Genomic DNA, 143,480 nt, shown 5'->3' with positions numbered 1-143,480 from the left:
TGCACAGTCGTCTTTGGGAGGACTAGTTATCCTCCACGAAAGAACACTTGGCTTTCAATTCCTGCCACGTCCTCATCCCTCCAAAATTGTTCGTGAGTACGCCCACAACCCTGGACGACTCGCCTCAGGCCAACGTTCTACTTCTCTCGTCACAGACATAGGCGGGCCGCAGGCTGACGGCAGCGTTTGTCAGAGCGGTGCTTTAAATCTAGGAAGCGTTTCTGGCGTCTTAGGACACGGGGGTCTGCACTAGGATCCAAGATGTGAACGACGGACTGCCCGTCCTTTCTGGGCCTTGTGAGCGAAGCTCAGTTGAGGGCAACTATAGGCCGAAAGAAGGGCTGTGAAGGGCGTCTTTGGTTCAAATGCTAGGATGCGGCAAGTTGAAACGACTGTAGTATCTCCGTGCTATGCGCACCTTGGACGTGCCATGGAGAGACGGAAACCACAGGGTGAATGGTCTGCGGTCCATTTTGAAACTAAGGCTTGAAGGGAAACTTTGTTTTCCTCATTGGGATTTAGAGAGCTGCGGGCTCAGTTCTCCCTGGGAAACAGTGTTGTTGCACAGTTGCCTTTGTGATGACAAGTGAATTTCCTGGAAGGAAATTGGATGTTGCCGTTCCTCGGTAAGTGCTCCTACTTCGGTTGTCCTCAGGGAAGGGGAGAAGCACACGGGGCCTCTGGCCTTAAGCTACTGTTCAGGTTTTCTCATGAACGAGGTAGGCATGCAACAGACCCCATGCAGCCTAAGTCCCTGGGTTTCTTGAACCCTAGGAAGCATATCAGGTCTCTCTTGAGTCGCCGGTCTGCAATAGGATCCGAAACGGATAAAAGGGCCTCCTGTGTCTTCAGGGAGTTGTGAGCAATGCACCGCTGGCAGCAGCTACATGCCGAGTCATGGGCAGTGAAGGGCTGCGTCAGAGAAACACCTAGGTTGGGATAGCTTAGAAAGAGCCAGCTATCAGCGTTCTGTTCATTCCTTCATGCAAAACGTGTCTGCATTTCCGCCGAACCCAGAGCACACAAAACGTACAGTGATTCGACCCCGCCTTCAGGGAACTCGCACGTGATGCAATTTACCCCAGGCGGCCACTGGACTTTCAGCGTAGCCTGAAAAATTTCGGGCTCTCCCTTGAAAGCCAGGTATTCTGGAGATACATTGTACAAACCGGCCTCACTAACCCATGACTTGCTCATCCTTTCACCACAATCACGACCCCATATCACAAAGTGTATCACAAAGTTTACTCACTAAAGGGTGTAGTTGGTCAGCTGAACGTCCAGTAGGGAGTCAGACACTGCAGCATAAGGCGCTGTGCCCTCGACTTGGAAACTGAAGCGTGATGGGAAGTTTATTTACCACACTGGAATGACGACATGCGGCCTCAAGGTTAACTGATGAACAGTGTAGTGGCCTATCTTTTCTTCATTGCAGAATTGCCTTTGTGAGGACAAGTGATTTCCCCCCCCCCCAACCCCGTGAGGCATACGTGGCCTTGCACTCCCTGCTAGGTGCTCATCCCTCAGCAATCGTCGGTGAGTAAGCCAAACATATAGGGGGACTGGCCCCAAGCTAAGGTACTGTTTTGTTCGTCACACAGAGAGGCAGGCAACAGGTTCCAGGCAGCGTTTGTCAAAGCGGTGCTTTAAGTGTAGGAAGCATTTCTGGTGTCTTAGGACAAACAGGTCTGCACTGGGATCCAAGATGTACACGATGGACCGCCCGTCGCTTCTAGGAGCTGAGAGAAGTGTTCGGCTGAGGACAACCATATGCCGAAACAAGGGCAGTAAAGATCTTCTTTTGCTAAACATCTAGCATGTGGTAAGTGAAACAACTCAAGTATCTCCCTTCTAACGCACCTTGGGAGTACAAACTAGAGAAAGACACAGCAGGGTGAATGCTCTGTGTGGTCCCTTTTGAAAGTAAGGCTGCGAGTGAAACTTTATTTTCCTCACCGGCATTTACAGAGCCGCAGGCTCAATTCTCCCCAAGAAACGCTGTTGCTGCACAGCTTCTCTTCGTAATACAATTGCCATCGTGATGATGTGAGTTTCTAGGCAAGAAGCTTGGAGGTTGCCATCCCTTGGTAGGTGGTCATCCTTCAGTAGTCTTCAGGGAATGGGCCCACCACATGGGGCCTCTAGCCTCAAGCTAACGTCCAGGTGTTCTCATGACAGACTTAGCGAAGCAACAGATTGCATAGAGCCTTAGTCCCTGTGGTTCGTGAACTCTAGGAAGCATATCAGCTCTCTTTTGGACTCACTTGTCAGCGTTAGGTTCCAAAACGTACTGAGAAAGGACTGCCTGTGTCTTCGTGGAGCCTTGAGCCATCTACCGTCGGGAACAGCTAGATGCCGACTGATGGGCAGTGAAGGGCTTCGTTGGTTAGACACCTGGATTGCGATAGCTTGAAAGCAACCCAGTTATCAACGTTCCATGCCTTCCTTCATGCAAAGGGTGTCTGCGCTCTGGAGGAACCGTGAGCTGCAGGAGAAAATACAATTAGCCTACCACTGCTCCTGGGAGCTGCTCCACGACGTCCGTCTACCTCAAGCGGCAACTACACTTTAAGTCCGGCTTCAAAACCTACAGGGTTTTCCCGAACTGGTAGATAGTCTAGAGAAGTACTGTCACCTAGGCCTAACTAAGCCCTCACCTTGATATCCTTACACCACAGTCAGGACTCCCAGCATGGCAATGGTTTCTAGTGTCACGAGCCACTGTGTCCACGGGATGTACAAGAGAGAGTGCGATGCGACTTGTTAATACGCTGCTTTGTGCTGCTGGAAATTGAGGCTTCCTGGGAACGTTGATTTTCCTCATTGCAAAGTAGAGAGTTTGCGGCCCCAGGATTACCTGCTAAACACTGTTGTTGCCCATCTTCTCTTTGCTGCACAGTCGTCTTTGGGAGGACTAGTTATCCTCCACGAAAGAACACTTGGCTTTCAATTCCTGCCACGTCCTCATCCCTCCAAAATTGTTCGTGAGTACGCCCACAACCCTGGACGACTCGCCTCAGGCCAACGTTCTACTTCTCTCGTCACAGACATAGGCGGGCCGCAGGCTGACGGCAGCGTTTGTCAGAGCGGTGCTTTAAATCTAGGAAGCGTTTCTGGCGTCTTAGGACACGGGGGTCTGCACTAGGATCCAAGATGTAAACGACGGACTGCCCATCCTTTCTGGGCCTTGTGAGCGAAGCTCAGTTGAGGGCAACTATAGGCCGAAAGAAGGGCTGTGAAGGGCGTCTTTGGTTCAAATGCTAGGATGCGGCAAGTTGAAACGACTGTAGTATCTCCGTGCTATGCGCACCTTGGACGTGCCATGGAGAGACGGAAACCACAGGGTGAATGGTCTGCGGTCCATTTTGAAACTAAGGCTTGAAGGGAAACTTTATTTTCCTCATTGGGATTTAGAGAGCTGCGGGCTCAGTTCTCCCTGGGAAACAGTGTTGTTGCACAGTTGCCTTTGTGATGACAAGTGAATTTCCTGGAAGGAAATTGGATGTTGCCGTTCCTCGGTAAGTGCTCCTACTTCGGTTGTCCTCAGGGAAGGGGAGAAGCACACGGGGCCTCTGGCCTTAAGCTACTGTTCAGGTTTTCTCATGAACGAGGTAGGCATGCAACAGACCCCATGCAGCCTAAGTCCCTGGGTTTCTTGAACCCTAGGAAGCATATCAGGTCTCTCTTGAGTCGCCGGTCTGCAATAGGATCCGAAACGGATAAAAGGGCCTCCTGTGTCTTCAGGGAGTTGTGAGCAATGCACCGCTGGCAGCAGCTACATGCCGAGTCATGGGCAGTGAAGGGCTGCGTCAGAGAAACACCTAGGTTGGGATAGCTTAGAAAGAGCCAGCTATCAGCGTTCTGTTCATTCCTTCATGCAAAACGTGTCTGCATTTCCGCCGAACCCAGAGCACACAAAACGTACAGTGATTCGACCCCGCCTTCAGGGAACTCGCACGTGATGCAATTTACCCCAGGCGGCCACTGGACTTTCAGCGTAGCCTGAAAAATTTCGGGCTCTCCCTTGAAAGCCAGGTATTCTGGAGATACATTGTACAAACCGGCCTCACTAACCCATGACTTGCTCATCCTTTCACCACAATCACGACCCCATATCACAAAGTGTATCACAAAGTTTACTCACTAAAGGGTGTAGTTGGTCAGCTGAACGTCCAGTAGGGAGTCAGACACTGCAGCATAAGGCGCTGTGCCCTCGACTTGGAAACTGAAGCATGATGGGAAGTTTATTTACCACACTGGAATGACGACACGCGGCCTCAAGGTTAACTGATGAACAGTGTAGTGGCCTATCTTTTCTTCATTGCAGAATTGCCTTTGTGAGGACAAGTGATTTCCCCCCCCCCAACCCCGTGAGGCATACGTGGCCTTGCACTCCCTGCTAGGTGCTCATCCCTCAGCAATCGTCGGTGAGTAAGCCAAACATATAGGGGGACTGGCCCCAAGCTAAGGTACTGTTTTGTTCGTCACACAGAGAGGCAGGCAACAGGTTCCAGGCAGCGTTTGTCAAAGCGGTGCTTTAAGTGTAGGAAGCATTTCTGGTGTCTTAGGACAAACAGGTCTGCACTGGGATCCAAGATGTACACGATGGACCGCCCGTCGCTTCTAGGAGCTGAGAGAAGTGTTCGGCTGAGGACAACCATATGCCGAAACAAGGGCAGTAAAGATCTTCTTTTGCTAAACATCTAGCATGTGGTAAGTGAAACAACTCAAGTATCTCCCTTCTAACGCACCTTGGGAGTACAAACTAGAGAAAGACACAGCAGGGTGAATGCTCTGTGTGGTCCCTTTTGAAAGTAAGGCTGCGAGTGAAACTTTCTTTTCCTCACCGGCATTTACAGAGCCGCAGGCTCAATTCTCCCCAAGAAACGCTGTTGCTGCACAGCTTCTCTTCGTAACACAATTGCCATCGTGATGATGTGAGTTTCTAGGCAAGAAGCTTGGAGGTTGCCATCCCTTGGTAGGTGGTCATCCTTCAGTAGTCTTCAGGGAATGGGCCCACCACATGGGGCCTCTAGCCTCAAGCTAACGTCCAGGTGTTCTCATGACAGACTTAGCGAAGCAACAGATTGCATAGAGCCTTAGTCCCTGTGGTTCGTGAACTCTAGGAAGCATATCAGCTCTCTTTTGGACTCACTTGTCAGCGTTAGGTTCCAAAACGTACTGAGAAAGGACTGCCTGTGTCTTCGTGGAGCCTTGAGCCATCTACCGTCGGGAACAGCTAGATGCCGACTGACGGGCAGTGAAGGGCTTCGTTGGTTAGACACCTGGATTGTGATAGCTTGAAAGCAACCCAGTTATCAACGTTCCATGCCTTCCTTCATGCAAAGGGTGTCTGCGCTCTGGAGGAACCGTGAGCTGCAGGAGAAAATACAATTAGCCTACCACTGCTCCTGGGAGCTGCTCCACGACGTCCGTCTACCTCAAGCGGCAACTACACTTTAAGTCCGGCTTCGAAACCTACAGGGTTTTCCCGAACTGGTAGATAGTCTAGAGAAGTACTGTCACCTAGGCCTAACTAAGCCCTCACCTTGATATCCTTACACCACAGTCAGGACTCCCAGCATGGCAATGGTTTCTAGTGTCACGAGCCACTGTGTCCACGGGATGTACAAGAGAGAGTGCGATGCGACTTGTTAATACGCTGCTTTGTGCTGCTGGAAATTGAGGCTTCCTGGGAACGTTGATTTTCCTCATTGCAAAGTAGAGAGTTTGCGGCCCCAGGATTACCTGCTAAACACTGTTGTTGCCCATCTTCTCTTTGCTGCACAGTCGTCTTTGGGAGGACTAGTTATCCTCCACGAAAGAACACTTGGCTTTCAATTCCTGCCACGTCCTCATCCCTCCAAAATTGTTCGTGAGTACGCCCACAACCCTGGATGACTCGCCTCAGGCCAACATTCTACTTCTCTCGTCACAGACATAGGCGGGCCGCAGGCTGACGGCAGCGTTTGTCAGAGCGGTGCTTTAAATCTAGGAAGCGTTTCTGGCGTCTTAGGACACGGGGGTCTGCACTAGGATCCAAGATGTAAACGACGGACTGCCCGTCCTTTCTGGGCCTTGTGAGCGAAGCTCAGTTGACGGCAACTATAGGCCGAAAGAAGGGCTGTGAAGGGCGTCTTTGGTTCAAATGCTAGGATGCGGCAAGTTGAAACGACTGTAGTATCTCCGTGCTATGCGCACCTTGGACGTGCCATGGAGAGACGGAAACCACAGGGTGAATGGTCTGCGGTCCATTTTGAAACTAAGGCTTGAAGGGAAACTTTGTTTTCCTCATTGGGATTTAGAGAGCTGCGGGCTCAGTTCTCCCTGGGAAACAGTGTTGTTGCACAGTTGCCTTTGTGATGACAAGTGAATTTCCTGGAAGGAAATTGGATGTTGCCGTTCCTCGGTAAGTGCTCCTACTTCGGTTGTCCTCAGGGAAGGGGAGAAGCACACGGGGCCTCTGGCCTTAAGCTACTGTTCAGGTTTTCTCATGAACGAGGTAGGCATGCAACAGACCCCATGCAGCCTAAGTCCCTGGGTTTCTTGAACCCTAGGAAGCATATCAGGTCTCTCTTGAGTCGCCGGTCTGCAATAGGATCCGAAACGGATAAAAGGGCCTCCTGTGTCTTCAGGGAGTTGTGAGCAATGCACCGCTGGCAGCAGCTACATGCCGAGTCATGGGCAGTGAAGGGCTGCGTCAGAGAAACACCTAGGTTGGGATAGCTTAGAAAGAGCCAGCTATCAGCGTTCTGTTCATTCCTTCATGCAAAACGTGTCTGCATTTCCGCCGAACCCAGAGCACACAAAACGTACAGTGATTCGACCCCGCCTTCAGGGAACTCGCACGTGATGCAATTTACCCCAGGCGGCCACTGGACTTTCAGCGTAGCCTGAAAAATTTCGGGCTCTCCCTTGAAAGCCAGGTATTCTGGAGATACATTGTACAAACCGGCCTCACTAACCCATGACTTGCTCATCCTTTCACCACAATCACGACCCCATATCACAAAGTGTATCACAAAGTTTACTCACTAAAGGGTGTAGTTGGTCAGCTGAACGTCCAGTAGGGAGTCAGACACTGCAGCATAAGGCGCTGTGCCCTCGACTTGGAAACTGAAGTGTGATGGGAAGTTTATTTACCACACTGGAATGACGACACGCGGCCTCAAGGTTAACTGATGAACAGTGTAGTGGCCTATCTTTTCTTCATTGCAGAATTGCCTTTGTGAGGACAAGTGATTTCCCCCCCCCCAACCCCGTGAGGCATACGTGGCCTTGCACTCCCTGCTAGGTGCTCATCCCTCAGCAATCGTCGGTGAGTAAGCCAAACATATAGGGGGACTGGCCCCAAGCTAAGGTACTGTTTTGTTCGTCACACAGAGAGGCAGGCAACAGGTTCCAGGCAGCGTTTGTCAAAGCGGTGCTTTAAGTGTAGGAAGCATTTCTGGTGTCTTAGGACAAACAGGTCTGCACTGGGATCCAAGATGTACACGATGGACCGCCCGTCGCTTCTAGGAGCTGAGAGAAGTGTTCGGCTGAGGACAACCATATGCCGAAACAAGGGCAGTAAAGATCTTCTTTTGCTAAACATCTAGCATGTGGTAAGTGAAACAACTCAAGTATCTCCCTTCTAACGCACCTTGGGAGTACAAACTAGAGAAAGACACAGCAGGGTGAATGCTCTGTGTGGTCCCTTTTGAAAGTAAGGCTGCGAGTGAAACTTTATTTTCCTCACCGGCATTTACAGAGCCGCAGGCTCAATTCTCCCCAAGAAACGCTGTTGCTGCACAGCTTCTCTTCGTAACACAATTGCCATCGTGATGATGTGAGTTTCTAGGCAAGAAGCTTGGAGGTTGCCATCCCTTGGTAGGTGGTCATCCTTCAGTAGTCTTCAGGGAATGGGCCCACCACATGGGGCCTCTAGCCTCAAGCTAACGTCCAGGTGTTCTCATGACAGACTTAGCGAAGCAACAGATTGCATAGAGCCTTAGTCCCTGTGGTTCGTGAACTCTAGGAAGCATATCAGCTGTCTTTGGACTCACTTGTCAGCGTTAGGTTCCAAAACGTACTGAGAAAGGACTGCCTGTGTCTTCGTGGAGCCTTGAGCCATCTACCGTCGGGAACAGCTAGATGCCGACTGACGGGCAGTGAAGGGCTTCGTTGTTTAGACACCTGGATTGCGATAGCTTGAAAGCAACCCAGTTATCAACGTTCCATGCCTTCCTTCATGCAAAGGGTGTCTGCGCTCTGGAGGAACCGTGAGCTGCAGGAGAAAATACAATTAGCCTACCACTGCTCCTGGGAGCTGCTCCACGACGTCCGTCTACCTCAAGCGGCAACTACACTTTAAGTCCGGCTTCGAAACCTACAGGGTTTTCCCGAACTGGTAGATAGTCTAGAGAAGTACTGTCACCTAGGCCTAACTAAGCCCTCACCTTGATATCCTTACACCACAGTCAGGACTCCCAGCATGGCAATGGTTTCTAGTGTCACGAGCCACTGTGTCCACGGGATGTACAAGAGAGAGTGCGATGCGACTTGTTAATACGCTGCTTTGTGCTGCTGGAAATTGAGGCTTCCTGGGAACGTTGATTTTCCTCATTGCAAAGTAGAGAGTTTGCGGCCCCAGGATTACCTGCTAAACACTGTTGTTGCCCATCTTCTCTTTGCTGCACAGTCGTCTTTGGGAGGACTAGTTATCCTCCACGAAAGAACACTTGGCTTTCAATTCCTGCCACGTCCTCATCCCTCCAAAATTGTTCGTGAGTACGCCCACAACCCTGGACGACTCGCCTCAGGCCAACGTTCTACTTCTCTCGTCACAGACATAGGCGGGCCGCAGGCTCACGGCAGCGTTTGTCAGAGCGGTGCTTTAAATCTAGGAAGCGTTTCTGGCGTCTTAGGACACGGGGGTCTGCACTAGGATCCAAGATGTAAACGACGGACTGCCCGTCCTTTCTGGGCCTTGTGAGCGAAGCTCAGTTGACGGCAACTATAGGCCGAAAGAAGGGCTGTGAAGGGCGTCTTTGGTTCAAATGCTAGGATGCGGCAAGTTGAAACGACTGTAGTATCTCCGTGCTATGCGCACCTTGGACGTGCCATGGAGAGATGGAAACCACAGGGTGAATGGTCTGCGGTCCATTTTGAAACTAAGGCTTGAAGGGAAACTTTATTTTCCTCATTGGGATTTAGAGAGCTGCGGGCTCAGTTCTCCCTGGGAAACAGTGTTGTTGCACAGTTGCCTCTGTGATGACAAGTGAATTTCCTGGAAGGAAATTGGATGTTGCCGTTCCTCGGTAAGTGCTCCTACTTCGGTTGTCCTCAGGGAAGGGGAGAAGCACACGGGGCCTCTGGCCTTAAGCTACTGTTCAGGTTTTCTCATGAACGAGGTAGGCATGCAACAGACCCCATGCAGCCTAAGTCCCTGGGTTTCTTGAACCCTAGGAAGCATATCAGGTCTCTCTTGAGTCACCGGTCTGCAATAGGATCCGAAATGGATAAAAGGACCTCCTGTGTCTTCAGGGAGTTGTGAGCAATGCACCGCTGGCAGCAGCTAGATGCCGAGTCATGGGCAGTGAAGGGCTGCGTCAGAGAAACACCTAGGTTGGGATAGCTTAGAAAGAGCCAGCTATCAGCGTTCTGTTCATTCCTTCATGCAAAACGTGTCTGCATTTCCGCCGAACCCAGAGCACACAAAACGTACAGTGATTCGACCCCGCCTTCAGGGAACTCGCACGTGATGCAATTTACCCCAGGCGGCCACTGGACTTTCAGCGTAGCCTGAAAAATTTCGGGCTCTCCCTTGAAAGCCAGGTATTCTGGAGATACATTGTACAAACCGGCCTCACTAACCCATGACTTGCTCATCCTTTCACCACAATCACGACCCCATATCACAAAGTGTATCACAAAGTTTACTCACTAAAGGGTGTAGTTGGTCAGCTGAACGTCCAGTAGGGAGTCAGACACTGCAGCATAAGGCGCTGTGCCCTCGACTTGGAAACTGAAGCGTGATGGGAAGTTTATTTACCACACTGGAATGACGACACGCGGCCTCAAGGTTAACTGATGAACAGTGTAGTGGCCTATCTTTTCTTCATTGCAGAATTGCCTTTGTGAGGACAAGTGATTTCCCCCCCCCGCAACCCCGTGAGGCATACGTGGCCTTGCACTCCCTGCTAGGTGCTCATCCCTCAGCAATCGTCGGTGAGTAAGCCAAACATATAGGGGGACTGGCCCCAAGCTAAGGTACTGTTTTGTTCGTCACACAGAGAGGCAGGCAACAGGTTCCAGGCAGCGTTTGTCAAAGCGGTGCTTTAAGTGTAGGAAGCATTTCTGGTGTCTTAGGACAAACAGGTCTGCACTGGGATCCAAGATGTACACGATGGACCGCCCGTCGCTTCTAGGAGCTGAGAGAAGTGTTCGGCTGAGGACAACCATATGCCGAAACAAGGGCAGTAAAGATCTTCTTTTGCTAAACATCTAGCATGTGGTAAGTGAAACAACTCAAGTATCTCCCTTCTAACGCACCTTGGGAGTACAAACTAGAGAAAGACACAGCAGGGTGAATGCTCTGTGTGGTCCCTTTTGAAAGTAAGGCTGCGAGTGAAACTTTATTTTCCTCACCGGCATTTACAGAGCCGCAGGCTCAATTCTCCCCAAGAAACGCTGTTGCTGCACAGCTTCTCTTCGTAACACAATTGCCATCGTGATGATGTGAGTTTCTAGGCAAGAAGCTTGGAGGTTGCCATCCCTTGGTAGGTGGTCATCCTTCAGTAGTCTTCAGGGAATGGGCCCACCACATGGGGCCTCTAGCCTCAAGCTAACGTCCAGGTGTTCTCATGACAGACTTAGCGAAGCAACAGATTGCATAGAGCCTTAGTCCCTGTGGTTCGTGAACTCTAGGAAGCATATCAGCTCTCTTTTGGACTCACTTGTCAGCGTTAGGTTCCAAAACGTACTGAGAAAGGACTGCCTGTGTCTTCGTGGAGCCTTGAGCCATCTACCGTCGAGAACAGCTAGATGCCGACTGACGGGCAGTGAAGGGCTTCGTTGGTTAGACACCTGGATTGCGATAGCTTGAAAGCAACCCAGTTATCAACGTTCCATGCCTTCCTTCATGCAAAGGGTGTCTGCGCTCTGGAGGAACCGTGAGCTGCAGGAGAAAATACAATTAGCCTACCACTGCTCCTGGGAGCTGCTCCACGACGTCCGTCTACCTCAAGCGGCAACTACACTTTAAGTCCGGCTTCGAAACCTACAGGGTTTTCCCGAACTGGTAGATAGTCTAGAGAAGTACTGTCACCTAGGCCTAACTAAGCCCTCACCTTGATATCCTTACACCACAGTCAGGACTCCCAGCATGGCAATGGTTTCTAGTGTCACGAGCCACTGTGTCCACGGGATGTACAAGAGAGAGTGCGATGCGACTTGTTAATACGCTGCTTTGTGCTGCTGGAAATTGAGGCTTCCTGGGAACGTTGATTTTCCTCATTGCAAAGTAGAGAGTTTGCGGCCCCAGGATTACCTGCTAAACACTGTTGTTGCCCATCTTCTCTTTGCTGCACAGTCGTCTTTGGGAGGACTAGTTATCCTCCACGAAAGAACACTTGGCTTTCAATTCCTGCCACGTCCTCATCCCTCCAAAATTGTTCGTGAGTACGCCCACAACCCTGGACGACTCGCCTCAGGCCAACGTTCTACTTCTCTCGTCACAGACATAGGCGGGCCGCAGGCTGACGGCAGCGTTTGTCAGAGCGGTGCTTTAAATCTAGGAAGCGTTTCTGGCGTCTTAGGACACGGGGGTCTGCACTAGGATCCAAGATGTAAACGACGGACTGCCCGTCCTTTCTGGGCCTTGTGAGCGAAGCTCAGTTGACGGCAACTATAGGCCGAAAGAAGGGCTGTGAAGGGCGTCTTTGGTTCAAATGCTAGGATGCGGCAAGTTGAAACGACTGTAGTATCTCCGTGCTATGCGCACCTTGGACGTGCCATGGAGAGATGGAAACCACAGGGTGAATGGTCTGCGGTCCATTTTGAAACTAAGGCTTGAAGGGAAACTTTATTTTCCTCATTGGGATTTAGAGAGCTGCGGGCTCAGTTCTCCCTGGGAAACAGTGTTGTTGCACAGTTGCCTCTGTGATGACAAGTGAATTTCCTGGAAGGAAATTGGATGTTGCCGTTCCTCGGTAAGTGCTCCTACTTCGGTTGTCCTCAGGGAAGGGGAGAAGCACACGGGGCCTCTGGCCTTAAGCTACTGTTCAGGTTTTCTCATGAACGAGGTAGGCATGCAACAGACCCCATGCAGCCTAAGTCCCTGGGTTTCTTGAACCCTAGGAAGCATATCAGGTCTCTCTTGAGTCACCGGTCTGCAATAGGATCCGAAATGGATAAAAGGGCCTCCTGTGTCTTCAGGGAGTTGTGAGCAATGCACCGCTGGCAGCAGCTAGATGCCGAGTCATGGGCAGTGAAGGGCTGCGTCAGAGAAACACCTAGGTTGGGATAGCTTAGAAAGAGCCAGCTATCAGCGTTCTGTTCATTCCTTCATGCAAAACGTGTCTGCATTTCCGCCGAACCCAGAGCACACAAAACGTACAGTGATTCGACCCCGCCTTCAGGGAACTCGCACGTGATGCAATTTACCCCAGGCGGCCACTGGACTTTCAGCGTAGCCTGAAAAATTTCGGGCTCTCCCTTGAAAGCCAGGTATTCTGGAGATACATTGTACAAACCGGCCTCACTAACCCATGACTTGCTCATCCTTTCACCACAATCACGACCCCATATCACAAAGTGTATCACAAAGTTTACTCACTAAAGGGTGTAGTTGGTCAGCTGAACGTCCAGTAGGGAGTCAGACACTGCAGCATAAGGCGCTGTGCCCTCGACTTGGAAACTGAAGCGTGATGGGAAGTTTATTTACCACACTGGAATGACGACACGCGGCCTCAAGGTTAACTGATGAACAGTGTAGTGGCCTATCTTTTCTTCATTGCAGAATTGCCTTTGTGAGGACAAGTGATTTCCCCCCCCCCAACCCCGTGAGGCATACGTGGCCTTGCACTCCCTGCTAGGTGCTCATCCCTCAGCAATCGTCGGTGAGTAAGCCAAACATATAGGAGGACTGGCCCCAAGCTAAGGTACTGTTTTTTTCGTCACACAGAGAGGCAGGCAACAGGTTCCAGGCAGCGTTTGTCAAAGCGGTGCTTTAAGTGTAGGAAGCATTTCTGGTGTGTTAGGACAAACAGGTCTGCACTGGGATCCAAGATGTACACGATGGACCGCCCGTCGCTTCTAGGAGCTGAGAGAAGTGTTCGGCTGAGGACAACCATATGCCGAAACAAGGGCAGTAAAGATCTTCTTTTGCTAAACATCTAGCATGTGGTAAGTGAAACAACTCAAGTATCTCCCTTCTAACGCACCTTGGGAGTACAAACTAGAGAAAGACACAGCAGGGTGAATGCTCTGTGTTGTCCCTTTTGAAAGTAAGGCTGCGAGTGAAACTTTATTTTCCTCACCGGCATTTACAGAGCCACAGGCTCAATTCTCCCCAAGAAACGCTGTTGCTGCACAGCTTCTCTTCGTAACACAATTGCCATCGTGATGATGTGAGTTTCTAGGCAAGAAGCTTGGAGGTTGCCATCCCTTGGTAGGTGGTCATCCTTCAGTAGTCTTCAGGGAATGGGCCCACCACATGGGGCCTCTAGCCTCAAGCTAACGTCCAGGTGTTCTCATGACAGACTTAGCGAAGCAACAGATTGCATAGAGCCTTAGTCCCTGTGGTTCGTGAACTCTAGGAAGCATATCAGCTCTCTTTTGGACTCACTTGTCAGCGTTAGGTTCCAAAACGTACTGAGAAAGGACTGCCTGTGTCTTCGTGGAGCCTTGAGCCATCTACCGTCGGGAACAGCTAGATGCCGACTGACGGGCAGTGAAGGGCTTCGTTGGTTAGACACCTGGATTGCGATAGCTTGAAAGCAACCCAGTTATCAACGTTCCATGCCTTCCTTCATGCAAAGGGTGTCTGCACTCTGGAGGAACCGTGAGCTGCAGGAGAAAATACAATTAGCCTACCACTGCTCCTGGGAGCGGCTCCACGACGTCCGTCTACCTCAAGCGGCAACTACACTTTAAGTCCGGCTTCGAAACCTACAGGGTTTTCCCGAACTGGTAGATAGTCTAGAGAAGTACTGTCACCTAGGCCTAACTAAGCCCTCACCTTGATATCCTTACACCACAGTCAGGACTCCCAGCATGGCAATGGTTTCTAGTGTCACGAGCCACTGTGTCCACGGGATGTACAAGAGAGAGTGCGATGCGACTTGTTAATACGCTGCTTTGTGCTGCTGGAAATTGAGGCTTCCTGGGAACGTTGATTTTCCTCATTGCAAAGTAGAGAGTTTGCGGCCCCAGGATTACCTGCTAAACACTGTTGTTGCCCATCTTCTCTTTGCTGCACAGTCGTCTTTGGGAGGACTAGTTATCCTCCACGAAAGAACACTTGGCTTTCAATTCCTGCCACGTCCTCATCCCTCCAAAATTGTTCGTGAGTACGCCCACAACCCTGGACGACTCGCCTCAGGCCAACGTTCTACTTCTCTCGTCACAGACATAGGCGGGCCGCAGGCTGACGGCAGCGTTTGTCAGAGCGGTGCTTTAAATCTAGGAAGCGTTTCTGGCGTCTTAGGACACGGGGGTCTGCACTAGGATCCAAGATGTAAACGATGGACTGCCCGTCCTTTCTGGGCCTTGTGAGCGAAGCTCAGTTGACGGCAACTATAGGCCGAAAGAAGGGCTGTGAAGGGCGTCTTTGGTTCAAATGCTAGGATGCGGCAAGTTGAAACGACTGTAGTATCTCCGTGCTATGCGCACCTTGGACGTGCCATGGAGAGATGGAAACCACAGGGTGAATGGTCTGCGGTCCATTTTGAAACTAAGGCTTGAAGGGAAACTTTATTTTCCTCATTGGGATTTAGAGAGCTGCGGGCTCAGTTCTCCCTGGGAAACAGTGTTGTTGCACAGTTGCCTCTGTGATGACAAGTGAATTTCCTGGAAGGAAATTGGATGTTGCCGTTCCTCGGTAAGTGCTCCTACTTCGGTTGTCCTCAGGGAAGGGGAGAAGCACACGGGGCCTCTGGCCTTAAGCTACTGTTCAGGTTTTCTCATGAACGAGGTAGGCATGCAACAGACCCCATGCAGCCTAAGTCCCTGGGTTTCTTGAACCCTAGGAAGCATATCAGGTCTCTCTTGAGTCACCGGTCTGCAATAGGATCCGAAATGGATAAAAGGGCCTCCTGTGTCTTCAGGGAGTTGTGAGCAATGCACCGCTGGCAGCAGCTAGATGCCGAGTCATGGGCAGTGAAGGGCTGCGTCAGAGAAACACCTAGGTTGGGATAGCTTAGAAAGAGCCAGCTATCAGCGTTCTGTTCATTCCTTCATGCAAAACGTGTCTGCATTTCCGCCGAACCCAGAGCACACAAAACGTACAGTGATTCGACCCCGCCTTCAGGGAACTCGCACGTGATGCAATTTACCCCAGGCGGCCACTGGACTTTCAGCGTAGCCTGAAAAATTTCGGGCTCTCCCTTGAAAGCCAGGTATTCTGGAGATACATTGTACAAACCGGCCTCACTAACCCATGACTTGCTCATCCTTTCACCACAATCACGACCCCATATCACAAAGTGTATCACAAAGTTTACTCACTAAAGGGTGTAGTTGGTCAGCTGAACGTCCAGTAGGGAGTCAGACACTGCAGCATAAGGCGCTGTGCCCTCGACTTGGACACTGAAGCGTGATGGGAAGTTTATTTACCACACTGGAATGACGACACGCGGCCTCAAGGTTAACTGATGAACAGTGTAGTGGCCTATCTTTTCTTCATTGCAGAATTGCCTTTGTGAGGACAAGTGATTTCCCCCCCCCAACCCCGTGAGGCATACGTGGCCTTGCACTCCCTGCTAGGTGCTCATCCCTCAGCAATCGTCGGTGAGTAAGCCAAACATATAGGAGGACTGGCCCCAAGCTAAGGTACTGTTTTGTTCGTCACACAGAGAGGCAGGCAACAGGTTCCAGGCAGCGTTTGTCAAAGCGGTGCTTTAAGTGTAGGAAGCATTTCTGGTGTCTTAGGACAAACAGGTCTGCACTGGGATCCAAGATGTACACGATGGACCGCCCGTCGCTTCTAGGAGCTGAGAGAAGTGTTCGGCTGAGGACAACCATATGCCGAAACAAGGGCAGTAAAGATCTTCTTTTGCTAAACATCTAGCATGTGGTAAGTGAAACAACTCAAGTATCTCCCTTCTAACGCACCTTGGGAGTACAAACTAGAGAAAGACACAGCAGGGTGAATGCTCTGTGTGGTCCCTTTTGAAAGTAAGGCTGCGAGTGAAACTTTATTTTCCTCACCGGCATTTACAGAGCCGCAGGCTCAATTCTCCCCAAGAAACGCTGTTGCTGCACAGCTTCTCTTCGTAACACAATTGCCATCGTGATGATGTGAGTTTCTAGGCAAGAAGCTTGGAGGTTGCCATCCCTTGGTAGGTGGTCATCCTTCAGTAGTCTTCAGGGAATGGGCCCACCACATGGGGCCTCTAGCCTCAAGCTAACGTCCAGGTGTTCTCATGACAGACTTAGCGAAGCAACAGATTGCATAGAGCCTTAGTCCCTGTGGTTCGTGAACTCTAGGAAGCATATCAGCTCTCTTTTGGACTCACTTGTCAGCGTTAGGTTCCAAAACGTACTGAGAAAGGACTGCCTGTGTCTTCGTGGAGCCTTGAGCCATCTACCGTCGGGAACAGCTAGATGCCGACTGACGGGCAGTGAAGGGCTTCGTTGGTTAGACACCTGGATTGCGATAGCTTGAAAGCAACCCAGTTATCAACGTTCCATGCCTTCCTTCATGCAAAGGGTGTCTGCGCTCTGGAGGAACCGTGAGCTGCAGGAGAAAATACAATTAGCCTACCACTGCTCCTGGGAGCTGCTCCACGACGTCCGTCTACCTCAAGCGGCAACTACACTTTAAGTCCGGCTTCGAAACCTACAGGGTTTTCCCGAACTGGTAGATAGTCTAGAGAAGTACTGTCACCTAGGCCTAACTAAGCCCTCACCTTGATATCCTTACACCACAGTCAGGACTCCCAGCATGGCAATGGTTTCTAGTGTCACGAGCCACTGTGTCCACGGGATGTACAAGAGAGAGTGCGATGCGACTTGTTAATACGCTGCTTTGTGCTTCTGGAAATTGAGGCTTCCTGGGAACGTTGATTTTCCTCATTGCAAAGTAGAGAGTTTGCGGCCCCAGGATTACCTGCTAAACACTGTTGTTGCCCATCTTCTCTTTGCTGCACAGTCGTCTTTGGGAGGACTAGTTATCCTCCACGAAAGAACACTTGGCTTTCAATTCCTGCCACGTCCTCATCCCTCCAAAATTGTTCGTGAGTACGCCCACAACCCTGGACGACTCGCCTCAGGCCAACGTTCTACTTCTCTCGTCACAGACATAGGCGGGCCGCAGGCTCACGGCAGCGTTTGTCAGAGCGGTGCTTTAAATCTAGGAAGCGTTTCTGGCGTCTTAGGACACGGGGGTCTGCACTAGGATCCAAGATGTAAACGATGGACTGCCCGTCCTTTCTGGGCCTTGTGAGCGAAGCTCAGTTGACGGCAACTATAGGCCGAAAGAAGGGCTGTGAAGGGCGTCTTTGGTTCAAATGCTAGGATGCGGCAAGTTGAAACGACTGTAGTATCTCCGTGCTATGCGCACCTTGGACGTGCCATGGAGAGATGGAAACCACAGGGTGAATGGTCTGCGGTCCATTTTGAAACTAAGGCTTGAAGGGAAACTTTATTTTCCTCATTGGGATTTAGAGAGCTGCGGGCTCAGTTCTCCCTGGGAAACAGTGTTGTTGCACAGTTGCCTCTGTGATGACAAGTGAATTTCCTGGAAGGAAATTGGATGTTGCCGTTCCTCGGTAAGTGCTCCTACTTCGGTTGTCCTCAGGGAAGGGGAGAAGCACACGGGGCCTCTGGCCTTAAGCTACTGTTCAGGTTTTCTCATGAACGAGGTAGGCATGCAACAGACCCCATGCAGCCTAAGTCCCTGGGTTTCTTGAACCCTAGGAAGCATATCAGGTCTCTCTTGAGTCACCGGTCTGCAATAGGATCCGAAATGGATAAAAGGGCCTCCTGTGTCTTCAGGGAGTTGTGAGCAATGCACCGCTGGCAGCAGCTAGATGCCGAGTCATGGGCAGTGAAGGGCTGCGTCAGAGAAACACCTAGGTTGGGATAGCTTAGAAAGAGCCAGCTATCAGCGTTCTGTTCATTCCTTCATGCAAAACGTGTCTGCATTTCCGCCGAACCCAGAGCACACAAAACGTACAGTGATTCGACCCCGCCTTCAGGGAACTCGCACGTGATGCAATTTACCCCAGGCGGCCACTGGACTTTCAGCGTAGCCTGAAAAATTTCGGGCTCTCCCTTGAAAGCCAGGTATTCTGGAGATACATTGTACAAACCGGCCTCACTAACCCATGACTTGCTCATCCTTTCACCACAATCACGACCCCATATCACAAAGTGTATCACAAAGTTTACTCACTAAAGGGTGTAGTTGGTCAGCTGAACGTCCAGTAGGGAGTCAGACACTGCAGCATAAGGCGCTGTGCCCTCGACTTGGAAACTGAAGCATGATGGGAAGTTTATTTACCACACTGGAATGACGACACGCGGCCTCAAGGTTAACTGATGAACAGTGTAGTGGCCTATCTTTTCTTCATTGCAGAATTGCCTTTGTGAGGACAAGTGATTTCCCCCCCCCCAACCCCGTGAGGCATACGTGGCCTTGCACTCCCTGCTAGGTGCTCATCCCTCAGCAATCGTCGGTGAGTAAGCCAAACATATAGGAGGACTGGCCCCAAGCTAAGGTACTGTTTTGTTCGTCACACAGAGAGGCAGGCAACAGGTTCCAGGCAGCGTTTGTCAAAGCGGTGCTTTAAGTGTAGGAAGCATTTCTGGTGTCTTAGGACAAACAGGTCTGCACTGGGATCCAAGATGTACACGATGGACCGCCCGTCGCTTCTAGGAGCTGAGAGAAGTGTTCGGCTGAGGACAACCATATGCCGAAACAAGGGCAGTAAAGATCTTCTTTTGCTAAACATCTAGCATGTGGTAAGTGAAACAACTCAAGTATCTCCCTTCTAACGCACCTTGGGAGTACAAACTAGAGAAAGACACAGCAGGGTGAATGCTCTGTGTGGTCCCTTTTGAAAGTAAGGCTGCGAGTGAAACTTTCTTTTCCTCACCGGCATTTACAGAGCCGCAGGCTCAATTCTCCCCAAGAAACGCTGTTGCTGCACAGCTTCTCTTCGTAACACAATTGCCATCGTGATGATGTGAGTTTCTAGGCAAGAAGCTTGGAGGTTGCCATCCCTTGGTAGGTGGTCATCCTTCAGTAGTCTTCAGGGAATGGGCCCACCACATGGGGCCTCTAGCCTCAAGCTAACGTCCAGGTGTTCTCATGACAGACTTAGCGAAGCAACAGATTGCATAGAGCCTTAGTCCCTGTGGTTCGTGAACTCTAGGAAGCATATCAGCTCTCTTTTGGACTCACTTGTCAGCGTTAGGTTCCAAAACGTACTGAGAAAGGACTGCCTGTGTCTTCGTGGAGCCTTGAGCCATCTACCGTCGGGAACAGCTAGATGCCGACTGACGGGCAGTGAAGGGCTTCGTTGGTTAGACACCTGGATTGCGATAGCTTGAAAGCAACCCAGTTATCAACGTTCCATGCCTTCCTTCATGCAAAGGGTGTCTGCGCTCTGGAGGAACCGTGAGCTGCAGGAGAAAATACAATTAGCCTACCACTGCTCCTGGGAGCTGCTCCACGACGTCCGTCTACCTCAAGCGGCAACTACACTTTAAGTCCGGCTTCGAAACCTACAGGGTTTTCCCGAACTGGTAGATAGTCTAGAGAAGTACTGTCACCTAGGCCTAACTAAGCCCTCACCTTGATATCCTTACACCACAGTCAGGACTCCCAGCATGGCAATGGTTTCTAGTGTCACGAGCCACTGTGTCCACGGGATGTACAAGAGAGAGTGCGATGCGACTTGTTAATACGCTGCTTTGTGCTGCTGGAAATTGAGGCTTCCTGGGAACGTTGATTTTCCTCATTGCAAAGTAGAGAGTTTGCGGCCCCAGGATTACCTGCTAAACACTGTTGTTGCCCATCTTCTCTTTGCTGCACAGTCGTCTTTGGGAGGACTAGTTATCCTCCACGAAAGAACACTTGGCTTTCAATTCCTGCCACGTCCTCATCCCTCCAAAATTGTTCGTGAGTACGCCCACAACCCTGGACGACTCGCCTCAGGCCAACGTTCTACTTCTCTCGTCACAGACATAGGCGGGCCGCAGGCTCACGGCAGCGTTTGTCAGAGCGGTGCTTTAAATCTAGGAAGCGTTTCTGGCGTCTTAGGACACGGGGGTCTGCACTAGGATCCAAGATGTAAACGACGGACTGCCCGTCCTTTCTGGGCCTTGTGAGCGAAGCTCAGTTGAGGGCAACTATAGGCCGAAAGAAGGGCTGTGAAGGGCGTCTTTGGTTCAAATGCTAGGATGCGGCAAGTTGAAACGACTGTAGTATCTCCGTGCTATGCGCACCTTGGACGTGCCATGGAGAGATGGAAACCACAGGGTGAATGGTCTGCGGTCCATTTTGAAACTAAGGCTTGAAGGGAAACTTTATTTTCCTCATTGGGATTTAGAGAGCTGCGGGCTCAGTTCTCCCTGGGAAACAGTGTTGTTGCACAGTTGCCTCTGTGATGACAAGTGAATTTCCTGGAAGGAAATTGGATGTTGCCGTTCCTCGGTAAGTGCTCCTACTTCGGTTGTCCTCAGGGAAGGGGAGAAGCACACGGGGCCTCTGGCCTTAAGCTACTGTTCAGGTTTTCTCATGAACGAGGTAGGCATGCAACAGACCCCATGCAGCCTAAGTCCCTGGGTTTCTTGAACCCTAGGAAGCATATCAGGTCTCTCTTGAGTCACCGGTCTGCAATAGGATCCGAAATGGATAAAAGGGCCTCCTGTGTCTTCAGGGAGTTGTGAGCAATGCACCGCTGGCAGCAGCTAGATGCCGAGTCATGGGCAGTGAAGGGCTGCGTCAGAGAAACACCTAGGTTGGGATAGCTTAGAAAGAGCCAGCTATCAGCGTTCTGTTCATTCCTTCATGCAAAACGTGTCTGCATTTCCGCCGAACCCAGAGCACACAAAACGTACAGTGATTCGACCCCGCCTTCAGGGAACTCGCACGTGATGCAATTTACCCCAGGCGGCCACTGGACTTTCAGCGTAGCCTGAAAAATTTCGGGCTCTCCCTTGAAAGCCAGGTATTCTGGAGATACATTGTACAAACCGGCCTCACTAACCCATGACTTGCTCATCCTTTCACCACAATCACGACCCCATATCACAAAGTGTATCACAAAGTTTACTCACTAAAGGGTGTAGTTGGTCAGCTGAACGTCCAGTAGGGAGTCAGACACTGCAGCATAAGGCGCTGTGCCCTCGACTTGGAAACTGAAGCGTGATGGGAAGTTTATTTACCACACTGGAATGACGACACGCGGCCTCAAGGTTAACTGATGAACAGTGTAGTGGCCTATCTTTTCTTCATTGCAGAATTGCCTTTGTGAGGACAAGTGATTTCCCCCCCCCGCAACCCCGTGAGGCATACGTGGCCTTGCACTCCCTGCTAGGTGCTCATCCCTCAGCAATCGTCGGTGAGTAAGCCAAACATATAGGGGGACTGGCCCCAAGCTAAGGTACTGTTTTGTTCGTCACACAGAGAGGCAGGCAACAGGTTCCAGGCAGCGTTTGTCAAAGCGGTGCTTTAAGTGTAGGAAGCATTTCTGGTGTCTTAGGACAAACAGGTCTGCACTGGGATCCAAGATGTACACGATGGACCGCCCGTCGCTTCTAGGAGCTGAGAGAAGTGTTCGGCTGAGGACAACCATATGCCGAAACAAGGGCAGTAAAGATCTTCTTTTGCTAAACATCTAGCATGTGGTAAGTGAAACAACTCAAGTATCTCCCTTCTAACGCACCTTGGGAGTACAAACTAGAGAAAGACACAGCAGGGTGAATGCTCTGTGTGGTCCCTTTTGAAAGTAAGGCTGCGAGTGAAACTTTCTTTTCCTCACCGGCATTTACAGAGCCGCAGGCTCAATTCTCCCCAAGAAACGCTGTTGCTGCACAGCTTCTCTTCGTAACACAATTGCCATCGTGATGATGTGAGTTTCTAGGCAAGAAGCTTGGAGGTTGCCATCCCTTGGTAGGTGGTCATCCTTCAGTAGTCTTCAGGGAATGGGCCCACCACATGGGGCCTCTAGCCTCAAGCTAACGTCCAGGTGTTCTCATGACAGACTTAGCGAAGCAACAGATTGCATAGAGCCTTAGTCCCTGTGGTTCGTGAACTCTAGGAAGCATATCAGCTCTCTTTTGGACTCACTTGTCAGCGTTAGGTTCCAAAACGTACTGAGAAAGGACTGCCTGTGTCTTCGTGGAGCCTTGAGCCATCTACCGTCGAGAACAGCTAGATGCCGACTGACGGGCAGTGAAGGGCTTCGTTGGTTAGACACCTGGATTGCGATAGCTTGAAAGCAACCCAGTTATCAACGTTCCATGCCTTCCTTCATGCAAAGGGTGTCTGCGCTCTGGAGGAACCGTGAGCTGCAGGAGAAAATACAATTAGCCTACCACTGCTCCTGGGAGCTGCTCCACGACGTCCGTCTACCTCAAGCGGCAACTACACTTTAAGTCCGGCTTCGAAACCTACAGGGTTTTCCCGAACTGGTAGATAGTCTAGAGAAGTACTGTCACCTAGGCCTAACTAAGCCCTCACCTTGATATCCTTACACCACAGTCAGGACTCCCAGCATGGCAATGGTTTCTAGTGTCACGAGCCACTGTGTCCACGGGATGTACAAGAGAGAGTGCGATGCGACTTGTTAATACGCTGCTTTGTGCTGCTGGAAATTGAGGCTTCCTGGGAACGTTGATTTTCCTCATTGCAAAGTAGAGAGTTTGCGGCCCCAGGATTACCTGCTAAACACTGTTGTTGCCCATCTTCTCTTTGCTGCACAGTCGTCTTTGGGAGGACTAGTTATCCTCCACGAAAGAACACTTGGCTTTCAATTCCTGCCACGTCCTCATCCCTCCAAAATTGTTCGTGAGTACGCCCACAACCCTGGACGACTCGCCTCAGGCCAACGTTCTACTTCTCTCGTCACAGACATAGGCGGGCCGCAGGCTGACGGCAGCGTTTGTCAGAGCGGTGCTTTAAATCTAGGAAGCGTTTCTGGCGTCTTAGGACACGGGGGTCTGCACTAGGATCCAAGATGTAAACGACGGACTGCCCGTCCTTTCTGGGCCTTGTGAGCGAAGCTCAGTTGAGGGCAACTATAGGCCGAAAGAAGGGCTGTGAAGGGCGTCTTTGGTTCAAATGCTAGGATGCGGCAAGTTGAAACGACTGTAGTATCTCCGTGCTATGCGCACCTTGGACGTGCCATGGAGAGATGGAAACCACAGGGTGAATGGTCTGCGGTCCATTTTGAAACTAAGGCTTGAAGGGAAACTTTATTTTCCTCATTGGGATTTAGAGAGCTGCGGGCTCAGTTCTCCCTGGGAAACAGTGTTGTTGCACAGTTGCCTCTGTGATGACAAGTGAATTTCCTGGAAGGAAATTGGATGTTGCCGTTCCTCGGTAAGTGCTCCTACTTCGGTTGTCCTCAGGGAAGGGGAGAAGCACACGGGGCCTCTGGCCTTAAGCTACTGTTCAGGTTTTCTCATGAACGAGGTAGGCATGCAACAGACCCCATGCAGCCTAAGTCCCTGGGTTTCTTGAACCCTAGGAAGCATATCAGGTCTCTCTTGAGTCACCGGTCTGCAATAGGATCCGAAATGGATAAAAGGGCCTCCTGTGTCTTCAGGGAGTTGTGAGCAATGCACCGCTGGCAGCAGCTAGATGCCGAGTCATGGGCAGTGAAGGGCTGCGTCAGAGAAACACCTAGGTTGGGATAGCTTAGAAAGAGCCAGCTATCAGCGTTCTGTTCATTCCTTCATGCAAAACGTGTCTGCATTTCCGCCGAACCCAGAGCACACAAAACGTACAGTGATTCGACCCCGCCTTCAGGGAACTCGCACGTGATGCAATTTACCCCAGGCGGCCACTGGACTTTCAGCGTAGCCTGAAAAATTTCGGGCTCTCCCTTGAAAGCCAGGTATTCTGGAGATACATTGTACAAACCGGCCTCACTAACCCATGACTTGCTCATCCTTTCACCACAATCACGACCCCATATCACAAAGTGTATCACAAAGTTTACTCACTAAAGGGTGTAGTTGGTCAGCTGAACGTCCAGTAGGGAGTCAGACACTGCAGCATAAGGCGCTGTGCCCTCGACTTGGAAACTGAAGCGTGATGGGAAGTTTATTTACCACACTGGAATGACGACACGCGGCCTCAAGGTTAACTGATGAACAGTGTAGTGGCCTATCTTTTCTTCATTGCAGAATTGCCTTTGTGAGGACAAGTGATTTCCCCCCCCCCAACCCCGTGAGGCATACGTGGCCTTGCACTCCCTGCTAGGTGCTCATCCCTCAGCAATCGTCGGTGAGTAAGCCAAACATATAGGAGGACTGGCCCCAAGCTAAGGTACTGTTTTGTTCGTCACACAGAGAGGCAGGCAACAGGTTCCAGGCAGCGTTTGTCAAAGCGGTGCTTTAAGTGTAGGAAGCATTTCTGGTGTCTTAGGACAAACAGGTCTGCACTGGGATCCAAGATGTACACGATGGACCGCCCGTCGCTTCTAGGAGCTGAGAGAAGTGTTCGGCTGAGGACAACCATATGCCGAAACAAGGGCAGTAAAGATCTTCTTTTGCTAAACATCTAGCATGTGGTAAGTGAAACAACTCAAGTATCTCCCTTCTAACGCACCTTGGGAGTACAAACTAGAGAAAGACACAGCAGGGTGAATGCTCTGTGTGGTCCCTTTTGAAAGTAAGGCTGCGAGTGAAACTTTATTTTCCTCACCGGCATTTACAGAGCCACAGGCTCAATTCTCCCCAAGAAACGCTGTTGCTGCACAGCTTCTCTTCGTAACACAATTGCCATCGTGATGATGTGAGTTTCTAGGCAAGAAGCTTGGAGGTTGCCATCCCTTGGTAGGTGGTCATCCTTCAGTAGTCTTCAGGGAATGGGCCCACCACATGGGGCCTCTAGCCTCAAGCTAACGTCCAGGTGTTCTCATGACAGACTTAGCGAAGCAACAGATTGCATAGAGCCTTAGTCCCTGTGGTTCGTGAACTCTAGGAAGCATATCAGCTCTCTTTTGGACTCACTTGTCAGCGTTAGGTTCCAAAACGTACTGAGAAAGGACTGCCTGTGTCTTCGTGGAGCCTTGAGCCATCTACCGTCGGGAACAGCTAGATGCCGACTGACGGGCAGTGAAGGGCTTCGTTGGTTAGACACCTGGATTGCGATAGCTTGAAAGCAACCCAGTTATCAACGTTCCATGCCTTCCTTCATGCAAAGGGTGTCTGCGCTCTGGAGGAACCGTGAGCTGCAGGAGAAAATACAATTAGCCTACCACTGCTCCTGGGAGCGGCTCCACGACGTCCGTCTACCTCAAGCGGCAACTACACTTTAAGTCCGGCTTCGAAACCTACAGGGTTTTCCCGAACTGGTAGATAGTCTAGAGAAGTACTGTCACCTAGGCCTAACTAAGCCCTCACCTTGATATCCTTACACCACAGTCAGGACTCCCAGCATGGCAATGGTTTCTAGTGTCACGAGCCACTGTGTCCACGGGATGTACAAGAGAGAGTGCGATGCGACTTGTTAATACGCTGCTTTGTGCTTCTGGAAATTGAGGCTTCCTGGGAACGTTGATTTTCCTCATTGCAAAGTAGAGAGTTTGCGGCCCCAGGATTACCTGCTAAACACTGTTGTTGCCCATCTTCTCTTTGCTGCACAGTCGTCTTTGGGAGGACTAGTTATCCTCCACGAAAGAACACTTGGCTTTCAATTCCTGCCACGTCCTCATCCCTCCAAAATTGTTCGTGAGTACGCCCACAACCCTGGACGACTCGCCTCAGGCCAACGTTCTACTTCTCTCGTCACAGACATAGGCGGGCCGCAGGCTGACGGCAGCGTTTGTCAGAGCGGTGCTTTAAATCTAGGAAGCGTTTCTGGCGTCTTAGGACACGGGGGTCTGCACTAGGATCCAAGATGTAAACGATGGACTGCCCGTCCTTTCTGGGCCTTGTGAGCGAAGCTCAGTTGACGGCAACTATAGGCCGAAAGAAGGGCTGTGAAGGGCGTCTTTGGTTCAAATGCTAGGATGCGGCAAGTTGAAACGACTGTAGTATCTCCGTGCTATGCGCACCTTGGACGTGCCATGGAGAGATGGAAACCACAGGGTGAATGGTCTGCGGTCCATTTTGAAACTAAGGCTTGAAGGGAAACTTTATTTTCCTCATTGGGATTTAGAGAGCTGCGGGCTCAGTTCTCCCTGGGAAACAGTGTTGTTGCACAGTTGCCTCTGTGATGACAAGTGAATTTCCTGGAAGGAAATTGGATGTTGCCGTTCCTCGGTAAGTGCTCCTACTTCGGTTGTCCTCAGGGAAGGGGAGAAGCACACGGGGCCTCTGGCCTTAAGCTACTGTTCAGGTTTTCTCATGAACGAGGTAGGCATGCAACAGACCCCATGCAGCCTAAGTCCCTGGGTTTCTTGAACCCTAGGAAGCATATCAGGTCTCTCTTGAGTCACCGGTCTGCAATAGGATCCAAAATGGATAAAAGGGCCTCCTGTGTCTTCAGGGAGTTGTGAGCAATGCACCGCTGGCAGCAGCTAGATGCCGAGTCATGGGCAGTGAAGGGCTGCGTCAGAGAAACACCTAGGTTGGGATAGCTTAGAAAGAGCCAGCTATCAGCGTTCTGTTCATTCCTTCATGCAAAACGTGTCTGCATTTCCGCCGAACCCAGAGCACACAAAACGTACAGTGATTCGACCCCGCCTTCAGGGAACTCGCACGTGATGCAATTTACCCCAGGCGGCCACTGGACTTTCAGCGTAGCCTGAAAAATTTCGGGCTCTCCCTTGAAAGCCAGGTATTCTGGAGATACATTGTACAAACCGGCCTCACTAACCCATGACTTGCTCATCCTTTCACCACAATCACGACCCCATATCACAAAGTGTATCACAAAGTTTACTCACTAAAGGGTGTAGTTGGTCAGCTGAACGTCCAGTAGGGAGTCAGACACTGCAGCATAAGGCGCTGTGCCCTCGACTTGGAAACTGAAGCGTGATGGGAAGTTTATTTACCACACTGGAATGACGACACGCGGCCTCAAGGTTAACTGATGAACAGTGTAGTGGCCTATCTTTTCTTCATTGCAGAATTGCCTTTGTGAGGACAAGTGATTTCCCCCCCCCAACCCCGTGAGGCATACGTGGCCTTGCACTCCCTGCTAGGTGCTCATCCCTCAGCAATCGTCGGTGAGTAAGCCAAACATATAGGAGGACTGGCCCCAAGCTAAGGTACTGTTTTGTTCGTCACACAGAGAGGCAGGCAACAGGTTCCAGGCAGCGTTTGTCAAAGCGGTGCTTTAAGTGTAGGAAGCATTTCTGGTGTCTTAGGACAAACAGGTCTGCACTGGGATCCAAGATGTACACGATGGACCGCCCGTCGCTTCTAGGAGCTGAGAGAAGTGTTCGGCTGAGGACAACCATATGCCGAAACAAGGGCAGTAAAGATCTTCTTTTGCTAAACATCTAGCATGTGGTAAGTGAAACAACTCAAGTATCTCCCTTCTAACGCACCTTGGGAGTACAAACTAGAGAAAGACACAGCAGGGTGAATGCTCTGTGTGGTCCCTTTTGAAAGTAAGGCTGCGAGTGAAACTTTATTTTCCTCACCGGCATTTACAGAGCCGCAGGCTCAATTCTCCCCAAGAAACGCTGTTGCTGCACAGCTTCTCTTCGTAACACAATTGCCATCGTGATGATGTGAGTTTCTAGGCAAGAAGCTTGGAGGTTGCCATCCCTTGGTAGGTGGTCATCCTTCAGTAGTCTTCAGGGAATGGGCCCACCACATGGGGCCTCTAGCCTCAAGCTAACGTCCAGGTGTTCTCATGACAGACTTAGCGAAGCAACAGATTGCATAGAGCCTTAGTCCCTGTGGTTCGTGAACTCTAGGAAGCATATCAGCTCTCTTTTGGACTCACTTGTCAGCGTTAGGTTCCAAAACGTACTGAGAAAGGACTGCCTGTGTCTTCGTGGAGCCTTGAGCCATCTACCGTCGGGAACAGCTAGATGCCGACTGACGGGCAGTGAAGGGCTTCGTTGGTTAGACACCTGGATTGCGATAGCTTGAAAGCAACCCAGTTATCAACGTTCCATGCCTTCCTTCATGCAAAGGGTGTCTGCGCTCTGGAGGAACCGTGAGCTGCAGGAGAAAATACAATTAGCCTACCACTGCTCCTGGGAGCTGCTCCACGACGTCCGTCTACCTCAAGCGGCAACTACACTTTAAGTCCGGCTTCGAAACCTACAGGGTTTTCCCGAACTGGTAGATAGTCTAGAGAAGTACTGTCACCTAGGCCTAACTAAGCCCTCACCTTGATATCCTTACACCACAGTCAGGACTCCCAGCATGGCAATGGTTTCTAGTGTCACGAGCCACTGTGTCCACGGGATGTACAAGAGAGAGTGCGATGCGACTTGTTAATACGCTGCTTTGTGCTTCTGGAAATTGAGGCTTCCTGGGAACGTTGATTTTCCTCATTGCAAAGTAGAGAGTTTGCGGCCCCAGGATTACCTGCTAAACACTGTTGTTGCCCATCTTCTCTTTGCTGCACAGTCGTCTTTGGGAGGACTAGTTATCCTCCACGAAAGAACACTTGGCTTTCAATTCCTGCCACGTCCTCATCCCTCCAAAATTGTTCGTGAGTACGCCCACAACCCTGGACGACTCGCCTCAGGCCAACGTTCTACTTCTCTCGTCACAGACATAGGCGGGCCGCAGGCTGACGGCAGCGTTTGTCAGAGCGGTGCTTTAAATCTAGGAAGCGTTTCTGGCGTCTTAGGACACGGGGGTCTGCACTAGGATCCAAGATGTAAACGATGGACTGCCCGTCCTTTCTGGGCCTTGTGAGCGAAGCTCAGTTGACGGCAACTATAGGCCGAAAGAAGGGCTGTGAAGGGCGTCTTTGGTTCAAATGCTAGGATGCGGCAAGTTGAAACGACTGTAGTATCTCCGTGCTATGCGCACCTTGGACGTGCCATGGAGAGATGGAAACCACAGGGTGAATGGTCTGCGGTCCATTTTGAAACTAAGGCTTGAAGGGAAACTTTATTTTCCTCATTGGGATTTAGAGAGCTGCGGGCTCAGTTCTCCCTGGGAAACAGTGTTGTTGCACAGTTGCCTCTGTGATGACAAGTGAATTTCCTGGAAGGAAATTGGATGTTGCCGTTCCTCGGTAAGTGCTCCTACTTCGGTTGTCCTCAGGGAAGGGGAGAAGCACACGGGGCCTCTGGCCTTAAGCTACTGTTCAGGTTTTCTCATGAACGAGGTAGGCATGCAACAGACCCCATGCAGCCTAAGTCCCTGGGTTTCTTGAACCCTAGGAAGCATATCAGGTCTCTCTTGAGTCGCCGGTCTGCAATAGGATCCGAAACGGATAAAAGGGCCTCCTGTGTCTTCAGGGAGTTGTGAGCAATGCACCGCTGGCAGCAGCTAGATGCCGAGTCATGGGCAGTGAAGGGCTGCGTCAGAGAAACACCTAGGTTGGGATAGCTTAGAAAGAGCCAGCTATCAGCGTTCTGTTCATTCCTTCATGCAAAACGTGTCTGCATTTCCGCCGAACCCAGAGCACACAAAACGTACAGTGATTCGACCCCGCCTTCAGGGAACTCGCACGTGATGCAATTTACCCCAGGCGGCCACTGGACTTTCAGCGTAGCCTGAAAAATTTCGGGCTCTCCCTTGAAAGCCAGGTATTCTGGAGATACATTGTACAAACCGGCCTCACTAACCCATGACTTGCTCATCCTTTCACCACAATCACGACCCCATATCACAAAGTGTATCACAAAGTTTACTCACTAAAGGGTGTAGTTGGTCAGCTGAACGTCCAGTAGGGAGTCAGACACTGCAGCATAAGGCGCTGTGCCCTCGACTTGGAAACTGAAGCGTGATGGGAAGTTTATTTACCACACTGGAATGACGACACGCGGCCTCAAGGTTAACTGATGAACAGTGTAGTGGCCTATCTTTTCTTCATTGCAGAATTGCCTTTGTGAGGACAAGTGATTTCCCCCCCCCCAACCCCGTGAGGCATACGTGGCCTTGCACTCCCTGCTAGGTGCTCATCCCTCAGCAATCGTCGGTGAGTAAGCCAAACATATAGGAGGACTGGCCCCAAGCTAAGGTACTGTTTTGTTCGTCACACAGAGAGGCAGGCAACAGGTTCCAGGCAGCGTTTGTCAAAGCGGTGCTTTAAGTGTAGGAAGCATTTCTGGTGTCTTAGGACAAACAGGTCTGCACTGGGATCCAAGATGTACACGATGGACCGCCCGTCGCTTCTAGGAGCTGAGAGAAGTGTTCGGCTGAGGACAACCATATGCCGAAACAAGGGCAGTAAAGATCTTCTTTTGCTAAACATCTAGCATGTGGTAAGTGAAACAACTCAACTATCTCCCTTCTAATGCACCTTGGGAGTACAAACTAGAGAAAGACACAGCAGGGTGAATGCTCTGTGTGGTCCCTTTTGAAAGTAAGGCTGCGAGTGAAACTTTCTTTTCCTCACCGGCATTTACAGAGCCGCAGGCTCAATTCTCCCCAAGAAACGCTGTTGCTGCACAGCTTCTCTTCGTAACACAATTGCCATCGTGATGATGTGAGTTTCTAGGCAAGAAGCTTGGAGGTTGCCATCCCTTGGTAGGTGGTCATCCTTCAGTAGTCTTCAGGGAATGGGCCCACCACATGGGGCCTCTAGCCTCAAGCTAACGTCCAGGTGTTCTCATGACAGACTTAGCGAAGCAACAGATTGCATAGAGCCTTAGTCCCTGTGGTTCGTGAACTCTAGGAAGCATATCAGCTCTCTTTTGGACTCACTTGTCAGCGTTAGGTTCCAAAACGTACTGAGAAAGGACTGCCTGTGTCTTCGTGGAGCCTTGAGCCATCTACCGTCGGGAACAGCTAGATGCCGACTGACGGGCAGTGAAGGGCTTCGTTGGTTAGACACCTGGATTGCGATAGCTTGAAAGCAACCCAGTTATCAACGTTCCATGCCTTCCTTCATGCAAAGGGTGTCTGCGCTCTGGAGGAACCGTGAGCTGCAGGAGAAAATACAATTAGCCTACCACTGCTCCTGGGAGCTGCTCCACGACGTCCGTCTACCTCAAGCGGCAACTACACTTTAAGTCCGGCTTCGAAACCTACAGGGTTTTCCCGAACTGGTAGATAGTCTAGAGAAGTACTGTCACCTAGGCCTAACTAAGCCCTCACCTTGATATCCTTACACCACAGTCAGGACTCCCAGCATGGCAATGGTTTCTAGTGTCACGAGCCACTGTGTCCACGGGATGTACAAGAGAGAGTGCGATGCGACTTGTTAATACGCTGCTTTGTGCTTCTGGAAATTGAGGCTTCCTGGGAACGTTGATTTTCCTCATTGCAAAGTAGAGAGTTTGCGGCCCCAGGATTACCTGCTAAACACTGTTGTTGCCCATCTTCTCTTTGCTGCACAGTCGTCTTTGGGAGGACTAGTTATCCTCCACGAAAGAACACTTGGCTTTCAATTCCTGCCACGTCCTCATCCCTCCAAAATTGTTCGTGAGTACGCCCACAACCCTGGACGACTCGCCTCAGGCCAACGTTCTACTTCTCTCGTCACAGACATAGGCGGGCCGCAGGCTGACGGCAGCGTTTGTCAGAGCGGTGCTTTAAATCTAGGAAGCGTTTCTGGCGTCTTAGGACACGGGGGTCTGCACTAGGATCCAAGATGTAAACGATGGACTGCCCGTCCTTTCTGGGCCTTGTGAGCGAAGCTCAGTTGACGGCAACTATAGGCCGAAAGAAGGGCTGTGAAGGGCGTCTTTGGTTCAAATGCTAGGATGCGGCAAGTTGAAACGACTGTAGTATCTCCGTGCTATGCGCACCTTGGACGTGCCATGGAGAGATGGAAACCACAGGGTGAATGGTCTGCGGTCCATTTTGAAACTAAGGCTTGAAGGGAAACTTTATTTTCCTCATTGGGATTTAGAGAGCTGCGGGCTCAGTTCTCCCTGGGAAACAGTGTTGTTGCACAGTTGCCTCTGTGATGACAAGTGAATTTCCTGGAAGGAAATTGGATGTTGCCGTTCCTCGGTAAGTGCTCCTACTTCGGTTGTCCTCAGGGAAGGGGAGAAGCACACGGGGCCTCTGGCCTTAAGCTACTGTTCAGGTTTTCTCATGAACGAGGTAGGCATGCAACAGACCCCATGCAGCCTAAGTCCCTGGGTTTCTTGAACCCTAGGAAGCATATCAGGTCTCTCTTGAGTCGCCGGTCTGCAATAGGATCCGAAACGGATAAAAGGGCCTCCTGTGTCTTCAGGGAGTTGTGAGCAATGCACCGCTGGCAGCAGCTAGATGCCGAGTCATGGGCAGTGAAGGGCTGCGTCAGAGAAACACCTAGGTTGGGATAGCTTAGAAAGAGCCAGCTATCAGCGTTCTGTTCATTCCTTCATGCAAAACGTGTCTGCATTTCCGCCGAACCCAGAGCACACAAAACGTACAGTGATTCGACCCCGCCTTCAGGGAACTCGCACGTGATGCAATTTACCCCAGGCGGCCACTGGACTTTCAGCGTAGCCTGAAAAATTTCGGGCTCTCCCTTGAAAGCCAGGTATTCTGGAGATACATTTTACAAACCGGCCTCACTAACCCATGACTTGCTCATCCTTTCACCACAATCACGACCCCATATCACAAAGTGTATCACAAAGTTTACTCACTAAAGGGTGTAGTTGGTCAGCTGAACGTCCAGTAGGGAGTCAGACACTGCAGCATAAGGCGCTGTGCCCTCGACTTGGAAACTGAAGCGTGATGGGAAGTTTATTTACCACACTGGAATGACGACACGCGGCCTCAAGGTTAACTGATGAACAGTGTAGTGGCCTATCTTTTCTTCATTGCAGAATTGCCTTTGTGAGGACAAGTGATTTCCCCCCCCCAACCCCGTGAGGCATACGTGGCCTTGCACTCCCTGCTAGGTGCTCATCCCTCAGCAATCGTCGGTGAGTAAGCCAAACATATAGGAGGACTGGCCCCAAGCTAAGGTACTGTTTTGTTCGTCACACAGAGAGGCAGGCAACAGGTTCCAGGCAGCGTTTGTCAAAGCGGTGCTTTAAGTGTAGGAAGCATTTCTGGTGTCTTAGGACAAACAGGTCTGCACTGGGGTCCAAGATGTACACGATGGACCGCCCGTCGCTTCTAGGAGCTGAGAGAAGTGTTCGGCTGAGGACAACCATATGCCGAAACAAGGGCAGTAAAGATCTTCTTTTGCTAAACATCTAGCATGTGGTAAGTGAAACAACTCAAGTATCTCCCTTCTAACGCACCTTGGGAGTACAAACTAGAGAAAGACACAGCAGGGTGAATGCTCTGTGTGGTCCCTTTTGAAAGTAAGGCTGCGAGTGAAACTTTCTTTTCCTCACCGGCATTTACAGAGCCGCAGGCTCAATTCTCCCCAAGAAACGCTGTTGCTGCACAGCTTCTCTTCGTAACACAATTGCCATCGTGATGATGTGAGTTTCTAGGCAAGAAGCTTGGAGGTTGCCATCCCTTGGTAGGTGGTCATCCTTCAGTAGTCTTCAGGGAATGGGCCCACCACATGGGGCCTCTAGCCTCAAGCTAACGTCCAGGTGTTCTCATGACAGACTTAGCGAAGCAACAGATTGCATAGAGCCTTAGTCCCTGTGGTTCGTGAACTCTAGGAAGCATATCAGCTCTCTTTTGGACTCACTTGTCAGCGTTAGGTTCCAAAACGTACTGAGAAAGGACTGCCTGTGTCTTCGTGGAGCCTTGAGCCATCTACCGTCGGGAACAGCTAGATGCCGACTGACGGGCAGTGAAGGGCTTCGTTGGTTAGACACCTGGATTGCGATAGCTTGAAAGCAACCCAGTTATCAACGTTCCATGCCTTCCTTCATGCAAAGGGTGTCTGCGCTCTGGAGGAACCGTGAGCTGCAGGAGAAAATACAATTAGCCTACCACTGCTCCTGGGAGCTGCTCCACGACGTCCGTCTACCTCAAGCGGCAACTACACTTTAAGTCCGGCTTCGAAACCTACAGGGTTTTCCCGAACTGGTAGATAGTCTAGAGAAGTACTGTCACCTAGGCCTAACTAAGCCCTCACCTTGATATCCTTACACCACAGTCAGGACTCCCAGCATGGCAATGGTTTCTAGTGTCACGAGCCACTGTGTCCACGGGATGTACAAGAGAGAGTGCGATGCGACTTGTTAATACGCTGCTTTGTGCTGCTGGAAATTGAGGCTTCCTGGGAACGTTGATTTTCCTCATTGCAAAGTAGAGAGTTTGCGGCCCCAGGATTACCTGCTAAACACTGTTGTTGCCCATCTTCTCTTTGCTGCACAGTCGTCTTTGGGAGGACTAGTTATCCTCCACGAAAGAACACTTGGCTTTCAATTCCTGCCACGTCCTCATCCCTCCAAAATTGTTCGTGAGTACGCCCACAACCCTGGACGACTCGCCTCAGGCCAACGTTCTACTTCTCTTGTCACAGACATAGGCGGGCCGCAGGCTCACGGCAGCGTTTGTCAGAGCGGTGCTTTAAATCTAGGAAGCGTTTCTGGCGTCTTAGGACACGGGGGTCTGCACTAGGATCCAAGATGTAAACGACGGACTGCCCGTCCTTTCTGGGCCTTGTGAGCGAAGCTCAGTTGAGGGCAACTATAGGCCGAAAGAAGGGCTGTGAAGGGCGTCTTTGGTTCAAATGCTAGGATGCGGCAAGTTGAAACGACTGTAGTATCTCCGTTTTATGCGCACCTTGGACGTGCCATGGAGAGACGGAAACCACAGGGTGAATGGTCTGCGGTCCATTTTGAAACTAAGGCTTGAAGGGAAACTTTATTTTCCTCATTGGGATTTAGAGAGCTGCGGGCTCAGTTCTCCCTGGGAAACAGTGTTGTTGCACAGTTGCCTCTGTGATGACAAGTGAATTTCCTGGAAGGAAATTGGATGTTGCCGTTCCTCGGTAAGTGCTCCTACTTCGGTTGTCCTCAGGGAAGGAGAGAAGCACACGGGGCCTCTGGCCTTAAGCTACTGTTCAGGTTTTCTCATGAACGAGGTAGGCATGCAACAGACCCCATGCAGCCTAAGTCCCTGGGTTTCTTGAACCCTAGGAAGCATATCAGGTCTCTCTTGAGTCGCCGGTCTGCAATAGGATCCGAAACAGATAAAAGGGCCTCCTGTGTCTTCAGGGAGTTGTGAGCAATGCACCGCTGGCAGCAGCTAGATGCCGAGTCATGGGCAGTGAAGGGCTGCGTCAGAGAAACACCTAGGTTGGGATAGCTTAGAAAGAGCCAGCTATCAGCGTTCTGTTCATTCCTTCATGCAAAACGTGTCTGCATTTCCGCCGAACCCAGAGCACACAAAACGTACAGTGATTCGACCCCGCCTTCAGGGAACTCGCACGTGATGCAATTTACCCCAGGCAGCCACTGGACTTTCAGCGTAGCCTGAAAAATTTCGGGCTCTCCCTTGAAAGCCAGGTATTCTGGAGATACATTGTACAAACCGGCCTCACTAACCCATGACTTGCTCATCCTTTCACCACAATCACGACCCCATATCACAAAGTGTATCACAAAGTTTACTCACTAAAGGGTGTAGTTGGTCAGCTGAACGTCCAGTAGGGAGTCAGACACTGCAGCATAAGGCGCTGTGCCCTCGACTTGGAAACTGAAGCGTGATGGGAAGTTTATTTACCACACTGGAATGACGACACGCGGCCTCAAGGTTAACTGATGAACAGTGTAGTGGCCTATCTTTTCTTCATTGCAGAATTGCCTTTGTGAGGACAAGTGATTTCCCCCCCCCAACCCCGTGAGGCATACGTGGCCTTGCACTCCCTGCTAGGTGCTCATCCCTCAGCAATCGTCGGTGAGTAAGCCAAACATATAGGAGGACTGGCCCCAAGCTAAGGTACTGTTTTGTTCGTCACACAGAGAGGCAGGCAACAGGTTCCAGGCAGCGTTTGTCAAAGCGGTGCTTTAAGTGTAGGAAGCATTTCTGGTGTCTTAGGACAAACAGGTCTGCACTGGGATCCAAGATGTACACGATGGACCGCCCGTCGCTTCTAGGAGCTGAGAGAAGTGTTCGGCTGAGGACAACCATATGCCGAAACAAGGGCAGTAAAGATCTTCTTTTGCTAAACATCTAGCATGTGGTAAGTGAAACAACTCAAGTATCTCCCTTCTAATGCACCTTGGGAGTACAAACTAGAGAAAGACACAGCAGGGTGAATGCTCTGTGTGGTCCCTTTTGAAAGTAAGGCTGCGAGTGAAACTTTCTTTTCCTCACCGGCATTTACAGAGCCGCAGGCTCAATTCTCCCCAAGAAACGCTGTTGCTGCACAGCTTCTCTTCGTAACACAATTGCCATCGTGATGATGTGAGTTTCTAGGCAAGAAGCTTGGAGGTTGCCATCCCTTGGTAGGTGGTCATCCTTCAGTAGTCTTCAGGGAATGGGCCCACCACATGGGGCCTCTAGCCTCAAGCTAACGTCCAGGTGTTCTCATGACAGACTTAGCGAAGCAACAGATTGCATAGAGCCTTAGTCCCTGTGGTTCGTGAACTCTAGGAAGCATATCAGCTCTCTTTTGGACTCACTTGTCAGCGTTAGGTTCCAAAACGTACTGAGAAAGGACTGCCTGTGTCTTCGTGGAGCCTTGAGCCATCTACCGTCGGGAACAGCTAGATGCCGACTGACGGGCAGTGAAGGGCTTCGTTGGTTAGACACCTGGATTGCGATAGCTTGAAAGCAACCCAGTTATCAACGTTCCATGCCTTCCTTCATGCAAAGGGTGTCTGCGCTCTGGAGGAACCGTGAGCTGCAGGAGAAAATACAATTAGCCTACCACTGCTCCTGGGAGCTGCTCCACGACGTCCGTCTACCTCAAGCGGCAACTACACTTTAAGTCCGGCTTCGAAACCTACAGGGTTTTCCCGAACTGGTAGATAGTCTAGAGAAGTACTGTCACCTAGGCCTAACTAAGCCCTCACCTTGATATCCTTACACCACAGTCAGGACTCCCAGCATGGCAATGGTTTCTAGTGTCACGAGCCACTGTGTCCACGGGATGTACAAGAGAGAGTGCGATGCGACTTGTTAATACGCTGCTTTGTGCTGCTGGAAATTGAGGCTTCCTGGGAACGTTGATTTTCCTCATTGCAAAGTAGAGAGTTTGCGGCCCCAGGATTAACTGCTAAACACTGTTGTTGCCCATCTTCTCTTTGCTGCACAGTCGTCTTTGGGAGGACTAGTTATCCTCCACGAAAGAACACTTGGCTTTCAATTCCTGCCACGTCCTCATCCCTCCAAAATTGTTCGTGAGTACGCCCACAACCCTGGACGACTCGCCTCAGGCCAACGTTCTACTTCTCTCGTCACAGACATAGGCGGGCCGCAGGCTGACGGCAGCGTTTGTCAGAGCGGTGCTTTAAATCTAGGAAGCGTTTCTGGCGTCTTAGGACACGGGGGTCTGCACTAGGATCCAAGATGTAAACGACGGACTGCCCGTCCTTTCTGGGCCTTGTGAGCGAAGCTCAGTTGAGGGCAACTATAGGCCGAAAGAAGGGCTGTGAAGGGCGTCTTTGGTTCAAATGCTAGGATGCGGCAAGTTGAAACGACTGTAGTATCTCCGTTTTATGCGCACCTTGGACATGCCATGGAGAGACGGAAACCACAGGGTGAATGGTCTGCGGTCCATTTTGAAACTAAGGCTTGAAGGGAAACTTTATTTTCCTCATTGGGATTTAGAGAGCTGCGGGCTCAGTTCTCCCTGGGAAACAGTGTTGTTGCACAGTTGCCTCTGTGATGACAAGTGAATTTCCTGGAAGGAAATTGGATGTTGCCGTTCCTCGGTAAGTGCTCCTACTTCGGTTGTCCTCAGGGAAGGGGAGAAGCACACGGGGCCTCTGGCCTTAAGCTACTGTTCAGGTTTTCTCATGAACGAGGTAGGCATGCAACAGACCCCATGCAGCCTAAGTCCCTGGGTTTCTTGAACCCTAGGAAGCATATCAGGTCTCTCTTGAGTCGCCGGTCTGCAATAGGATCCGAAACGGATAAAAGGGCCTCCTGTGTCTTCAGGGAGTTGTGAGCAATGCACCGCTGGCAGCAGCTAGATGCCGAGTCATGGGCAGTGAAGGGCTGCGTCAGAGAAACACCTAGGTTGGGATAGCTTAGAAAGAGCCAGCTATCAGCGTTCTGTTCATTCCTTTATGCAAAACGTGTCTGCATTTCCGCCGAACCCAGAGCACACAAAACGTACAGTGATTCGACCCCGCCTTCAGGGAACTCGCACGTGATGCAATTTACCCCAGGCGGCCACTGGACTTTCAGCGTAGCCTGAAAAATTTCGGGCTCTCCCTTGAAAGCCAGGTATTCTGGAGATACATTGTACAAACCGGCCTCACTAACCCATGACTTGCTCATCCTTTCACCACAATCACGACCCCATATCACAAAGTGTATCACAAAGTTTACTCACTAAAGGGTGTAGTTGGTCAGCTGAACGTCCAGTAGGGAGTCAGACACTGCAGCATAAGGCGCTGTGCCCTCGACTTGGAAACTGAAGCGTGATGGGAAGTTTATTTACCACACTGGAATGACGACACGCGGCCTCAAGGTTAACTGATGAACAGTGTAGTGGCCTATCTTTTCTTCATTGCAGAATTGCCTTTGTGAGGACAAGTGATTCCCCCCACCCAACCCCGTGAGGCATACGTGGCCTTGCACTCCCTGCTAGGTGCTCATCCCTCAGCAATCGTCGGTGAGTAAGCCAAACATATAGGAGGACTGGCCCCAAGCTAAGGTACTGTTTTGTTCGTCACACAGAGAGGCAGGCAACAGGTTCCAGGCAGTGTTTGTCAAAGCGGTGCTTTAAGTGTAGGAAGCATTTCTGGTGTCTTAGGACAAACAGGTCTGCACTGGGATCCAAGATGTACACGATGGACCGCCCGTCGCTTCTAGGAGCTGAGAGAAGTGTTCGGCTGAGGACAACCATATGCCGAAACAAGGGCAGTAAAGATCTTCTTTTGCTAAACATCTAGCATGTGGTAAGTGAAACAACTCAAGTATCTCCCTTCTAACGCACCTTGGGAGTACAAACTAGAGAAAGACACAGCAGGGTGAATGCTCTGTGTGGTCCCTTTTGAAAGTAAGGCTGCGAGTGAAACTTTCTTTTCCTCACCGGCATTTACAGAGCCGCAGGCTCAATTCTCCCCAAGAAACGCTGTTGCTGCACAGCTTCTCTTCGTAACACAATTGCCATCGTGATGATGTGAGTTTCTAGGCAAGAAGCTTGGAGGTTGCCATCCCTTGGTAGGTGGTCATCCTTCAGTAGTCTTCAGGGAATGGGCCCACCACATGGGGCCTCTAGCCTCAAGCTAACGTCCAGGTGTTCTCATGACAGACTTAGCGAAGCAACAGATTGCATAGAGCCTTAGTCCCTGTGGTTCGTGAACTCTAGGAAGCATATCAGCTCTCTTTTGGACTCACTTGTCAGCGTTAGGTTCCAAAACGTACTGAGAAAGGACTGCCTGTGTCTTCGTGGAGCCTTGAGCCATCTACCGTCGGGAACAGCTAGATGCCGACTGACGGGCAGTGAAGGGCTTCGTTGGTTAGACACCTGGATTGCGATAGCTTGAAAGCAACCCAGTTATCAACGTTCCATGCCTTCCTTCATGCAAAGGGTGTCTGCGCTCTGGAGGAACCGTGAGCTGCAGGAGAAAATACAGTTAGCCTACCACTGCTCCTGGGAGCGGCTCCACGACGTCCGTCTACCTCAAGCGGCAACTACACTTTAAGTCCGGCTTCGAAACCTACAGGGTTTTCCCGAACTGGTAGATAGTCTAGAGAAGTACTGTCACCTAGGCCTAACTAAGCCCTCACCTTGATATCCTTACACCACAGTCAGGACTCCCAGCATGGCAATGGTTTCTAGTGTCACGAGCCACTGTGTCCACGGGATGTACAAGAGAGAGTGCGATGCGACTTGTTAATACGCTGCTTTGTGCTGCTGGAAATTGAGGCTTCCTGGGAACGTTGATTTTCCTCATTGCAAAGTAGAGAGTTTGCGGCCCCAGGATTACCTGGTAAACACTGTTGTTGCCCATCTTCTCTTTGCTGCACAGTCGTCTTTGGGAGGACTAGTTATCCTCCATGAAAGAACACTTGGCTTTCAATTCCTGCCACGTCCTCATCCCTCCAAAATTGTTCGTGAGTATGCCCACAACCCTGGACGACTCGCCTCAGGCCAACGTTCTACTTCTCTCGTCACAGACATAGGCGGGCCGCAGGCTCACGGCAGCGTTTGTCAGAGCGGTGCTTTAAATCTAGGAAGCGTTTCTGGCGTCTTAGGACACGGGGGTCTGCACTAGGATCCAAGATGTGAACGACGGACTGCCCGTCCTTTCTGGGCCTTGTGAGCGAAGCTCAGTTGAGGGCAGCTATAGGCCGAAAGAAGGGCTGTGAAGGGCGTCTTTGGTTCAAATGCTAGGATGCGGCAAGTTGAAACGACTGTAGTATCTCCGTGCTATGCGCACCTTGGACGTGCCATGGAGAGACGGAAACCACAGGGTGAATGGTCTGCGGTCCATTTTGAAACTAAGGCTTGAAGGGAAACTTTGTTTTCCTCATTGGGATTTAGAGAGCTGCGGGCTCAGTTCTCCCTGGGAAACAGTGTTGTTGCACAGTTGCCTTTGTGATGACAAGTGAATTTCCTGGAAGGAAATTGGATGTTGCCGTTCCTCGGTAAGTGCTCCTACTTCGGTTGTCCTCAGGGAAGGGGAGAAGCACACGGGGCCTCTGGCCTTAAGCTACTGTTCAGGTTTTCTCATGAACGAGGTAGGCATGCAACAGACCCCATGCAGCCTAAGTCCCTGGGTTTCTTGAACCCTAGGAAGCATATCAGGTCTCTCTTGAGTCGCCGGTCTGCAATAGGATCCGAAACGGATAAAAGGGCCTCCTGTGTCTTCAGGGAGTTGTGAGCAATGCACCGCTGGCAGCAGCTAGATGCCGAGTCATGGGCAGTGAAGGGCTGCGTCAGAGAAACACCTAGGTTGGGATAGCTTAGAAAGAGCCAGCTATCAGCGTTCTGTTCATTCCTTCATGCAAAACGTGTCTGCATTTCCGCCGAACCCAGAGCACACAAAACGTACAGTGAATCGACCCCGCCTTCAGGGAACTCGCACGTGATGCAATTTACCCCAGGCGGCCACTGGACTTTCAGCGTAGCCTGAAAAATTTCGGGCTCTCCCTTGAAAGCCAGGTATTCTGGAGATACATTGTACAAACCGGCCTCACTAACCCATGACTTGCTCATCCTTTCACCACAATCACGACCCCATATCACAAAGTGTATCACAAAGTTTACTCACTAAAGGGTGTAGTTGGTCAGCTGAACGTCCAGTAGGGAGTCAGACACTGCAGCATAAGGCGCTGTGCCCTCGACTTGGAAACTGAAGCGTGATGGGAAGTTTATTTACCACACTGGAATGACGACACGCGGTCTCAAGGTTAACTGATGAACAGTGTAGTGGCCTATCTTTTCTTCATTGCAGAACTGCCTTTGTGAGGACAAGTGATTTCCCCCCCCCCCAACCCCGTGAGGCATACGTGGCCTTGCACTCCCTGCTAGGTGCTCATCCCTCAGCAATCGTCGGTGAGTAAGCCAAACATATAGGGGGACTGGCCCCAAGCTAAGGTACTGTTTTGTTCGTCACACAGAGAGGCAGGCAACAGGTTCCAGGCAGTGTTTGTCAAAGCGGTGCTTTAAGTGTAGGAAGCATTTCTGGTGTCTTAGGACAAACAGGTCTGCACTGGGATCCAAGATGTACACGATGGACCGCCCGTCGCTTCTAGGAGCTGAGAGAAGTGTTCGGCTGAGGACAACCATATGCCGAAACAAGGGCAGTAAAGATCTTCTTTTGCTAAACATCTAGCATGTGGTAAGTGAAACAACTCAAGTATCTCCCTTCTAACGCACCTTGGGAGTACAAACTAGAGAAAGACACAGCAGGGTGAATGCTCTGTGTGGTCCCTTTTGAAAGTAAGGCTGCGAGTGAAACTTTCTTTTCCTCACCGGCATTTACAGAGCCGCAGGCTCAATTCTCCCCAAGAAACGCTGTTGCTGCACAGCTTCTCTTCGTAACACAATTGCCATCGTGATGATGTGAGTTTCTAGGCAAGAAGCTTGGAGGTTGCCATCCCTTGGTAGGTGGTCATCCTTCAGTAGTCTTCAGGGAATGGGCCCACCACATGGGGCCTCTAGCCTCAAGCTAACGTCCAGGTGTTCTCATGACAGACTTAGCGAAGCAACAGATTGCATAGAGCCTTAGTCCCTGTGGTTCGTGAACTCTAGGAAGCATATCAGCTCTCTTTTGGACTCACTTGTCAGCGTTAGGTTCCAAAACGTACTGAGAAAGGACTGCCTGTGTCTTCGTGGAGCCTTGAGCCATCTACCGTCGGGAACAGCTAGATGCCGACTGACGGGCAGTGAAGGGCTTCGTTGGTTAGACACCTGGATTGCGATAGCTTGAAAGCAACCCAGTTATCAACGTTCCATGCCTTCCTTCATGCAAAGGGTGTCTGCGCTCTGGAGGAACCGTGAGCTGCAGGAGAAAATACAGTTAGCCTACCACTGCTCCTGGGAGCGGCTCCACGACGTCCGTCTACCTCAAGCGGCAACTACACTTTAAGTCCGGCTTCGAAACCTACAGGGTTTTCCCGAACTGGTAGATAGTCTAGAGAAGTACTGTCACCTAGGCCTAACTAAGCCCTCACCTTGATATCCTTACACCACAGTCAGGACTCCCAGCATGGCAATGGTTTCTAGTGTCACGAGCCACTGTGTCCACGGGATGTACAAGAGAGAGTGCGATGCGACTTGTTAATACGCTGCTTTGTGCTGCTGGAAATTGAGGCTTCCTGGGAACGTTGATTTTCCTCATTGCAAAGTAGAGAGTTTGCGCCCCCAGGATTACCTGCTAAACACTGTTGTTGCCCATCTTCTCTTTGCTGCACAGTCGTCTTTGGGAGGACTAGTTATCCTCCACGAAAGAACACTTGGCTTTCAATTCCTGCCACGTCCTCATCCCTCCAAAATTGTTCGTGAGTACGCCCACAACCCTGGACGACTCGCCTCAGGCCAACGTTCTACTTCTCTCGTCACAGACATAGGTGGGCCGCAGGCTCACGGCAGCGTTTGTCAGAGCGGTGCTTTAAATCTAGGAAGCGTTTCTGGCGTCTTAGGACACGGGGGTCTGCACTAGGATCCAAGATGTGAACGACGGACTGCCCGTCCTTTCTGGGCCTTGTGAGCGAAGCTCAGTTGAGGGCAGCTATAGGCCGAAAGAAGGGCTGTGAAGGGCGTCTTTGGTTCAAATGCTAGGATGCGGCAAGTTGAAACGACTGTAGTATCTCCGTGCTATGCGCACCTTGGACGTGCCATGCAGAGACGGAAACCACAGGGTGAATGGTCTGCGGTCCATTTTGAAACTAAGGCTTGAAGGGAAACTTTGTTTTCCTCATTGGGATTTAGAGAGCTGCGGGCTCAGTTCTCCCTGGGAAACAGTGTTGTTGCACAGTTGCCTTTGTGATGACAAGTGAATTTCCTGGAAGGAAATTGGATGTTGCCGTTCCTCGGTAAGTGCTCCTACTTCGGTTGTCCTCAGGGAAGGGGAGAAGCACACGGGGCCTCTGGCCTTAAGCTACTGTTCAGGTTTTCTCATGAACGAGGTAGGCATGCAACAGACCCCATGCAGCCTAAGTCCCTGGGTTTCTTGAACCCTAGGAAGCATATCAGGTCTCTCTTGAGTCGCCGGTCTGCAATAGGATCCGAAACGGATAAAAGGGCCTCCTGTGTCTTCAGGGAGTTGTGAGCAATGCACCGCTGGCAGCAGCTAGATGCCGAGTCATGGGCAGTGAAGGGCTGCGTCAGAGAAACACCTAGGTTGGGATAGCTTAGAAAGAGCCAGCTATCAGCGTTCTGTTCATTCCTTCATGCAAAACGTGTCTGCATTTCCGCCGAACCCAGAGCACACAAAACGTACAGTGATTCGACCCCGCCTTCAGGGAACTCGCACGTGATGCAATTTACCCCAGGCGGCCACTGGACTTTCAGCGTAGCCTGAAAAATTTCGGGCTCTCCCTTGAAAGCCAGGTATTCTGGAGATACATTGTACAAACCGGCCTCACTAACCCATGACTTGCTCATCCTTTCACCACAATCACGACCCCATATCACAAAGTGTATCACAAAGTTTACTCACTAAAGGGTGTAGTTGGTCAGCTGAACGTCCAGTAGGGAGTCAGACACTGCAGCATAAGGCGCTGTGCCCTCGACTTGGAAACTGAAGCGTGATGGGAAGTTTATTTACCACACTGGAATGACGACACGCGGCCTCAAGGTTAACTGATGAACAGTGTAGTGGCCTATCTTTTCTTCATTGCAGAATTGCCTTTGTGAGGACAAGTGATTTCCCCCCCCCAACCCCGTGAGGCATACGTGGCCTTGCACTCCCTGCTAGGTGCTCATCCCTCAGCAATCGTCGGTGAGTAAGCCAAACATATAGGGGGACTGGCCCCAAGCTAAGGTACTGTTTTGTTCGTCACACAGAGAGGCAGGCAACAGGTTCCAGGCAGTGTTTGTCAAAGCGGTGCTTTAAGTGTAGGAAGCATTTCTGGTGTCTTAGGACAAACAGGTCTGCACTGGGATCCAAGATGTACACGATGGACCGCCCGTCGCTTCTAGGAGCTGAGAGAAGTGTTCGGCTGAGGACAACCATATGCCGAAACAAGGGCAGTAAAGATCTTCTTTTGCTAAACATCTAGCATGTGGTAAGTGAAACAACTCAAGTATCTCCCTTCTAACGCACCTTGGGAGTACAAACTAGAGAAAGACACAGCAGGGTGAATGCTCTGTGTGGTCCCTTTTGAAAGTAAGGCTGCGAGTGAAACTTTCTTTTCCTCACCGGCATTTACAGAGCCGCAGGCTCAATTCTCCCCAAGAAACGCTGTTGCTGCACAGCTTCTCTTCGTAACACAATTGCCATCGTGATGATGTGAGTTTCTAGGCAAGAAGCTTGGAGGTTGTCATCCCTTGGTAGGTGGTCATCCTTCAGTAGTCTTCAGGGAATGGGCCCACCACATGGGGCCTCTAGCCTCAATCTAACGTCCAGGTGTTCTCATGACAGACTTAGCGAAGCAACAGATTGCATAGAGCCTTAGTCCCTGTGGTTCGTGAACTCTAGGAAGCATATCAGCTCTCTTTTGGACTCACTTGTCAGCGTTAGGTTCCAAAACGTACTGAGAAAGGACTGCCTGTGTCTTCGTGGAGCCTTGAGCCATCTACCGTCGGGAACAGCTAGATGCCGACTGACGGGCAGTGAAGGGCTTCGTTGGTTAGACACCTGGATTGCGATAGCTTGAAAGCAACCCAGTTATCAACGTTCCATGCCTTCCTTCATGCAAAGGGTGTCTGCGCTCTGGAGGAACCGTGAGCTGCAGGAGAAAATACAGTTAGCCTACCACTGCTCCTGGGAGCGGCTCCACGACGTCCGTCTACCTCAAGCGGCAACTACACTTTAAGTCCGGCTTCGAAACCTACAGGGTTTTCCCGAACTGGTAGATAGTCTAGAGAAGTACTGTCACCTAGGCCTAACTAAGCCCTCACCTTGATATCCTTACACCACAGTCAGGACTCCCAGCATGGCAATGGTTTCTAGTGTCACGAGCCACTGTGTCCACGGGATGTACAAGAGAGAGTGCGATGCGACTTGTTAATACGCTGCTTTGTGCTGCTGGAAATTGAGGCTTCCTGGGAACGTTGATTTTCCTCATTGCAAAGTAGAGAGTTTGCGGCCCCAGGATTACCTGCTAAACACTGTTGTTGCCCATCTTCTCTTTGCTGCACAGTCGTCTTTGGGAGGACTAGTTATCCTCCATGAAAGAACACTTGGCTTTCAATTCCTGCCACGTCCTCATCCCTCCAAAATTGTTCGTGAGTATGCCCACAACCCTGGACGACTCGCCTCAGGCCAACGTTCTACTTCTCTCGTCACAGACATAGGCGGGCCGCAGGCTGACGGCAGCGTTTGTCAGAGCGGTGCTTTAAATCTAGGAAGCGTTTCTGGCGTCTTAGGACACGGGGGTCTGCACTAGGATCCAAGATGTGAACGACGGACTGCCCGTCCTTTCTGGGCCTTGTGAGCGAAGCTCAGTTGAGGGCAGCTATAGGCCGAAAGAAGGGCTGTGAAGGGCGTCTTTGGTTCAAATGCTAGGATGCGGCAAGTTGAAACGACTGTAGTATCTCCGTGCTATGCGCACCTTGGACGTGCCATGGAGAGACGGAAACCACAGGGTGAATGGTCTGCGGTCCATTTTGAAACTAAGGCTTGAAGGGAAACTTTGTTTTCCTCATTGGGATTTAGAGAGCTGCGGGCTCAGTTCTCCCTGGGAAACAGTGTTGTTGCACAGTTGCCTTTGTGATGACAAGTGAATTTCCTGGAAGGAAATTGGATGTTGCCGTTCCTCGGTAAGTGCTCCTACTTCGGTTGTCCTCAGGGAAGGGGAGAAGCACACGGGGCCTCTGGCCTTAAGCTACTGTTCAGGTTTTCTCATGAACGAGGTAGGCATGCAACAGACCCCATGCAGCCTAAGTCCCTGGGTTTCTTGAACCCTAGGAAGCATATCAGGTCTCTCTTGAGTCGCCGGTCTGCAATAGGATCCGAAACGGATAAAAGGGCCTCCTGTGTCTTCAGGGAGTTGTGAGCAATGCACCGCTGGCAGCAGCTAGATGCCGAGTCATGGGCAGTGAAGGGCTGCGTCAGAGAAACACCTAGGTTGGGATAGCTTAGAAAGAGCCAGCTATCAGCGTTCTGTTCATTCCTTCATGCAAAACGTGTCTGCATTTCCGCCGAACCCAGAGCACACAAAACGTACAGTGATTCGACCCCACCTTCAGGGAACTCGCACGTGATGCAATTTACCCCAGGCGGCCACTGGACTTTCAGCGTAGCCTGAAAAATTTCGGGCTCTCCCTTGAAAGCCAGGTATTCTGGAGATACATTGTACAAACCGGCCTCACTAACCCATGACTTGCTCATCCTTTCACCACAATCACGACCCCATATCACAAAGTGTATCACAAAGTTTACTCACTAAAGGGTGTAGTTGGTCAGCTGAACGTCCAGTAGGGAGTCAGACACTGCAGCATAAGGCGCTGTGCCCTCGACTTGGAAACTGAAGCGTGATGGGAAGTTTATTTACCACACTGGAATGACGACACGCGGCCTCAAGGTTAACTGATGAACAGTGTAGTGGCCTATCTTTTCTTCATTGCAGAATTGCCTTTGTGATGACAAGTGATTTCCCCCCCCCCCAGCCCCGTGAGGCATACGTGGCCTTGCACTCCCTGCTAGGTGCTCATCCCTCAGCAATCGTCGGTGAGTAAGCCAAACATATAGGGGGACTGGCCCCAAGCTAAGGTACTGTTTTGTTCGTCACACAGAGAGGCAGGCAACAGGTTCCAGGCAGCGTTTGTCAAAGCGGTGCTTTAAGTGTAGGAAGCATTTTTGGTGTCTTAGGACAAACAGGTCTGCACTGGGATCCAAGATGTACACGAGGGACCGCCCGTCGCTTCTAGGAGCTGAGAGAAGTGTTCGGCTGAGGACAACCATATGCCGAAACAAGGGCAGTAAAGATCTTCTTTTGCTAAACATCTAGCATGTGGTAAGTGAAACAACTCAAGTATCTCCCTTCTAACGCACCTTGGGAGTACAAACTAGAGAAAGACACAGCAGGGTGAATGCTCTGTGTGGTCCCTTTTGAAAGTAAGGCTGCGAGTGAAACTTTCTTTTCCTCACCGGCATTTACAGAGCCGCAGGCTCAATTCTCCCCAAGAAACGCTGTTGCTGCACAGCTTCTCTTCGTAACACAATTGCCATCGTGATGATGTGAGTTTCTAGGCCAGAAGCTTGGAGGTTGTCATCCCTTGGTAGGTGGTCATCCTTCAGTAGTCTTCAGGGAATGGGCCCACCACATGGGGCCTCTAGCCTCAAGCTAACGTCCAGGTGTTCTCATGACAGACTTAGCGAAGCAACAGATTGCATAGAGCCTTAGTCCCTGTGGTTCGTGAACTCTAGGAAGCATATCAGCTCTCTTTTGGACTCACTTGTCAGCGTTAGGTTCCAAAACGTACTGAGAAAGGACTGCCTGTGTCTTCGTGGAGCCTTGAGCCATCTACCGTCGGGAACAGCTAGATGCCGACTGACGGGCAGTGAAGGGCTTCGTTGGTTAGACACCTGGATTGCGATAGCTTGAAAGCAACCCAGTTATCAACGTTCCATGCCTTCCTTCATGCAAAGGGTGTCTGCGCTCTGGAGGAACCGTGAGCTGCAGGAGAAAATACAGTTAGCCTACCACTGCTCCTGGGAGCGGCTCCACGACGTCCGTCTACCTCAAGCGGCAACTACACTTTAAGTCCGGCTTCGAAACCTACAGGGTTTTCCCGAACTGGTAGATAGTCTAGAGAAGTACTGTCACCTAGGCCTAACTAAGCCCTCACCTTGATATCCTTACACCACAGTCAGGACTCCCAGCATGGCAATGGTTTCTAGTGTCACGAGCCACTGTGTCCACGGGATGTACAAGAGAGAGTGCGATGCGACTTGTTAATACGCTGCTTTGTGCTGCTGGAAATTGAGGCTTCCTGGGAACGTTGATTTTCCTCATTGCAAAGTAGAGAGTTTGCGGCCCCAGGATTACCTGCTAAACACTGTTGTTGCCCATCTTCTCTTTGCTGCACAGTCGTCTTTGGGAGGACTAGTTATCCTCCATGAAAGAACACTTGGCTTTCAATTCCTGCCACGTCCTCATCCCTCCAAAATTGTTCGTGAGTATGCCCACAACCCTGGACGACTCGCCTCAGGCCAACGTTCTACTTCTCTCGTCACAGACATAGGCGGGCCGCAGGCTCACGGCAGCGTTTGTCAGAGCGGTGCTTTAAATCTAGGAAGCGTTTCTGGCGTCTTAGGACACGGGGGTCTGCACTAGGATCCAAGATGTGAACGACGGACTGCCCGTCCTTTCTGGGCCTTGTGAGCGAAGCTCAGTTGAGGGCAGCTATAGGCCGAAAGAAGGGCTGTGAAGGGCGTCTTTGGTTCAAATGCTAGGATGCGGCAAGTTGAAACGACTGTAGTATCTCCGTGCTATGCGCACCTTGGACGTGCCATGGAGAGACGGAAACCACAGGGTGAATGGTCTGCGGTCCATTTTGAAACTAAGGCTTGAAGGGAAACTTTGTTTTCCTCATTGGGATTTAGAGAGCTGCGGGCTCAGTTCTCCCTGGGAAACAGTGTTGTTGCACAGTTGCCTTTGTGATGACAAGTGAATTTCCTGGAAGGAAATTGGATGTTGCCGTTCCTCGGTAAGTGCTCCTACTTCGGTTGTCCTCAGGGAAGGGGAGAAGCACACGGGGCCTCTGGCCTTAAGCTACTGTTCAGGTTTTCTCATGAACGAGGTAGGCATGCAACAGACCCCATGCAGCCTAAGTCCCTGGGTTTCTTGAACCCTAGGAAGCATATCAGGTCTCTCTTGAGTCGCCGGTCTGCAATAGGATCCGAAACGGATAAAAGGGCCTCCTGTGTCTTCAGGGAGTTGTGAGCAATGCACCGCTGGCAGCAGCTAGATGCCGAGTCATGGGCAGTGAAGGGCTGCGTCAGAGAAACACCTAGGTTGGGATAGCTTAGAAAGAGCCAGCTATCAGCGTTCTGTTCATTCCTTCATGCAAAACGTGTCTGCATTTCCGCCGAACCCAGAGCACACAAAACGTACAGTGAATCGACCCCGCCTTCAGGGAACTCGCACGTGATGCAATTTACCCCAGGCGGCCACTGGACTTTCAGCGTAGCCTGAAAAATTTCGGGCTCTCTCTTGAAAGCCAGGTATTCTGGAGATACATTGTACAAACCGGCCTCACTAACCCATGACTTGCTCATCCTTTCACCACAATCACGACCCCATATCACAAAGTGTATCACAAAGTTTACTCACTAAAGGGTGTAGTTGGTCAGCTGAACGTCCAGTAGGGAGTCAGACACTGCAGCATAAGGCGCTGTGCCCTCGACTTGGAAACTGAAGCGTGATGGGAAGTTTATTTACCACACTGGAATGACGACACGCGGCCTCAAGGTTAAATGATGAACAGTGTAGTGGCCTATCTTTTCTTCATTGCAGAATTGCCTTTGTGAGGACAAGTGATTCCCCCCACCCAACCCCTTGAGGCATACGTGGCCTTGCACTCCCTGCTAGGTGCTCATCCCTCAGCAATCGTCGGTGAGTAAGCCAAACATATAGGAGGACTGGCCCCAAGCTAAGGTACTGTTTTCTTCGTCACACAGAGAGGCAGGCAACAGGTTCCAGGCAGTGTTTGTCAAAGCGGTGCTTTAAGTGTAGGAAGCATTTCTGGTGTCTTAGGACAAACAGGTCTGCACTGGGATCCAAGATGTACACGATGGACCGCCCGTCGCTTCTAGGAGCTGAGAGAAGTGTTCGGCTGAGGACAACCATATGCCGAAACAAGGGCAGTAAAGATCTTCTTTTGCTAAACATCTAGCATGTGGTAAGTGAAACAACTCAAGTATCTCCCTTCTAACGCACCTTGGGAGTACAAACTAGAGAAAGACACAGCAGGGTGAATGCTCTGTGTGGTCCCTTTTGAAAGTAAGGCTGCGAGTGAAACTTTCTTTTCCTCACCGGCATTTACAGAGCCGCAGGCTCAATTCTCCCCAAGAAACGCTGTTGCTGCACAGCTTCTCTTCGTAACACAATTGCCATCGTGATGATGTGAGTTTCTAGGCCAGAAGCTTGGAGGTTGCCATCCCTTGGTAGGTGGTCATCCTTCAGTAGTCTTCAGGGAATGGGCCCACCACATGGGGCCTCTAGCCTCAAGCTAACGTCCAGGTGTTCTCATGACAGACTTAGCGAAGCAACAGATTGCATAGAGCCTTAGTCCCTGTGGTTCGTGAACTCTAGGAAGCATATCAGCTCTCTTTTGGACTCACTTGTCAGCGTTAGGTTCCAAAACGTACTGAGAAAGGACTGCCTGTGTCTTCGTGGAGCCTTGAGCCATCTACCGTCGGGAACAGCTAGATGCCGACTGACGGGCAGTGAAGGGCTTCGTTGGTTAGACACCTGGATTGCGATAGCTTGAAAGCAACCCAGTTATCAACGTTCCATGCCTTCCTTCATGCAAAGGGTGTCTGCGCTCTGGAGGAACCGTGAGCTGCAGGAGAAAATACAGTTAGCCTACCACTGCTCCTGGGAGCGGCTCCACGACGTCCGTCTACCTCAAGCGGCAACTACACTTTAAGTCCGGCTTCGAAACCTACAGGGTTTTCCCGAACTGGTAGATAGTCTAGAGAAGTACTGTCACCTAGGCCTAACTAAGCCCTCACCTTGATATCCTTACACCACAGTCAGGACTCCCAGCATGGCAATGGTTTCTAGTGTCACGAGCCACTGTGTCCACGGGATGTACAAGAGAGAGTGCGATGCGACTTGTTAATACGCTGCTTTGTGCTGCTGGAAATTGAGGCTTCCTGGGAACGTTGATTTTCCTCATTGCAAAGTAGAGAGTTTGCGGCCCCAGGATTACCTGCTAAACACTGTTGTTGCCCATCTTCTCTTTGCTGCACAGTCGTCTTTGGGAGGACTAGTTATTCTCCACGAAAGAACACTTGGCTTTCAATTCCTGCCACGTCCTCATCCCTCCAAAATTGTTCGTGAGTACGCCCACAACCCTGGACGACTCGCCTCAGGCCAACGTTCTACTTCTCTCGTCACAGACATAGGCGGGCCGCAGGCTCACGGCAGCGTTTGTCAGAGCGGTGCTTTAAATCTAGGAAGCGTTTCTGGCGTCTTAGGACACGGGGGTCTGCACTAGGATCCAAGATGTGAACGACGGACTGCCCGTCCTTTCTGGGCCTTGTGAGCGAAGCTCAGTTGAGGGCAGCTATAGGCCGAAAGAAGGGCTGTGAAGGGCGTCTTTGGTTCAAATGCTAGGATGCGGCAAGTTGAAACGACTGTAGTATCTCCGTGCTATGCGCACCTTGGACGTGCCATGGAGAGACGGAAACCACAGGGTGAATGGTCTGCGGTCCATTTTGAAACTAAGGCTTGAAGGGAAACTTTGTTTTCCTCATTGGGATTTAGAGAGCTGCGGGCTCAGTTCTCCCTGGGAAACAGTGTTGTTGCACAGTTGCCTTTGTGATGACAAGTGAATTTCCTGGAAGGAAATTGGATGTTGCCGTTCCTCGGTAAGTGCTCCTACTTCGGTTGTCCTCAGGGAAGGGGAGAAGCACACGGGGCCTCTGGCCTTAAGCTACTGTTCAGATTTTCTCATGAACGAGGTAGGCATGCAACAGACCCCATGCAGCCTAAGTCCCTGGGTTTCTTGAACCCTAGGAAGCATATCAGGTCTCTCTTGAGTCGCCGGTCTGCAATAGGATCCGAAACGGATAAAAGGGCCTCCTGTGTCTTCAGGGAGTTGTGAGCAATGCACCGCTGGCAGCAGCTAGATGCCGAGTCATGGGCAGTGAAGGGCTGCGTCAGAGAAACACCTAGGTTGGGATAGCTTAGAAAGAGCCAGCTATCAGCGTTCTGTTCATTCCTTCATGCAAAACGTGTCTGCATTTCCGCCGAACCCAGAGCACACAAAACGTACAGTGAATCGACCCCGCCTTCAGGGAACTCGCACGTGATGCAATTTACCCCAGGCGGCCACTGGACTTTCAGCGTAGCCTGAAAAATTTCGGGCTCTCCCTTGAAAGCCAGGTATTCTGGAGATACATTGTACAAACCGGCCTCACTAACCCATGACTTGCTCATCCTTTCACCACAATCACGACCCCATATCACAAAGTGTATCACAAAGTTTACTCACTAAAGGGTGTAGTTGGTCAGCTGAACGTCCAGTAGGGAGTCAGACACTGCAGCATAAGGCGCTGTGCCCTCGACTTGGAAACTGAAGCGTGATGGGAAGTTTATTTACCACACTGGAATGACGACACGCGGCCTCAAGGTTAACTGATGAACAGTGTAGTGGCCTATCTTTTCTTCATTGCAGAATTGCCTTTGTGAGGACAAGTGATTCCCCCCACCCAACCCCGTGAGGCATACGTGGCCTTGCACTCCCTGCTAGGTGCTCATCCCTCAGCAATCGTCGGTGAGTAAGCCAAACATATAGGAGGACTGGCCCCAAGCTAAGGTACTGTTTTGTTCGTCACACAGAGAGGCAGGCAACAGGTTCCAGGCAGTGTTTTTCATAGCGGTGCTTTAAGTGTAGGAAGCATTTCTGGTGTCTTAGGACAAACAGGTCTGCACTGGGATCCAAGATGTACACGATGGACCGCCCGTCGCTTCTAGGAGCTGAGAGAAGTGTTCGGCTGAGGACAACCATATGCCGAAACAAGGGCAGTAAAGATCTTCTTTTGCTAAACATCTAGCATGTGGTAAGTGAAACAACTCAAGTATCTCCCTTCTAACGCACCTTGGGAGTACAAACTAGAGAAAGACACAGCAGGGTGAATGCTCTGTGTGGTCCCTTTTGAAAGTAAGGCTGCGAGTGAAACTTTCTTTTCCTCACCGGCATTTACAGAGCCGCAGGCTCAATTCTCCCCAAGAAACGCTGTTGCTGCACAGCTTCTCTTCGTAACACAATTGCCATCGTGATGATGTGAGTTTCTAGGCAAGAAGCTTGGAGGTTGCCATCCCTTGGTAGGTGGTCATCCTTCAGTAGTCTTCAGGGAATGGGCCCACCACATGGGGCCTCTAGCCTCAAGCTAACGTCCAGGTGTTCTCATGACAGACTTAGCGAAGCAACAGATTGCATAGAGCCTTAGTCCCTGTGGTTCGTGAACTCTAGGAAGCATATCAGCTCTCTTTTGGACTCACTTGTCAGCGTTAGGTTCCAAAACGTACTGAGAAAGGACTGCCTGTGTCTTCGTGGAGCCTTGAGCCATCTACCGTCGGGAACAGCTAGATGCCGACTGACGGGCAGTGAAGGGCTTCGTTGGTTAGACACCTGGATTGCGATAGCTTGAAAGCAACCCAGTTATCAACGTTCCATGCCTTCCTTCATGCAAAGGGTGTCTGCGCTCTGGAGGAACCGTGAGCTGCAGGAGAAAATACAGTTAGCCTACCACTGCTCCTGGGAGCGGCTCCACGACGTCCGTCTACCTCAAGCGGCAACTACACTTTAAGTCCGGCTTCGAAACCTACAGGGTTTTCCCGAACTGGTAGATAGTCTAGAGAAGTACTGTCACCTAGGCCTAACTAAGCCCTCACCTTGATATCCTTACACCACAGTCAGGACTCCCAGCATGGCAATGGTTTCTAGTGTCACGAGCCACTGTGTCCACGGGATGTACAAGAGAGAGTGCGATGCGACTTGTTAATACGCTGCTTTGTGCTGCTGGAAATTGAGGCTTCCTGGGAACGTTGATTTTCCTCATTGCAAAGTAGAGAGTTTGCGGCCCCAGGATTACCTGCTAAACACTGTTGTTGCCCATCTTCTCTTTGCTGCACAGTCGTCTTTGGGAGGACTAGTTATCCTCCACGAAAGAACACTTGGCTTTCAATTCCTGCCACGTCCTCATCCCTCCAAAATTGTTCGTGAGTACGCCCACAACCCTGGACGACTCGCCTCAGGCCAACGTTCTACTTCTCTCGTCACAGACATAGGCGGGCCGCAGGCTCACGGCAGCGTTTGTCAGAGCGGTGCTTTAAATCTAGGAAGCGTTTCTGGCGTCTTAGGACACGGGGGTCTGCACTAGGATCCAAGATGTGAACAACGGACTGCCCGTCCTTTCTGGGCCTTGTGAGCGAAGCTCAGTTGAGGGCAACTATAGGCCGAAAGAAGGGCTGTGAAGGGCGTCTTTGGTTCAAATGCTAGGATGCGGCAAGTTGAAACGACTGTAGTATCTCCGTGCTATGCGCACCTTGGACGTGCCATGCAGAGACGGAAACCACAGGGTGAATGGTCTGCGGTCCATTTTGAAACTAAGGCTTGAAGGGAAACTTTGTTTTCCTCATTGGGATTTAGAGAGCTGCGGGCTCAGTTCTCCCTGGGAAACAGTGTTGTTGCACAGTTGCCTCTGTGATGACAAGTGAATTTCCTGGAAGGAAATTGGATGTTGCCGTTCCTCGGTAAGTGCTCCTACTTCGGTTGTCCTCAGGGAAGGGGAGAAGCACACGGGGCCTCTGGCCTTAAGCTACTGTTCAGGTTTTCTCATGAACGAGGTAGGCATGCAACAGACCCCATGCAGCCTAAGTCCCTGGGTTTCTTGAACCCTAGGAAGCATATCAGGTCTCTCTTGAGTCGCCGGTCTGCAATAGGATCCGAAACGGATAAAAGGGCCTCCTGTGTCTTCAGGGAGTTGTGAGCAATGCACCGCTGGCAGCAGCTAGATGCCGAGTCATGGGCAGTGAAGGGCTGCGTCAGAGAAACACCTAGGTTGGGATAGCTTAGAAAGAGCCAGCTATCAGCGTTCTGTTCATTCCTTCATGCAAAACGTGTCTGCATTTGCGCCGAACCCAGAGCACACAAAACGTACAGTGATTCGACCCCGCCTTCAGGGAACTCGCACGTGATGCAATTTACCCCAGGCGGCCACTGGACTTTCAGCGTAGCCTGAAAAATTTCGGGCTCTCCCTTGAAAGCCAGGTATTCTGGAGATACATTGTACAAACCGGCCTCACTAACCCATGACTTGCTCATCCTTTCACCACAATCACGACCCCATATCACAAAGTGTATCACAAAGTTTACTCACTAAAGGGTGTAGTTGGTCAGCTGAACGTCCAGTAGGGAGTCAGACACTGCAGCATAAGGCGCTGTGCCCTCGACTTGGAAACTGAAGCGTGATGGGAAGTTTATTTACCACACTGGAATGACGACACGCGGCCTCAAGTTTAACTGATGAACAGTGTAGTGGCCTATCTTTTCTTCATTGCAGAATTGCCTTTGTGAGGACAAGTGATTTCCCCCCCCCCCAACCCCGTGAGGCATACGTGGCCTTGCACTCCCTGCTAGGTGCTCATCCCTCAGCAATCGTCGGTGAGTAAGCCAAACATATAGGAGGACTGGCCCCAAGCTAAGGTACTGTTTTGTTCGTCACACAGAGAGGCAGGCAACAGGTTCCAGGCAGCGTTTGTCAAAGCGGTGCTTTAAGTGTAGGAAGCATTTCTGGTGTCTTAGGACAAACAGGTCTGCACTGGGATCCAAGATGTACACGATGGACCGCCCATCGCTTCTAGGAGCTGAGAGAAGTGTTCGGCTGAGGACAACCATATGCCGAAACAAGGGCAGTAAAGATCTTCTTTTGCTAAACATCTAGCATGTGGTAAGTGAAACAACTCAAGTATCTCCCTTCTAACGCACCTTGGGAGTACAAACTAGAGAAAGACACAGCAGGGTGAATGCTCTGTGTGGTCCCTTTTGAAAGTAAGCCTGCGAGTGAAACTTTCTTTTCCTCACCGGCATTTACAGAGCCGCAGGCTCAATTCTCCCCAAGAAACGCTGTTGCTGCACAGCTTCTCTTCGTAACACAATTGCCATCGTGATGATGTGAGTTTCTAGGCAAGAAGCTTGGAGGTTGCCATCCCTTGGTAGGTGGTCATCCTTCAGTAGTCTTCAGGGAATGGGCCCACCACATGGGGCCTCTAGCCTCAAGCTAACGTCCAGGTGTTCTCATGACAGACTTAGGGAAGCAAAAGATTGCATAGTGCCTTAGTCCCTGTGGTTCGTGAACTCTAGGAAGCATATCAGCTCTCTTTTGGACTCACTTGTCAGCGTTAGGTTCCAAAACGTACTGAGAAAGGACTGCCTGTGTCTTCGTGGAGCCTTGAGCCATCTACCGTCGGGAACAGCTAGATGCCGACTGACGGGCAGTGAAGGGCTTCGTTGGTTAGACACCTGGATTGCGATAGCTTGAAAGCAACCCAGTTATCAACGTTCCATGCCTTCCTTCATGCAAAGGGTGTCTGCGCTCTGGAGGAGCCGTGAGCTGCAGGAGAAAATACAATTAGCCTACCACTGCTCCTGGGAGCTGCTCCACGACGTCCGTCTACCTCAAGCGGCAACTACACTTTAAGTCCGGCTTCGAAACCTACAGGGTTTTCCCGAACTGGTAGATAGTCTAGAGAAGTACTGTCACCTAGGCCTAACTAAGCCCTCACCTTGATATCCTTACACCACAGTCAGGACTCCCAGCATGGCAATGGTTTCTAGTGTCACGAGCCACTGTGTCCACGGGATGTACAAGAGAGAGTGCGATGCGACTTGTTAATACGCTGCTTTGTGCTGCTGGAAATTGAGGCTTCCTGGGAACGTTGATTTTCCTCATTGCAAAGTAGAGAGTTTGCGGCCCCAGGATTACCTGCTAAACACTGTTGTTGCCCATCTTCTCTTTGCTGCACAGTCGTCTTTGGGAGGACTAGTTATCCTCCACGAAAGAACACTTGGCTTTCAATTCCTGCCACGTCCTCATCCCTCCAAAATTGTTCGTGAGTACGCCCACAACCCTGGACGACTCGCCTCAGGCCAACGTTCTACTTCTCTCGTCACAGACATAGGCGGGCCGCAGGCTCACGGCAGCGTTTGTCAGAGCGGTGCTTTAAATCTAGGAAGCGTTTCTGGCGTCTTAGGACACGGGGGTCTGCACTAGGATCCAAGATGTGAACGACGGACTGCCCGTCCTTTCTGGGCCTTGTGAGCGAAGCTCAGTTGAGGGCAACTATAGGCCGAAAGAAGGGCTGTGAAGGGCATCTTTGGTTCAAATGCTAGGATGCGGCAAGTTGAAACGACTGTAGTATCTCCGTGCTATGCGCACCTTGGACGTGCATGGAGAGACGGAAACCACAGGGTGAATGGTCTGCGGTCCATTTTGAAACTAAGGCTTGAAGGGAAACTTTGTTTTCCTCATTGGGATTTAGAGAGCTGCGGGCTCAGTTCTCCCTGGGAAACAGTGTTGTTGCACAGTTGCCTCTGTGATGACAAGTGAATTTCCTGGAAGGAAATTGGATGTTGCCGTTCCTCGGTAAGTGCTCCTACTTCGGTTGTCCTCAGGGAAGGGGAGAAGCACACGGGGCCTCTGGCCTTAAGCTACTGTTCAGGTTTTCTCATGAACGAGGTAGGCATGCAACAGACCCCATGCAGCCTAAGTCCCTGGGTTTCTTGAACCCTAGGAAGCATATCAGGTCTCTCTTGAGTCGCCGGTCTGCAATAGGATCCGAAACGGATAAAAGGGCCTCCTGTGTCTTCAGGGAGTTGTGAGCAATGCACCGCTGGCAGCAGCTAGATGCCGAGTCATGGGCAGTGAAGGGCTGCGTCAGAGAAACACCTAGGTTGGGATAGCTTAGAAAGAGCCAGCTATCAGCGTTCTGTTCATTCCTTCATGCAAAACGTGTCTGCATTTCCGCCGAACCCAGAGCACACAAAACGTACAGTGATTCGACCCCGCCTTCAGGGAACTCGCACGTGATGCAATTTACCCCAGGCGGCCACTGGACTTTCAGCGTAGCCTGAAAAATTTCGGGCTCTCCCTTGAAAGCCAGGTATTCTGGAGATACATTGTACAAACCGGCCTCACTAACCCATGACTTGCTCATCCTTTCACCACAATCACGACCCCATATCACAAAGTGTATCACAAAGTTTACTCACTAAAGGGTGTAGTTGGTCAGCTGAACGTCCAGTAGGGAGTCAGACACTGCAGCATAAGGCGCTGTGCCCTCGACTTGGAAACTGAAGCGTGATGGGAAGTTTATTTACCACACTGGAATGACGACACGCGGCCTCAAGGTTAACTGATGAACAGTGTAGTGGCCTATCTTTTCTTCATTGCAGAATTGCCTTTGTGATGACAAGTGATTTCCCCCCCCCCAACCCCGTGAGGCATACGTGGCCTTGCACTCCCTGCTAGGTGCTCATCCCTCAGCAATCGTCGGTGAGTAAGCCAAACATATAGGAGGACTGGCCCCAAGCTAAGGTACTGTTTTGTTCGTCACACAGAGAGGCAGGCAACAGGTTCCAGGCAGCGTTTGTCAAAGCGGTGCTTTAAGTGTAGGAAGCATTTCTGGTGTCTTAGGACAAACAGGTCTGCACTGGGATCCAAGATGTACACGATGGACCGCCCGTCGCTTCTAGGAGCTGAGAGAAGTGTTCGGCTGAGGACAACCATATGCCGAAACAAGGGCAGTAAAGATCTTCTTTTGCTAAACATCTAGCATGTGGTAAGTGAAACAACTCAAGTATCTCCCTTCTAACGCACCTTGGGAGTACAAACTAGAGAAAGACACAGCAGGGTGAATGCTCTGTGTGGTCCCTTTTGAAAGTAAGTCTGCGAGTGAAACTTTCTTTTCCTCACCGGCATTTACAGAGCCGCAGGCTCAATTCTCCCCAAGAAACGCTGTTGCTGCACAGCTTCTCTTTGTAACACAATTGCCATCGTGATGATGTGCGTTTCTAGGCAAGAAGCTTGGAGGTTGCCATCCCTTGGTAGGTGGTCATCCTTCAGTAGTCTTCAGGGAATGGGCCCACCACATGGGGCCTCTAGCCTCAAGCTAACGTCCAGGTATTCTCATGACAGACTTAGGGAAGCAACAGATTGCAGAGAGCCTTAGTCCCTGTGGTTCGTGAACTCTAGGAAGCATATCAGCTCTCTTTTGGACTCACTTGTCAGCGTTAGGTTCCAAAACGTACTGAGAAAGGACTGCCTGTGTCTTCATGGAGCCTTGAGCCATCTACCGTCGGGAACAGCTAGATGCCGACTGACGGGCAGTGAAGGGCTTCGTTGGTTAGACACCTGGATTGCGATAGCTTGAAAGCAACCCAGTTATCAACGTTCCATGCCTTCCTTCATGCAAAGGGTGTCTGCGCTCTGGAGGAACCGTGAGCTGCAGGAGAAAATACAATTAGCCTACCACTGCTCCTGGGAGCTGCTCCACGACGTCCGTCTACCTCAAGCGGCAACTACACTTTAAGTCCGGCTTCGAAACCTACAGGGTTTTCCCGAACTGGTAGATAGTCTAGAGAAGTACTGTCACCTAGGCCTAACTAAGCCCTCACCTTGATATCCTTACACCACAGTCAGGACTCCCAGCATGGCAATGGTTTCTAGTGCCATGAGCCACTGTGTCCACGGGATGTACAAGAGAGAGTGCGATGCGACTTGTTAATACGCTGCTTTGTGCTGCTGGAAATTGAGGCTTCCTGGGAACGTTGATTTTCCTCATTGCAAAGTAGAGAGTTTGCGGCCCCAGGATTACCTGCTAAACACTGTTGTTGCCCATCTTCTCTTTGCTGCACAGTCGTCTTTGGGAGGACTAGTTATCCTCCACGAAAGAACACTTGGCTTTCAATTCCTGCCACGTCCTCATCCCTCCAAAATTGTTCGTGAGTACGCCCACAACCCTGGACGACTCGCCTCAGGCCAACGTTCTACTTCTCTCGTCACAGACATAGGTGGGCCGCAGGCTCACGGCAGCGTTTGTCAGAGCGGTGCTTTAAATCTAGGAAGCGTTTCTGGCGTCTTAGGACACGGGGGTCTGCACTAGGATCCAAGATGTAAACGACAGACTGCCCGTCCTTTCTGGGCCTTGTGAGCGAAGCTCAGTTGAGGGCAACTATAGGCCGAAAGAAGGGCTGTGAAGGGCGTCTTTGGTTCAAATGCTAGGATGCGGCAAGTTGAAACGACTGTAGTATCTCTGTGCTATGCGCACCTTGGACGTGCCATGGAGAGATGGAAACCACAGGGTGAATGGTCTGCGGTCCATTTTGAAACTAAGGCTTGAAGGGAAACTTTATTTTCCTCATTGGGATTTAGAGAGCTGCGGGCTCAGTTCTCCCTGGGAAACAGTGTTGTTGCACAGTTGCCTTTGTGATGACAAGTGAATTTCCTGGAAGGAAATTGGATGTTGCCGTTCCTCGGTAAGTGCTCCTACTTCGGTTGTCCTCAGGGAAGGGGAGAAGCACACGGGGCCTCTCGCCTTAAGCTACTGTTCAGGTTTTCTCATGAACGAGGTAGGCATGCAACAGACCCCATGCAGCCTAAGTCCCTGGGTTTCTTGAACCCTAGGAAGCATATCAGGTCTCTCTTGAGTCGCCGGTCTGCAATAGGATCCGAAACGGATAAAAGGGCCTCCTGTGTCTTCAGGGAGTTGTGAGCAATGCACCGCTGGCAGCAGCTAGATGCCGAGTCATGGGCAGTGAAGGGCTGCGTCAGAGAAACACCTAGGTTGGGATAGCTTAGAAAGAGCCAGCTATCAGCGTTCTGTTCATTCCTTCATGCAAAACGTGTCTGCATTTCCGCCGAACCCAGAGCACACAAAACGTACAGTGAATCGACCCCGCCTTCAGGGAACTCGCACGTGATGCAATTTACCCCAGGCGGCCACTGGACTTTCAGCGTAGCCTGAAAAATTTCGGGCTCTCCCTTGAAAGCCAGGTATTCTGGAGATACATTGTACAAACCGGCCTCACTAACCCATGACTTGCTCATCCTTTCACCACAATCACGACCCCATATCACAAAGTGTATCACAAAGTTTACTCACTAAAGGGTGTAGTTGGTCAGCTGAACGTCCAGTAGGGAGTCAGACACTGCAGCATAAGGCGCTGTGCCCTCGACTTGGAAACTGAAGCGTGATGGGAAGTTTATTTACCACACTGGAATGACGACACGCGGCCTCAAGGTTAACTGATGAACAGTGTAGTGGCCTATCTTTTCTTCATTGCAGAATTGCCTTTGTGAGGACAAGTGATTTCCCCCCCCAACCCCGTGAGGCATACGTGGCCTTGCACTCCCTGCTAGGTGCTCATCCCTCAGCAATCGTCGGTGAGTAAGCCAAACATATAGGGGGACTGGCCCCAAGCTAAGGTACTGTTTTGTTCGTCACACAGAGAGGCAGGCAACAGGTTCCAGGCAGCGTTTGTCAAAGCGGTGCTTTAAGTGTAGGAAGCATTTCTGGTGTCTTAGGACAAACAGGTCTGCACTGGGATCCAAGATGTACACGATGGACCGCCCGTCGCTTCTAGGAGCTGAGAGAAGTGTTCGGCTGAGGACAACCATATGCCGAAACAAGGGCAGTAAAGATCTTCTTTTGCTAAACATCTAGCATGTGGTAAGTGAAACAACTCAAGTATCTCCCTTCTAACGCACCTTGGGAGTACAAACTAGAGAAAGACACAGCAGGGTGAATGCTCTGTGTGGTCCCTTTTGAAAGTAAGGCTGCGAGTGAAACTTTCTTTTCCTCACCGACATTTACAGCGCCGCAGGCTCAATTCTTCCCGAGAAACGCTGTTGCTGCACAGCTTCTCTTCGTAACACAATTGCCATCGTGATGATGTGAGTTTCTAGGCAAGAAGCTTGGAGGTTGCCATCCCTTGGTAGGTGGTCATCCTTCAGTAGTCTTCAGGGAATGGGCCCACCACATGGGGCCTCTAGCCTCAAGCTAACGTCCAGGTGTTCTCATGACAGACTTAGCGAAGCAACAGATTGCATAGAGACTTAGTCCCTGTGGTTCGTGAACTCTAGGAAGCATATCAGCTCTCTTTTGGACTCACTTGTCAGCGTTAGGTTCCAAAACGTACTGAGAAAGGACTGCCTGTGTCTTCGTGGAGCCTTGAGCCATCTACCGTCGGGAACAGCTAGATGCCGACTGACGGGCAGTGAAGGGCTTCGTTGGTTAGACACCTGGATTGCGATAGCTTGAAAGCAACCCAGTTATCAACGTTCCATGCCTTCCTTCATGCAAAGGGTGTCTGCGCTCTGGAGGAACCGTGAGCTGCAGGAGAAAATACAATTAGCCTACCACTGCTCCTGGGAGCTGCTCCACGACGTCCGTCTACCTCAAGCGGCAACTACACTTTAAGTCCGGCTTCGAAACCTACAGGGTTTTCCCGAACTGGTAGATAGTCTAGAGAAGTACTGTCACCTAGGCCTAACTAAGCCCTCACCTTGATATCCTTACACCACAGTCAGGACTCCCAGCATGGCAATGGTTTCTAGTGTCACGAGCCACTGTGTCCACGGGATGTACAAGAGAGAGTGCGATGCGACTTGTTAATACGCTGCTTTGTGCTGCTGGAAATTGAGGCTTCCTGGGAAAGTTGATTTTCCTCATTGCAAAGTAGAGAGTTTGCGGCCCCAGGATTACCTGCTAAACACTGTTGTTGCCCATCTTCTCTTTGCTGCACAGTCGTCTTTGGGAGGACTAGTTATCCTCCACGAAAGAACACTTGGCTTTCAATTCCTGCCACGTCCTCATCCCTCCAAAATTGTTCGTGAGTACGCCCACAACCCTGGACGACTCGCCTCAGGCCAACGTTCTACTTCTCTCGTCACAGACATAGGCGGGCCGCAGGCTCACGGCAGCGTTTGTCAGAGCGGTGCTTTAAATCTAGGAAGCGTTTCTGGCGTCTTAGGACACGGGGGTCTGCACTAGGATCCAAGATGTGAACGACGGACTGCCCGTCCTTTCTGGGCCTTGTGAGCGAAGCTCAGTTGAGGGCAACTATAGGCCGAAAGAAGGGCTGTGAAGGGCGTCTTTGGTTCAAATGCTAGGATGCGGCAAGTTGAAACGACTGTAGTATCTCTGTGCTATGCGCACCTTGGACGTGCCATGGAGAGACGGAAGCCACAGGGTGAATGGTCTGCGGTCCATTTTGAAACTAAGGCTTGAAGGGAAACTTTGTTTTCCTCATTGGGATTTAGAGAGCTGCGGGCTCAGTTCTCCCTGGGAAACAGTGTTGTTGCACAGTTGCCTTTGTGATGACAAGTGAATTTCCTGGAAGGAAATTGGATGTTGCCGTTCCTCGGTAAGTGCTCCTACTTCGGTTGTCCTCAGGGAAGGGGAGAAGCACACGGGGCCTCTGGCCTTAAGCTACTGTTCAGGTTTTCTCATGAACGAGGTAGGCATGCAACAGACCCCATGCAGCCTAAGTCCCTGGGTTTCTTGAACCCTAGGAAGCATATCAGGTCTCTCTTGAGTCGCCGGTCTGAAATAGGATCCGAAACGGATAAAAGGGCCTCCTGTGTCTTCAGGGAGTTGTGAGCAATGCACCGCTGGCAGCAGCTAGATGCCGAGTCATGGGCAGTGAAGGGCTGCGTCAGAGAAACACCTAGGTTGGGATAGCTTAGAAAGAGCCAGCTATCAGCGTTCTGTTCATTCCTTCATGCAAAACGTGTCTGCATTTCCGCCGAACCCAGAGCACACAAAACGTACAGTGATTCGACCCCGCCTTCAGGGAACTCGCACGTGATGCAATTTACCCCAGGCGGCCACTGGACTTTCAGCGTAGCCTGAAAAATTTCGGGCTCTCCCTTGAAAGCCAGGTATTCTGGAGATACATTGTACAAACCGGCCTCACTAACCCATGACTTGCTCATCCTTTCACCACAATCACGACCCCATATCACAAAGTGTATCACAAAGTTTACTCACTAAAGGGTGTAGTTGGTCAGCTGAACGTCCAGTAGGGAGTCAGACACTGCAGCATAAGGCGCTGTGCCCTCGATTTGGAAACTGAAGCGTGATGGGAAGTTTATTTACCACACTGGAATGACGACACGCGGCCTCAAGGTTAACTGATGAACAGTGTAGTGGCCTATCTTTTCTTCATTGCAGAATTGCCTTTGTGAGGACAAGTGATTTCCACCCCCCCAACCCCGTGAGGCATACGTGGCCTTGCACTCCCTGCTAGGTGCTCATCCCTCAGCAATCGTCGGTGAGTAAGCCAAACATATAGGAGGACTGGCCCCAAGCTAAGGTACTGTTTTGTTCGTCACACAGAGAGGCAGGCAACAGGTTCCAGGCAGCGTTTGTCAAAGCGGTGCTTTAAGTGTAGGAAGCATTTCTGGTGTCTTAGGACAAACAGGTCTGCACTGGGATCCAAGATGTACACGATGGACCGCCCGTCGCTTCTAGGAGCTGAGAGAAGTGTTCGGCTGAGGACAACCATATGCCGAAACAAGGGCAGTAAAGATCTTCTTTTGCTAAACATCTAGCATGTGGTAAGTGAAACAACTCAAGTATCTCCCTTCTAACGCACCTTGGGAGTACAAACTAGAGAAAGACACAGCAGGGTGAATGCTCTGTGTGGTCCCTTTTGAAAGTAAGGCTGCGAGTGAAACTTTCTTTTCCTCACCGGCATTTACAGAGCCGCAGGCTCAATTCTCCCCAAGAAACGCTGTTGCTGCACAGCTTCTCTTCGTAACACAATTGCCATCGTGATGATGTGAGTTTCTAGGCAAGAAGCTTGGAGGTTGCCATCCCTTGGTAGGTGGTCATCCTTCAGTAGTCTTCAGGGAATGGGCCCACCACATGGGGCCTCTAGCCTCAAGCTAACGTCCAGGTGTTCTCATGACAGACTTAGCGAAGCAACAGATTGCATAGAGCCTTAGTCCCTGTGGTTCGTGAACTCTAGGAAGCATATCAGCTCTCTTTTGGACTCACTTGTCAGCGTTAGGTTCCAAAACGTACTGAGAAAGGACTGCCTGTGTCTTCGTGGAGCCTTGAGCCATCTACCGTCGGGAACAGCTAGATGCCGACTGACGGGCAGTGAAGGGCTTCGTTGGTTAGACACCTGGATTGCGATAGCTTGAAAGCAACCCAGTTATCAACGTTCCATGCCTTCCTTCATGCAAAGGGTGTCTGCGCTCTGGAGGAACCGTGAGCTGCAGGAGAAAATACAATTAGCCTACCACTGCTCCTGGGAGCTGCTCCACGACGTCCGTCTACCTCAAGCGGCAACTACACTTTAAGTCCGGCTTCGAAACCTACAGGGTTTTCCCGAACTGGTAGATAGTCTAGAGAAGTACTGTCACCTAGGCCTAACTAAGCCCTCACCTTGATATCCTTACACCACAGTCAGGACTCCCAGCATGGCAATGGTTTCTAGTGTCACGAGCCACTGTGTCCACGGGATGTACAAGAGAGAGTGCGATGCGACTTGTTAATACGCTGCTTTGTGCTGCTGGAAATTGAGGCTTCCTGGGAACGTTGATTTTCCTCATTGCAAAGTAGAGAGTTTGCGGCCCCAGGATTACCTGCTAAACACTGTTGTTGCCCATCTTCTCTTTGCTGCACAGTCGTCTTTGGGAGGACTAGTTATCCTCCACGAAAGAACACTTGGCTTTCAATTCCTGCCACGTCCTCATCCCTCCAAAATTGTTCGTGAGTACGCCCACAACCCTGGACGACTCGCCTCAGGCCAACGTTCTACTTCTCTCGTCACAGACATAGGCGGGCCGCAGGCTCACGGCAGCGTTTGTCAGAGCGGTGCTTTAAATCTAGGAAGCGTTTCTGGCGTCTTAGGACACGGGGGTCTGCACTAGGATCCAAGATGTGAACGACGGACTGCCCGTCCTTTCTGGGCCTTGTGAGCGAAGCTCAGTTGAGGGCAACTATAGGCCGAAAGAAGGGCTGTGAAGGGCGTCTTTGGTTCAAATGCTAGGATGCGGCAAGTTGAAACGACTGTAGTATCTCCGTGCTATGCGCACCTTGGACGTGCCATGGAGAGACGGAAACCACAGGGTGAATGGTCTGCGGTCCGTTTTGAAACTAAGGCTTGAAGGGAAACTTTATTTTCCTCATTGGGATTTAGAGAGCTGCGGGCTCAGTTCTCCCTGGGAAACAGTGTTGTTGCACAGTTGCCTTTGTGATGACAAGTGAATTTCCTGGAAGGAAATTGGATGTTGCCGTTCCTCGGTAAGTGCTCCTACTTCGGTTGTCCTCAGGGAAGGGGAGAAGCACACGGGGCCTCTGGCCTTAAGCTACTGTTCAGGTTTTCTCATGAACGAGGTAGGCATGCAACAGACCCCATGCAGCCTAAGTCCCTGGGTTTCTTGAACCCTAGGAAGCATATCAGGTCTCTCTTGAGTCGCCGGTCTGCAATAGGATCCGAAATGGATAAAAGGGCCTCCTGTGTCTTCAGGGAGTTGTGAGCAATGCACCGCTGGCAGCAGCTAGATGCCGAGTCATGGGCAGTGAAGGGCTGCGTCAGAGAAACACCTAGGTTGGGATAGCTTAGAAAGAGCCAGCTATCAGCGTTCTGTTCATTCCTTCATGCAAAACGTGTCTGCATTTCCGCCGAACGCAGAGCACACAAAACGTACAGTGATTCGACCCCGCCTTCAGGGAACTCGCACGTGATGCAATTTACCCCAGGCGGCCACTGGACTTTCAGCGTAGCCTGAAAAATTTCGGGCTCTCCCTTGAAAGCCAGGTATTCTGGAGATACATTGTACAAACCGGCCTCACTAACCCATGACTTGCTCATCCTTTCACCACAATCACGACCCCATATCACAAAGTGTATCACAAAGTTTACTCACTAAAGGGTGTAGTTGGTCAGCTGAACATCCAGTAGGGAGTCAGACACTGCAGCATAAGGCGCTGTGCCCTCGACTTGGAAACTGAAGTGTGATGGGAAGTTTATTTACCACACTGGAATGACGACACGCGGCCTCAAGGTTAACTGATGAACAGTGTAGTGGCCTATCTTTTCTTCATTGCAGAATTGCCTTTGTGAGGACAAGTGATTTCCACCCCCCCCCAACCCCGTGAGGCATACGTGGCCTTGCACTCCCTGCTAGGTGCTCATCCCTCAGCAATCGTCTGTGAGTAAGCCAAACATATAGGGGGACTGGCCCCAAGCTAAGGTACTGTTTTGTTCGTCACACAGAGAGGCAGGCAACAGGTTCCAGGCAGCGTTTGTCAAAGCGGTGCTTTAAGTGTAGGAAGCATTTCTGGTGTCTTAGGACAAACAGGTCTGCACTGGGATCCAAGATGTACACGATGGACCGCCCGTCGCTTCTAGGAGCTGAGAGAAGTGTTCGGCTGAGGACAACCATATGCCGAAACAAGGGCAGTAAAGATCTTCTTTTGCTAAACATCTAGCATGTGGTAAGTGAAACAACTCAAGTATCTCCCTTCTAACGCACCTTGGGAGTACAAACTAGAGAAAGACACAGCAGGGTGAATGCTCTGTGTGGTCCCTTTTGAAAGTAAGGCTGCGAGTGAAACTTTCTTTTCCTCACCGGCATTTACAGAGCCGCAGGCTCAATTCTCCCCAAGAAACGCTGTTGCTGCACAGCTTCTCTTCGTAACACAATTGCCATCGTGATGATGTGAGTTTCTAGGCAAGAAGCTTGGAGGTTGTCATCCCTTGGTAGGTGGTCATCCTTCAGTAGTCTTCAGGGAATGGGCCCACCACATGGGGCCTCTAGCCTCAAGCTAACGTCCAGGTGTTCTCATGACAGACTTAGCGAAGCAACAGATTGCATAGAGCCTTAGTCCCTGTGGTTCGTGAACTCTAGGAAGCATATCAGCTCTCTTTTGGACTCACTTGTCAGCGTTAGGTTCCAAAACGTACTGAGAAAGGACTGCCTGTGTCTTCGTGGAGCCTTGAGCCATCTACCGTCGGGAACAGCTAGATGCCGACTGACGGGCAGTGAAGGGCTTCGTTGGTTAGACACCTGGATTGCGATAGCTTGAAAGCAACCCAGTTATCAACGTTCCATGCCTTCCTTCATGCAAAGGGTGTCTGCGCTCTGGAGGAACCGTGAGCTGCAGGAGAAAATACAATTAGCCTACCACTGCTCCTGGGAGCTGCTCCACGACGTCCGTCTACCTCAAGCGGCAACTACACTTTAAGTCCGGCTTCGAAACCTACAGGGTTTTCCCGAACTGGTAGATAGTCTAGAGAAGTACTGTCACCTAGGCCTAACTAAGCCCTCACCTTGATATCCTTACACCACAGTCAGGACTCCCAGCATGGCAATGGTTTCTAGTGTCACGAGCCACTGTGTCCACGGGATGTACAAGAGAGAGTGCGATGCGACTTGTTAATATGCTGCTTTGTGCTGCTGGAAATTGAGGCTTCCTGGGAACGTTGATTTTCCTCATTGCAAAGTAGAGAGTTTGCGGCCCCAGGATTACCTGCTAAACACTGTTGTTGCCCATCTTCTCTTTGCTGCACAGTCGTCTTTGGGAGGACTAGTTATCCTCCACGAAAGAACACTTGGCTTTCAATTCCTGCCATGTCCTCATCCCTCCAAAATTGTTCGTGAGTACGCCCACAACCCTGGACGACTCGCCTCAGGCCAACGTTCTACTTCTCTCGTCACAGACATAGGCGGGCCGCAGGCTCACGGCAGCGTTTGTCAGAGTGGTGCTTTAAATCTAGGAAGCGTTTCTGGCGTCTTAGGACACGGGGGTCTGCACTAGGATCCAAGATGTGAACGACGGACTGCCCGTCCTTTCTGGGCCTTGTGAGCGAAGCTCAGTTGAGGGCAACTATAGGCCGAAAGAAGGGCTGTGAAGGGCGTCTTTGGTTCAAATGCTAGGATGCGGCAAGTTGAAACGACTGTAGTATCTCCGTGCTATGCGCACCTTGGACGTGCCATGGAGAGACGGAAACCACAGGGTGAATGGTCTGCGGTCCGTTTTGAAACTAAGGCTTGAAGGGAAACTTTATTTTCCTCATTGGGATTTAGAGAGCTGCGGGCTCAGTTCTCCCTGGGAAACAGTGTTGTTGCACAGTTGCCTTTGTGATGACAAGTGAATTTCCTGGAAGGAAATTGGATGTTGCCGTTCCTCGGTAAGTGCTCCTACTTCGGTTGTCCTCAGGGAAGGGGAGAAGCACACGGGGCCTCTGGCCTTAAGCTACTGTTCAGGTTTTCTCATGAACGAGGTAGGCATGCAACAGACCCCATGCAGCCTAAGTCCCTGGGTTTCTTGAACCCTAGGAAGCATATCAGGTCTCTCTTGAGTCGCCGGTCTGCAATAGGATCCGAAATGGATAAAAGGGCCTCCTGTGTCTTCAGGGAGTTGTGAGCAATGCACCGCTGGCAGCAGCTAGATGCCGAGTCATGGGCAGTGAAGGGCTGCGTCAGAGAAACACCTAGGTTGGGATAGCTTAGAAAGAGCCAGCTATCAGCGTTCTGTTCATTCCTTCATGCAAAACGTGTCTGCATTTCCGCCGAACGCAGAGCACACAAAACGTACAGTGATTCGACCCCGCCTTCAGGGAACTCGCACGTGATGCAATTTACCCCAGGCGGCCACTGGACTTTCAGCGTAGCCTGAAAAATTTCGGGCTCTCCCTTGAAAGCCAGGTATTCTGGAGATACATTGTACAAACCGGCCTCACTAACCCATGACTTGCTCATCCTTTCACCACAATCACGACCCCATATCACAAAGTGTATCACAAAGTTTACTCACTAAAGGGTGTAGTTGGTCAGCTGAACGTCCAGTAGGGAGTCAGACACTGCAGCATAAGGCGCTGTGCCCTCGACTTGGAAACTGAAGCGTGATGGGAAGTTTATTTACCACACTGGAATGACGACACGCGGCCTCAAGGTTAACTGATGAACAGTGTAGTGGCCTATCTTTTCTTCATTGCAGAATTGCCTTTGTGAGGACAAGTGATTTCCACCCCCCCCAACCCCGTGAGGCATACGTGGCCTTGCACTCCCTGCTAGGTGCTCATCCCTCAGCAATCGTCGGTGAGTAAGCCAAACATATAGGGGGACTGGCCCCAAGCTAAGGTACTGTTTTGTTCGTCACACAGAGAGGCAGGCAACAGGTTCCAGGCAGCGTTTGTCAAAGCGGTGCTTTAAGTGTAGGAAGCATTTCTGGTGTCTTAGGACAAACAGGTCTGCACTGGGATCCAAGATGTACACGATGGACCGCCCGTCGCTTCTAGGAGCTGAGAGAAGTGTTCGGCTGAGGACAACCATATGCCGAAACAAGGGCAGTAAAGATCTTCTTTTGCTAAACATCTAGCATGTGGTAAGTGAAACAACTCAAGTATCTCCCTTCTAACGCACCTTGGGAGTACAAACTAGAGAAAGACACAGCAGGGTGAATGCTCTGTGTGGTCCCTTTTGAAAGTAAGGCTGCGAGTGAAACTTTCTTTTCCTCACCGGCATTTACAGAGCCGCAGGCTCAATTCTCCCCAAGAAACGCTGTTGCTGCACAGCTTCTCTTCGTAACACAATTGCCATCGTGATGATGTGAGTTTCTAGGCAAGAAGCTTGGAGGTTGTCATCCCTTGGTAGGTGGTCATCCTTCAGTAGTCTTCAGGGAATGGGCCCACCACATGGGGCCTCTAGCCTCAAGCTAACGTCCAGGTGTTCTCATGACAGACTTAGCGAAGCAACAGATTGCATAGAGCCTTAGTCCCTGTGGTTCGTGAACTCTAGGAAGCATATCAGCTCTCTTTTGGACTCACTTGTCAGCGTTAGGTTCCAAAACGTACTGAGAAAGGACTGCCTGTGTCTTCGTGGAGCCTTGAGCCATCTACCGTCGGGAACAGCTAGATGCCGACTGACGGGCAGTGAAGGGCTTCGTTGGTTAGACACCTGGATTGCGATAGCTTGAAAGCAACCCAGTTATCAACGTTCCATGCCTTCCTTCATGCAAAGGGTGTCTGCGCTCTGGAGGAACCGTGAGCTGCAGGAGAAAATACAATTAGCCTACCACTGCTCCTGGGAGCTGCTCCACGACGTCCGTCTACCTCAAGCGGCAACTACACTTTAAGTCCGGCTTCGAAACCTACAGGGTTTTCCCGAACTGGTAGATAGTCTAGAGAAGTACTGTCACCTAGGCCTAACTAAGCTCTCACCTTGATATCCTTACACCACAGTCAGGACTCCCAGCATGGCAATGGTTTCTAGTGTCACGAGCCACTGTGTCCACGGGATGTACAAGAGAGAGTGCGATGCGACTTGTTAATACGCTGCTTTGTGCTGCTGGAAATTGAGGCTTCCTGGGAACGTTGATTTTCCTCATTGCAAAGTAGAGAGTTTGCGGCCCCAGGATTACCTGCTAAACACTGTTGTTGCCCATCTTCTCTTTGCTGCACAGTCGTCTTTGGGAGGACTAGTTATCCTCCACGAAAGAACACTTGGCTTTCAATTCCTGCCACGTCCTCATCCCTCCAAAATTGTTCGTGAGTACGCCCACAACCCTGGACGACTCGCCTCAGGCCAACGTTCTACTTCTCTCGTCACAGACATAGGCGGGCCGCAGGCTCACGGCAGCGTTTGTCAGAGCGGTGCTTTAAATCTAGGAAGCGTTTCTGGCGTCTTAGGACACGGGGGTCTGCACTAGGATCCAAGATGTGAACGACGGACTGCCCGTCCTTTCTGGGCCTTGTGAGCGAAGCTCAGTTGAGGGCAACTATAGGCCGAAAGAAGGGCTGTGAAGGGCGTCTTTGGTTCAAATGCTAGGATGCGGCAAGTTGAAACGACTGTAGTATCTCCGTGCTATGCGCACCTTGGACGTGCCATGGAGAGACGGAAACCACAGGGTGAATGGTCTGCGGTCCATTTTGAAACTAAGGCTTGAAGGGAAACTTTATTTTCCTCATTGGGATTTAGAGAGCTGCGGGCTCAGTTCTCCCTGGGAAACAGTGTTGTTGCACAGTTGCCTCTGTGATGACAAGTGAATTTCCTGGAAGGAAATTGGATGTTGCCGTTCCTCGGTAAGTGCTCCTACTTCGGTTGTCCTCAGGGAAGGGGAGAAGCACACGGGGCCTCTGGCCTTAAGCTACTGTTCAGGTTTTCTCATGAACGAGGTAGGCATGCAACAGACCCCATGCAGCCTAAGTCCCTGGGTTTCTTGAACCCTAGGAAGCATATCAGGTCTCTCTTGAGTCGCCGGTCTGCAATAGGATCCGAAACGGATAAAAGGGCCTCCTGTGTCTTCAGGGAGTTGTGAGCAATGCACCACTGGCAGCAGCTAGATGCCGAGTCATGGGCAGTGAAGGGCTGCGTCAGAGAAACACCTAGGTTGGGATAGCTTAGAAAGAGCCAGCTATCAGCGTTCTGTTCATTCCTTCATGCAAAACGTGTCTGCATTTCCGCCGAACCCAGAGCACACAAAACGTACAGTGAATCGACCCCGCCTTCAGGGAACTCGCATGTGATGCAATTTACCCCAGGCGGCCACTGGACTTTCAGCGTAGCCTGAAAAATTTCGGGCTCTCCCTTGAAAGCCAGGTATTCTGGAGATACATTGTACAAACCGGCCTCACTAACCCATGACTTGCTCATCCTTTCACCACAATCACGACCCCATATCACAAAGTGTATCACAAAGTTTACTCACTAAAGGGTGTAGTTGGTCAGCTGAACGTCCAGTAGGGAGTCAGACACTGCAGCATAAGGCGCTGTGCCCTCGACTTGGAAACTGAAGCGTGATGGGAAGTTTATTTACCACACTGGAATGACGACACGCGGCCTCAAGGTTAACTGATGAACAGTGTAGTGGCCTATCTTTTCTTCATTGCAGAATTGCCTTTGTGAGGACAAGTGATTTCCCCCCCCCGCAACCCCGTGAGGCATACGTGGCCTTGCACTCCCTGCTAGGTGCTCATCCCTCAGCAATCGTCGGTGAGTAAGCCAAACATATAGGGGGACTGGCCCCAAGCTAAGGTACTGTTTTGTTCGTCACACAGAGAGGCAGGCAACAGGTTCCAGGCAGCGTTTGTCAAAGCGGTGCTTTAAGTGTAGGAAGCATTTCTGGTGTCTTAGGACAAACAGGTCTGCACTGGGATCCAAGATGTACACGATGGACCGCCCGTCGCTTCTAGGAGCTGAGAGAAGTGTTCGGCTGAGGACAACCATATGCCGAAACAAGGGCAGTAAAGATCTTCTTTTGCTAAACATCTAGCATGTGGTAAGTGAAACAACTCAAGTATCTCCCTTCTAACGCACCTTGGGAGTACAAACTAGAGAAAGACACAGCAGGGTGAATGCTCTGTGTGGTCCCTTTTGAAAGTAAGGCTGCGAGTGAAACTTTCTTTTCCTCACCGGCATTTACAGAGCCGCAGGCTCAATTCTCCCCAAGAAACGCTGTTGCTGCACAGCTTCTCTTCGTAACACAATTGCCATCGTGATGATGTGAGTTTCTAGGCAAGAAGCTTGGAGGTTGCCATCCCTTGGTAGGTGGTCATCCTTCAGTAGTCTTCAGGGAATGGGCCCACCACATGGGGCCTCTAGCCTCAAGCTAACGTCCAGGTGTTCTCATGACAGACTTAGCGAAGCAACAGATTGCATAGAGCCTTAGTCCCTGTGGTTCGTGAACTCTAGGAAGCATATCAGCTCTCTTTTGGACTCACTTGTCAGCGTTAGGTTCCAAAACGTACTGAGAAAGGACTGCCTGTGTCTTCGTGGAGCCTTGAGCCATCTACCGTCGGGAACAGCTAGATGCCGACTGACAGGCAGTGAAGGGCTTCGTTGTTTAGACACCTGGATTGCGATAGCTTGAAAGCAACCCAGTTATCAACGTTCCATGCCTTCCTTCATGCAAAGGGTGTCTGCGCTCTGGAGGAACCGTGAGCTGCAGGAGAAAATACAATTAGCCTACCACTGCTCCTGGGAGCTGCTCCACGACGTCCGTCTACCTCAAGCGGCAACTACACTTTAAGTCCGGCTTCGAAACCTACAGGGTTTTCCCGAACTGGTAGATAGTCTAGAGAAGTACTGTCACCTAGGCCTAACTAAGCCCTCACCTTGATATCCTTACACCACAGTCAGGACTCCCAGCATGGCAATGGTTTCTAGTGTCACGAGCCACTGTGTCCACGGGATGTACAAGAGAGAGTGCGATGCGACTTGTTAATACGCTGCTTTGTGCTGCTGGAAATTGAGGCTTCCTGGGAACGTTGATTTTCCTCATTGCAAAGTAGAGAGTTTGCGGCCCCAGGATTACCTGCTAAACACTGTTGTTGCCCATCTTCTCTTTGCTGCACAGTCGTCTTTGGGAGGACTAGTTATCCTCCACGAAAGAACACTTGGCTTTCAATTCCTGCCACGTCCTCATCCCTCCAAAATTGTTCGTGAGTACGCCCACAACCCTGGACGACTCGCCTCAGGCCAACGTTCTACTTCTCTCGTCACAGACATAGGCGGGCCGCAGGCTGACGGCAGCGTTTGTCAGAGCGGTGCTTTAAATCTAGGAAGCGTTTCTGGCGTCTTAGGACACGGGGGTCTGCACTAGGATCCAAGATGTGAACGACGGACTGCCCGTCCTTTCTGGGCCTTGTGAGCGAAGCTCAGTTGAGGGCAACTATAGGCCGAAAGAAGGGCTGTGAAGGGCGTCTTTGGTTCAAATGCTAGGATGCGGCAAGTTGAAACGACTGTAGTATCTCCGTGCTATGCGCACCTTGGACGTGCCATGGAGAGACGGAAACCACAGGGTGAATGGTCTGCGGTCCATTTTGAAACTAAGGCTTGAAGGGAAACTTTATTTTCCTCATTGGGATTTAGAGAGCTGCGGGCTCAGTTCTCCCTGGGAAACAGTGTTGTTGCACAGTTGCCTTTGTGATGACAAGTGAATTTCCTGGAAGGAAATTGGATGTTGCCGTTCCTCGGTAAGTGCTCCTACTTCGGTTGTCCTCAGGGTAGAGGAGAACCACACGGGGCCTCTGGCCTTAAGCTACTGTTCAGGTTTTCTCATGAACGAGGTAGGCATGCAACAGACCCCATGCAGCCTAAGTCCCTGGGTTTCTTGAACCCTAGGAAGCATATCAGGTCTCTCTTGAGTCGCCGGTCTGCAATAGGATCCGAAACGGATAAAAGGGCCTCCTGTGTCTTCAGGGAGTTGTGAGCAATGCACCGCTGGCAGCAGCTAGATGCCGAGTCATGGGCAGTGAAGGGCTGCGTCAGAGAAACACCTAGGTTGGGATAGCTTAGAAAGAGCCAGCTATCAGCGTTCTGTTCATTCCTTCATGCAAAACGTGTCTGCATTTCCGCCGAACCCAGAGCACACAAAACGTACAGTGATTCGACCCCGCCTTCAGGGAACTCGCACGTGATGCAATTTACCCCAGGCGGCCACTGGACTTTCAGCGTAGCCTGAAAAATTTCGGGCTCTCCCTTGAAAGCCAGGTATTCTGGAGATACATTGTACAAACCGGCCTCACTAACCCATGACTTGCTCATCCTTTCACCACAATCACGACCCCATATCACAAAGTGTATCACAAAGTTTACTCACTAAAGGGTGTAGTTGGTCAGCTGAACGTCCAGTAGGGAGTCAGACACTGCAGCATAAGGCGCTGTGCCCTCGACTTGGAAACTGAAGCGTGATGGGAAGTTTATTTACCACACTGGAATGACGACACGCGGCCTCAAGGTTAACTGATGAACAGTGTAGTGGCCTATCTTTTCTTCATTGCAGAATTGCCTTTGTGAGGACAAGTGATTCCCCCCCCCAACCCCGTGAGGCATACGTGGCCTTGCACTCCCTGCTAGGTGCTCATCCCTCAGCAATCGTCGGTGAGTAAGCCAAACATATAGGGGGACTGGCCCCAAGCTAAGGTACTGTTTTGTTCGTCACACAGAGAGGCAGGCAACAGGTTCCAGGCAGCGTTTGTCAAAGCGGTGCTTTAAGTGTAGGAAGCATTTCTGGTGTCTTAGGACAAACAGGTCTGCACTGGGATCCAAGATGTACACGATGGACCGCCCGTCGCTTCTAGGAGCTGAGAGAAGTGTTCGGCTGAGGACAACCATATGCCAAAACAAGGGCAGTAAAGATCTTCTTTTGCTAAACATCTAGCATGTGGTAAGTGAAACAACTCAAGTATCTCCCTTCTAACGCACCTTGGGAGTACAAACTAGAGAAAGACACAGCAGGGTGAATGCTCTGTGTGGTCCCTTTTGAAAGTAAGGCTGCGAGTGAAACTTTATTTTCCTCACCGGCATTTACAGAGCCGCAGGCTCAATTCTCCCCAAGAAACGCTGTTGCTGCACAGCTTCTCTTCGTAACACAATTGCCATCGTGATGATGTGAGTTTCTAGGCAAGAAGCTTGGAGGTTGTCATCCCTTGGTAGGTGGTCATCCTTCAGTAGTCTTCAGGGAATGGGTCCACCACATGGGGCCTCTAGCCTCAAGCTAACGTCCAGGTGTTCTCATGACAGACTTAGCGAAGCAACAGATTGCATAGAGCCTTAGTCCCTGTGGTTCGTGAACTCTAGGAAGCATATCAGCTCTCTTTTGGACTCACTTGTCAGCGTTAGGTTCCAAAACGTACTGAGAAAGGACTGCCTGTGTCTTCGTGGAGCCTTGAGCCATCTACCGTCGGGAACAGCTAGATGCCGACTGACGGGCAGTGAAGGGCTTCGTTGGTTAGACACCTGGATTGCGATAGCTTGAAAGCAACCCAGTTATCAACGTTCCATGCCTTCCTTCATGCAAAGGGTGTCTGCGCTCTGGAGGAACCGTGAGCTGCAGGAGAAAATACAATTAGCCTACCACTGCTCCTGGGAGCTGCTCCACGACGTCCGTCTACCTCAAGTGGCAACTACACTTTAAGTCCGGCTTCGAAACCTACAGGGTTTTCCCGAACTGGTAGATAGTCTAGAGAAGTACTGTCACCTAGGCCTAACTAAGCCCTCACCTTGATATCCTTACACCACAGTCAGGACTCCCAGCATGGCAATGGTTTCTAGTGTCACGAGCCACTGTGTCCACGGGATGTACAAGAGAGAGTGCGATGCGACTTGTTAATACGCTGCTTTGTGCTGCTGGAAATTGAGGCTTCCTGGGAACGTTGATTTTCCTCATTGCAAAGTAGAGAGTTTGCGGCCCCAGGATTACCTGCTAAACACTGTTGTTGCCCATCTTCTCTTTGCTGCACAGTCGTCTTTGGGAGGACTAGTTATCCTCCACGAAAGAACACTTGGCTTTCAATTCCTGCCACGTCCTCATCCCTCCAAAATTGTTCGTGAGTACGCCCACAACCCTGGACGACTCGCCTCAGGCCAACGTTCTACTTCTCTCGTCACAGACATAGGCGGGCCGCAGGCTGACGGCAGCGTTTGTCAGAGTGGTGCTTTAAATCTAGGAAGCGTTTCTGGCGTCTTAGGACACGGGGGTCTGCACTAGGATCCAAGATGTGAACGACGGACTGCCCGTCCTTTCTGGGCCTTGTGAGCGAAGCTCAGTTGAGGGCAACTATAGGCCGAAAGAAGGGCTGTGAAGGGCGTCTTTGGTTCAAATGCTAGGATGCGGCAAGTTGAAACGACTGTAGTATCTCCGTGCTATGCGCACCTTGGACGTGCCATGGAGAGACGGAAACCACAGGGTGAATGGTCTGCGGTCCATTTTGAAACTAAGGCTTGAAGGGAAACTTTGTTTTCCTCATTGGGATTTAGAGAGCTGCGGGCTCAGTTCTCCCTGGGAAACAGTGTTGTTGCACAGTTGCCTTTGTGATGACAAGTGAATTTCCTGGAAGGAAATTGGATGTTGCCGTTCCTCGGTAAGTGCTCCTACTTCGGTTGTCCTCAGGGAAGGGGAGAAGCACACGGGGCCTCTGGCCTTAAGCTACTGTTCAGGTTTTCTCATGAACGAGGTAGGCATGCAACAGACCCCATGCAGCCTAAGTCCCTGGGTTTCTTGAACCCTAGGAAGCATATCAGGTCTCTCTTGAGTCGCCGGTCTGCAATAGGATCCGAAACGGATAAAAGGGCCTCCTGTGTCTTCAGGGAGTTGTGAGCAATGCACCGCTGGCAGCAGCTAGATGCCGAGTCATGGGCAGTGAAGGGCTGCGTCAGAGAAACACCTAGGTTGGGATAGCTTAGAAAGAGCCAGCTATCAGCGTTCTGTTCATTCCTTCATGCAAAACGTGTCTGCATTTCCGCCGAACCCAGAGCACACAAAACGTACAGTGATTCGACCCCGCCTTCAGGGAACTCGCACGTGATGCAATTTACCCCAGGCGGCCACTGGACTTTCAGCGTAGCCTGAAAAATTTCGGGCTCTCCCTTGAAAGCCAGGTATTCTGGAGATACATTGTACAAACCGGCCTCACTAACCCATGACTTGCTCATCCTTTCACCACAATCACGACCCCATATCACAAAGTGTATCACAAAGTTTACTCACTAAAGGGTGTAGTTGGTCAGCTGAACGTCCAGTAGGGAGTCAGACACTGCAGCATAAGGCGCTGTGCCCTCGACTTGGAAACTGAAGCGTGATGGGAAGTTTATTTACCACACTGGAATGACGACACGCGGCCTCAAGGTTAACTGATGAACAGTGTAGTGGCCTATCTTTTCTTCATTGCAGAATTGCCTTTGTGAGGACAAGTGATTTCCCCCCCCCCAACCCCGTGAGGCATACGTGGCCTTGCACTCCCTGCTAGGTGCTCATCCCTCAGCAATCGTCGGTGAGTAAGCCAAACATATAGGGGGACTGGCCCCAAGCTAAGGTACTGTTTTGTTCGTCACACAGAGAGGCAGGCAACAGGTTCCAGGCAGCGTTTGTCAAAGCGGTGCTTTAAGTGTAGGAAGCATTTCTGGTGTCTTAGGACAAACAGGTCTGCACTGGGATCCAAGATGTACACGAGGGACCGCCCGTCGCTTCTAGGAGCTGAGAGAAGTGTTCGGCTGAGGACAACCATATGCCGAAACAAGGGCAGTAAAGATCTTCTTTTGCTAAACATCTAGCATGTGGTAAGTGAAACAACTCAAGTATCTCCCTTCTAACGCACCTTGGGAGTACAAACTAGAGAAAGACACAGCAGGGTGAATGCTCTGTGTGGTCCCTTTTGAAAGTAAGGCTGCGAGTGAAACTTTCTTTTCCTCACCGGCATTTACAGAGCCGCAGGCTCAATTCTCCCCAAGAAACGCTGTTGCTGCACAGCTTCTCTTCGTAACACAATTGCCATCGTGATGATGTGAGTTTCTAGGCCAGAAGCTTGGAGGTTGTCATCCCTTGGTAGGTGGTCATCCTTCAGTAGTCTTCAGGGAATGGGCCCACCACATGGGGCCTCTAGCCTCAAGCTAACGTCCAGGTGTTCTCATGACAGACTTAGCGAAGCAACAGATTGCATAGAGCCTTAGTCCCTGTGGGTCATGAACTCTAGGAAGCATATCAGCTCTCTTTTGGACTCACTTGTCAGCGTTAGGTTCCAAAACGTACTGAGAAAGGACTGCCTGTGTCTTCGTGGAGCCTTGAGCCATCTACCGTCGGGAACAGCTAGATGCCGACTGACGGGCAGTGAAGGGCTTCGTTGGTTAGACACCTGGATTGCGATAGCTTGAAAGCAACCCAGTTATCAACGTTCCATGCCTTCCTTCATGCAAAGGGTGTCTGCGCTCTGGAGGAACCGTGAGCTGCAGGAGAAAATACAGTTAGCCTACCACAGCTCCTGGGAGCGGCTCCACGACGTCCGTCTACCTCAAGTGGCAACTACACTTTAAGTCCGGCTTCGAAACCTACAGGGTTTTCCCGAACTGGTAGATAGTCTAGAGAAGTACTGTCACCTAGGCCTAACTAAGCCCTCACCTTGATATCCTTACACCACAGTCAGGACTCCCAGCATGGCAATGGTTTCTAGTGTCACGAGCCACTGTGTCCACGGGATGTACAAGAGAGAGTGCGATGCGACTTGTTAATACGCTGCTTTGTGCTGCTGGAAATTGAGGCTTCCTGGGAACGTTGATTTTCCTCATTACAAAGTAGAGAGTTTGCGGCCCCAGGATTACCTGCTAAACACTGTTGTTGCCCATCTTCTCTTTGCTGCACAGTCGTCTTTGGGAGGACTAGTTATCCTCCACGAAAGAACACTTGGCTTTCAATTCCTGCCACGTCCTCATCCCTCCAAAATTGTTCGTGAGTACGCCCACAACCCTGGATGACTCGCCTCAGGCCAACGTTCTACTTCTCTCGTCACAGACATAGGCGGGCCGCAGGCTGACGGCAGCGTTTGTCAGAGCGGTGCTTTAAATCTAGGAAGCGTTTCTGGCGTCTTAGGACACGGGGGTCTGCACTAGGATCCAAGATGTGAACGACGGACTGCCCGTCCTTTCTGGGCCTTGTGAGCGAAGCTCAGTTGAGGGCAACTATAGGCCGAAAGAAGGGCTGTGAAGGGCGTCTTTGGTTCAAATGCTAGGATGCGGCAAGTTGAAACGACTGTAGTATCTCTGTGCTATGCGCACCTTGGACGTGCCATGGAGAGATGGAAACCACAGGGTGAATGGTCTGCGGTCCATTTTGAAACTAAGGCTTGAAGGGAAACTTTATTTTCCTCATTGGGATTTAGAGAGCTGCGGGCTCAGTTCTCCCTGGGAAACAGTGTTGTTGCACAGTTGCCTTTGTGATGACAAGTGAATTTCCTGGAAGGAAATTGGATGTTGCCGTTCCTCGGTAAGTGCTCCTACTTCGGTTGTCCTCAGGGAAGGGGAGAAGCACACGGGGCCTCTGGCCTTAAGCTACTGTTCAGGTTTTCTCATGAACGAGGTAGGCATGCAACAGACCCCATGCAGCCTAAGTCCCTGGGTTTCTTGAACCCTAGGAAGCATATCAGGTCTCTCTTGAGTCGCCGGTCTGCAATAGGATCCGAAACGGATAAAAGGGCCTCCTGTGTCTTCAGGGAGTTGTGAGCAATGCACCGCTGGCAGCAGCTAGATGCCGAGTCATGGGCAGTGAAGGGCTGCGTCAGAGAAACACCTAGGTTGGGATAGCTTAGAAAGAGCCAGCTATCAGCGTTCTGTTCATTCCTTCATGCAAAACGTGTCTGCATTTCCGCCGAACCCAGAGCACACAAAACGTACAGTGAATCGACCCCGCCTTCAGGGAACTCGCACGTGATGCAATTTACCCCAGGCGGCCACTGGACTTTCAGCGTAGCCTGAAAAATTTCGGGCTCTCCCTTGAAAGCCAGGTATTCTGGAGATACATTGTACAAACCGGCCTCACTAACCCATGACTTGCTCATCCTTTCACCACAATCACGACCCCATATCACAAAGTGTATCACAAAGTTTACTCACTAAAGGGTGTAGTTGGTCAGCTGAACGTCCAGTAGGGAGTCAGACACTGCAGCATAAGGCGCTGTGCCCTCGACTTGGAAACTGAAGCGTGATGGGAAGTTTATTTACCACACTGGAATGACGACACGCGGCCTCAAGGTTAACTGATGAACAGTGTAGTGGCCTATCTTTTCTTCATTGCAGAATTGCCTTTGTGAGGACAAGTGATTTCCCCCGCCCAACCCCGTGAGGCATACGTGGCCTTGCACTCCCTGCTAGGTGCTCATCCCTCAGCAATCGTCGGTGAGTAAGCCAAACATATAGGAGGACTGGCCCCAAGCTAAGGTACTGTTTTGTTCGTCACACAGAGAGGCAGGCAACAGGTTCCAGGCAGCGTTTGTCAAAGCGGTGCTTTAAGTGTAGGAAGCATTTCTGGTGTCTTAGGACAAACAGGTCTGCACTGGGATCCAAGATGTACACGAGGGACCGCCCGTCGCTTCTAGGAGCTGAGAGAAGTGTTCGGCTGAGGACAACCATATGCCGAAACAAGGGCAGTAAAGATCTTCTTTTGCTAAACATCTAGCATGTGGTAAGTGAAACAACTCAAGTATCTCCCTTCTAACGCACCTTGGGAGTACAAACTAGAGAAAGACACAGCAGGGTGAATGCTCTGTGTGGTCCCTTTTGAAAGTAAGGCTGCGAGTGAAACTTTCTTTTCCTCACCGGCATTTACAGAGCCGCAGGCTCAATTCTCCCCAAGAAACGCTGTTGCTGCACAGCTTCTCTTCGTAACACAATTGCCATCGTGATGATGTGAGTTTCTAGGCAAGAAGCTTGGAGGTTGCCATCCCTTGGTAGGTGGTCATCCTTCAGTAGTCTTCAGGGAATGGGCCCACCACATGGGGCCTCTAGCCTCAAGCTAACGTCCAGGTGTTCTCATGACAGACTTAGCGAAGCAACAGATTGCATAGAGCCTTAGTCCCTGTGGTTCGTGAACTCTAGGAAGCATATCAGCTCTCTTTTGGACTCACTTGTCAGCGTTAGGTTCCAAAACGTACTGAGAAAGGACTGCCTGTGTCTTCGTGGAGCCTTGAGCCATCTACCGTCGGGAACAGCTAGATGCCGACTGACGGGCAGTGAAGGGCTTCGTTGGTTAGACACCTGGATTGCGATAGCTTGAAAGCAACCCAGTTATCAACGTTCCATGCCTTCCTTCATGCAAAGGGTGTCTGCGCTCTGGAGGAACCGTGAGCTGCAGGAGAAAATACAATTAGCCTACCACTGCTCCTGGGAGCTGCTCCACGACGTCCGTCTACCTCAAGCGGCAACTACACTTTAAGTCCGGCTTCGAAACCTACAGGGTTTTCCCGAACTGGTAGATAGTCTAGAGAAGTACTGTCACCTAGGCTTAACTAAGCCCTCACCTTGATATCCTTACACCACAGTCAGGACTCCCAGCATGGCAATGGTTTCTAGTGTCACGAGCCACTGTGTCCACGGGATGTACAAGAGAGAGTGCGATGCGACTTGTTAATACGCTGCTTTGTGCTGCTGGAAATTGAGGCTTCCTGGGAACGTTGATTTTCCTCATTGCAAAGTAGAGAGTTTGCGGCCCCAGGATTACCTGCTAAACACTGTTGTTGCCCATCTTCTCTTTGCTGCACAGTCGTCTTTGGGAGGACTAGTTATCCTCCACGAAAGAACACTTGGCTTTCAATTCCTGCCACGTCCTCATCCCTCCAAAATTGTTCGTGAGTACGCCCACAACCCTGGACGACTCGCCTCAGGCCAACGTTCTACTTCTCTCGTCACAGACATAGGCGGGCCGCAGGCTCACGGCAGCGTTTGTCAGAGCGGTGCTTTAAATCTAGGAAGCGTTTCTGGCGTCTTAGGACACGGGGGTCTGCACTAGGATCCAAGATGTGAACGACGGACTGCCCGTCCTTTCTGGGCCTTGTGAGCGAAGCTCAGTTGAGGGCAACTATAGGCCGAAAGAAGGGCTGTGAAGGGCGTCTTTGGTTCAAATGCTAGGATGCGGCAAGTTGAAACGACTGTAGTATCTCCGTGCTATGCGCACCTTGGACGTGCCATGGAGAGACGGAAACCACAGGGTGAATGGTCTGCGGTCCATTTTGAAACTAAGGCTTGAAGGGAAACTTTATTTTCCTCATTGGGATTTAGAGAGCTGCGGGCTCAGTTCTCCCTGGGAAACAGTGTTGTTGCACAGTTGCCTTTGTGATGACAAGTGAATTTCCTGGAAGGAAATTGGATGTTGCCGTTCCTCGGTAAGTGCTCCTACTTCGGTTGTCCTCAGGGAAGGGGAGAAGCACACGGGGCCTCTGGCCTTAAGCTACTGTTCAGGTTTTCTCATGAACGAGGTAGGCATGCAACAGACCCCATGCAGCCTAAGTCCCTGGGTTTCTTGAACCCTAGGAAGCATATCAGGTCTCTCTTGAGTCGCCGGTCTGCAATAGGATCCGAAACGGATAAAAGGGCCTCCTGTGTCTTCAGGGAGTTGTGAGCAATGCACCGCTGGCAGCAGCTAGATGCCGAGTCATGGGCAGTGAAGGGCTGCGTCAGAGAAACACCTAGGTTGGGATAGCTTAGAAAGAGCCAGCTATCAGCGTTCTGTTCATTCCTTCATGCAAAACGTGTCTGCATTTCCGCCGAACCCAGAGCACACAAAACGTACAGTGATTCGACCCCGCCTTCAGGGAACTCGCACGTGATGCAATTTACCCCAGGCGGCCACTGGACTTTCAGCGTAGCCTGAAAAATTTCGGGCTCTCCCTTGAAAGCCAGGTATTCTGGAGATACATTGTACAAACCGGCCTCACTAACCCATGACTTGCTCATCCTTTCACCACAATCACGACCCCATATCACAAAGTGTATCACAAAGTTTACTCACTAAAGGGTGTAGTTGGTCAGCTGAACGTCCAGTAGGGAGTCAGACACTGCAGCATAAGGCGCTGTGCCCTCGACTTGGAAACTGAAGCGTGATGGGAAGTTTATTTACCACACTGGAATGACGACACGCGGCCTCAAGGTTAACTGATGAACAGTGTAGTGGCCTATCTTTTCTTCATTGCAGAATTGCCTTTGTGAGGACAAGTGATTTCCCCCCCCCAACCCCGTGAGGCATACGTGGCCTTGCACTCCCTGCTAGGTGCTCATCCCTCAGCAATCGTCGGTGAGTAAGCCAAACATATAGGGGGACTGGCCCCAAGCTAAGGTACTGTTTTGTTCGTCACACAGAGAGGCAGGCAACAGGTTCCAGGCAGCGTTTGTCAAAGCGGTGCTTTAAGTGTAGGAAGCATTTCTGGTGTCTTAGGACAAACAGGTCTGCACTGGGATCCAAGATGTACACGATGGACCGCCCGTCGCTTGTAGGAGCTGAGAGAAGTGTTCGGCTGAGGACAACCATATGCCGAAACAAGGGCAGTAAAGATCTTCTTTTGCTAAACATCTAGCATGTGGTAAGTGAAACAACTCAAGTATCTCCCTTCTAACGCACCTTGGGAGTACAAACTAGAGAAAGACACAGCAGGGTGAATGCTCTGTGTGGTCCCTTTTGAAAGTAAGGCTGCGAGTGAAACTTTCTTTTCCTCACCGACATTTACAGAGCTGCAGGCTCAATTCTCCCCGAGAAACGCTGTTGCTGCACAGCTTCTCTTCGTAACACAATTGCCATCGTGATGATGTGAGTTTCTAGGCCAGAAGCTTGGAGGTTGCCATCCCTTGGTAGGTGGTCATCCTTCAGTAGTCTTCAGGGAATGGGCCCACCACATGGGGCCTCTAGCCTCAAGCTAACGTCCAGGTGTTCTCATGACAGACTTAGCGAAGCAACAGATTGCATAGAGACTTAGTCCCTGTGGTTCATGAACTCTAGGAAGCATATCAGCTCTCTTTTGGACTCACTTGTCAGCGTTAGGTTCCAAAACGTACTGAGAAAGGACTGCCTGTGTCTTCGTGGAGCCTTGAGCCATCTACCGTCGGGAACAGCTAGATGCCGACTGACGGGCAGTGAAGGGCTTCGTTGGTTAGACACCTGGATTGCGATAGCTTGAAAGCAACCCAGTTATCAACGTTCCATGCCTTCCTTCATGCAAAGGGTGTCTGCGCTCTGGAGGAACCATGAGCTGCAGGAGAAAATACAATTAGCCTACCACTGCTCCTGGGAGCTGCTCCACGACGTCCGTCTACCTCAAGCGGCAACTACACTTTAAGTCCGGCTTCGAAACCTACAGGGTTTTCCCGAACTGGTAGATAGTCTAGAGAAGTACTGTCACCTAGGCCTAACTAAGCCCTCACCTTGATATCCTTACACCACAGTCAGGACTCCCAGCATGGCAATGGTTTCTAGTGTCACGAGCCACTGTGTCCACGGGATGTACAAGAGAGAGTGCGATGCGACTTGTTAATACGCTGCTTTGTGCTGCTGGAAATTGAGGCTTCCTGGGAACGTTGATTTTCCTCATTGCAAAGTAGAGAGTTTGCGGCCCCAGGATTACCTGCTAAACACTGTTGTTGCCCATCTTCTCTTTGCTGCACAGTCGTCTTTGGGAGGACTAGTTATCCTCCACGAAAGAACACTTGGCTTTCAATTCCTGCCACGTCCTCATCCCTCCAAAATTGTTCGTGAGTACGCCCACAACCCTGGACGACTCGCCTCAGGCCAACGTTCTACTTCTCTCGTCACAGACATAGGCGGGCCGCAGGCTGACGGCAGCGTTTGTCAGAGCGGTGCTTTAAATCTAGGAAGCGTTTCTGGCGTCTTAGGACACGGGGGTCTGCACTAGGATCCAAGATGTGAACGACGGACTGCCCGTCCTTTCTGGGCCTTGTGAGCGAAGCTCAGTTGAGGGCAACTATAGGCCGAAAGAAGGGCTGTGAAGGGCGTCTTTGGTTCAAATGCTAGGATGCGGCAAGTTGAAACGACTGTAGTATCTCCGTGCTAGCGCACCTTGGACGTGCCATGGAGAGACGGAAACCACAGGGTGAATGGTCTGCGGTCCGTTTTGAAACTAAGGCTTGAAGGGAAACTTTATTTTCCTCATTGGGATTTAGAGAGCTGCGGGCTCAGTTCTCCCTGGGAAACAGTGTTGTTGCACAGTTGCCTTTGTGATGACAAGTGAATTTCCTGGAAGGAAATTGGATGTTGCCGTTCCTCGGTAAGTGCTCCTACTTCGGTTGTCCTCAGGGAAGGGGAGAAGCACACGGGGCCTCTGGCCTTAAGCTACTGTTCAGGTTTTCTCATGAACGAGGTAGGCATGCAACAGACCCCATGCAGCCTAAGTCCCTGGGTTTCTTGAACCCTAGGAAGCATATCAGGTCTCTCTTGAGTCGCCGGTCTGCAATAGGATCCGAAATGGATAAAAGGGCCTCCTGTGTCTTCAGGGAGTTGTGAGCAATGCACCGCTGGCAGCAGCTAGATGCCGAGTCATGGGCAGTGAAGGGCTGCGTCAGAGAAACACCTAGGTTGGGATAGCTTAGAAAGAGCCAGCTATCAGCGTTCTGTTCATTCCTTCATGCAAAACGTGTCTGCATTTCCGCCGAACCCAGAGCACACAAAACGTACAGTGATTCGACCCCGCCTTCAGGGAACTCGCACGTGATGCAATTTACCCCAGGCGGCCACTGGACTTTCAGCGTAGCCTGAAAAATTTCGGGCTCTCCCTTGAAAGCCAGGTATTCTGGAGATACATTGTACAAACCGGCCTCACTAACCCATGACTTGCTCATCCTTTCACCACAATCACGACCCCATATCACAAAGTGTATCACAAAGTTTACTCACTAAAGGGTGTAGTTGGTCAGCTGAACGTCCAGTAGGGAGTCAGACACTGCAGCATAAGGCGCTGTGCCCTCGACTTGGAAACTGAAGCGTGATGGGAAGTTTATTTACCACACTGGAATGACGACACGCGGCCTCAAGGTTAACTGATGAACAGTGTAGTGGCCTATCTTTTCTTCATTGCAGAATTGCCTTTGTGAGGACAAGTGATTTCCACCCCCGCCAACCCCGTGAGGCATACGTGGCCTTGCACTCCCTGCTAGGTGCTCATCCCTCAGCAATCGTCGGTGAGTAAGCCAAACATATAGGGGGACTGGCCCCAAGCTAAGGTACTGTTTTGTTCGTCACACAGAGAGGCAGGCAACAGGTTCCAGGCAGCGTTTGTCAAAGCGGTGCTTTAAGTGTAGGAAGCATTTCTGGTGTCTTAGGACAAACAGGTCTGCACTGGGATCCAAGATGTACACGATGGACCGCCCGTCGCTTCTAGGAGCTGAGAGAAGTGTTCGGCTGAGGACAACCATATGCCGAAACAAGGGCAGTAAAGATCTTCTTTTGCTAAACATCTAGCATGTGGTAAGTGAAACAACTCAAGTATCTCCCTTCTAACGCACCTTGGGAGTACAAACTAGAGAAAGACACAGCAGGGTGAATGCTCTGTGTGGTCCCTTTTGAAAGTAAGGCTGCGAGTGAAACTTTCTTTTCCTCACCGGCATTTACAGAGCCGCAGGCTCAATTCTCCCCAAGAAACGCTGTTGCTGCACAGCTTCTCTTCGTAACACAATTGCCATCGTGATGATGTGAGTTTCTAGGCAAGAAGCTTGGAGGTTGTCATCCCTTGGTAGGTGGTCATCCTTCAGTAGTCTTCAGGGAATGGGCCCACCACATGGGGCCTCTAGCCTCAAGCTAACGTCCAGGTGTTCTCATGACAGACTTAGCGAAGCAACAGATTGCATAGAGCCTTAGTCCCTGTGGTTCGTGAACTCTAGGAAGCATATCAGCTCTCTTTTGGACTCACTTGTCAGCGTTAGGTTCCAAAACGTACTGAGAAAGGACTGCCTGTGTCTTCGTGGAGCCTTGAGCCATCTACCGTCGGGAACAGCTAGATGCCGACTGACGGGCAGTGAAGGGCTTCGTTGGTTAGACACCTGGATTGCGATAGCTTGAAAGCAACCCAGTTATCAACGTTCCATGCCTTCCTTCATGCAAAGGGTGTCTGCGCTCTGGAGGAACCGTGAGCTGCAGGAGAAAATACAATTAGCCTACCACTGCTCCTGGGAGCTGCTCCACGACGTCCGTCTACCTCAAGCGGCAACTACACTTTAAGTCCGGCTTCGAAACCTACAGGGTTTTCCCGAACTGGTAGATAGTCTAGAGAAGTACTGTCACCTAGGCCTAACTAAGCCCTCACCTTGATATCCTTACACCACAGTCAGGACTCCCAGCATGGCAATGGTTTCTAGTGTCACGAGCCACTGTGTCCACGGGATGTACAAGAGAGAGTGCGATGCGACTTGTTAATACGCTGCTTTGTGCTGCTGGAAATTGAGGCTTCCTGGGAACGTTGATTTTCCTCATTGCAAAGTAGAGAGTTTGCGGCCCCAGGATTACCTGCTAAACACTGTTGTTGCCCATCTTCTCTTTGCTGCACAGTCGTCTTTGGGAGGACTAGTTATCCTCCACGAAAGAACACTTGGCTTTCAATTCCTGCCACGTCCTCATCCCTCCAAAATTGTTCGTGAGTACGCCCACAACCCTGGACGACTCGCCTCAGGCCAACGTTCTACTTCTCTCGTCACAGACATAGGCGGGCCGCAGGCTGACGGCAGCGTTTGTCAGAGCGGTGCTTTAAATCTAGGAAGCGTTTCTGGCGTCTTAGGACACGGGGGTCTGCACTAGGATCCAAGATGTGAACGACGGACTGCCCGTCCTTTCTGGGCCTTGTGAGCGAAGCTCAGTTGAGGGCAACTATAGGCCGAAAGAAGGGCTGTGAAGGGCGTCTTTGGTTCAAATGCTAGGATGCGGCAAGTTGAAACGACTGTAGTATCTCCGTGCTATGCGCACCTTGGACGTGCCATGGAGAGACGGAAACCACAGGGTGAATGGTCTGCGGTCCGTTTTGAAACTAAGGCTTGAAGGGAAACTTTATTTTCCTCATTGGGATTTAGAGAGCTGCGGGCTCAGTTCTCCCTGGGAAACAGTGTTGTTGCACAGTTGCCTTTGTGATGACAAGTGAATTTCCTGGAAGGAAATTGGATGTTGCCGTTCCTCGGTAAGTGCTCCTACTTCGGTTGTCCTCAGGGAAGGGGAGAAGCACACGGGGCCTCTGGCCTTAAGCTACTGTTCAGGTTTTCTCATGAACGAGGTAGGCATGCAACAGACCCCATGCAGCCTAAGTCCCTGGGTTTCTTGAACCCTAGGAAGCATATCAGGTCTCTCTTGAGTCGCCGGTCTGCAATAGGATCCGAAACGGATAAAAGGGCCTCCTGTGTCTTCAGGGAGTTGTGAGCAATGCACCGCTGGCAGCAGCTAGATGCCGAGTCATGGGCAGTGAAGGGCTGCGTCAGAGAAACACCTAGGTTGGGATAGCTTAGAAAGAGCCAGCTATCAGCGTTCTGTTCATTCCTTCATGCAAAACGTGTCTGCATTTCCGCCGAACCCAGAGCACACAAAACGTACAGTGAATCGACCCCGCCTTCAGGGAACTCGCACGTGATGCAATTTACCCCAGGCGGCCACTGGACTTTCAGCGTAGCCTGAAAAATTTCGGGCTCTCCCTTGAAAGCCAGGTATTCTGGAGATACATTGTACAAACCGGCCTCACTAACCCATGACTTGCTCATCCTTTCACCACAATCATGACCCCATATCACAAAGTGTATCACAAAGTTTACTCACTAAAGGGTGTAGTTGGTCAGCTGAACGTCCAGTAGGGAGTCAGACACTGCAGCATAAGGCGCTGTGCCCTCGACTTGGAAACTGAAGCGTGATGGGAAGTTTATTTACCACACTGGAATGACGACACGCGGCCTCAAGGTTAACTGATGAACAGTGTAGTGGCCTATCTTTTCTTCATTGCAGAATTGCCTTTGTGATGACAAGTGATTTCCCCCCCCCCAACCCTGTGAGGCATACGTGGCCTTGCACTCCCTGCTAGGTGCTCATCCCTCAGCAATCGTCGGTGAGTAAGCCAAACATATAGGGGGACTGGCCCCAAGCTAAGGTACTGTTTTGTTCGTCACACAGAGAGGCAGGCAACAGGTTCCAGGCAGCGTTTGTCAAAGCGGTGCTTTAAGTGTAGGAAGCATTTCTGGTGTCTTAGGACAAACAGGTCTGCACTGGGATCCAAGATGTACACGATGGACCGCCCGTCGCTTCTAGGAGCTGAGAGAAGTGTTCGGCTGAGGACAACCATATGCCGAAACAAGGGCAGTAAAGATCTTCTTTTGCTAAACATCTAGCATGTGGTAAGTGAAACAACTCAAGTATCTCCCTTCTAACGCACCTTGGGAGTACAAACTAGAGAAAGACACAGCAGGGTGAATGCTCTGTGTGGTCCCTTTTGAAAGTAAGGCTGCGAGTGAAACTTTCTTTTCCTCACCGGCATTTACAGAGCCGCAGGCTCAATTCTCCCCAAGAAACGCTGTTGCTGCACAGCTTCTCTTCGTAACACAATTGCCATCGTGATGATGTGAGTTTCTAGGCAAGAAGCTTGGAGGTTGTCATCCCTTGGTAGGTGGTCATCCTTCAGTAGTCTTCAGGGAATGGGCCCACCACATGGGGCCTCTAGCCTCAAGCTAACGTCCAGGTGTTCTCATGACAGACTTAGCGAAGCAACAGATTGCATAGAGCCTTAGTCCCTGTGGTTCGTGAACTCTAGGAAGCATATCAGCTCTCTTTTGGACTCACTTGTCAGTGTTAGGTTCCAAAACGTACTGAGAAAGGACTGCCTGTGTCTTCGTGGAGCCTTGAGCCATCTACCGTCGGGAACAGCTAGATGCCGACTGACGGGCAGTGAAGGGCTTCGTTGGTTAGACACCTGGATTGCGATAGCTTGAAAGCAACCCAGTTATCAACGTTCCATGCCTTCCTTCATGCAAAGGGTGTCTGCGCTCTGGAGGAACCGTGAGCTGCAGGAGAAAATACAATTAGCCTACCACTGCTCCTGGGAGCTGCTCCACGACGTCCGTCTACCTCAAGCGGCAACTACACTTTAAGTCCGGCTTCGAAACCTACAGGGTTTTCCCGAACTGGTAGATAGTCTAGAGAAGTACTGTCACCTAGGCCTAACTAAGCCCTCACCTTGATATCCTTACACCACAGTCAGGACTCCCAGCATGGCAATGGTTTCTAGTGTCACGAGCCACTGTGTCCACGGGATGTACAAGAGAGAGTGCGATGCGACTTGTTAATACGCTGCTTTGTGCTGCTGGAAATTGAGGCTTCCTGGGAACGTTGATTTTCCTCATTGCAAAGTAGAGAGTTTGCGGCCCCAGGATTACCTGCTAAACACTGTTGTTGCCCATCTTCTCTTTGCTGCACAGTCGTCTTTGGGAGGACTAGTTATCCTCCACGAAAGAACACTTGGCTTTCAATTCCTGCCACGTCCTCATCCCTCCAAAATTGTTCGTGAGTACGCCCACAACCCTGGACGACTCGCCTCAGGCCAACGTTCTACTTCTCTCGTCACAGACATAGGCGGGCCGCAGGCTGACGGCAGCGTTTGTCAGAGCGGTGCTTTAAATCTAGGAAGCGTTTCTGGCGTCTTAGGACACGGGGGTCTGCACTAGGATCCAAGATGTGAACGACGGACTGCCCGTCCTTTCTGGGCCTTGTGAGCGAAGCTCAGTTGAGGGCAACTATAGGCCGAAAGAAGGGCTGTGAAGGGCGTCTTTGGTTCAAATGCTAGGATGCGGCAAGTTGAAACGACTGTAGTATCTCCGTGCTATGCGCACCTTGGACGTGCCATGGAGAGACGGAAACCACAGGGTGAATGGTCTGCGGTCCGTTTTGAAACTAAGGCTTGAAGGGAAACTTTATTTTCCTCATTGGGATTTAGAGAGCTGCGGGCTCAGTTCTCCCTGGGAAACAGTGTTGTTGCACAGTTGCCTTTGTGATGACAAGTGAATTTCCTGGAAGGAAATTGGATGTTGCCGTTCCTCGGTAAGTGCTCCTACTTCGGTTGTCCTCAGGGAAGGGGAGAAGCACACGGGGCCTCTGGCCTTAAGCTACTGTTCAGGTTTTCTCATGAACGAGGTAGGCATGCAACAGACCCCATGCAGCCTAAGTCCCTGGGTTTCTTGAACCCTAGGAAGCATATCAGGTCTCTCTTGAGTCGCCGGTCTGCAATAGGATCCGAAACGGATAAAAGGGCCTCCTGTGTCTTCAGGGAGTTGTGAGCAATGCACCGCTGGCAGCAGCTAGATGCCGAGTCATGGGCAGTGAAGGGCTGCGTCAGAGAAACACCTAGGTTGGGATAGCTTAGAAAGAGCCAGCTATCAGCGTTCTGTTCATTCCTTCATGCAAAACGTGTCTGCATTTCCGCCGAACCCAGAGCACACAAAACGTACAGTGAATCGACCCCGCCTTCAGGGAACTCGCACGTGATGCAATTTACCCCAGGCGGCCACTGGACTTTCAGCGTAGCCTGAAAAATTTCGGGCTCTCCCTTGAAAGCCAGGTATTCTGGAGATACATTGTACAAACCGGCCTCACTAACCCATGACTTGCTCATCCTTTCACCACAATCACGACCCCATATCACAAAGTGTATCACAAAGTTTACTCACTAAAGGGTGTAGTTGGTCAGCTGAACGTCCAGTAGGGAGTCAGACACTGCAGCATAAGGCGCTGTGCCCTCGACTTGGAAACTGAAGCGTGATGGGAAGTTTATTTACCACACTGGAATGACGACACGCGGCCTCAAGGTTAACTGATGAACAGTGTAGTGGCCTATCTTTTCTTCATTGCAGAATTGCCTTTGTGAGGACAAGTGATTTCCACCCCCGCCAACCCCGTGAGGCATACGTGGCCTTGCACTCCCTGCTAGGTGCTCATCCCTCAGCAATCGTCGGTGAGTAAGCCAAACATATAGGGGGACTGGCCCCAAGCTAAGGTACTGTTTTGTTCGTCACACAGAGAGGCAGGCAACAGGTTCCAGGCAGCGTTTGTCAAAGCGGTGCTTTAAGTGTAGGAAGCATTTCTGGTGTCTTAGGACAAACAGGTCTGCACTGGGATCCAAGATGTACACGATGGACCGCCCGTCGCTTCTAGGAGCTGAGAGAAGTGTTCGGCTGAGGACAACCATATGCCGAAACAAGGGCAGTAAAGATCTTCTTTTGCTAAACATCTAGCATGTGGTAAGTGAAACAACTCAAGTATCTCCCTTCTAACGCACCTTGGGAGTACAAACTAGAGAAAGACACAGCAGGGTGAATGCTCTGTGTGGTCCCTTTTGAAAGTAAGGCTGCGAGTGAAACTTTCTTTTCCTCACCGGCATTTACAGAGCCGCAGGCTCAATTCTCCCCAAGAAACGCTGTTGCTGCACAGCTTCTCTTCGTAACACAATTGCCATCGTGATGATGTGAGTTTCTAGGCAAGAAGCTTGGAGGTTGTCATCCCTTGGTAGGTGGTCATCCTTCAGTAGTCTTCAGGGAATGGGCCCACCACATGGGGCCTCTAGCCTCAAGCTAACGTCCAGGTGTTCTCATGACAGACTTAGCGAAGCAACAGATTGCATAGAGCCTTAGTCCCTGTGGTTCGTGAACTCTAGGAAGCATATCAGCTCTCTTTTGGACTCACTTGTCAGCGTTAGGTTCCAAAACGTACTGAGAAAGGACTGCCTGTGTCTTCGTGGAGCCTTGAGCCATCTACCGTCGGGAACAGCTAGATGCCGACTGACGGGCAGTGAAGGGCTTCGTTGGTTAGACACCTGGATTGCGATAGCTTGAAAGCAACCCAGTTATCAACGTTCCATGCCTTCCTTCATGCAAAGGGTGTCTGCGCTCTGGAGGAACCGTGAGCTGCAGGAGAAAATACAATTAGCCTACCACTGCTCCTGGGAGCTGCTCCACGACGTCCGTCTACCTCAAGCGGCAACTACACTTTAAGTCCGGCTTCGAAACCTACAGGGTTTTCCCGAACTGGTAGATAGTCTAGAGAAGTACTGTCACCTAGGCCTAACTAAGCCCTCACCTTGATATCCTTACACCACAGTCAGGACTCCCAGCATGGCAATGGTTTCTAGTGTCACGAGCCACTGTGTCCACGGGATGTACAAGAGAGAGTGCGATGCGACTTGTTAATACGCTGCTTTGTGCTGCTGGAAATTGAGGCTTCCTGGGAACGTTGATTTTCCTCATTGCAAAGTAGAGAGTTTGCGGCCCCAGGATTACCTGCTAAACACTGTTGTTGCCCATCTTCTCTTTGCTGCACAGTCGTCTTTGGGAGGACTAGTTATCCTCCACGAAAGAACACTTGGCTTTCAATTCCTGCCACGTCCTCATCCCTCCAAAATTGTTCGTGAGTACGCCCACAACCCTGGACGACTCGCCTCAGGCCAACGTTCTACTTCTCTCGTCACAGACATAGGCGGGCCGCAGGCTGACGGCAGCGTTTGTCAGAGCGGTGCTTTAAATCTAGGAAGCGTTTCTGGCGTCTTAGGACACGGGGGTCTGCACTAGGATCCAAGATGTGAACGACGGACTGCCCGTCCTTTCTGGGCCTTGTGAGCGAAGCTCAGTTGAGGGCAACTATAGGCCGAAAGAAGGGCTGTGAAGGGCGTCTTTGGTTCAAATGCTAGGATGCGGCAAGTTGAAACGACTGTAGTATCTCCGTGCTATGCGCACCTTGGACGTGCCATGGAGAGACGGAAACCACAGGGTGAATGGTCTGCGGTCCATTTTGAAACTAAGGCTTGAAGGGAAACTTTATTTTCCTCATTGGGATTTAGAGAGCTGCGGGCTCAGTTCTCCCTGGGAAACAGTGTTGTTGCACAGTTGCCTTTGTGATGACAAGTGAATTTCCTGGAAGGAAATTGGATGTTGCCGTTCCTCGGTAAGTGCTCCTACTTCGGTTGTCCTCAGGGAAGGGGAGAAGCACACGGGGCCTCTGGCCTTAAGCTACTGTTCAGGTTTTCTCATGAACGAGGTAGGCATGCAACAGACCCCATGCAGCCTAAGTCCCTGGGTTTCTTGAACCCTAGGAAGCATATCAGGTCTCTCTTGAGTCGCCGGTCTGCAATAGGATCCGAAACGGATAAAAGGGCCTCCTGTGTCTTCAGGGAGTTGTGAGCAATGCACCGCTGGCAGCAGCTAGATGCCGAGTCATGGGCAGTGAAGGGCTGCGTCAGAGAAACACCTAGGTTGGGATAGCTTAGAAAGAGCCAGCTATCAGCGTTCTGTTCATTCCTTCATGCAAAACGTGTCTGCATTTCCGCCGAACCCAGAGCACACAAAACGTACAGTGAATCGACCCCGCCTTCAGGGAACTCGCACGTGATGCAATTTACCCCAGGCGGCCACTGGACTTTCAGCGTAGCCTGAAAAATTTCGGGCTCTCCCTTGAAAGCCAGGTATTCTGGAGATACATTGTACAAACCGGCCTCACTAACCCATGACTTGCTCATCCTTTCACCACAATCACGACCCCATATCACAAAGTGTATCACAAAGTTTACTCACTAAAGGGTGTAGTTGGTCAGCTGAACGTCCAGTAGGGAGTCAGACACTGCAGCATAAGGCGCTGTGCCCTCGACTTGGAAACTGAAGCGTGATGGGAAGTTTATTTACCACACTGGAATGACGACACGCGGCCTCAAGGTTAACTGATGAACAGTGTAGTGGCCTATCTTTTCTTCATTGCAGAATTGCCTTTGTGAAGACAAGTGATTTCCCCCCCCCCAACCCTGTGAGGCATACGTGGCCTTGCACTCCCTGCTAGGTGCTCATCCCTCAGCAATCGTCGGTGAGTAAGCCAAACATATAGGGGGACTGGCCCCAAGCTAAGGTACTGTTTTGTTCGTCACACAGAGAGGCAGGCAACAGGTTCCAGGCAGCGTTTGTCAAAGCGGTGCTTTAAGTGTAGGAAGCATTTCTGGTGTCTTAGGACAAACAGGTCTGCACTGGGATCCAAGATGTACACGATGGACCGCCCGTCGCTTCTAGGAGCTGAGAGAAGTGTTCGGCTGAGGACAACCATATGCCAAAACAAGGGCAGTAAAGATCTTCTTTTGCTAAACATCTAGCATGTGGTAAGTGAAACAACTCAAGTATCTCCCTTCTAACGCACCTTGGGAGTACAAACTAGAGAAAGACACAGCAGGGTGAATGCTCTGTGTGGTCCCTTTTGAAAGTAAGGCTGCGAGTGAAACTTTCTTTTCCTCACCGGCATTTACAGAGCCGCAGGCTCAATTCTCCCCAAGAAACGCTGTTGCTGCACAGCTTCTCTTCGTAACACAATTGCCATCGTGATGATGTGAGTTTCTAGGCAAGAAGCTTGGAGGTTGTCATCCCTTGGTAGGTGGTCATCCTTCAGTAGTCTTCAGGGAATGGGCCCACCACATGGGGCCTCTAGCCTCAAGCTAACGTCCAGGTGTTCTCATGACAGACTTAGCGAAGCAACAGATTGCATAGAGCCTTAGTCCCTGTGGTTCATGAACTCTAGGAAGCATATCAGCTCTCTTTTGGACTCACTTGTCAGCGTTAGGTTCCAAAACGTACTGAGAAAGGACTGCCTGTGTCTTCGTGGAGCCTTGAGCCATCTACCGTCGGGAACAGCTAGATGCCGACTGACGGGCAGTGAAGGGCTTCGTTGGTTAGACACCTGGATTGCGATAGCTTGAAAGCAACCCAGTTATCAACGTTCCATGCCTTCCTTCATGCAAAGGGTGTCTGCGCTCTGGAGGAACCGTGAGCTGCAGGAGAAAATACAATTAGCCTACCACTGCTCCTGGGAGCTGCTCCACGACGTCCGTCTACCTCAAGCGGCAACTACACTTTAAGTCCGGCTTCGAAACCTACAGGGTTTTCCCGAACTGGTAGATAGTCTAGAGAAGTACTGTCACCTAGGCCTAACTAAGCCCTCACCTTGATATCCTTACACCACAGTCAGGACTCCCAGCATGGCAATGGTTTCTAGTGTCACGAGCCACTGTGTCCACGGGATGTACAAGAGAGAGTGCGATGCGACTTGTTAATACGCTGCTTTGTGCTGCTGGAAATTGAGGCTTCCTGGGAACGTTGATTTTCCTCATTGCAAAGTAGAGAGTTTGCGGCCCCAGGATTACCTGCTAAACACTGTTGTTGCCCATCTTCTCTTTGCTGCACAGTCGTCTTTGGGAGGACTAGTTATCCTCCACGAAAGAACACTTGGCTTTCAATTCCTGCCACGTCCTCATCCCTCCAAAATTGTTCGTGAGTACGCCCACAACCCTGGACGACTCGCCTCAGGCCAACGTTCTACTTCTCTCGTCACAGACATAGGCGGGCCGCAGGCTGACGGCAGCGTTTGTCAGAGCGGTGCTTTAAATCTAGGAAGCGTTTCTGGCGTCTTAGGACACGGGGGTCTGCACTAGGATCCAAGATGTGAACGACGGACTGCCCGTCCTTTCTGGGCCTTGTGAGCGAAGCTCAGTTGAGGGCAACTATAGGCCGAAAGAAGGGCTGTGAAGGGCGTCTTTGGTTCAAATGCTAGGATGCGGCAAGTTGAAACGACTGTAGTATCTCTGTGCTATGCGCACCTTGGACGTGCCATGGAGAGATGGAAACCACAGGGTGAATGGTCTGCGGTCCATTTTGAAACTAAGGCTTGAAGGGAAACTTTATTTTCCTCATTGGGATTTAGAGAGCTGCGGGCTCAGTTCTCCCTGGGAAACAGTGTTGTTGCACAGTTGCCTTTGTGATGACAAGTGAATTTCCTGGAAGGAAATTGGATGTTGCCGTTCCTCGGTAAGTGCTCCTACTTCGGTTGTCCTCAGGGAAGGGGAGAAGCACACGGGGCCTCTGGCCTTAAGCTACTGTTCAGGTTTTCTCATGAACGAGGTAGGCATGCAACAGACCCCATGCAGCCTAAGTCCCTGGGTTTCTTGAACCCTAGGAAGCATATCAGGTCTCTCTTGAGTCGCCGGTCTGCAATAGGATCCGAAACGGATAAAAGGGCCTCCTGTGTCTTCAGGGAGTTGTGAGCAATGCACCGCTGGCAGCAGCTAGATGCCGAGTCATGGGCAGTGAAGGGCTGCGTCAGAGAAACACCTAGGTTGGGATAGCTTAGAAAGAGCCAGCTATCAGCGTTCTGTTCATTCCTTCATGCAAAACGTGTCTGCATTTCCGCCGAACCCAGAGCACACAAAACGTACAGTGAATCGACCCCGCCTTCAGGGAACTCGCACGTGATGCAATTTACCCCAGGCGGCCACTGGACTTTCAGCGTAGCCTGAAAAATTTCGGGCTCTCCCTTGAAAGCCAGGTATTCTGGAGATACATTGTACAAACCGGCCTCACTAACCCATGACTTGCTCATCCTTTCACCACAATCACGACCCCATATCACAAAGTGTATCACAAAGTTTACTCACTAAAGGGTGTAGTTGGTCAGCTGAACGTCCAGTAGGGAGTCAGACACTGCAGCATAAGGCGCTGTGCCCTCGACTTGGAAACTGAAGCGTGATGGGAAGTTTATTTACCACACTGGAATGACGACACGCGGCCTCAAGGTTAACTGATGAACAGTGTAGTGGCCTATCTTTTCTTCATTGCAGAATTGCCTTTGTGATGACAAGTGATTTCCCCCCCCCCAACCCTGTGAGGCATACGTGGCCTTGCACTCCCTGCTAGGTGCTCATCCCTCAGCAATCGTCGGTGAGTAAGCCAAACATATAGGGGGACTGGCCCCAAGCTAAGGTACTGTTTTGTTCGTCACACAGAGAGGCAGGCAACAGGTTCCAGGCAGCGTTTGTCAAAGCGGTGCTTTAAGTGTAGGAAGCATTTCTGGTGTCTTAGGACAAACAGGTCTGCACTGGGATCCAAGATGTACACGATGGACCGCCCGTCGCTTCTAGGAGCTGAGAGAAGTGTTCGGCTGAGGACAACCATATGCCGAAACAAGGGCAGTAAAGATCTTCTTTTGCTAAACATCTAGCATGTGGTAAGTGAAACAACTCAAGTATCTCCCTTCTAACGCACCTTGGGAGTACAAACTAGAGAAAGACACAGCAGGGTGAATGCTCTGTGTGGTCCCTTTTGAAAGTAAGGCTGCGAGTGAAACTTTCTTTTCCTCACCGGCATTTACAGAGCCGCAGGCTCAATTCTCCCCAAGAAACGCTGTTGCTGCACAGCTTCTCTTCGTAACACAATTGCCATCGTGATGATGTGAGTTTCTAGGCAAGAAGCTTGGAGGTTGTCATCCCTTGGTAGGTGGTCATCCTTCAGTAGTCTTCAGGGAATGGGCCCACCACATGGGGCCTCTAGCCTCAAGCTAACGTCCAGGTGTTCTCATGACAGACTTAGCGAAGCAACAGATTGCATAGAGCCTTAGTCCCTGTGGTTCGTGAACTCTAGGAAGCATATCAGCTCTCTTTTGGACTCACTTGTCAGCGTTAGGTTCCAAAACGTACTGAGAAAGGACTGCCTGTGTCTTCGTGGAGCCTTGAGCCATCTACCGTCGGGAACAGCTAGATGCCGACTGACGGGCAGTGAAGGGCTTCGTTGGTTAGACACCTGGATTGGGATAGCTTGAAAGCAACCCAGTTATCAACGTTCCATGCCTTCCTTCATGCAAAGGGTGTCTGCGCTCTGGAGGAACCGTGAGCTGCAGGAGAAAATACAATTAGCCTACCACTGCTCCTGGGAGCTGCTCCACGACGTCCGTCTACCTCAAGCGGCAACTACACTTTAAGTCCGGCTTCGAAACCTACAGGGTTTTCCCGAACTGGTAGATAGTCTAGAGAAGTACTGTCACCTAGGCCTAACTAAGCCCTCACCTTGATATCCTTACACCACAGTCAGGACTCCCAGCATGGCAATGGTTTCTAGTGTCACGAGCCACTGTGTCCACGGGATGTACAAGAGAGAGTGCGATGCGACTTGTTAATACGCTGCTTTGTGCTGCTGGAAATTGAGGCTTCCTGGGAACGTTGATTTTCCTCATTGCAAAGTAGAGAGTTTGCGGCCCCAGGATTACCTGCTAAACACTGTTGTTGCCCATCTTCTCTTTGCTGCACAGTCGTCTTTGGGAGGACTAGTTATCCTCCACGAAAGAACACTTGGCTTTCAATTCCTGCCACGTCCTCATCCCTCCAAAATTGTTCGTGAGTACGCCCACAACCCTGGACGACTCGCCTCAGGCCAACGTTCTACTTCTCTCGTCACAGACATAGGCGGGCCGCAGGCTGACGGCAGCGTTTGTCAGAGCGGTGCTTTAAATCTAGGAAGCGTTTCTGGCGTCTTAGGACACGGGGGTCTGCACTAGGATCCAAGATGTGAACGACGGACTGCCCGTCCTTTCTGGGCCTTGTGAGCGAAGCTCAGTTGAGGGCAACTATAGGCCGAAAGAAGGGCTGTGAAGGGCGTCTTTGGTTCAAATGCTAGGATGCGGCAAGTTGAAACGACTGTAGTATCTCCGTGCTATGCGCACCTTGGACGTGCCATGGAGAGACGGAAACCACAGGGTGAATGGTCTGCGGTCCATTTTGAAACTAAGGCTTGAAGGGAAACTTTATTTTCCTCATTGGGATTTAGAGAGCTGCGGGCTCAGTTCTCCCTGGGAAACAGTGTTGTTGCACAGTTGCCTTTGTGATGACAAGTGAATTTCCTGGAAGGAAATTGGATGTTGCCGTTCCTCGGTAAGTGCTCCTACTTCGGTTGTCCTCAGGGAAGGGGAGAAGCACACGGGGCCTCTGGCCTTAAGCTACTGTTCAGGTTTTCTCATGAACGAGGTAGGCATGCAACAGACCCCATGCAGCCTAAGTCCCTGGGTTTCTTGAACCCTAGGAAGCATATCAGGTCTCTCTTGAGTCGCCGGTCTGCAATAGGATCCGAAACGGATAAAAGGGCCTCCTGTGTCTTCAGGGAGTTGTGAGCAATGCACCGCTGGCAGCAGCTAGATGCCGAGTCATGGGCAGTGAAGGGCTGCGTCAGAGAAACACCTAGGTTGGGATAGCTTAGAAAGAGCCAGCTATCAGCGTTCTGTTCATTCCTTCATGCAAAACGTGTCTGCATTTCCGCCGAACCCAGAGCACACAAAACGTACAGTGAATCGACCCCGCCTTCAGGGAACTCGCACGTGATGCAATTTACCCCAGGCGGCCACTGGACTTTCAGCGTAGCCTGAAAAATTTCGGGCTCTCCCTTGAAAGCCAGGTATTCTGGAGATACATTGTACAAACCGGCCTCACTAACCCATGACTTGCTCATCCTTTCACCACAATCACGACCCCATATCACAAAGTGTATCACAAAGTTTACTCACTAAAGGGTGTAGTTGGTCAGCTGAACGTCCAGTAGGGAGTCAGACACTGCAGCATAAGGCGCTGTGCCCTCGACTTGGAAACTGAAGCGTGATGGGAAGTTTATTTACCACACTGGAATGATGACACGCGGCCTCAAGGTTAACTGATGAACAGTGTAGTGGCCTATCTTTTCTTCATTGCAGAATTGCCTTTGTGAGGACAAGTGATTTCCCCCCCCCCAACCCCGTGAGGCATACGTGGCCTTGCACTCCCTGCTAGGTGCTCATCCCTCAGCAATCGTCGGTGAGTAAGCCAAACATATAGGAGGACTGGCCCCAAGCTAAGGTACTGTTTTGTTCGTCACACAGAGAGGCAGGCAACAGGTTCCAGGCAGCGTTTGTCAAAGCGGTGCTTTAAGTGTAGGAAGCATTTCTGGTGTCTTAGGACAAACAGGTCTGCACTGGGATCCAAGATGTACACGATGGACCGCCCGTCGCTTCTAGGAGCTGAGAGAAGTGTTCGGCTGAGGACAACCATATGCCGAAACAAGGGCAGTAAAGATCTTCTTTTGCTAAACATCTAGCATGTGGTAAGTGAAACAACTCAAGTATCTCCCTTCTAACGCACCTTGGGAGTACAAACTAGAGAAAGACACAGCAGGGTGAATGCTCTGTGTGGTCCCTTTTGAAAGTAAGGCTGCGAGTGAAACTTTCTTTTCCTCACCGGCATTTACAGAGCCGCAGGCTCAATTCTCCCCAAGAAACGCTGTTGCTGCACAGCTTCTCTTCGTAACACAATTGCCATCGTGATGATGTGAGTTTCTAGGCAAGAAGCTTGGAGGTTGCCATCCCTTGGTAGGTGGTCATCCTTCAGTAGTCTTCAGGGAATGGGCCCACCACATGGGGCCTCTAGCCTCAAGCTAACGTCCAGGTGTTCTCATGACAGACTTAGCGAAGCAACAGATTGCATAGAGCCTTAGTCCCTGTGGTTCGTGAACTCTAGGAAGCATATCAGCTCTCTTTTGGACTCACTTGTCAGCGTTAGGTTCCAAAACGTACTGAGAAAGGACTGCCTGTGTCTTCGTGGAGCCTTGAGCCATCTACCGTCGGGAACAGCTAGATGCCGACTGACGGGCAGTGAAGGGCTTCGTTGTTTAGACACCTGGATTGCGATAGCTTGAAAGCAACCCAGTTATCAACGTTCCATGCCTTCCTTCATGCAAAGGGTGTCTGCGCTCTGGAGGAACCGTGAGCTGCAGGAGAAAATACAATTAGCCTACCACTGCTCCTGGGAGCTGCTCCACGACGTCCGTCTACCTCAAGCGGCAACTACACTTTAAGTCCGGCTTCGAAACCTACAGGGTTTTCCCGAACTGGTAGATAGTCTAGAGAAGTACTGTCACCTAGGCCTAACTAAGCCCTCACCTTGATATCCTTACACCACAGTCAGGACTCCCAGCATGGCAATGGTTTCTAGTGTCACGAGCCACTGTGTCCACGGGATGTACAAGAGAGAGTGCGATGCGACTTGTTAATACGCTGCTTTGTGCTGCTGGAAATTGAGGCTTCCTGGGAACGTTGATTTTCCTCATTGCAAAGTAGAGAGTTTGCGGCCCCAGGATTACCTGCTAAACACTGTTGTTGCCCATCTTCTCTTTGCTGCACAGTCGTCTTTGGGAGGACTAGTTATCCTCCACGAAAGAACACTTGGCTTTCAATTCCTGCCACGTCCTCATCCCTCCAAAATTGTTCGTGAGTACGTCCACAACCCTGGACGACTCGCCTCAGGCCAACGTTCTACTTCTCTCGTCACAGACATAGGCGGGCCGCAGGCTGACGGCAGCGTTTGTCAGAGCGGTGCTTTAAATCTAGGAAGCGTTTCTGGCGTCTTAGGACACGGGAGTCTGCACTAGGATCCAAGATGTAAATGACGGACTGCCCGTCCTTTCTGGGCCTTGTGAGCGAAGCTCAGTTGAGGGCAACTATAGGCCGAAAGAAGGGCTGTGAAGGGCGTCTTTGGTTCAAATGCTAGGATGCGGCAAGTTGAAACGACTGTAGTATCTCCGTGCTATGCGCACCTTGGACGTGCCATGGAGAGACGGAAACCACAGGGTGAATGGTCTGCGGTCCATTTTGAAACTAAGGCTTGAAGGGAAACTTTATTTTCCTCATTGGGATTTAGAGAGCTGCGGGCTCAGTTCTCCCTGGGAAACAGTGTTGTTGCACAGTTGCCTCTGTGATGACAAGTGAATTTCCTGGAAGGAAATTGGATGTTGCCGTTCCTCGGTAAGTGCTCCTACTTCGGTTGTCCTCAGGGTAGAGGAGAACCACACGGGGCCTCTGGCCTTAAGCTACTGTTCAGGTTTTCTCATGAACGAGGTAGGCATGCAACAGACCCCATGCAGCCTAAGTCCCTGGGTTTCTTGAACCCTAGGAAGCATATCAGGTCTCTCTTGAGTCGCCGGTCTGCAATAGGATCCGAAACGGATAAAAGGGCCTCCTGTGTCTTCAGGGAGTTGTGAGCAATGCACCGCTGGCAGCAGCTAGATGCCGAGTCATGGGCAGTGAAGGGCTGCGTCAGAGAAACACCTAGGTTGGGATAGCTTAGAAAGAGCCAGCTATCAGCGTTCTGTTCATTCCTTCATGCAAAACGTGTCTGCATTTCCGCCGAACCCAGAGCACACAAAACGTACAGTGATTCGACCCCGCCTTCAGGGAACTCGCACGTGATGCAATTTACCCCAGGCGGCCACTGGACTTTCAGCGTAGCCTGAAAAATTTCGGGCTCTCCCTTGAAAGCCAGGTATTCTGGAGATACATTGTACAAACCGGCCTCACTAACCCATGACTTGCTCATCCTTTCACCACAATCACGACCCCATATCACAAAGTGTATCACAAAGTTTACTCACTAAAGGGTGTAGTTGGTCAGCTGAACGTCCAGTAGGGAGTCAGACACTGCAGCATAAGGCGCTGTGCCCTCGACTTGGAAACTGAAGCGTGATGGGAAGTTTATTTACCACACTGGAATGACGACACGCGGCCTCAAGGTTAACTGATGAACAGTGTAGTGGCCTATCTTTTCTTCATTGCAGAATTGCCTTTGTGAGGACAAGTGATTTCCCCCCCCCCAACCCTGTGAGGCATACGTGGCCTTGCACTCCCTGCTAGGTGCTCATCCCTCAGCAATCGTCGGTGAGTAAGCCAAACATATAGGGGGACTGGCCCCAAGCTAAGGTACTGTTTTGTTCGTCACACAGAGAGGCAGGCAACAGGTTCCAGGCAGCGTTTGTCAAAGCGGTGCTTTAAGTGTAGGAAGCATTTCTGGTGTCTTAGGACAAACAGGTCTGCACTGGGATCCAAGATGTACACGATGGACCGCCCGTCGCTTCTAGGAGCTGAGAGAAGTGTTCGGCTGAGGACAACCATATGCCGAAACAAGGGCAGTAAAGATCTTCTTTTGCTAAACATCTAGCATGTGGTAAGTGAAACAACTCAAGTATCTCCCTTCTAACGCACCTTGGGAGTACAAACTAGAGAAAGACACAGCAGGGTGAATGCTCTGTGTGGTCCCTTTTGAAAGTAAGGCTGCGAGTGAAACTTTCTTTTCCTCACCGGCATTTACAGAGCCGCAGGCTCAATTCTCCCCAAGAAACGCTGTTGCTGCACAGCTTCTCTTCGTAACACAATTGCCATCGTGATGATGTGAGTTTCTAGGCCAGAAGCTTGGAGGTTGTCATCCCTTGGTAGGTGGTCATCCTTCAGTAGTCTTCAGGGAATGGGTCCACCACATGGGGCCTCTAGCCTCAAGCTAACGTCCAGGTGTTCTCATGACAGACTTAGCGAAGCAACAGATTGCATAGAGCCTTAGTCCCTGTGGTTCGTGAACTCTAGGAAGCATATCAGCTCTCTTTTGGACTCACTTGTCAGCGTTAGGTTCCAAAACGTACTGAGAAAAGACTGCCTGTGTCTTCGTGGAGCCTTGAGCCATCTACCGTCGGGAACAGCTAGATGCCGACTGACGGGCAGTGAAGGGCTTCGTTGGTTAGACACCTGGATTGCGATAGCTTGAAAGCAACCCAGTTATCAACGTTCCATGCCTTCCTTCATGCAAAGGGTGTCTGCGCTCTGGAGGAACCGTGAGCTGCAGGAGAAAATACAATTAGCCTACCACTGCTCCTGGGAGCTGCTCCACGACGTCCGTCTACCTCAAGTGGCAACTACACTTTAAGTCCGGCTTCGAAACCTACAGGGTTTTCCCGAACTGGTAGATAGTCTAGAGAAGTACTGTCACCTAGGCCTAACTAAGCCCTCACCTTGATATCCTTACACCACAGTCAGGACTCCCAGCATGGCAATGGTTTCTAGTGTCACGAGCCACTGTGTCCACGGGATGTACAAGAGAGAGTGCGATGCGACTTGTTAATACGCTGCTTTGTGCTGCTGGAAATTGAGGCTTCCTGGGAACGTTGATTTTCCTCATTGCAAAGTAGAGAGTTTGCGGCCCCAGGATTACCTGCTAAACACTGTTGTTGCCCATCTTCTCTTTGCTGCACAGTCGTCTTTGGGAGGACTAGTTATCCTCCACGAAAGAACACTTGGCTTTCAATTCCTGCCACGTCCTCATCCCTCCAAAATTGTTCGTGAGTACGCCCACAACCCTGGACGACTCGCCTCAGGCCAACGTTCTACTTCTCTCGTCACAGACATAGGCGGGCCGCAGGCTGACGGCAGCGTTTGTCAGAGCGGTGCTTTAAATCTAGGAAGCGTTTCTGGCGTCTTAGGACACGGGGGTCTGCACTAGGATCCAAGATGTGAACGACGGACTGCCCGTCCTTTCTGGGCCTTGTGAGCGAAGCTCAGTTGAGGGCAACTATAGGCCGAAAGAAGGGCTGTGAAGGGCGTCTTTGGTTCAAATGCTAGGATGCGGCAAGTTGAAACGACTGTAGTATCTCCGTGCTATGCGCACCTTGGACGTGCCATGGAGAGACGGAAACCACAGGGTGAATGGTCTGCGGTCCATTTTGAAACTAAGGCTTGAAGGGAAACTTTATTTTCCTCATTGGGATTTAGAGAGCTGCGGGCTCAGTTCTCCCTGGGAAACAGTGTTGTTGCACAGTTGCCTTTGTGATGACAAGTGAATTTCCTGGAAGGAAATTGGATGTTGCCGTTCCTCGGTAAGTGCTCCTACTTCGGTTGTCCTCAGGGAAGGGGAGAAGCACACGGGGCCTCTGGCCTTAAGCTACTGTTCAGGTTTTCTCATGAACGAGGTAGGCATGCAACAGACCCCATGCAGCCTAAGTCCCTGGGTTTCTTGAACCCTAGGAAGCATATCAGGTCTCTCTTGAGTCGCCGGTCTGCAATAGGATCCGAAACGGATAAAAGGGCCTCCTGTGTCTTCAGGGAGTTGTGAGCAATGCACCGCTGGCAGCAGCTAGATGCCGAGTCATGGGCAGTGAAGGGCTGCGTCAGAGAAACACCTAGGTTGGGATAGCTTAGAAAGAGCCAGCTATCAGCGTTCTGTTCATTCCTTCATGCAAAACGTGTCTGCATTTCCGCCGAACCCAGAGCACACAAAACGTACAGTGATTCGACCCCGCCTTCAGGGAACTCGCACGTGATGCAATTTACCCCAGGCGGCCACTGGACTTTCAGCGTAGCCTGAAAAATTTCGGGCTCTCCCTTGAAAGCCAGGTATTCTGGAGATACATTGTACAAACCGGCCTCACTAACCCATGACTTGCTCATCCTTTCACCACAATCACGACCCCATATCACAAAGTGTATCACAAAGTTTACTCACTAAAGGGTGTAGTTGGTCAGCTGAACGTCCAGTAGGGAGTCAGACACTGCAGCATAAGGCGCTGTGCCCTCGACTTGGAACCTGAAGCGTGATGGGAAGTTTATTTACCACACTGGAATGACGACACGCGGCCTCAAGGTTAACTGATGAACAGTGTAGTGGCCTATCTTTTCTTCATTGCAGAATTGCCTTTTTGAGGACAAGTGATTTCCCCCCCCCCAACCCCGTGAGGCATACGTGGCCTTGCACTCCCTGCTAGGTGCTCATCCCTCAGCAATCGTCGGTGAGTAAGCCAAACATATAGGGGGACTGGCCCCAAGCTAAGGTACTGTTTTGTTCGTCACACAGAGAGGCAGGCAACAGGTTCCAGGCAGCGTTTGTCAAAGCGGTGCTTTAAGTGTAGGAAGCATTTCTGGTGTCTTAGGACAAACAGGTCTGCACTGGGATCCAAGATGTACACGATGGACCGCCCGTCGCTTCTAGGAGCTGAGAGAAGTGTTCGGCTGAGGACAACCATATGCCGAAACAAGGGCAGTAAAGATCTTCTTTTGCTAAACATCTAGCATGTGGTAAGTGAAACAACTCAAGTATCTCCCTTCTAACGCACCTTGGGAGTACAAACTAGAGAAAGACACAGCAGGGTGAATGCTCTGTGTGGTCCCTTTTGAAAGTAAGGCTGCGAGTGAAACTTTCTTTTCCTCACCGGCATTTACAGAGCCGCAGGCTCAATTCTCCCCAAGAAACGCTGTTGCTGCACAGCTTCTCTTCGTAACACAATTGCCATCGTGTTGATGTGAGTTTCTAGGCAAGAAGCTTGGAGGTTGTCATCCCTTGGTAGGTGGTCATCCTTCAGTAGTCTTCAGGGAATGGGTCCACCACATGGGGCCTCTAGCCTCAAGCTAACGTCCAGGTGTTCTCATGACAGACTTAGCGAAGCAACAGATTGCATAGAGCCTTAGTCCCTGTGGTTCGTGAACTCTAGGAAGCATATCAGCTCTCTTTTGGACTCACTTGTCAGCGTTAGGTTCCAAAACGTACTGAGAAAGGACTGCCTGTGTCTTCGTGGAGCCTTGAGCCATCTACCGTCGGGAACAGCTAGATGCCGACTGACGGGCAGTGAAGGGCTTCGTTGGTTAGACACCTGGATTGCGATAGCTTGAAAGCAACCCAGTTATCAACGTTCCATGCCTTCCTTCATGCAAAGGGTGTCTGCGCTCTGGAGGAACCGTGAGCTGCAGGAGAAAATACAATTAGCCTACCACTGCTCCTGGGAGCTGCTCCACGACGTCCGTCTACCTCAAGTGGCAACTACACTTTAAGTCCGGCTTCGAAACCTACAGGGTTTTCCCGAACTGGTAGATAGTCTAGAGAAGTACTGTCACCTAGGCCTAACTAAGCCCTCACCTTGATATCCTTACACCACAGTCAGGACTCCCAGCATGGCAATGGTTTCTAGTGTCACGAGCCACTGTGTCCACGGGATGTACAAGAGAGAGTGCGATGCGACTTGTTAATACGCTGCTTTGTGCTGCTGGAAATTGAGGCTTCCTGGGAACGTTGATTTTCCTCATTGCAAAGTAGAGAGTTTGCGGCCCCAGGATTACCTGCTAAACACTGTTGTTGCCCATCTTCTCTTTGCTGCACAGTCGTCTTTGGGAGGACTAGTTATCCTCCACGAAAGAACACTTGGCTTTCAATTCCTGCCACGTCCTCATCCCTCCAAAATTGTTCGTGAGTACGCCCACAACCCTGGACGACTCGCCTCAGGCCAACGTTCTACTTCTCTCGTCACAGACATAGGCGGGCCGCAGGCTGACGGCAGCGTTTGTCAGAGCGGTGTTTTAAATCTAGGAAGCGTTTCTGGCGTCTTAGGACACGGGGGTCTGCACTAGGATCCAAGATGTGAACGACGGACTGCCCGTCCTTTCTGGGCCTTGTGAGCGAAGCTCAGTTGAGGGCAACTATAGGCCGAAAGAAGGGCTGTGAAGGGCGTCTTTGGTTCAAATGCTAGGATGCGGCAAGTTGAAACGACTGTAGTATCTCCGTGCTATGCGCACCTTGGACGTGCCATGGAGAGACGGAAACCACAGGGTGAATGGTCTGCGGTCCATTTTGAAACTAAGGCTTGAAGGGAAACTTTATTTTCCTCATTGGGATTTAGAGAGCTGCGGGCTCAGTTCTCCCTGGGAAACAGTGTTGTTGCACAGTTGCCTTTGTGATGACAAGTGAATTTCCTGGAAGGAAATTGGATGTTGCCGTTCCTCGGTAAGTGCTCCTACTTCGGTTGTCCTCAGGGAAGGGGAGAAGCACACGGGGCCTCTGGCCTTAAGCTACTGTTCAGGTTTTCTCATGAACGAGGTAGGCATGCAACAGACCCCATGCAGCCTAAGTCCCTGGGTTTCTTGAACCCTAGGAAGCATATCAGGTCTCTCTTGAGTCGCCGGTCTGCAATAGGATCCGAAACGGATAAAAGGGCCTCCTGTGTCTTCAGGGAGTTGTGAGCAATGCACCGCTGGCAGCAGCTAGATGCCGAGTCATGGGCAGTGAAGGGCTGCGTCAGAGAAACACCTAGGTTGGGATAGCTTAGAAAGAGCCAGCTATCAGCGTTCTGTTCATTCCTTCATGCAAAACGTGTCTGCATTTCCGCCGAACCCAGAGCACACAAAACGTACAGTGAATCGACCCCGCCTTCAGGGAACTCGCACGTGATGCAATTTACCCCAGGCGGCCACTGGACTTTCAGCGTAGCCTGAAAAATTTCGGGCTCTCCCTTGAAAGCCAGGTATTCTGGAGATACATTGTACAAACCGGCCTCACTAACCCATGACTTGCTCATCCTTTCACCACAATCACGACCCCATATCACAAAGTGTATCACAAAGTTTACTCACTAAAGGGTGTAGTTGGTCAGCTGAACGTCCAGTAGGGAGTCAGACACTGCAGCATAAGGCGCTGTGCCCTCGACTTGGAACCTGAAGCGTGATGGGAAGTTTATTTACCACACTGGAATGACGACACGCGGCCTCAAGGTTAACTGATGAACAGTGTAGTGGCCTATCTTTTCTTCATTGCAGAATTGCCTTTGTGAGGACAAGTGATTTCCCCCCCCCCCAACCCCGTGAGGCATACGTGGCCTTGCACTCCCTGCTAGGTGCTCATCCCTCAGCAATCGTCGGTGAGTAAGCCAAACATATAGGGGGACTGGCCCCAAGCTAAGGTACTGTTTTGTTCGTCACACAGAGAGGCAGGCAACAGGTTCCAGGCAGCGTTTGTCAAAGCGGTGCTTTAAGTGTAGGAAGCATTTCTGGTGTCTTAGGACAAACAGGTCTGCACTGGGATCCAAGATGTACACGAGGGACCGCCCGTCGCTTCTAGGAGCTGAGAGAAGTGTTCGGCTGAGGACAACCATATGCCGAAACAAGGGCAGTAAAGATCTTCTTTTGCTAAACATCTAGCATGTGGTAAGTGAAACAACTCAAGTATCTCCCTTCTAACGCACCTTGGGAGTACAAACTAGAGAAAGACACAGCAGGGTGAATGCTCTGTGTGGTCCCTTTTGAAAGTAAGGCTGCGAGTGAAACTTTCTTTTCCTCACCGGCATTTACAGAGCCGCAGGCTCAATTCTCCCCAAGAAACGCTGTTGCTGCACAGCTTCTCTTCGTAACACAATTGCCATCGTGATGATGTGAGTTTCTAGGCCAGAAGCTTGGAGGTTGTCATCCCTTGGTAGGTGGTCATCCTTCAGTAGTCTTCAGGGAATGGGCCCACCACATGGGGCCTCTAGCCTCAAGCTAACGTCCAGGTGTTCTCATGACAGACTTAGCGAAGCAACAGATTGCATAGAGCCTTAGTCCCTGTGGTTCATGAACTCTAGGAAGCATATCAGCTCTCTTTTGGACTCACTTGTCAGCGTTAGGTTCCAAAACGTACTGAGAAAGGACTGCCTGTGTCTTCGTGGAGCCTTGAGCCATCTACCGTCGGGAACAGCTAGATGCCGACTGACGGGCAGTGAAGGGCTTCGTTGGTTAGACACCTGGATTGCGATAGCTTGAAAGCAACCCAGTTATCAACGTTCCATGCCTTCCTTCATGCAAAGGGTGTCTGCGCTCTGGAGGAACCGTGAGCTGCAGGAGAAAATACAGTTAGCCTACCACTGCTCCTGGGAGCGGCTCCACGACGTCCGTCTACCTCAAGCAGCAACTACACTTTAAGTCCGGCTTCGAAACCTACAGGGTTTTCCCGAACTGGTAGATAGTCTAGAGAAGTACTGTCACCTAGGCCTAACTAAGCCCTCACCTTGATATCCTTACACCACAGTCAGGACTCCCAGCATGGCAATGGTTTCTAGTGTCACGAGCCACTGTGTCCACGGGATGTACAAGAGAGAGTGCGATGCGACTTGTTAATACGCTGCTTTGTGCTGCTGGAAATTGAGGCTTCCTGGGAACGTTGATTTTCCTCATTGCAAAGTAGAGAGTTTGCGGCCCCAGGATTACCTGCTAAACACTGTTGTTGCCCATCTTCTCTTTGCTGCACAGTCGTCTTTGGGAGGACTAGTTATCCTCCACGAAAGAACACTTGGCTTTCAATTCCTGCCACGTCCTCATCCCTCCAAAATTGTTCGTGAGTACGCCCACAACCCTGGACGACTCGCCTCAGGCCAACGTTCTACTTCTCTCGTCACAGACATAGGCGGGCCGCAGGCTGACGGCAGCGTTTGTCAGAGCGGTGCTTTAAATCTAGGAAGCGTTTCTGGCGTCTTAGGACACGGGGGTCTGCACTAGGATCCAAGATGTGAACGACGGACTGCCCGTCCTTTCTGGGCCTTGTGAGCGAAGCTCAGTTGAGGGCAACTATAGGCCGAAAGAAGGGCTGTGAAGGGCGTCTTTGGTTCAAATGCTAGGATGCGGCAAGTTGAAACGACTGTAGTATCTCCGTGCTATGCGCACCTTGGACGTGCCATGGAGAGACGGAAACCACAGGGTGAATGGTCTGCGGTCCATTTTGAAACTAAGGCTTGAAGGGAAACTTTATTTTCCTCATTGGGATTTAGAGAGCTGCGGGCTCAGTTCTCCCTGGGAAACAGTGTTGTTGCACAGTTGCCTTTGTGATGACAAGTGAATTTCCTGGAAGGAAATTGGATGTTGCCGTTCCTCGGTAAGTGCTCCTACTTCGGTTGTCCTCAGGGAAGGGGAGAAGCACACGGGGCCTCTGGCCTTAAGCTACTGTTCAGGTTTTCTCATGAACGAGGTAGGCATGCAACAGACCCCATGCAGCCTAAGTCCCTGGGTTTCTTGAACCCTAGGAAGCATATCAGGTCTCTCTTGAGTCACCGGTCTGCAATAGGATCCGAAACGGATAAAAGGGCCTCCTGTGTCTTCAGGGAGTTGTGAGCAATGCACCGCTGGCAGCAGCTAGATGCCGAGTCATGGGCAGTGAAGGGCTGCGTCAGAGAAACACCTAGGTTGGGATAGCTTAGAAAGAGCCAGCTATCAGCGTTCTGTTCATTCCTTCATGCAAAACGTGTCTGCATTTCCGCCGAACCCAGAGCACACAAAACGTACAGTGATTCGACCCCGCCTTCAGGGAACTCGCACGTGATGCAATTTACCCCAGGCGGCCACTGGACTTTCAGCGTAGCCTGAAAAATTTCGGGCTCTCCCTTGAAAGCCAGGTATTCTGGAGATACATTGTACAAACCGGCCTCACTAACCCATGACTTGCTCATCCTTTCACCACAATCACGACCCCATATCACAAAGTGTATCACAAAGTTTACTCACTAAAGGGTGTAGTTGGTCAGCTGAACGTCCAGTAGGGAGTCAGACACTGCAGCATAAGGCGCTGTGCCCTCGACTTGGAAACTGAAGCGTGATGGGAAGTTTATTTACCACACTGGAATGACGACACGCGGCCTCAAGGTTAACTGATGAACAGTGTAGTGGCCTATCTTTTCTTCATTGCAGAATTGCCTTTGTGAGGACAAGTGATTTCCCCCCCCCCAACCCCGTGAGGCATACGTGGCCTTGCACTCCCTGCTAGGTGCTCATCCCTCAGCAATCGTCGGTGAGTAAGCCAAACATATAGGGGGACTGGCCCCAAGCTAAGGTACTGTTTTGTTCGTCACACAGAGAGGCAGGCAACAGGTTCCAGGCAGCGTTTGTCAAAGCGGTGCTTTAAGTGTATGAAGCATTTCTGGTGTCTTAGGACAAACAGGTCTGCACTGGGATCCAAGATGTACACGAGGGACCGCCCGTCGCTTCTAGGAGCTGAGAGAAGTGTTCGGCTGAGGACAACCATATGCCGAAACAAGGGCAGTAAAGATCTTCTTTTGCTAAACATCTAGCATGTGGTAAGTGAAACAACTCAAGTATCTCCCTTCTAACGCACCTTGGGAGTACAAACTAGAGAAAGACACAGCAGGGTGAATGCTCTGTGTGGTCCCTTTTGAAAGTAAGGCTGCGAGTGAAACTTTCTTTTCCTCACCGGCATTTACAGAGCCGCAGGCTCAATTCTCCCCAAGAAACGCTGTTGCTGCACAGCTTCTCTTCGTAACACAATTGCCATCGTGATGATGTGAGTTTCTAGGCAAGAAGCTTGGAGGTTGCCATCCCTTGGTAGGTGGTCATCCTTCAGTAGTCTTCAGGGAATGGGCCCACCACATGGGGCCTCTAGCCTCAAGCTAACGTCCAGGTGTTCTCATGACAGACTTAGCGAAGCAACAGATTGCATAGAGCCTTAGTCCCTGTGGTTCGTGAACTCTAGGAAGCATATCAGCTCTCTTTTGGACTCACTTGTCAGCGTTAGGTTCCAAAACGTACTGAGAAAGGACTGCCTGTGTCTTCGTGGAGCCTTGAGCCATCTACCGTCGGGAACAGCTAGATGCCGACTGACGGGCAGTGAAGGGCTTCGTTGGTTAGACACCTGGATTGCGATAGCTTGAAAGCAACCCAGTTATCAACGTTCCATGCCTTCCTTCATGCAAAGGGTGTCTGCGCTCTGGAGGAACCGTGAGCTGCAGGAGAAAATACAGTTAGCCTACCACTGCTCCTGGGAGCGGCTCCACGACGTCCGTCTACCTCAAGCGGCAACTACACTTTAAGTCCGGCTTCGAAACCTACAGGGTTTTCCCGAACTGGTAGATAGTCTAGAGAAGTACTGTCACCTAGGCCTAACTAAGCCCTCACCTTGATATCCTTACACCACAGTCAGGACTCCCAGCATGGCAATGGTTTCTAGTGTCACGAGCCACTGTGTCCACGGGATGTACAAGAGAGAGTGCGATGCGACTTGTTAATACGCTGCTTTGTGCTGCTGGAAATTGAGGCTTCCTGGGAACGTTGATTTTCCTCATTGCAAAGTAGAGAGTTTGCGGCCCCAGGATTACCTGCTAAACACTGTTGTTGCCCATCTTCTCTTTGCTGCACAGTCGTCTTTGGGAGGACTAGTTATCCTCCACGAAAGAACACTTGGCTTTCAATTCCTGCCACGTCCTCATCCCTCCAAAATTGTTCGTGAGTACGCCCACAACCCTGGACGACTCGCCTCAGGCCAACGTTCTACTTCTCTCGTCACAGACATAGGCGGGCCGCAGGCTGACGGCAGCGTTTGTCAGAGCGGTGCTTTAAATCTAGGAAGCGTTTCTGGCGTCTTAGGACACGGGGGTCTGCACTAGGATCCAAGATGTGAACGACGGACTGCCCGTCTTTTCTGGGCCTTGTGAGCGAAGCTCAGTTGAGGGCAACTATAGGCCGAAAGAAGGGCTGTGAAGGGCGTCTTTGGTTCAAATGCTAGGATGCGGCAAGTTGAAACGACTGTAGTATCTCCGTGCTATGCGCACCTTGGACGTGCCATGGAGAGACGGAAACCACAGGGTGAATGGTCTGCGGTCCATTTTGAAACTAAGGCTTGAAGGGAAACTTTATTTTCCTCATTGGGATTTAGAGAGCTGCGGGCTCAGTTCTCCCTGGGAAACAGTGTTGTTGCACAGTTGCCTTTGTGATGACAAGTGAATTTCCTGGAAGGAAATTGGATGTTGCCGTTCCTCGGTAAGTGCTCCTACTTCGGTTGTCCTCAGGGAAGGGGAGAAGCACACGGGGCCTCTGGCCTTAAGCTACTGTTCAGGTTTTCTCATGAACGAGGTAGGCATGCAACAGACCCCATGCAGCCTAAGTCCCTGGGTTTCTTGAACCCTAGGAAGCATATCAGGTCTCTCTTGAGTCGCCGGTCTGCAATAGGATCCGAAACGGATAAAAGGGCCTCCTGTGTCTTCAGGGAGTTGTGAGCAATGCACCGCTGGCAGCAGCTAGATGCCGAGTCATGGGCAGTGAAGGGCTGCGTCAGAGAAACACCTAGGTTGGGATAGCTTAGAAAGAGCCAGCTATCAGCGTTCTGTTCATTCCTTCATGCAAAACGTGTCTGCATTTCCGCTGAACCCAGAGCACACAAAACGTACAGTGATTCGACCCCGCCTTCAGGGAACTCGCACGTGATGCAATTTACCCCAGGCGGCCACTGGACTTTCAGCGTAGCCTGAAAAATTTCGGGCTCTCCCTTGAAAGCCAGGTATTCTGGAGATACATTGTACAAACCGGCCTCACTAACCCATGACTTGCTCATCCTTTCACCACAATCACGACCCCATATCACAAAGTGTATCACAAAGTTTACTCACTAAAGGGTGTAGTTGGTCAGCTGAACGTCCAGTAGGGAGTCAGACACTGCAGCATAAGGCGCTGTGCCCTCGACTTGGAAACTGAAGCGTGATGGGAAGTTTATTTACCACACTGGAATGACGACACGCGGCCTCAAGGTTAACTGATGAACAGTGTAGTGGCCTATCTTTTCTTCATTGCAGAATTGCCTTTGTGAGGACAAGTGATTTCCCCCCCCCCAACCCCGTGAGGCATACGTGGCCTTGCACTCCCTGCTAGGTGCTCATCCCTCAGCAATCGTCGGTGAGTAAGCCAAACATATAGGGGGACTGGCCCCAAGCTAAGGTACTGTTTTGTTCGTCACACAGAGAGGCAGGCAACAGGTTCCAGGCAGCATTTGTCAAAGCGGTGCTTTAAGTGTAGGAAGCATTTCTGGTGTCTTAGGACAAACAGGTCTGCACTGGGATCCAAGATGTACACGAGGGACCGCCCGTCGCTTCTAGGAGCTGAGAGAAGTGTTCGGCTGAGGACAACCATATGCCGAAACAAGGGCAGTAAAGATCTTCTTTTGCTAAACATCTAGCATGTGGTAAGTGAAACAACTCAAGTATCTCCCTTCTAACGCACCTTGGGAGTACAAACTAGAGAAAGACACAGCAGGGTGAATGCTCTGTGTGGTCCCTTTTGAAAGTAAGGCTGCGAGTGAAACTTTCTTTTCCTCACCGGCATTTACAGAGCCGCAGGCTCAATTCTCCCCAAGAAACGCTGTTGCTGCACAGCTTCTCTTCGTAACACAATTGCCATCGTGATGATGTGAGTTTCTAGGCAAGAAGCTTGGAGGTTGCCATCCCTTGGTAGGTGGTCATCCTTCAGTAGTCTTCAGGGAATGGGCCCACCACATGGGGCCTCTAGCCTCAAGCTAACGTCCAGGTGTTCTCATGACAGACTTAGCGAAGCAACAGATTGCATAGAGCCTTAGTCCCTGTGGTTCGTGAACTCTAGGAAGCATATCAGCTCTCTTTTGGACTCACTTGTCAGCGTTAGGTTCCAAAACGTACTGAGAAAGGACTGCCTGTGTCTTCGTGGAGCCTTGAGCCATCTACCGTCGGGAACAGCTAGATGCCGACTGACGGGCAGTGAAGGGCTTCGTTGGTTAGACACCTGGATTGCGATAGCTTGAAAGCAACCCAGTTATCAACGTTCCATGCCTTCCTTCATGCAAAGGGTGTCTGCGCTCTGGAGGAACCGTGAGCTGCAGGAGAAAATACAGTTAGCCTACCACTGCTCCTGGGAGCGGCTCCACGACGTCCGTCTACCTCAAGCGGCAACTACACTTTAAGTCCGGCTTCGAAACCTACAGGGTTTTCCCGAACTGGTAGATAGTCTAGAGAAGTACTGTCACCTAGGCCTAACTAAGCCCTCACCTTGATATCCTTACACCACAGTCAGGACTCCCAGCATGGCAATGGTTTCTAGTGTCATGAGCCACTGTGTCCACGGGATGTACAAGAGAGAGTGCGATGCGACTTGTTAATACGCTGCTTTGTGCTGCTGGAAATTGAGGCTTCCTGGGAACGTTGATTTTCCTCATTGCAAAGTAGAGAGTTTGCGGCCCCAGGATTACCTGCTAAACACTGTTGTTGCCCATCTTCTCTTTGCTGCACAGTCGTCTTTGGGAGGACTAGTTATCCTCCACGAAAGAACACTTGGCTTTCAATTCCTGCCACGTCCTCATCCCTCCAAAATTGTTCGTGAGTACGCCCACAACCCTGGACGACTCGCCTCAGGCCAACGTTCTACTTCTCTCGTCACAGACATAGGCGGGCCGCAGGCTGACGGCAGCGTTTGTCAGAGCGGTGCTTTAAATCTAGGAAGCGTTTCTGGCGTCTTAGGACACGGGGGTCTGCACTAGGATCCAAGATGTGAACGACGGACTGCCCGTCTTTTCTGGGCCTTGTGAGCGAAGCTCAGTTGAGGGCAACTATAGGCCGAAAGAAGGGCTGTGAAGGGCGTCTTTGGTTCAAATGCTAGGATGCGGCAAGTTGAAACGACTGTAGTATCTCCGTGCTATGCGCACCTTGGACGTGCCATGGAGAGACGGAAACCACAGGGTGAATGGTCTGCGGTCCATTTTGAAACTAAGGCTTGAAGGGAAACTTTATTTTCCTCATTGGGATTTAGAGAGCTGCGGGCTCAGTTCTCCCTGGGAAACAGTGTTGTTGCACAGTTGCCTTTGTGATGACAAGTGAATTTCCTGGAAGGAAATTGGATGTTGCCGTTCCTCGGTAAGTGCTCCTACTTCGGTTGTCCTCAGGGAAGGGGAGAAGCACACGGGGCCTCTGGCCTTAAGCTACTGTTCAGGTTTTCTCATGAACGAGGTAGGCATGCAACAGACCCCATGCAGCCTAAGTCCCTGGGTTTCTTGAACCCTAGGAAGCATATCAGGTCTCTCTTGAGTCGCCGGTCTGCAATAGGATCCGAAACGGATAAAAGGGCCTCCTGTGTCTTCAGGGAGTTGTGAGCAATGCACCGCTGGCAGCAGCTAGATGCCGAGTCATGGGCAGTGAAGGGCTGCGTCAGAGAAACACCTAGGTTGGGATAGCTTAGAAAGAGCCAGCTATCAGCGTTCTGTTCATTCCTTCATGCAAAACGTGTCTGCATTTCCGCTGAACCCAGAGCACACAAAACGTACAGTGATTCGACCCCGCCTTCAGGGAACTCGCACGTGATGCAATTTACCCCAGGCGGCCACTGGACTTTCAGCGTAGCCTGAAAAATTTCGGGCTCTCCCTTGAAAGCCAGGTATTCTGGAGATACATTGTACAAACCGGCCTCACTAACCCATGACTTGCTCATCCTTTCACCACAATCACGACCCCATATCACAAAGTGTATCACAAAGTTTACTCACTAAAGGGTGTAGTTGGTCAGCTGAACGTCCAGTAGGGAGTCAGACACTGCAGCATAAGGTGCTGTGCCCTCGACTTGGAAACTGAAGCGTGATGGGAAGTTTATTTACCACACTGGAATGACGACACGCGGCCTCAAGGTTAACTGATGAACAGTGTAGTGGCCTATCTTTTCTTCATTGCAGAATTGCCTTTGTGAGGACAAGTGATTTCCCCCCCCCCAACCCCGTGAGGCATACGTGGCCTTGCACTCCCTGCTAGGTGCTCATCCCTCAGCAATCGTCGGTGAGTAAGCCAAACATATAGGGGGACTGGCCCCAAGCTAAGGTACTGTTTTGTTCGTCACACAGAGAGGCAGGCAACAGGTTCCAGGCAGCGTTTGTCAAAGCGGTGCTTTAAGTGTAGGAAGCATTTCTGGTGTCTTAGGACAAACAGGTCTGCACTGGGATCCAAGATGTACACGAGGGACCGCCCGTCGCTTCTAGGAGCTGAGAGAAGTGTTCGGCTGAGGACAACCATATGCCGAAACAAGGGCAGTAAAGATCTTCTTTTGCTAAACATCTAGCATGTGGTAAGTGAAACAACTCAAGTATCTCCCTTCTAACGCACCTTGGGAGTACAAACTAGAGAAAGACACAGCAGGGTGAATGCTCTGTGTGGTCCCTTTTGAAAGTAAGGCTGCGAGTGAAACTTTCTTTTCCTCACCGGCATTTACAGAGCCGCAGGCTCAATTCTCCCCAAGAAACGCTGTTGCTGCACAGCTTCTCTTCGTAACACAATTGCCATCGTGATGATGTGAGTTTCTAGGCAAGAAGCTTGGAGGTTGCCATCCCTTGGTAGGTGGTCATCCTTCAGTAGTCTTCAGGGAATGGGCCCACCACATGGGGCCTCTAGCCTCAAGCTAACGTCCAGGTGTTCTCATGACAGACTTAGCGAAGCAACAGATTGCATAGAGCCTTAGTCCCTGTGGTTCGTGAACTCTAGGAAGCATATCAGCTCTCTTTTGGACTCACTTGTCAGCGTTAGGTTCCAAAACGTACTGAGAAAGGACTGCCTGTGTCTTCGTGGAGCCTTGAGCCATCTACCGTCGGGAACAGCTAGATGCCGACTGACGGGCAGTGAAGGGCTTCGTTGGTTAGACACCTGGATTGCGATAGCTTGAAAGCAACCCAGTTATCAACGTTCCATGCCTTCCTTCATGCAAAGGGTGTCTGCGCTCTGGAGGAACCGTGAGCTGCAGGAGAAAATACAGTTAGCCTACCACTGCTCCTGGGAGCGGCTCCACGACGTCCGTCTACCTCAAGCGGCAACTACACTTTAAGTCCGGCTTCGAAACCTACAGGGTTTTCCCGAACTGGTAGATAGTCTAGAGAAGTACTGTCACCTAGGCCTAACTAAGCCCTCACCTTGATATCCTTACACCACAGTCAGGACTCCCAGCATGGCAATGGTTTCTAGTGTCACGAGCCACTGTGTCCACGGGATGTACAAGAGAGAGTGCGATGCGACTTGTTAATACGCTGCTTTGTGCTGCTGGAAATTGAGGCTTCCTGGGAACGTTGATTTTCCTCATTGCAAAGTAGAGAGTTTGCGGCCCCAGGATTACCTGCTAAACACTGTTGTTGCCCATCTTCTCTTTGCTGCACAGTCGTCTTTGGGAGGACTAGTTATCCTCCACGAAAGAACACTTGGCTTTCAATTCCTGCCACGTCCTCATCCCTCCAAAATTGTTCGTGAGTACGCCCACAACCCTGGACGACTCGCCTCAGGCCAACGTTCTACTTCTCTCGTCACAGACATAGGCGGGCCGCAGGCTGATGGCAGCGTTTGTCAGAGCGGTGCTTTAAATCTAGGAAGCGTTTCTGGCGTCTTAGGACACGGGGGTCTGCACTAGGATCCAAGATGTGAACGACGGACTGCCCGTCTTTTCTGGGCCTTGTGAGCGAAGCTCAGTTGAGGGCAACTATAGGCCGAAAGAAGGGCTGTGAAGGGCGTCTTTGGTTCAAATGCTAGGATGCGGCAAGTTGAAACGACTGTAGTATCTCCGTGCTATGCGCACCTTGGACGTGCCATGGAGAGACGGAAACCACAGGGTGAATGGTCTGCGGTCCATTTTGAAACTAAGGCTTGAAGGGAAACTTTATTTTCCTCATTGGGATTTAGAGAGCTGCGGGCTCAGTTCTCCCTGGGAAACAGTGTTGTTGCACAGTTGCCTTTGTGATGACAAGTGAATTTCCTGGAAGGAAATTGGATGTTGCCGTTCCTCGGTAAGTGCTCCTACTTCGGTTGTCCTCAGGGAAGGGGAGAAGCACACGGGGCCTCTGGCCTTAAGCTACTGTTCAGGTTTTCTCATGAACGAGGTAGGCATGCAACAGACCCCATGCAGCCTAAGTCCCTGGGTTTCTTGAACCCTAGGAAGCATATCAGGTCTCTCTTGAGTCGCCGGTCTGCAATAGGATCCGAAACGGATAAAAGGGCCTCCTGTGTCTTCAGGGAGTTGTGAGCAATGCACCGCTGGCAGCAGCTAGATGCCGAGTCATGGGCAGTGAAGGGCTGCGTCAGAGAAACACCTAGGTTGGGATAGCTTAGAAAGAGCCAGCTATCAGCGTTCTGTTCATTCCTTCATGCAAAACGTGTCTGCATTTCCGCTGAACCCAGAGCACACAAAACGTACAGTGATTCGACCCCGCCTTCAGGGAACTCGCACGTGATGCAATTTACCCCAGGCGGCCACTGGACTTTCAGCGTAGCCTGAAAAATTTCGGGCTCTCCCTTGAAAGCCAGGTATTCTGGAGATACATTGTACAAACCGGCCTCACTAACCCATGACTTGCTCATCCTTTCACCACAATCACGACCCCATATCACAAAGTGTATCACAAAGTTTACTCACTAAAGGGTGTAGTTGGTCAGCTGAACGTCCAGTAGGGAGTCAGACACTGCAGCATAAGGCGCTGTGCCCTCGACTTGGAAACTGAAGCGTGATGGGAAGTTTATTTACCACACTGGAATGACGACACGCGGCCTCAAGGTTAACTGATGAACAGTGTAGTGGCCTATCTTTTCTTCATTGCAGAATTGCCTTTGTGAGGACAAGTGATTTCCCCCCCCCCAACCCCGTGAGGCATACGTGGCCTTGCACTCCCTGCTAGGTGCTCATCCCTCAGCAATCGTCGGTGAGTAAGCCAAACATATAGGGGGACTGGCCCCAAGCTAAGGTACTGTTTTGTTCGTCACACAGAGAGGCAGGCAACAGGTTCCAGGCAGCGTTTGTCAAAGCGGTGTTTTAAGTGTATGAAGCATTTCTGGTGTCTTAGGACAAACAGGTCTGCACTGGGATCCAAGATGTACACGATGGACCGCCCGTCGCTTCTAGGAGCTGAGAGAAGTGTTCGGCTGAGGACAACCATATGCCGAAACAAGGGCAGTAAAGATCTTCTTTTGCTAAACATCTAGCATGTGGTAAGTGAAACAACTCAAGTATCTCCCTTCTAACGCACCTTGGGAGTACAAACTAGAGAAAGACACAGCAGGGTGAATGCTCTGTGTGGTCCCTTTTGAAAGTAAGGCTGCGAGTGAAACTTTCTTTTCCTCACCGGCATTTACAGAGCCGCAGGCTCAATTCTCCCCAAGAAACGCTGTTGCTGCACAGCTTCTCTTCGTAACACAATTGCCATCGTGATGATGTGAGTTTCTAGGCAAGAAGCTTGGAGGTTGCCATCCCTTGGTAGGTGGTCATCCTTCAGTAGTCTTCAGGGAATGGGCCCACCACATGGGGCCTCTAGCCTCAAGCTAACGTCCAGGTGTTCTCATGACAGACTTAGCGAAGCAACAGATTGCATAGAGCCTTAGTCCCTGTGGTTCGTGAACTCTAGGAAGCATATCAGCTCTCTTTTGGACTCACTTGTCAGCGTTAGGTTCCAAAACGTACTGAGAAAGGACTGCCTGTGTCTTCGTGGAGCCTTGAGCCATCTACCGTCGGGAACAGCTAGATGCCGACTGACGGGCAGTGAAGGGCTTCGTTGGTTAGACACCTGGATTGCGATAGCTTGAAAGCAACCCAGTTATCAACGTTCCATGCCTTCCTTCATGCAAAGGGTGTCTGCGCTCTGGAGGAACCGTGAGCTGCAGGAGAAAATACAATTAGCCTACCACTGCTCCTGGGAGCTGCTCCACGACGTCCGTCTACCTCAAGCGGCAACTACACTTTAAGTCCGGCTTCGAAACCTACAGGGTTTTCCCGAACTGGTAGATAGTCTAGAGAAGTACTGTCACCTAGGCCTAACTAAGCCCTCACCTTGATATCCTTACACCACAGTCAGGACTCCCAGCATGGCAATGGTTTCTAGTGTCACGAGCCACTGTGTCCACGGGATGTACAAGAGAGAGTGCGATGCGACTTGTTAATACGCTGCTTTGTGCTGCTGGAAATTGAGGTTTCCTGGGAACGTTGATTTTCCTCATTGCAAAGTAGAGAGTTTGCGGCCCCAGGATTACCTGCTAAACACTGTTGTTGCCCATCTTCTCTTTGCTGCACAGTCGTCTTTGGGAGGACTAGTTATCCTCCACGAAAGAACACTTGGCTTTCAATTCCTGCCACGTCCTCATCCCTCCAAAATTGTTCGTGAGTACGCCCACAACCCTGGACGACTCGCCTCAGGCCAACGTTCTACTTCTCTCGTCACAGACATAGGCGGGCCGCAGGCTGACGGCAGCGTTTGTCAGAGCGGTGCTTTAAATCTAGGAAGCGTTTCTGGCGTCTTAGGACACGGGGGTCTGCACTAGGATCCAAGATGTGAACGACGGACTGCCCGTCCTTTCTGGGCCTTGTGAGCGAAGCTCAGTTGAGGGCAACTATAGGCCGAAAGAAGGGCTGTGAAGGGCGTCTTTGGTTCAAATGCTAGGATGCGGCAAGTTGAATCGACTGTAGTATCTCCGTGCTATGCGCACCTTGGACGTGCCATGGAGAGACGGAAACCACAGGGTGAATGATCTGCGGTCCATTTTGAAACTAAGGCTTGAAGGGAAACTTTATTTTCCTCATTGGGATTTAGAGAGCTGCGGGCTCAGTTCTCCCTGGGAAACAGTGTTGTTGCACAGTTGCCTTTGTGATGACAAGTGAATTTCCTGGAAGGAAATTGGATGTTGCCGTTCCTCGGTAAGTGCTCCTACTTCGGTTGTCCTCAGGGAAGGGGAGAAGCACACGGGGCCTCTGGCCTTAAGCTACTGTTCAGGTTTTCTCATGAACGAGGTAGGCATGCAACAGACCCCATGCAGCCTAAGTCCCTGGGTTTCTTGAACCCTAGGAAGCATATCAGGTCTCTCTTGAGTCGCCGGTCTGCAATAGGATCCGAAACGGATAAAAGGGCCTCCTGTGTCTTCAGGGAGTTGTGAGCAATGCACCGCTGGCAGCAGCTAGATGCCGAGTCATGGGCAGTGAAGGGCTGCGTCAGAGAAACACCTAGGTTGGGATAGCTTAGAAAGAGCCAGCTATCAGCGTTCTGTTCATTCCTTCATGCAAAACGTGTCTGCATTTCCGCTGAACCCAGAGCACACAAAATGTACAGTGATTCGACCCCGCCTTCAGGGAACTCGCACGTGATGCAATTTACCCCAGGCGGCCACTGGACTTTCAGCGTAGCCTGAAAAATTTCGGGCTCTCCCTTGAAAGCCAGGTATTCTGGAGATACATTGTACAAACCGGCCTCACTAACCCATGACTTGCTCATCCTTTCACCACAATCACGACCCCATATCACAAAGTGTATCACAAAGTTTACTCACTAAAGGGTGTAGTTGGTCAGCTGAACGTCCAGTAGGGAGTCAGACACTGCAGCATAAGGCGCTGTGCCCTCGACTTGGAAACTGAAGCGTGATGGGAAGTTTATTTACCACACTGGAATGACGACACGCGGCCTCAAGGTTAACTGATGAACAGTGTAGTGGCCTATCTTTTCTTCATTGCAGAATTGCCTTTGTGAGGACAAGTGATTTCCCCCCCCCCAACACCGTGAGGCATACGTGGCCTTGCACTCCCTGCTAGGTGCTCATCCCTCAGCAATCGTCGGTGAGTAAGCCAAACATATAGGGGGACTGGCCCCAAGCTAAGGTACTGTTTTGTTCGTCACACAGAGAGGCAGGCAACAGGTTCCAGGCAGCGTTTGTCAAAGCGGTGCTTTAAGTGTAGGAAGCATTTCTGGTGTCTTAGGACAAACAGGTCTGCACTGGGATCCAAGATGTACACGAGGGACCGCCCGTCGCTTCTAGGAGCTGAGAGAAGTGTTCGGCTGAGGACAACCATATGCCGAAACAAGGGCAGTAAAGATCTTCTTTTGCTAAACATCTAGCATGTGGTAAGTGAAACAACTCAAGTATCTCCCTTCTAACGCACCTTGGGAGTACAAACTAGAGAAAGACACAGCAGGGTGAATGCTCTGTGTGGTCCCTTTTGAAAGTAAGGCTGCGAGTGAAACTTTATTTTCCTCACCGGCATTTACAGAGCCGCAGGCTCAATTCTCCCCAAGAAACGCTGTTGCTGCACAGCTTCTCTTCGTAACACAATTGCCATCGTGATGATGTGAGTTTCTAGGCAAGAAGCTTGGAGGTTGCCATCCCTTGGTAGGTGGTCATCCTTCAGTAGTCTTCAGGGAATGGGCCCACCACATGGGGCCTCTAGCCTCAAGCTAACGTCCAGGTGTTCTCATGACAGACTTAGCGAAGCAACAGATTGCATAGAGCCTTAGTCCCTGTGGTTCGTGAACTCTAGGAAGCATATCAGCTCTCTTTTGGACTCACTTGTCAGCGTTAGGTTCCAAAACGTACTGAGAAAGGACTGCCTGTGTCTTCGTGGAGCCTTGAGCCATCTACCGTCGGGAACAGCTAGATGCCGACTGACGGGCAGTGAAGGGCTTCGTTGGTTAGACACCTGGATTGCGATAGCTTGAAAGCAACCCAGTTATCAACGTTCCATGCCTTCCTTCATGCAAAGGGTGTCTGCGCTCTGGAGGAACCGTGAGCTGCAGGAGAAAATACAGTTAGCCTACCACTGCTCCTGGGAGCGGCTCCACGACGTCCGTCTACCTCAAGCGGCAACTACACTTTAAGTCCGGCTTCGAAACCTACAGGGTTTTCCCGAACTGGTAGATAGTCTAGAGAAGTACTGTCACCTAGGCCTAACTAAGCCCTCACCTTGATATCCTTACACCACAGTCAGGACTCCCAGCATGGCAATGGTTTCTAGTGTCACGAGCCACTGTGTCCACGGGATGTACAAGAGAGAGTGCGATGCGACTTGTTAATACGCTGCTTTGTGCTGCTGGAAATTGAGGCTTCCTGGGAACGTTGATTTTCCTCATTGCAAAGTAGAGAGTTTGCGGCCCCAGGATTACCTGCTAAACACTGTTGTTGCCCATCTTCTCTTTGCTGCACAGTCGTCTTTGGGAGGACTAGTTATCCTCCACGAAAGAACACTTGGCTTTCAATTCCTGCCACGTCCTCATCCCTCCAAAATTGTTCGTGAGTACGCCCACAACCCTGGACGACTCGCCTCAGGCCAACGTTCTACTTCTCTCGTCACAGACATAGGCGGGCCGCAGGCTGACGGCAGCGTTTGTCAGAGCGGTGCTTTAAATCTAGGAAGCGTTTCTGGCGTCTTAGGACACGGGGGTCTGCACTAGGATCCAAGATGTGAACGACGGACTGCCCGTCCTTTCTGGGCCTTGTGAGCGAAGCTCAGTTGAGGGCAGCTATAGGCCGAAAGAAGGGCTGTGAAGGGCGTCTTTGGTTCAAATGCTAGGATGCGGCAAGTTGAAACGACTGTAGTATCTCCGTGCTATGCGCACCTTGGACGTGCCATGGAGAGACGGAAACCACAGGGTGAATGGTCTGCGGTCCATTTTGAAACTAAGGCTTGAAGGGAAACTTTGTTTTCCTCATTGGGATTTAGAGAGCTGCGGGCTCAGTTCTCCCTGGGAAACAGTGTTGTTGCACAGTTGCCTTTGTGATGACAAGTGAATTTCCTGGAAGGAAATTGGATGTTGCCGTTCCTCGGTAAGTGCTCCTACTTCGGTTGTCCTCAGGGAAGGGGAGAAGCACACGGGGCCTCTGGCCTTAAGCTACTGTTCAGGTTTTCTCATGAACGAGGTAGGCATGCAACAGACCCCATGCAGCCTAAGTCCCTGGGTTTCTTGAACCCTAGGAAGCATATCAGGTCTCTCTTGAGTCGCCGGTCTGCAATAGGATCCGAAACGGATAAAAGGGCCTCCTGTGTCTTCAGGGAGTTGTGAGCAATGCACCGCTGGCAGCAGCTAGATGCCGAGTCATGGGCAGTGAAGGGCTGCGTCAGAGAAACACCTAGGTTGGGATAGCTTAGAAAGAGCCAGCTATCAGCGTTCTGTTCATTCCTTCATGCAAAACGTGTCTGCATTTCCGCCGAACCCAGAGCACACAAAACGTACAGTGATTCGACCCCGCCTTCAGGGAACTCGCACGTGATGCAATTTACCCCAGGCGGCCACTGGACTTTCAGCGTAGCCTGAAAAATTTCGGGCTCTCCCTTGAAAGCCAGGTATTCTGGAGATACATTGTACAAACCGGCCTCACTAACCCATGACTTGCTCATCCTTTCACCACAATCACGACCCCATATCACAAAGTGTATCACAAAGTTTACTCACTAAAGGGTGTAGTTGGTCAGCTGAACGTCCAGTAGGGAGTCAGACACTGCAGCATAAGGCGCTGTGCCCTCGACTTGGAAACTGAAGCGTGATGGGAAGTTTATTTACCACACTGGAATGACGACACGCGGCCTCAAGGTTAACTGATGAACAGTGTAGTGGCCTATCTTTTCTTCATTGTAGAATTGCCTTTGTGAGGACAAGTGATTTCCCCCCCCCCAACCCCGTGAGGCATACGTGGCCTTGCACTCCCTGCTAGGTGCTCATCCCTCAGCAATCGTCGGTGAGTAAGCCAAACATATAGGGGGACTGGCCCCAAGCTAAGGTACTGTTTTGTTCGTCACACAGAGAGGCAGGCAACAGGTTCCAGGCAGCGTTTGTCAAAGCGGTGCTTTAAGTGTAGGAAGCATTTCTGGTGTCTTAGGACAAACAGGTCTGCACTGGGATCCAAGATGTACACGATGGACCACCCGTCGCTTCTAGGAGCTGAGAGAAGTGTTCGGCTGAGGACAACCATATGCCGAAACAAGGGCAGTAAAGATCTTCTTTTGCTAAACATCTAGCATGTGGTAAGTGAAACAACTCAAGTATCTCCCTTCTAACGCACCTTGGGAGTACAAACTAGAGAAAGACACAGCAGGGTGAATGCTCTGTGTGGTCCCTTTTGAAAGTAAGGCTGCGAGTGAAACTTTATTTTCCTCACCGGCATTTACAGAGCCGCAGGCTCAATTCTCCCCAAGAAACGCTGTTGCTGCACAGCTTCTCTTCGTAACACAATTGCCATCGTGATGATGTGAGTTTCTAGGCAAGAAGCTTGGAGGTTGCCATCCCTTGGTAGGTGGTCATCCTTCAGTAGTCTTCAGGGAATGGGCCCACCACATGGGGCCTCTAGCCTCAAGCTAACGTCCAGGTGTTCTCATGACAGACTTAGCGAAGCAACAGATTGCATAGAGCCTTAGTCCCTGTGGTTCGTGAACTCTAGGAAGCATATCAGCTCTCTTTTGGACTCACTTGTCAGCGTTAGGTTCCAAAACGTACTGAGAAAGGACTGCCTGTGTCTTCGTGGAGCCTTGAGCCATCTACCGTCGGGAACAGCTAGATGCCGACTGACGGGCAGTGAAGGGCTTCGTTGGTTAGACACCTGGATTGCGATAGCTTGAAAGCAACCCAGTTATCAACGTTCCATGCCTTCCTTCATGCAAAGGGTGTCTGCGCTCTGGAGGAACCGTGAGCTGCAGGAGAAAATACAATTAGCCTACCACTGCTCCTGGGAGCTGCTCCACGACGTCCGTCTACCTCAAGCGGCAACTACACTTTAAGTCCGGCTTCGAAACCTACAGGGTTTTCCCGAACTGGTAGATAGTCTAGAGAAGTACTGTCACCTAGGCCTAACTAAGCCCTCACCTTGATATCCTTACACCACAGTCAGGACTCCCAGCATGGCAATGGTTTCTAGTGTCACGAGCCACTGTGTCCACGGGATGTACAAGAGAGAGTGCGATGCGACTTGTTAATACGCTGCTTTGTGCTGCTGGAAATTGAGGCTTCCTGGGAACGTTGATTTTCCTCATTGCAAAGTAGAGAGTTTGCGGCCCCAGGATTACCTGCTAAACACTGTTGTTGCCCATCTTCTCTTTGCTGCACAGTCGTCTTTGGGAGGACTAGTTATCCTCCACGAAAGAACACTTGGCTTTCAATTCCTGCCACGTCCTCATCCCTCCAAAATTGTTCGTGAGTACGCCCACAACCCTGGACGACTCGCCTCAGGCCAACGTTCTACTTCTCTCGTCACAGACATAGGCGGGCCGCAGGCTGACGGCAGCGTTTGTCAGAGCGGTGCTTTAAATCTAGGAAGCGTTTCTGGCGTCTTAGGACACGGGGGTCTGCACTAGGATCCAAGATGTAAACGACGGACTGCCCATCCTTTCTGGGCCTTGTGAGCGAAGCTCAGTTGAGGGCAACTATAGGCCGAAAGAAGGGCTGTGAAGGGCGTCTTTGGTTCAAATGCTAGGATGCGGCAAGTTGAAACGACTGTAGTATCTCCGTGCTATGCGCACCTTGGACGTGCCATGGAGAGACGGAAACCACAGGGTGAATGGTCTGCGGTCCATTTTGAAACTAAGGCTTGAAGGGAAACTTTATTTTCCTCATTGGGATTTAGAGAGCTGCAGGCTCAGTTCTCCCTGGGAAACAGTGTTGTTGCACAGTTGCCTTTGTGATGACAAGTGAATTTCCTGGAAGGAAATTGGATGTTGCCGTTCCTCGGTAAGTGCTCCTACTTCGGTTGTCCTCAGGGAAGGGGAGAAGCACACGGGGCCTCTGGCCTTAAGCTACTGTTCAGGTTTTCTCATGAACGAGGTAGGCATGCAACAGACCCCATGCAGCCTAAGTCCCTGGGTTTCTTGAACCCTAGGAAGCATATCAGGTCTCTCTTGAGTCGCCGGTCTGAAATAGGATCCGAAACGGATAAAAGGGCCTCCTGTGTCTTCAGGGAGTTGTGAGCAATGCACCGCTGGCAGCAGCTACATGCCGAGTCATGGGCAGTGAAGGGCTGCGTCAGAGAAACACCTAGGTTGGGATAGCTTAGAAAGAGCCAGCTATCAGCGTTCTGTTCATTCCTTCATGCAAAACGTGTCTGCATTTCCGCCGAACCCAGAGCACACAAAACGTACAGTGATTCGACCCCGCCTTCAGGGAACTCGCACGTGATGCAATTTACCCCAGGCGGCCACTGGACTTTCAGCGTAGCCTGAAAAATTTCGGGCTCTCCCTTGAAAGCCAGGTATTCTGGAGATACATTGTACAAACCGGCCTCACTAACCCATGACTTGCTCATCCTTTCACCACAATCACGACCCCATATCACAAAATGTATCACAAAGTTTACTCACTAAAGGGTGTAGTTGGTCAGCTGAACGTCCAGTAGGGAGTCAGACACTGCAGCATAAGGCGCTGTGCCCTCGACTTGGAAACTGAAGCGTGATGGGAAGTTTATTTACCACACTGGAATGACGACACGCGGCCTCAAGGTTAACTGATGAACAGTGTAGTGGCCTATCTTTTCTTCATTGCAGAATTGCCTTTGTGAGGACAAGTGATTTCCCCCCCCCCAACCCCGTGAGGCATACGTGGCCTTGCACTCCCTGCTAGGTGCTCATCCCTCAGCAATCGTCGGTGAGTAAGCCAAACATATAGGGGGACTGGCCCCAAGCTAAGGTACTGTTTTGTTCGTCACACAGAGAGGCAGGCAACAGGTTCCAGGCAGCGTTTGTCAAAGCGGTGCTTTAAGTGTAGGAAGCATTTCTGGTGTCTTAGGACAAACAGGTCTGCACTGGGATCCAAGATGTACACGATGGACCGCCCGTCGCTTCTAGGAGCTGAGAGAAGTGTTCGGCTGAGGACAACCATATGCCGAAACAAGGGCAGTAAAGATCTTCTTTTGCTAAACATCTAGCATGTGGTAAGTGAAACAACTCAAGTATCTCCCTTCTAACGCACCTTGGGAGTACAAACTAGAGAAAGACACAGCAGGGTGAATGCTCTGTGTGGTCCCTTTTGAAAGTAAGGCTGCGAGTGAAACTTTCTTTTCCTCACCGGCATTTACAGAGCCGCAGGCTCAATTCTCCCCAAGAAACGCTGTTGCTGCACAGCTTCTCTTCGTAACACAATTGCCATCGTGATGATGTGAGTTTCTAGGCAAGAAGCTTGGAGGTTGCCATCCCTTGGTAGGTGGTCATCCTTCAGTAGTCTTCAGGGAATGGGCCCACCACATGGGGCCTCTAGCCTCAAGCTAACGTCCAGGTGTTCTCATGACAGACTTAGCGAAGCAACAGATTGCATAGAGCCTTAGTCCCTGTGGTTCGTGAACTCTAGGAAGCATATCAGCTCTCTTTTGGACTCACTTGTCAGCGTTAGGTTCCAAAACGTACTGAGAAAGGACTGCCTGTGTCTTCGTGGAGCCTTGAGCCATCTACCGTCGGGAACAGCTAGATGCCGACTGACGGGCAGTGAAGGGCTTCGTTGGTTAGACACCTGGATTGCGATAGCTTGAAAGCAACCCAGTTATCAACGTTCCATGCCTTCCTTCATGCAAAGGGTGTCTGCGCTCTGGAGGAACCGTGAGCTGCAGGAGAAAATACAATTAGCCTACCACTGCTCCTGGGAGCTGCTCCACGACGTCCATCTACCTCAAGCGGCAACTACACTTTAAGTCCGGCTTCGAAACCTACAGGGTTTTCCCGAACTGGTAGATAGTCTAGAGAAGTACTGTCACCTAGGCCTAACTAAGCCCTCACCTTGATATCCTTACACCACAGTCAGGACTCCCAGCATGGCAATGGTTTCTAGTGTCACGAGCCACTGTGTCCACGGGATGTACAAGAGAGAGTGCGATGCGACTTGTTAATACGCTGCTTTGTGCTGCTGGAAATTGAGGCTTCCTGGGAACGTTGATTTTCCTCATTGCAAAGTAGAGAGTTTGCGGCCCCAGGATTACCTGCTAAACACTGTTGTTGCCCATCTTCTCTTTGCTGCACAGTCGTCTTTGGGAGGACTAGTTATCCTCCACGAAAGAACACTTGGCTTTCAATTCCTGCCACGTCCTCATCCCTCCAAAATTGTTCGTGAGTACGCCCACAACCCTGGACGACTCGCCTCAGGCCAACGTTCTACTTCTCTCGTCACAGACATAGGCGGGCCGCAGGCTGACGGCAGCGTTTGTCAGAGCGGTGCTTTAAATCTAGGAAGCGTTTCTGGCGTCTTAGGACACGGGGGTCTGCACTAGGATCCAAGATGTGAACGACGGACTGCCCGTCCTTTCTGGGCCTTGTGAGCGAAGCTCAGTTGAGGGCAACTATAGGCCGAAAGAAGGGCTGTGAAGGGCGTCTTTGGTTCAAATGCTAGGATGCGGCAAGTTGAAACGACTGTAGTATCTCCGTGCTATGCGCACCTTGGACGTGCCATGGAGAGACGGAAACCACAGGGTGAATGGTCTGCGGTCCATTTTGAAACTAAGGCTTGAAGGGAAACTTTGTTTTCCTCATTGGGATTTAGAGAGCTGCGGGCTCAGTTCTCCCTGGGAAACAGTGTTGTTGCACAGTTGCCTTTGTGATGACAAGTGAATTTCCTGGAAGGAAATTGGATGTTGCCGTTCCTCGGTAAGTGCTCCTACTTCGGTTGTCCTCAGGGAAGGGGAGAAGCACACGGGGCCTCTGGCCTTAAGCTACTGTTCAGGTTTTCTCATGAACGAGGTAGGCATGCAACAGACCCCATGCAGCCTAAGTCCCTGGGTTTCTTGAACCCTAGGAAGCATATCAGGTCTCTCTTGAGTCGCCGGTCTGCAATAGGATCCGAAACGGATAAAAGGGCCTCCTGTGTCTTCAGGGAGTTGTGAGCAATGCACCGCTGGCAGCAGCTACATGCCGAGTCATGGGCAGTGAAGGGCTGCGTCAGAGAAACACCTAGGTTGGGATAGCTTAGAAAGAGCCAGCTATCAGCGTTCTGTTCATTCCTTCATGCAAAACGTGTCTGCATTTCCGCCGAACCCAGAGCACACAAAACGTACAGTGATTCGACCCCGCCTTCAGGGAACTCGCACGTGATGCAATTTACCCCAGGCGGCCACTGGACTTTCAGCGTAGCCTGAAAAATTTCGGGCTCTCCCTTGAAAGCCAGGTATTCTGGAGATACATTGTACAAACCGGCCTCACTAACCCATGACTTGCTCATCCTTTCACCACAATCACGACCCCATATCACAAAGTGTATCACAAAGTTTACTCACTAAAGGGTGTAGTTGGTCAGCTGAACGTCCAGTAGGGAGTCAGACACTGCAGCATAAGGCGCTGTGCCCTCGACTTGGAAACTGAAGCGTGATGGGAAGTTTATTTACCACACTGGAATGACGACATGCGGCCTCAAGGTTAACTGATGAACAGTGTAGTGGCCTATCTTTTCTTCATTGCAGAATTGCCTTTGTGAGGACAAGTGATTTCCCCCCCCCCAACCCCGTGAGGCATACGTGGCCTTGCACTCCCTGCTAGGTGCTCATCCCTCAGCAATCGTCGGTGAGTAAGCCAAACATATAGGGGGACTGGCCCCAAGCTAAGGTACTGTTTTGTTCGTCACACAGAGAGGCAGGCAACAGGTTCCAGGCAGCGTTTGTCAAAGCGGTGCTTTAAGTGTAGGAAGCATTTCTGGTGTCTTAGGACAAACAGGTCTGCACTGGGATCCAAGATGTACACGATGGACCGCCCGTCGCTTCTAGGAGCTGAGAGAAGTGTTCGGCTGAGGACAACCATATGCCGAAACAAGGGCAGTAAAGATCTTCTTTTGCTAAACATCTAGCATGTGGTAAGTGAAACAACTCAAGTATCTCCCTTCTAACGCACCTTGGGAGTACAAACTAGAGAAAGACACAGCAGGGTGAATGCTCTGTGTGGTCCCTTTTGAAAGTAAGGCTGCGAGTGAAACTTTACTTTCCTCACCGGCATTTACAGAGCCGCAGGCTCAATTCTCCCCAAGAAACGCTGTTGCTGCACAGCTTCTCTTCGTAATACAATTGCCATCGTGATGATGTGAGTTTCTAGGCAAGAAGCTTGGAGGTTGCCATCCCTTGGTAGGTGGTCATCCTTCAGTAGTCTTCAGGGAATGGGCCCACCACATGGGGCCTCTAGCCTCAAGCTAACGTCCAGGTGTTCTCATGACAGACTTAGCGAAGCAACAGATTGCATAGAGCCTTAGTCCCTGTGGTTCGTGAACTCTAGGAAGCATATCAGCTCTCTTTTGGACTCACTTGTCAGCGTTAGGTTCCAAAACGTACTGAGAAAGGACTGCCTGTGTCTTCGTGGAGCCTTGAGCCATCTACCGTCGGGAACAGCTAGATGCCGACTGACGGGCAGTGAAGGGCTTCGTTGGTTAGACACCTGGATTGCGATAGCTTGAAAGCAACCCAGTTATCAACGTTCCATGCCTTCCTTCATGCAAAGGGTGTCTGCGCTCTGGAGGAACCGTGAGCTGCAGGAGAAAATACAATTAGCCTACCACTGCTCCTGGGAGCTGCTCCACGACGTCCGTCTACCTCAAGCGGCAACTACACTTTAAGTCCGGCTTCGAAACCTACAGGGTTTTCCCGAACTGGTAGATAGTCTAGAGAAGTACTGTCACCTAGGCCTAACTAAGCCCTCACCTTGATATCCTTACACCACAGTCAGGACTCCCAGCATGGCAATGGTTTCTAGTGTCACGAGCCACTGTGTCCACGGGATGTACAAGAGAGAGTGCGATGCGACTTGTTAATACGCTGCTTTGTGCTGCTGGAAATTGAGGCTTCCTGGGAACGTTGATTTTCCTCATTGCAAAGTAGAGAGTTTGCGGCCCCAGGATTACCTGCTAAACACTGTTGTTGCCCATCTTCTCTTTGCTGCACAGTCGTCTTTGGGAGGACTAGTTATCCTCCACGAAAGAACACTTGGCTTTCAATTCCTGCCACGTCCTCATCCCTCCAAAATTGTTCGTGAGTACGCCCACAACCCTGGACGACTCGCCTCAGGCCAACGTTCTACTTCTCTCGTCACAGACATAGGCGGGCCGCAGGCTGACGGCAGCGTTTGTCAGAGCGGTGCTTTAAATCTAGGAAGCGTTTCTGGCGTCTTAGGACACAGGGGTCTGCACTAGGATCCAAGATGTAAACGACGGACTGCCCATCCTTTCTGGGCCTTGTGAGCGAAGCTCAGTTGAGGGCAACTATAGGCCGAAAGAAGGGCTGTGAAGGGCGTCTTTGGTTCAAATGCTAGGATGCGGCAAGTTGAAACGACTGTAGTATCTCCGTGCTATGCGCACCTTGGACGTGCCATGGAGAGACGGAAACCACAGGGTGAATGGTCTGCGGTCCATTTTGAAACTAAGGCTTGAAGGGAAACTTTATTTTCCTCATTGGGATTTAGAGAGCTGCGGGCTCAGTTCTCCCTGGGAAACAGTGTTGTTGCACAGTTGCCTTTGTGATGACAAGTGAATTTCCTGGAAGGAAATTGGATGTTGCCGTTCCTCGGTAAGTGCTCCTACTTCGGTTGTCCTCAGGGAAGGGGAGAAGCACACGGGGCCTCTGGCCTTAAGCTACTGTTCAGGTTTTCTCATGAACGAGGTAGGCATGCAACAGACCCCATGCAGCCTAAGTCCCTGGGTTTCTTGAACCCTAGGAAGCATATCAGGTCTCTCTTGAGTCGCCGGTCTGCAATAGGATCCGAAACGGATAAAAGGGCCTCCTGTGTCTTCAGGGAGTTGTGAGCAATGCACCGCTGGCAGCAGCTACATGCCGAGTCATGGGCAGTGAAGGGCTGCGTCAGAGAAACACCTAGGTTGGGATAGCTTAGAAAGAGCCAGCTATCAGCGTTCTGTTCATTCCTTCATGCAAAACGTGTCTGCATTTCCGCCGAACCCAGAGCACACAAAACGTACAGTGATTCGACCCCGCCTTCAGGGAACTCGCACGTGATGCAATTTACCCCAGGCGGCCACTGGACTTTCAGCGTAGCCTGAAAAATTTCGGGCTCTCCCTTGAAAGCCAGGTATTCTGGAGATACATTGTACAAACCGGCCTCACTAACCCATGACTTGCTCATCCTTTCACCACAATCACGACCCCATATCACAAAGTGTATCACAAAGTTTACTCACTAAAGGGTGTAGTTGGTCAGCTGAACGTCCAGTAGGGAGTCAGACACTGCAGCATAAGGCGCTGTGCCCTCGACTTGGAAACTGAAGCGTGATGGGAAGTTTATTTACCACACTGGAATGACGACACGCGGCCTCAAGGTTAACTGATGAACAGTGTAGTGGCCTATCTTTTCTTCATTGCAGAATTGCCTTTGTGAGGACAAGTGATTTCCCCCCCCCCAACCCCGTGAGGCATACGTGGCCTTGCACTCCCTGCTAGGTGCTCATCCCTCAGCAATCGTCGGTGAGTAAGCCAAACATATAGGGGGACTGGCCCCAAGCTAAGGTACTGTTTTGTTCGTCACACAGAGAGGCAGGCAACAGGTTCCAGGCAGCGTTTGTCAAAGCGGTGCTTTAAGTGTAGGAAGCATTTCTGGTGTCTTAGGACAAACAGGTCTGCACTGGGATCCAAGATGTACACGATGGACCGCCCGTCGCTTCTAGGAGCTGAGAGAAGTGTTCGGCTGAGGACAACCATATGCCGAAACAAGGGCAGTAAAGATCTTCTTTTGCTAAACATCTAGCATGTGGTAAGTGAAACAACTCAAGTATCTCCCTTCTAACGCACCTTGGGAGTACAAACTAGAGAAAGACACAGCAGGGTGAATGCTCTGTGTGGTCCCTTTTGAAAGTAAGGCTGCGAGTGAAACTTTCTTTTCCTCACCGGCATTTACAGAGCCGCAGGCTCAATTCTCCCCAAGAAACGCTGTTGCTGCACAGCTTCTCTTCGTAACACAATTGCCATCGTGATGATGTGAGTTTCTAGGCAAGAAGCTTGGAGGTTGCCATCCCTTGGTAGGTGGTCATCCTTCAGTAGTCTTCAGGGAATGGGCCCACCACATGGGGCCTCTAGCCTCAAGCTAACGTCCAGGTGTTCTCATGACAGACTTAGCGAAGCAACAGATTGCATAGAGCCTTAGTCCCTGTGGTTCGTGAACTCTAGGAAGCATATCAGCTCTCTTTTGGACTCACTTGTCAGCGTTAGGTTCCAAAACGTACTGAGAAAGGACTGCCTGTGTCTTCGTGGAGCCTTGAGCCATCTACCGTCGGGAACAGCTAGATGCCGACTGACGGGCAGTGAAGGGCTTCGTTGGTTAGACACCTGGATTGCGATAGCTTGAAAGCAACCCAGTTATCAACGTTCCATGCCTTCCTTCATGCAAAGGGTGTCTGCGCTCTGGAGGAACCGTGAGCTGCAGGAGAAAATACAATTAGCCTACCACTGCTCCTGGGAGCTGCTCCACGACGTCCGTCTACCTCAAGCGGCAACTACACTTTAAGTCCGGCTTCGAAACCTACAGGGTTTTCCCGAACTGGTAGATAGTCTAGAGAAGTACTGTCACCTAGGCCTAACTAAGCCCTCACCTTGATATCCTTACACCACAGTCAGGACTCCCAGCATGGCAATGGTTTCTAGTGTCACGAGCCACTGTGTCCACGGGATGTACAAGAGAGAGTGCGATGCGACTTGTTAATACGCTGCTTTGTGCTGCTGGAAATTGAGGCTTCCTGGGAACGTTGATTTTCCTCATTGCAAAGTAGAGAGTTTGCGGCCCCAGGATTACCTGCTAAACACTGTTGTTGCCCATCTTCTCTTTGCTGCACAGTCGTCTTTGGGAGGACTAGTTATCCTCCACGAAAGAACACTTGGCTTTCAATTCCTGCCACGTCCTCATCCCTCCAAAATTGTTCGTGAGTACGCCCACAACCCTGGACGACTCGCCTCAGGCCAACGTTCTACTTCTCTCGTCACAGACATAGGCGGGCCGCAGGCTCACGGCAGCGTTTGTCAGAGCGGTGCTTTAAATCTAGGAAGCGTTTCTGGCGTCTTAGGACACGGGGGTCTGCACTAGGATCCAAGATGTAAACGACGGACTGCCCATCCTTTCTGGGCCTTGTGAGCGAAGCTCAGTTGAGGGCAACTATAGGCCGAAAGAAGGGCTGTGAAGGGCGTCTTTGGTTCAAATGCTAGGATGCGGCAAGTTGAAACGACTGTAGTATCTCCGTGCTATGCGCACCTTGGACGTGCCATGGAGAGACGGAAACCACAGGGTGAATGGTCTGCGGTCCATTTTGAAACTAAGGCTTGAAGGGAAACTTTATTTTCCTCATTGGGATTTAGAGAGCTGCGGGCTCAGTTCTCCCTGGGAAACAGTGTTGTTGCACAGTTGCCTTTGTGATGACAAGTGAATTTCCTGGAAGGAAATTGGATGTTGCCGTTCCTCGGTAAGTGCTCCTACTTCGGTTGTCCTCAGGGAAGGGGAGAAGCACACGGGGCCTCTGGCCTTAAGCTACTGTTCAGGTTTTCTCATGAACGAGGTAGGCATGCAACAGACCCCATGCAGCCTAAGTCCCTGGGTTTCTTGAACCCTAGGAAGCATATCAGGTCTCTCTTGAGTCGCCGGTCTGCAATAGGATCCGAAACGGATAAAAGGGCCTCCTGTGTCTTCAGGGAGTTGTGAGCAATGCACCGCTGGCAGCAGCTACATGCCGAGTCATGGGCAGTGAAGGGCTGCGTCAGAGAAACACCTAGGTTGGGATAGCTTAGAAAGAGCCAGCTATCAGCGTTCTGTTCATTCCTTCATGCAAAACGTGTCTGCATTTCCGCCGAACCCAGAGCACACAAAACGTACAGTGATTCGACCCCGCCTTCAGGGAACTCGCACGTGATGCAATTTACCCCAGGCGGCCACTGGACTTTCAGCGTAGCCTGAAAAATTTCGGGCTCTCCCTTGAAAGCCAGGTATTCTGGAGATACATTGTACAAACCGGCCTCACTAACCCATGACTTGCTCATCCTTTCACCACAATCACGACCCCATATCACAAAGTGTATCACAAAGTTTACTCACTAAAGGGTGTAGTTGGTCAGCTGAACGTCCAGTAGGGAGTCAGACACTGCAGCATAAGGCGCTGTGCCCTCGACTTGGAAACTGAAGCGTGATGGGAAGTTTATTTACCACACTGGAATGACGACACGCGGCCTCAAGGTTAACTGATGAACAGTGTAGTGGCCTATCTTTTCTTCATTGCAGAATTGCCTTTGTGAGGACAAGTGATTTCCCCCCCCCAACCCCGTGAGGCATACGTGGCCTTGCACTCCCTGCTAGGTGCTCATCCCTCAGCAATCGTCGGTGAGTAAGCCAAACATATAGGGGGACTGGCCCCAAGCTAAGGTACTGTTTTGTTCGTCACACAGAGAGGCAGGCAACAGGTTCCAGGCAGCGTTTGTCAAAGCGGTGCTTTAAGTGTAGGAAGCATTTCTGGTGTCTTAGGACAAACAGGTCTGCACTGGGATCCAAGATGTACACGATGGACCGCCCGTCGCTTCTAGGAGCTGAGAGAAGTGTTCGGCTGAGGACAACCATATGCCGAAACAAGGGCAGTAAAGATCTTCTTTTGCTAAACATCTAGCATGTGGTAAGTGAAACAACTCAAGTATCTCCCTTCTAACGCACCTTGGGAGTACAAACTAGAGAAAGACACAGCAGGGTGAATGCTCTGTGTGGTCCCTTTTGAAAGTAAGGCTGCGAGTGAAACTTTCTTTTCCTCACCGGCATTTACAGAGCCGCAGGCTCAATTCTCCCCAAGAAACGCTGTTGCTGCACAGCTTCTCTTCGTAACACAATTGCCATCGTGATGATGTGAGTTTCTAGGCAAGAAGCTTGGAGGTTGCCATCCCTTGGTAGGTGGTCATCCTTCAGTAGTCTTCAGGGAATGGGCCCACCACATGGGGCCTCTAGCCTCAAGCTAACGTCCAGGTGTTCTCATGACAGACTTAGCGAAGCAACAGATTGCATAGAGCCTTAGTCCCTGTGGTTCGTGAACTCTAGGAAGCATATCAGCTGTCTTTGGACTCACTTGTCAGCGTTAGGTTCCAAAACGTACTGAGAAAGGACTGCCTGTGTCTTCGTGGAGCCTTGAGCCATCTACCGTCGGGAACAGCTAGATGCCGACTGACAGGCAGTGAAGGGCTTCGTTGTTTAGACACCTGGATTGCGATAGCTTGAAAGCAACCCAGTTATCAACGTTCCATGCCTTCCTTCATGCAAAGGGTGTCTGCGCTCTGGAGGAACCGTGAGCTGCAGGAGAAAATACAATTAGCCTACCACTGCTCCTGGGAGCTGCTCCACGACGTCCGTCTACCTCAAGCGGCAACTACACTTTAAGTCCGGCTTCGAAACCTACAGGGTTTTCCCGAACTGGTAGATAGTCTAGAGAAGTACTGTCACCTAGGCCTAACTAAGCCCTCACCTTGATATCCTTACACCACAGTCAGGACTCCCAGCATGGCAATGGTTTCTAGTGTCACGAGCCACTGTGTCCACGGGATGTACAAGAGAGAGTGCGATGCGACTTGTTAATACGCTGCTTTGTGCTGCTGGAAATTGAGGCTTCCTGGGAACGTTGATTTTCCTCATTGCAAAGTAGAGAGTTTGCGGCCCCAGGATTACCTGCTAAACACTGTTGTTGCCCATCTTCTCTTTGCTGCACAGTCGTCTTTGGGAGGACTAGTTATCCTCCACGAAAGAACACTTGGCTTTCAATTCCTGCCACGTCCTCATCCCTCCAAAATTGTTCGTGAGTACGCCCACAACCCTGGACGACTCGCCTCAGGCCAACGTTCTACTTCTCTCGTCACAGACATAGGCGGGCCGCAGGCTCACGGCAGCGTTTGTCAGAGCGGTGCTTTAAATCTAGGAAGCGTTTCTGGCGTCTTAGGACACGGGGGTCTGCAATAGGATCCAAGATGTAAAGGACGGACTGCCCGTCCTTTCTGGGCCTTGTGAGCGAAGCTCAGTTGACGGCAACTATAGGCCGAAAGAAGGGCTGTGAAGGGCGTCTTTGGTTCAAATGCTAGGATGCGGCAAGTTGAAACGACTGTAGTATCTCCGTGCTATGCGCACCTTGGACGTGCCATGGAGAGATGGAAACCACAGGGTGAATGGTCTGCGGTCCATTTTGAAACTAAGGCTTGAAGGGAAACTTTATTTTCCTCATTGGGATTTAGAGAGCTGCGGGCTCAGTTCTCCCTGGGAAACAGTGTTGTTGCACAGTTGCCTCTGTGATGACAAGTGAATTTCCTGGAAGGAAATTGGATGTTGCCGTTCCTCGGTAAGTGCTCCTACTTCGGTTGTCCTCAGGGAAGGGGAGAAGCACACGGGGCCTCTGGCCTTAAGCTACTGTTCAGGTTTTCTCATGAACGAGGTAGGCATGCAACAGACCCCATGCAGCCTAAGTCCCTGGGTTTCTTGAACCCTAGGAAGCATATCAGGTCTCTCTTGAGTAACCGGTCTGCAATAGGATCCGAAATGGATAAAAGGGCCTCCTGTGTCTTCAGGGAGTTGTGAGCAATGCACCGCTGGCAGCAGCTAGATGCCAAGTCATGGGCAGTGAAGGGCTGCGTCAGAGAAACACCTAGGTTGGGATAGCTTAGAAAGAGCCAGCTATCAGCGTTCTGTTCATTCCTTCATGCAAAACGTGTCTGCATTTCCGCCGAACCCAGAGCACACAAAACGTACAGTGATTCGACCCCGCCTTCAGGGAACTCGCACGTGATGCAATTTACCCCAGGCGGCCACTGGACTTTCAGCGTAGCCTGAAAAATTTCGGGCTCTCCCTTGAAAGCCAGGTATTCTGGAGATACATTGTACAAACCGGCCTCACTAACCCATGACTTGCTCATCCTTTCACCACAATCACGACCCCATATCACAAAGTGTATCACAAAGTTTACTCACTAAAGGGTGTAGTTGGTCAGCTGAACGTCCAGTAGGGAGTCAGACACTGCAGCATAAGGCGCTGTGCCCTCGACTTGGAACCTGAAGCGTGATGGGAAGTTTATTTACCACACTGGAATGACGACACGCGGCCTCAAGGTTAACTGATGAACAGTGTAGTGGCCTATCTTTTCTTCATTGCAGAATTGCCTTTGTGAGGACAAGTGATTTCCCCCCCCCAACCCCGTGAGGCATACGTGGCCTTGCACTCCCTGCTAGGTGCTCATCCCTCAGCAATCATCGGTGAGTAAGCCAAACATATAGGAGGACTGGCCCCAAGCTAAGGTACTGTTTTGTTCGTCACACAGAGAGGCAGGCAACAGGTTCCAGGCAGCGTTTGTCAAAGCGGTGCTTTAAGTGTAGGAAGCATTTCTGGTGTCTTAGGACAAACAGGTCTGCACTGGGATCCAAGATGTACACGATGGACCGCCCGTCGCTTCTAGGAGCTGAGAGAAGTGTTCGGCTGAGGACAACCATATGCCGAAACAAGGGCAGTAAAGATCTTCTTTTGCTAAACATCTAGCATGTGGTAAGTG

Source organism: Pseudorca crassidens, chromosome 10 (genome assembly GCF_039906515.1).
Source record: "Pseudorca crassidens isolate mPseCra1 chromosome 10, mPseCra1.hap1, whole genome shotgun sequence".
NCBI lineage: Eukaryota > Metazoa > Chordata > Mammalia > Artiodactyla > Delphinidae > Pseudorca > Pseudorca crassidens.
The sequence above is the reverse complement of the archived record's forward strand: the minus strand, read 5'-3'. Positions refer to the sequence as shown.